The sequence below is a fragment of the Neodothiora populina genome (genome assembly GCF_041146345.1).
Source record: "Neodothiora populina strain CPC 39397 chromosome Unknown canker_contig_11, whole genome shotgun sequence".
In the NCBI taxonomy this organism is placed as follows: Eukaryota; Fungi; Ascomycota; class Dothideomycetes; order Dothideales; family Dothioraceae; genus Neodothiora; species Neodothiora populina.
In genome coordinates this window covers 1-128,360 of record NW_027191410.1, presented here as the reverse complement: position 1 = coordinate 128,360, position 128,360 = coordinate 1, and the positions used below count along the sequence as shown (strand labels likewise).

The window sequence follows — 128,360 nt, the reverse complement described above, 5'->3', positions numbered from 1 at the left end:
CCAGCGTCTGATGGGTAGAAAAGGGAGGAGTCGGCGAGACGACGAGTTCGCGCCATTGGCTTTCTTTTGATGCTGAGGATGCACGTGGATGGAGAGAGTGTTTGCCTGTGCGTGTTTGGATCTCCGTCGGCTGCTGTTGGGGTGCTGGAGGCACTGACTCAAAGACATGGATCGGGAGGGCATCGAAGAACTCATGCGCAAAGATAAACGGCGTGCTGTTGGCGTCTGGATGGCATATCAGCAGCGAAGATCAATGGTGATCTCGGAAAGTGCAGGCATACCTCGCGGAACAAAACGTATGTCCTCGCACCAGATGACTTTTAGATCCGGAGAGTGTTTGCTTGTACTACTGTAGCCAATCTCAATCTCCTCAAGAGGGTTATCTCCACAAAGAAGCTTATGCTGCCTCTGACGGAGTGAAGGACTCGCTTCCACAAGATAAATGCCTTGTATAGCCTGAGCGAGCGGCTTGAAATTGCGGATCGTCTGTCTCGTCTGTCAGCTTTCCACCGCAACATTGCCGCATAAAAAACAATAAACAGGAAATAGCACCCTAAGCATATCATCCATCAAAGTCCCTCTCCCAGGACCCATCTCCATAAGATACACACCCTCGCTCTTCCTGCCCTGCGCAATCCACTCCGCGACGACCCACAGTCCAATAAGTTCGCCAAAGACCTGCGAGATCTCAGGCGACGTGACGAAGTCGCCTTTCTGGCCGAATTGATCGCGTCCCTCGGGCGCAGAGGTGTAGTACCCGCCGTCCATTGACGTCAGGCATTGTCGCATATACGTCGCCACGGGGATTGGGCCGGTCGTCTGATGACAGTTGCGTTAGGTGAGTGTGTCTTGCTGAAGTAAGGGGTTGGATTCGGTAGCTTACTGTGATGGCTTCTCCTAGGTTCTTAGCTAGTGGCGTGGACCATTGTCTTGTTGTAGAGGCCGAGGTGGTCGAGGACGAAGACGAAGTCGTCGTCCATCTTTTCGCGCCGGGACACCTCAGTGCTCGTTGTGTTGGTTGGAGTCTGGTATTATTTGCCAATAGGCGGGTCGTGCTCCATATCCGTTCCCTCATCATGTTTGTGGCCAGAATGAACTGTGATTGTAGGATGTTATGTACCTTATGTGGTTTATATTGCCCGAAGGGAAAGTCATGATTCGAATAGATCTGGACCCTGATTCGTCCGGAGGTGAAGCTCCATCTCCGCCGCCAGATACGTCGCAACTTTAGCGCCAAAACAGAAGGTAGTACTTCTATACACTCTACGTCACTTTGCAATTATCACGGGCACGAGAATACTCTTCGTTATAAGGTAAGATTCGCTATGGTCGCATATGCGGGGCGACAGCCAAACCAGAGAACAAGCTTTTACATTCGGACATTGCGTCTCTTTCTTACAATTCCGGGGCTCTATGAAATCATGTCTATCTCCTTGAAGAGCGTCGACTCTTGATCTTGTATTCTGCTGTCTCACACTATTTACTGCGCTATCTGATTGCTGCATCGGTCGTTATATCTGTGTCGCTGCCGACGTCTATCCAAGGCGCGGGTGCCCTTCTATAGTTTAGCCTTCTCGACAATCGTAGGCTGCATGAGGTTGCGCATGTCCTCGGCAGCTTCGTTGAGGTAGTACGACATGCGGTCGCAGCCGAGGTGTTTGCTGACGATGTTGAACTGGATGCTGTTTTCATTGATCATGTATGCGATTCTGTTACATGTGTTGAGTCAGCTATACATACTCCTTACGTGCGCACGACCAAAGGCAAGAGTAGAAAATGGATGATAAACTTACCCCCAACCTGGATCAATGACCTGTGACCAGCCATAACCGTTGAAGTATTCGGAACTCAGTTGCGACGAGGAGATGAACCAGCTGCTCGAGTACGAGAAAGTGGGATCCTTGAAGAGCTCGGGAACCTCCTCGCCCTCTTTGATCAGCTTCTTCAATCCGAAAAGGTGGCGATCCACTCCCTTGCCGTCAGACGCTGCAGTGATGTACTCGACATGGGCTTGGACTGCCTTCAACAGACGGTCCCTGCAGTCTTCAGTGGACACGTTGGGATCAGCCATGCCATCACAGAATGCGACACTCTCAGTGCTAACACTGCGACAAGTTTCCGTTCTGCCTTGCTGGAATCTGCGTGTTGCAGCAGATTCATAAGTCGGTCGGTTCTTGCCATAGAACTTGTGATAGGCGAGCTGAATGATCATTTGCACGTATGCGTCCGGTGAGCACTTGAACTTCTTGATCAAACCCTTGCCATAGCCTTGATATGCTTGCACACGAAGATCATGCTCGCCAATGACCTTGGTGAAGTGGGCTTGGGCGCGATCGATGTCTTCAAGATTCTCTGGCGAGAGCTCAAAGCGGATTGGGGTGGGGTCAGCAAGGTTCGATCGGATTGACGGGTTGTCATAGTCTAGCTTGTTGTTGAAGATGAGATAGTTGACGTAGTCATTCAAGCGGTGTGTAGGAGTTCCGTCCATCATACTGTGCTCGCCCATGAAACCGGAAGTACCGTTATCGTTGACGATGAATTGCAAAGGCTTGTCGAAGAAACGGTTGCTACCATCACCATGCCAGTACTGATGGGCACGTTCTTCAAGAGTCACCGGCTTAGCATCGTCAAGGCAGACCACGAAGGAAGCTGATTCGATGGTCTCCAGAGCTGTTTGGTTGGCAGGGTTTGTCTTGATGAGTGACTCGCGCATCTCCGTCCAGGTATCTCTGTTCTCTGTGGTCAAGATACCGACGCTGGGTTGCTTCTCGGCGATCTCGTAGACACGTCTGAATTGCTTCTCTAGCTCGCTAGTGTTGAGTTGCTTGCCAGCAACCTCGTGCTCGATCTTGAAAAACTGGTTCTTACGCACAACCACAATATGTTTGTGGGTGTTGTGTTCGTACTTCTTAGGGTAGTCAGCTGGCTTCGCAGGGATTCTGCAGCAGTTGAACATGAACTCATATGAGCTCATAGCGATAGGCAGCTTCTTCATGTACTCGGGTTCCAAGGAACCTTGATCGACCTGAGCCTTGAAGTCCAGCACAGACGTAGTAATAGCAGCAGCTCGTTTGGCAGGGTCCCGTCGCTTGCGGTCATCTCTGTGAGAATAAAAGTATGAAACGTAAGGCACAACGGGATCGCGGTATGCTAGATATGCAGCCTCATTCCACCACTCATAGATCCAGTTCTTGACGTTCTTGTCTTCACGCTTCGCTTCCAGACGTTTTTGGAGTTCTTGACCCAGGCTACCTGAGGCGAGGAATGACTTTACAGCCTTCTGAGTCGTAGCATATTCCTCTTTCGACAGGAGTGGAAGGACTGAACGTAGATAACGTTTACTCGTCTCTTCTAGGGTGGGGACAGGCAAGCGAGGGAGTGAGTCCTCGAATCGAAGCATTGCACCTTTCGACGCATCCTCCTTATAGCCTTGACTCGACATTAGAACCCAGTCTTGGGATATGTCGTAGTGAAATGATATTTTGACGACTCACCTGCGGGAAGGGTTGACTGTTTTCGTGTTGGGGCCATCGCGAGTGTCTATTACTTAGGTCAGTTCGCCCATCGTCCATATTGAGCAGAGTAGACTGGCCTTTGAACTGTTGACAAGAAGGTGCGGGCGGAGTAGTGGGGTGCGAATAATGCGCCCTTTGGCAGCGAACATCACAATAATCCAAAAGACAGAAGCAGGTCAAGATGCAGGAAAACAGCGAACCTTTGTCAATATGACTAAAAAAAATACTCTTCTACGTATCCAGCTTGACGGAATTATGTGAGACGCTGTGAACTACAAGTACCCTCGGTCCTCCGGCTCAGGATTCATTCATGTGCTGCGAGCTTGTGTTTCCATTGTCGGGACCGCTCAGAAAGAGCCGAGGTACAGCGACAGCCTCGACCCCGAACCAAACCATGCGGGGCGGACCCCAGAGCGCGTGCATTCCTTGGCGCAACTCGGGCCGAGCTTCTGCGGAGTACTTATACTGTAAAGCAGCCGTGCCAAGGTACCTTTCACGCAAGGTACAAGTTCAAGGAACGAAATCAGTCGTATACTGTACGTACAAGTTGCGCCACAAACATTGAGCAAACAAAACATATTCGCAACAGTGAACATGATCCCTGTACTTCTCTTCGCATTGTATGCCTACAACAGCTTGCCTATGGAGGACTGAAACGCAAATGGATTGGCCGCCGGGTCACGTCCGTATAAGTACGACACGGTAGGTCTTGAAGCTGATAGCGCTGCTGATAAGAGCTCAAGAAGCCGCATAGGCCTGCCCATTGTGATTTAGTGTCATCTCGGCCAACACGATTTGGCCGTCTCCAGCGACCAAGGCGACCAGACCTTATCACGACCTTATCACAAATCACTGTGTTGCCTTTGACGCATTGGTCAGGAAACAATACGATAAGTGGCATTATATCTTCAGAGTAGGTACATCTCGAGTGTCCTGCTTGTTCCGTCTCTTACTCGCAGTCACTACTCAATATAAGCAGCATAGCCTAAGTTCACATCCCTTTCATCTTCGCATACTTCCTATTTCTGTCAACTATTTAGAAAAGCACTATGCCTTTGATCGCTACTCAAACCTCATGGGAGGATGTTGCAGCAGCAGCGCAGAAACACCGGGACTCTACGATCGCTGCAGTAAAGCCTCCAGTACCGGATGTCCCCTCCGATCTACCTCTCAATGTCACAAAGCTTCCTGCAACCCTTCTGTCATCAGAGGAGGTGTCCATCACTGAAAGCCCCCCTGAGGTGTTAGTAGCCTCGCTGTGCCGAGGAACTCTCTCCGCTGTCGCGGTCGCTAATGCCTTCTTGAGACGGGCTGGCCTTGCGCAGAAGCTTACGAACTGCATAACTGAACTTCTACCAGAACGCGCTCTCGAGAGGGCGGAGTTCCTCGATGACTACATGGCTAAGAACGGCAAACCTATTGGTCCTTTACATGGGCTGCCCATCAGCGTCAAGGAGCACATTGGAATGGCTGGCTTGAGTCTGAACGCTGGCTTTGTCTCCTGGGCTGATCGAGTGGCCTCGGCGGATGCTCATATTCTCAGTCTTCTGTGGAATGCTGGTGCTGTCTTCTACGCTCGTACTACTGAGCCACAGACCTTGATGCATCTCGAATGCTCGTCTGGACTTTTCGGCGTCACAGTAAACCCCTATAATCGCAACCTCACCAGCGGAGGCTCCTCAGGTGGTGAAGGTGCTATACTGGGCATGCGAGCGTCCTGCATGGGAATCGGTACAGACATCGGAGGAAGCATCCGTAGTCCGGCTGCCAATAACGGAGTCTTTGGTCTTCGCCCGACCACTTACAGACTTCCAATGGGTGGCTTCAGTTCGTCAATGCCAGGACAAGAGCACATCGTTGCTGTCGTTGGTCCTCTGACTACATCTCTCGAAGGCGTGAAGATGTTCATGAAAACGCTGATAGATCAGAAGCCCTGGCTCACCGAGCCCTCTCTTGTGCCTTTCCCGTGGCGGGATACCAGCAGTGAATCGCTTCTCCGTGTCAAAGATGGCAAGCGCAAACTCAAGATCGGAATCATGAAGGACGACGGCGTTGTGAGGCCTCATCCGCCAATCCTCCGAGCAATCAATAAGATTGTTTCCGACCTGTCATCTCATAGCGACATTGAGATCGTCCAATTCCCACCATACAAATGTGACGATGCTTGGCGCATAATCAGTAGCCTCTACTTCGCAGATGGAGGCAACGCAGAGGCTTCAGCGATCGAGGCGTCCGGAGAACCGTGGCGGCCCATGTCAGAGTTCATCATCAAGCAGAACAAGAACCTCAAGACCTTGACGATTCCAGAGCTCTGGAAGTTGACCTCAGAACGTAATGAATACCGAGCCGCGTTTACGAACCACTGGAACAGCGTCAGCGGCTCTCTTGAGGATGACGACCTCGTAGACGTTGTTTTATGCCCAACAGGCCCTGGTGTCGCGCCGGTGCTCGAGACTGCGCGTTATTGGAACTACACATCCCTCTGGAACTTGCTGGACTACCCTGCACTCGTCTTCCCGACCGGACTAGCCTGCACGCCGGAACTGGATACCAAAGAAGGAGGTTACACCCCTCGTAACCAGAGCGATGAGTACAACCAGACAATCTGTAAGTTCACGGTCTCTTAATTGTCACAGATTGTCGTACTGATTAGATGTAGACACTCCTGAGGCGTATCGAGACGCACCTATTTCCTTGCAGCTAGTAGGTAGACGATATGAGGATGAAAGGGTGATTGAGGCGATGGAGATGATTGCAAATGCCGCCAGTTTGCCATTGAAGGTATAAATCCTGCCGTACGTAGATTCTTGATACGGTCGAGTATTACATCAAACTTTTTTTTGCAGTAGTGTAACCATCTTGATGCTTTCAGCTACTCATACAGATACCTTACTTGCACTGTCTATGCGTGGATAGGACCGGAATGCTGAATTACGTTTTGGGTCCTCGCCAATCGCTTCACATCTGAGCTATAACGCTAGGTCTCTTTCCTCTTTGATGTCCAGCAACCAGAAAAGCGAGTTCTAGAGCTTGTTTCTCATTCAATCTGGGATCACAGAAAGTCTCGTAGCGCAAGCCAAGGTCTTCATCCAGGAGACCGACTGAGCCTCCGGTACATTCTGTTACTGCATCACCGGTCAATTCGAGATGAACACCTCCGAGGAAGGATCCTAGAGAAGAATGAATGGATAGAGACAATGACAGCTCTTTGAATATGGACGCGAAAGAACGTGTCTTGATCCCGGACGTTGTCGAGCGCGTGTTTCTGCAAGGTTGTCAGTTCTTATTCCGAGGTTCGACATATGATATGAGCTTACCCGTGCATAGGATCACATTGCCAGACAACTATATGCCCACTCTTCTTCACAGCTTCGATGTGGACGGGCAGGAGCTCCTCCACCCGACCTTCTCCGTATCGAGTGATGAGCGTGACCTTACCGATCTCTTTGTTGGGATTGACCACGTCCAACAATTGCACGAGATCTTCAGCTGGAGTCGTGGGACCAACTTTGATGCCGATGGGGTTCTCAATACCACGGAAATATTCAACATGGGCATGGTCGGGCTGTCGAGTTCGATCGCCAATCCAGAGAAAGTGTGCCGACGTGTTGTAACTGCCTGTAGGATCGCTATCGTCGATAGCATCTTCCTGCACGCTGCCAGAATGGGCGTCTGCGTCTGACGTGAATCTGTTAGGTGGGTGTCTGAGTTGTCTGGTCATAGCAGCCTCATATTCGAGGAGTAGACCTTCGTGGCTAGTGAAGAGATCAACGGTCTGCAATTGGCCCGCAGTATCTGCACCAACGGTACGCATGAATCTCAAACTCTCACTGATACTTTCGACTATCTTAGTGTAACGAGTCTGTAGATCCGGGTCTCTGACATGTCCAAGGTTCCAATCCAGCGGACGATGAAGGTCAGCGATACCTGAAGACAATTGGGCACGCACGTAGTTGAGAGTGGCAGCAGAGTGGAAGTATGCTTGAACCAAGCGATCCGGATCAATCTCGCGCTCATCGGCTGGGTAGCCGTTGAGGATATCGCCTCTGAAAGATGGCATGGTCTTGCCGTCGACGGTCTCCGTCGGGCTACTCCTTGGTTTTGCGTATTGGCCAGCCATGCGCGCAATGCGAACCACGGGTTTGTTCGCGCCCCAAATCAGTACCAAGGACATCTGCAAGAGCAGCTTGATCTTCGAATCAATCGCATCGGCTTGACAGTAATCGAAAAGCTCCGCACAATCTCCACCCTGGAGCAGAAAAGCCTTTCCTAGAGCTACATCACGTAACGAAGCGCGAAGTTTCCAGATCTCGTTTGCTGTAACAATTGGAGGAAGACGAGTCAATTTTGCGACAGCTTTCTGCACGTGTGCAGGGTTCTCATAGTCCACTGGTTGCTTGATTGGCTTCGAGCGCCAGGCTGGCAATAGTCAGTCTGATGACTGATTCCAGTACATTTGGGTATGTCATACACGAAGGCGTCCAAGCATCTGTTCCAACATGCTGCACACTAGCAGAGCCCGAGTCGGTTCCAGTCATGGCTTTGTCCAAGGCACAAGAACTTCAGATATTGTACCTGATATTTCCTCAATCAGCTACCTTTGACTTCTTATTACTGATTTGCAAACTTCAAGCAATTGTGCTCTGCAAAGACAAAAAGGTAGGAAAGATGGAATTTCCACAAAAATAATGCTAGTTCTGTGACAGGCAAGGAAATGGATTCTACTAACAATCTGATGACTACGGTATGACTGAACTCTAGAAAAAGTCGAGGTACGGCAAGGTATGTACCTTATTTGTGAGAGACCCTTGGCATCCGCTAGCAAGCTCACCTGATGGTACAGACCCTGGTCTTGGCACTACCAGACCGGATATAGGATACTCCGTCTCGGTTCTGTATACTACCTTACTTTAGTTGCACCTTGATGTTAGTGTTTGATATTGAAGAACCGCAAATTGTGTACCTCCAAGATCATGGCCGAGCCTCAGCCAACTGATATTCAGGAAGGTGATCATGTGCCATCGGCGGAAGATCGTAAGGCTGCAGCAGCACTTTCCAATCTCGATGCCAACACCGAAAGCAATAATGCATCCAGACAAGCAGATACAGAGGCCTTAGGACGAGCAATGCAAGATCTCAATGTCCGCAGTGATGCTACGGCTGGAGCTCAACAGGAAGGCGTCAACTCAGCAGTAACGAGGAAAGTTGCGAAAGTTGATGCCACGGATGTGACCTTACTCGTGAGTAGCATGGTTCTGAAGCATGGTAGGAAATGCTGACATTCAACAGGTGCAGCAATTAGACATTCCGAAGTCAAAAGCAACGGAGCTGCTCAAACGCAATAATGCAGACGTCACACAGTCCATCTCTGCTTGGTTGCAAGCACTGTAGTTTGAGATGGAGGCGACAAGGATGAATCGTCAATGAATCCTAGGAACATCAATACGAATTATGACATGGCCCCATGACCTAAGCAGGTGTTTAAACTACGCAATATCAAAGTTATACTTGCCACTAACAACAAATATCAAGTCTCGACTCACCGTGACGAGTGGTTCAAGCAGAGGTGAATTCTGCTTCTTGGATGGTCTTATCACTCTCGCAACTGAGGCGGCGTCAAAATAGTTCTCGTTCGTGACTAGACTTGGCCCATGGTCTTTCCACCTCATGTCTGAGCAATCCAAGGGTTAGCCTTTTTTACGGTATCGTATTACTGAGGCAGGAAGCTCAGCCGATGCGCAATAATAAAATAGCCATCAGCATGCGGAAATATCGGAGTTTAGCCATAGGTCTTAATGTTCGCCGAAATCCAACTTCCTTCAACACTGAACTGCAACAAGTACTTGTACCCTGCAATATTGACCTGCATTTTGTTGAATCGCCCTGCCAATTCTGTATTCCTCGATGATCTATGAGGTGTTAGCGATGCGTCCACTTCAGCAATTTCAGATTCCCGTGGCGCGGTCAGCGTGCGCAAATGTACCTGTGTGTCTTCGAACGCCAATTTTGTTCTCTCGCACCGCCTCTACCAGTCGTGCACCGCCTCGAGCCACTCCCGTTCCAGAGTACAAGGGACGTATTCCTAGAGCACCTCAAGCCGAGTCTCCGAGTACTGTGCAGGTGCTCCGAGCAATTCCTGAAATTCCAAAAGACGAGCGAACGAAGGATGAGCGATACAAGAGCACATTCAGAAGAGTTCTGTCTGCTATGTGTGCAGCACCAATTGCGATAGTCTTGACATATGTCATGTATCAGAGACGTAAGTTCAGCTCGCAACCTCCCGGTAGAGTAATTCTAATGAGCTTGTAGTTGTGCTGGGGGTCGAACAGAAGAAATATACGATTGTCCGTGAGGCGAGCGAATGAAAATGCGACTAAGCTAGTCAAACATGGGTTGTGAATTTACTAGGCGCGCTCTACAGTACAGGACGCACTATCAACGGAATGCAAGATGCTTCACAAAAAATGTATACCACCATTGAACCGATCAGAATAAATTGATGCCTGGCAGGTCAATTCAGACGTTGAATGTGCACTTGGCTCCGATGCCTACCATGCAGTATGACCTCCATCAATCTTCATATCTGCGCCAGTCATGAAACTGCTAGCGTCCGAGATGAGGAAGACTGCTGCGCCCCGATACTCTCTTGGCTCACTGAGCTTTCCCAGCATGTTTTGTGTTGGCCAATCCCGACGTCGCTCTGGGTATTGCTCAAACAGCGCCTCCACCATCGCCGTCACGATGTAGCCTGGAGAGATCGTGTTGACACGGATGCCGTGTTCACCCCATTCTGAAGCAAGGTTGCGAGCGAGTTGTAAAACACCTGCTTTGCTTGCATTGTATGCGGAACAAATCAAGCCCTGGTGCACTTTGTGTTAGTCTGATATTCAAAACGTCATCCGAATTCAACCTGGCTCAAACTTACTTTATTGGCAACACTCGCACTCATCGACGCAATGAATGCCATGGAACCCCCATTGCCATGTTTGATCATTTGTTTTGCTACAGCTTGCGCAGTCATGAAGACGCCTACGAATGTTAGCTCGCAGGAACAACAATCATCTGAAGTGGCAGGCTCACCTGTGATGTTGACCTCAAACATGGTGTTGGCGTCTTCAGCGGTGTATTCCAGCGCAGAGGTCTCTTGCTGAATCCCAGCTGCAGCGACCAGTCCGTCCATTCTTCCCTCTTGGTCTGAGATCTCTGTGATGATCTGGTTCAATTTAGGAACATCACGAACGTCGATCTGTCGGTAATGCAGAGTAGTGCCCAGTTCCTCAGCGGCACGCTGCTGAACCCGGTAGAAGTCGGGCGATGGCTCGCTTAGACGGTCCAAGCAATAGACTGGATGATTTGCGTTCACATCAGCTGACTTCGAGATACTGATTCCGCTGCGGAGCGAATGTCCATACCTGTAGCACCTGCCTCTAGCAGTCCTTCTGCTTGAACTAGTCCAAGGCCACGCGCACCGCCCGTCACAAGCACCACTTTGTCATTCAATGCAAACTCTGGGAGACGCTTGGTTGTTCCCAAAAAGGTCGCGGCTTCTTTGTTTTCCTTGAGGTTTACAGCTTCCTCCTTTGGTGGTTTGGGAGGACCGCGCCCAGGGACTGTTGGGTTGCCCAGAGGTGTGTTTGTGAGCAGGTTATTAGTCAACCGCGCGGATGAAGCACTCATCATGCGGAACTGAGGCACTCCGGCTATACTCTGCCCACTCGAGCGCAGCAGCCGCTGCGTGAACAATTGACGAAGATGTGACATCTTTGCTATAATTGCAAAATGACAAAGAGCTAAAGCTATCAAAGACTGAAGTGAGACTATTCCTTCAAACCACAATTCCAACGTCTTCTTGCGGAGACACTTTTGAGCAATGGGTGCAAGAATGAACAGAGGAACCTGAGTACGAAGAGGGAAAAAAAGGTAATTGGAGAACAGCCGGACTCTTTTTCTAGGATTCCCCAATCGCTAGTACCCTGCTTCCGACGACTTCATCGCGATGCCGGGGCCAACAGCGCCTTGGATCTGGAGCTCTCGGCAACGCACTTCTCGGTGAGTCCAGATTTGTCAATTGAACCGCCAGCAGCGCATATAGCCATAGTACGGTATGATCATTATGGACTGCAGCCTTCAGAGTCTACCCCAAAAGAATGATCGCGTTGTACGGCGGAGACATGTGGGGCATCAACAAAGCGGGGATGCAGGCGCGGAGAATTTCCTAAACGGGATGCCCAAAGAGGCAATCCGCCATGCTATCCGACCTTACGGCTATACTCATTGAGCTTGAATATTTCGAGTGTGTACAGCTTCGTGGCATCATGGTCACACCGGCAAATGTGAAGGATTACATCGGAGCTCAAACGCGAGATTATCACAAGAGCTCTTATTATGCAGGATTTGCCCATGTGAGAGCTATATATAACTATACAGTTACTTCTTCGACATATCCTCGATAACCCTCGTATCCGCCAACAAAATAGTCTCCAGGCTGCTGTCGAGGCACCGGGGCTTGAGGCCACTCATCCAAGAATTGCGGCTGGCCAGATAGGGTGAAGTTAATCACCGTCAACGGCTGAGTATCAATCATCAGGCCATAGTCTCCCGGATAAAGCATCTTGTTACCGGAATCGTCGACACGTCCCAAGCTTCCGAGGGTGAGATTGAGTGTCGCAGTTGATGTTTGACCAGCGCCGACATTATGCAGACGCTCGTAAGTCACGAGACTCTTCTTGGGATACGGTTGTGGTCCAAAGCTGCCAGCTAAAAAACCCAAGGCGACGTAGTCGGACTCCACAGAGCCGGTATTCTGAACATTGACCTGGAAGCTGCGGAAGGGACAGCGGTCTTTGTAAGTCTCGGAGCAGTTGGAAAGCAAGGCAGAAATGCTGTAGTTCGTCGTCGAGGAGCTTCCGATCGACGCAGTGAAGTTGGTGTAGTGCATGCCATATCCGAACTCGAAGATAGGCTCGCCCTCGTACCATTTGTAGGTTCTTCCCGGCGAAGTCGAAGAAGGACGCAGAGTCATATCAGTCATGGGGATATCCTTGATATAGTGCGCAGGATACTGAGTGACAGGGAGACGCCCGGCTGGCGCAGCCTTGCCGGTCAAGATATTGAACAGAGCCTCGCCACCATCTTGACCGGGGTAGCCACCCCATAGGAGGGCACTGATATTAGGATTGCTTACGAGGGGGCTGCTGTCCAGCTGGTTGCCGAATTGGGCGACTATAGTTGGCTTCCCGTATGCTGCTAGCTGGCCGATGATGTCGAGTTGAAGGGGCGACCAATTTATGTTGACGCGATCCATGCCTTCCGCTTCGACGGAAATATCAATGCCTCCACAGTAGATGATAATGTCGCTTTTGTTAGCAGCCGCCGAGACTGGCAACCATGATCCGGTCGTCGGATCACCTAATCGTCAACGTTTTAGCAGAATGCATCAAGACAGACATCAGGAAGTGCGACGTACCTTGACCTCCGGGTCCTTGCACATAGTTCACCTGAACTCCGAGCTGTTTTGCCGCATATAGCGGACTGTGCAGGTATGGTGGCACACCGAAATAGTTGCCCTGCATCTGTTGCGTTGCATTTGCCCAATCACCGATTAACGCAATCGAAGTGCTGTTGGACAAGCTCAAAGGCAGTGTTTCATCGTTCTTGAGCAGGACCATGCCCTCAGTAGCGGCTTTCAAAGCCAACCCCTGCGCGTATGGAGTGCTGACGTCGGCAAAAGTGAGGTTTCTATAAGGTGCGGTGGGTCCGTCAAAGTATCCTGTGCGAACCAGCGAAGAATACAAACGAATCAAGGCCCTGTCAAGAGTGGTTTGGTTGATGAGACCCTGAGCATAGGCGCCGGGAAGATGATCCTGATAATATGTTCCGCAATTGAGGTCGGTACCTGCGTTCAACGTCGCTGTGGAGGATATATCAGTGGCCTACTTTCCTCTTAGAACTCGTCATCATCACACTTACCGGCTACTGCCTCTTCGCGCGACGAAGTGTAGTTGTGAGGAAGAAACACGTTCTGGATTGCATCACAGTCCGAAGTGACATATTGTTCTTCCGCGGTCCAGTTCCAGTGCTCTCTGAGTACTGTTTGAAGAAGCCATGGATCGGCGCAAGTCGGAACTCCGTTCATAGCGTTATACGAGCACATGAACGAGCCAACATTGGAATCTCTTGCACAAGATTGGAATGGTGGCATGTAGTACTCTACAAGGTCTTGACTGTTGACCTGGGCATCAAATTGATACCTGAAGTTGCCGTTCCAGGACTGCAGATCGCTCGGTTAGCTGAAAGTCATGAGTAGGGACGAGGGAATACTAACCTCGAGGTCGTAAGCGACGAAATGCTTGCAGGTAGCAATGACCTTCTTGGTCTCGGGGTACAGACCGCCTTGCAAGCCATCGATAAGCGCATGAACATAGCTCGCCACATGGAACGGGTCTTCTCCAGGTGTTTCCTGCCCACGACCCCATCGAGGGTCCTTGTAAGGATTGATGTTCGGCGTCCAGAAGTCAAGGCCTGTTCGGGCTGCATTGGAGAAAGCTCTCGCCTCTGTGCTGACGACAGATGCAACATCCCTGATCAAGTCATCGTCGAATGCCGCACCCATGAGAATGGGCTGTGGGAAACTCGTTGAGTAGGAATAATTGCCCGACTTGGCGAAGTATACGCCAGGCGAACTCGCCACGCCATGAAGGGCTTCACTCCACCAATTATAAGGTGGTAGGCCTATACGGGGTGCGCCAGGGGACTGGTAGCCAGTGTTGTTGAGTTTTTCTTCTAGAGTAAAGAGATTCACGAGAGCAGTGGCCCTCGTCAGGGGATCTAGTTGGCTGTGTGAGTACTCGGTTCATGTGTTCCGAATGAGGTCTAGGCGTACCAGAAGATTGATCACACACGGTAGTATTGCTCAACGGTCCGTTTTGACAGTCGGGGAAGCCTCCCTGGATTTGGGCATATGCTTTACCTGCAACTGCAGCCAGCAAGCCAGCCAACCCAATTCTCGTAGCCATGGTTGGAATGGATGGGGCTATCCAAGAGTATCTCAGAGAGTTCAGATGCTCGTATTGTCTGACTATAAGCCCGACCTACCTTGTTCACTTATATATTCTTTTCTTACTATACGCATAAAACAGATATTACTCCTCACTTACGTATAGGCACGACCCAGGCGCAGATCTTCTGGCTAAATTGAACTCCCCTGCACCCACATCGCATACAGGATACCGGTTATAGTAAAACCCCAAGTGGAGCAACTCCATGCCTTACATGACAACTCTACAAGGCTCCACTACTGCACGCATTAGTGTATGCTGCATCCATCTAATCGCTATCCTTCATCTTAGGGAGCAATATCCATACGAATCTTCTGATACATGTTCGCATTCCTTTCAGATCCCAGAGCTTTTCGTGGTACTGAGTAGAGAAAGCGAGCCGTAAGACGTCTACACTACTTCCTTAAATGACACCAGCGATAAACACAAACACCGGAAGATCCTCAATCCAATGCGGAGTGCATGCATGCATGCGCATTGCGGCGCGATATAAGCCCCACCTCCCCGCCTCTCGCTTCTCGCTTCTCGCCTTTCCCGCCTCCACATGCTCTCTTTGTCTGCGTCTGTCTCTATTACTGTAGTTCCCCGCATCGTCATCGATCTGCTTTACATTCCACTACTGCTAATACACAAGGCACCTACCTTAAGCAATACTTCTTTTAACCTTTTTCACGTCAGTGTACCGTAGACGACCACCCGTTACTCAACGTCCGGCCTTTCCGGCAATAATATGACCGCGGCCGCCTGCCTACCTTATGGAAGATGATATGCCAGTAGGCAAAACCTGGTACCTGACATCCGACCCCGGGAAAGGTCGAAGAGTCTTGACACTTTGAAAGATTGCTTTACCTGCCCGCAGAAATGGAGAGAACGAATCTTTGCCTGCTGTACCTTACCTATGACAGAGAGCGGGATAGGTACAGAAAAGGTAAATACAGTGGTGCCTCGAGACCGAGTACTCGGGATCGACGCACCCCAGGGCTGAGTGCTTGTTCTTCTCTTGTATCGAGGGAGCCAAAATGCAGCTGCTTGGCTTTTCTTTTCTTTTTCTTTTTGTCTTTGTTCTGCATGACTGACCGACAGTGCTCAAGTGTACTTGCTATTGTAAGGTAGTAGAGTGTAAAATTTGTGGGTATAGTATTTGGTGCTGGTTATGGTGAGAGTATTAGCCCTACCGACTGGCCGGTCTACAGGTGCACCGATCCTGTACTTTTTATCTAGTTGTAAATGCATGTATAGAGAAACTCATTTCTCGTAGAATTGTTGGTTGTGACTATCTGGTCGCGCCCATGTTGTTGTTGTTGTTGTTGCTAGTAGGCTCTCTTGCGGCCAGCAGCCGCGCCATGCCTTCACTTTCATCGTTTCCATGCAGGATTGGCCTCTGCTGCCAAGTCCAGAAGCACTTCTGATTGCCGAACCTTCTTCGACTTGACGAGCTTGTCGGCCATGATGGAGAACATGGCAGGACCGGACGCGGAGCCGATCTTGGCCGGGGCGTCGGCGATGAGACGCAGGTAGCGTTTTATGGCGGACTTGAGGACCTTTTCGACGTCCTCATCGAGCTCGCCGTGGCCGACGTGGGCGAGGTAAGGTAGCAGGAAGAGAGTGGCTCTCTCTCCGAGAGAGGCATTAAGGATCGGGGATGAGCCCATTCCCTTCTTGATCGCGCTCAGGAACTTGGCGAGCTTCAGGGGGAATTGGCCTTCGTCGACGTCGTCCACGGCGCTTCTGACACTCGTGCCGATCATCTCTCTCTTGGCGTTGCAGATGCTGGTAGAGATGTTGGACATGCCGGCGCGGTCGGGGTTGGCGGCCAAGTGGTCGAGAACGTGCTGCAGCAGTCTGTCGGTGCAAGATAAAGTAGGGAATAAGGCGAAGACATCGAAGAATTGCTCGGCGAGCACGGGATCGTTGTTGAACTCTCGCATGGCGGTGTCGAAGATGACCTGGGGAATGGCACCGCTGAGAGCGGGAGACTCTGCGACTTTTTGTAGTTCTGCCTCGCGCTTCTCCGCGTCTGCGTCCTTTTCGCCCTGTAGCTCCTCGGCCGTGACGTCGGGGAGTGCGAGCATGTCTGCATCCGTGTCCATTGCGGTCTTGTCTTCTTCTTCTTGCTGCTCGACCGCCCTCTCTTTCTTCAGTCCCAGGATCTCTCTTCTGGCATCGAGTTTCGCGAGATAGATGAGTTCCAGCTTGGTGTACTCCAGCCACAGCTGCTTTTCCCTCTTGCAAAACCGTAATCCTCTCTGCATGTAGTTTCGGGCGTTCGCCATGTCCGACTGCTCTTCGTAGTACATCTTGGCCACCCAGATCCACAGCTCGTACTTTAGCGGGTGCAGTCGCAGACACTTGGTGAAAGCGTCTGACAACTTCTTGCGCGCGCCCTCTTTCTTGCAGTATTCCAGGTACTGCATCCACAGGCCCATGTCGCCCTGGAACCGCCTCGTCGCTCTCTCGAGGATAAACAAGACTTTCTTCTGGCCGGCGAACGACGTGGCCTTGACTCCGGTCCTCTTGCAGCGCTTCTTCCGTAGAGCGTCGAGGTTCATCTCGTACTGGGCGTAGCGCACGTAGTCGGACGCCTTGGGCTGCAGGTTCACAATGTGCTCGAACTCGGATCGCTTCTTCGCGATGCTCATGATCTCCGCTCGCGTGAATATCTGCTTGCGCTCGTATTCTTGCAGTTCGGGCACGCTCTGCTCCATGTAGAAACGAGCCTTGTCGCTCGCTGCGGCCGCCATGATGGAGGGCAAAGAGGCAAGTGCCTGGTCTCAAGTGTGCGTAGTATTATTCCGTTTCGAGACAGCGATGAGTACGATTGAGTCCGGATGGCTGGCTTTTTTGTAACCCGGCAGTATTTCTTCCTGGGGAGTGCTGGTGTAGAATTATATTCTTTTCCTATCAATAAAAAGTCGAAGACTGCTGTTCGTGGACCCTTGGGCTTTTCCTACAAAAGTAATGAATCTGGAGAAAGGCTGAGCCTTGGCGAGGTGCGGAGCGGAGGACGGAGAAAGGGAACAGATAAACCCCGGCAGCCTTCCTTGTGCTGAAATCACCTATATCATACAGGTAATTATATGACCTCGTGTACATTGACAGCCGCCATGTAGTGGGTCCGTAGCAACTTCAGAAACTCATGAGGCGCAGGAGGCAAAAGTACTGTATACTGCAGTTGGCACTTCTACCATGGATGGCGCTATGAACAGGAGCGGCAGACAGGGTCCCCCTCCTTGTGATGCCACATTAGTGCATCCGTCCATATCCTTACCTCCTAGATTTTGTGGTTGTCCCAGCGGTTATGTCTTCTGGGTAACATACATGCTTGTGCACAATTTTATGTTCTTGCTTTGCTGAAGATTATGTGCAGCTCACTCGGCATCCTGGACATAACCAACGGCCTCACCGACCTGTACCTTCTGCCCTTCCTTGATCGTCCATCTGAAGCCACCAATTCTGTCTCCGGCTTCGCCGCTGGCGCCCTGCCAACCCTCATCGAAGGTCGGTCTTCTGCCCTTTGGCGCTTCGAAGACAAGCACGATCGTGCTTCCGAGCTGGAAGCCACCCATCTCTTCACCTCTCTTCAACGCGTGGCCTCCGAGTAGTGCGCTCGCACCTCCATAGGTAGCCTCGGCGAAGCCCGAGTAGGGCTTGCCCTCCTTGGCCGCCTTTTCAGCGGCGCGATCGGCCTCGGTGTCGGTGGTCAGGGAGTTGGTTCGCAGTTCACGATCGAAGTTGATCTTGATACTGCCGACGTTGGTAGCACCGACAGGAGTGTATGAGAAGAAACCCCATTTCCAGCGGCCCAGGAGAACGACACGCTCGTTCAAGGTGAACAGACCGGGCAAGGTTCGCTGAAGATACGGGGAGACGGAGAACAACTCGCCGGCGAAGTGGCGGCGAGACTCGACGACCCAGGAACAAGGCGAGTGGAAGCGGTGATAGTCACCAGGGGCAAGGTAGACGACTAGGTAGTAGAGCGCTGTCGGGGTAGCAGGGGTGTCCGAGGGCGACCACCAGGGTCGCTTGTACAGAGCTCCCTGAGCGAGATCGGCGGTGACCTCGACTTCGGAGCTTCGTTTCGAGCCGGTGGATTGATCAGAAGGAGCAGTCCTAGAGTCTTGGCTGGAGCCTGTGGCACCGGAGAACAGGTTGGGTAAGGTGTATGATATGCCGTTCACGCGAGCAAACTCCTCATCGGCTCGGATGACTTCCTCGTTGGCGACACGAGATCGATCAGAGCTTGGCTGAGGCGAGTTCTTGGAGAATTGAATGTTGGAGGTAGGGGTGCTAGTGCCGCTGCTTGGTGGGGTAGGAGACTCGGAACCCAAGAGTGCGTCGAGAGAATAGGTGACGCCCTTGACCTGCTCCACCTCGCCGTGCTCGATGCTACCGAACTGGATGACCTTGCCGTCGGCGGGACTGAGCAGGGCGTTGACATTCGGATCGAGCGGACGTGCACCAGGTTTGAGGGTGCGGTAGAAGAAAGAGGCGAGGTTCGGGTAGACGTGTAGATCGGGCTCGGAGATTTCGTCAAACTTGACGCCGAAGATCCAACCGTAGAGCTTGAAGCCGGGCACGCGCAGGTAGTATGGAATCTCCAGCTCATTGAACTTGCCCCAAACACGTGACAGGGCCTTGAGTGGAAGAGTGGACATGATCTGGACGGACCATGGCCCGCTGGGTCGAATGCGCTCTCTCCTCCGCGGTCTTGATACATGCTGACCTTCCTCCGCAGCAGCTACGGCCTCTTCGTGTATCCGGGCCTTTTCCCGCTCTTGCACTCTGTAGAACTGGAAAGCACCGAGGAAGGCGATACCGAGGGCTATAGGTATAGGACGCCAGACTATCTTGGTGTCGCGCAGGGCATCCCCGGCGGACTTCTTGCCTTGTGACTTCTGTTCCTCTCGCAGCGGACGAGCAGTGGTGAAGGAGCCAGTGCGACGTGGAGCGCGTCTGAGGTTGAGGTTGTATCGTGATCTGAAGGAGGCGGCGTACACTCTGCGAGCGCCTGCCTCGGAGGCGAGGCTCATGGCGAAGGTTGTTCGAGTAAATATGCTTGTACCGGAGAGGATTGGAGTGTTGCCAGCAGCTCTTCTGTGGTATGCTCAATACATTTCAGTCGTGGCGCTTGTCAGGTAATTGGAGTTGGAGAGATTGTGAAGGCGGATGGTGAATTTGCGGCATCGACGTCACTGCACATGCGAAGAGGCTCCTTCTGTTTGAGAAGCCGTGCCTGCCGTGTGCATTCTCTTTCCATTGATACGGAAAGATGTGTTTTTGTTTCTGTATTCAATGAATTTGCTATATATTTGTAACCCACAGAAAAGAATCTACTATCGAACAGACAAGCACCATTACCGAGTATCCATGGACCAAAGTGTGGTGAACAGCAGACAAGGTTCTGTGACTAATTACCTTACCTATTCAAGGTGGGGAGTAGCTGCCTCGGCATGCGGTAAGCTCAGGCATTATACCTTACGTCGGTATGCTTCCTCTCCACCACACGTCGACAACATCCTCATCTGAGGGAACAACATCTCGACAACATGGCTGAGCTGGTCCGCGACCGACCTGACGGCGAGGCGACCACGGCGACTGCTTTCTCCTACCCTCACGCCTCGGCGCCAGACATCATCCGCTCGCACCAGAAAGACACGTACTTCCAGTCCCAACTATCCACCCACCTGACCGCAGTCTTCCGCACTCTGCGAGGAGCCCGCTTCGCTCACACCTACGCCACTGACTTGCGCACACTGGCCGATCTCCTGTACCTCTGTCTCACGACCCTGGTGGGGAACAGGACTCTCGGCGAGGAATACTGCGACATTGTCCAGCTGGAAGAATACGGCCTGAATGTACAAGCGACCCTGCCGCAGGTCTGGCGGAGAGGCGCCTATATTGTAGGCACCGTACTTGTGCCCTACTCGCTACAGAAGATCCTACCGGCCTTTCGAAGGAAGCTGAGAGCGAAACTCGACATTTCCCTGACCCGGCGGAAACGCAACAACGCCGGATCAAAGACCGCACGTCTCCAGGCATACCTCCTCGAGAACCTCGACACCCTGACCAGTCCGTCTCCCGTCTACGCTCTGAGTCTGGCCGCCTTTTACTTCACCGGCGCCTACTACCACATCTCCAAACGCCTGCTGAACCTCCGCTACATCTTCACCAGGCGACTCGAGCCATCCGAGCAGAGAGGCGGCTACGAGCTCCTGGGCGTCCTGCTCGTGCTTCAGCTGTCTGTGCAGGCATATCTGCACGCGCGGGAGACGCTGGAGGAAAAGCCACAATCAGCGTCATCTCTGGGCGAGAAAGAACAACAAGAAGAGACCGACAAGGAAACCTCGACGGCCCCGCAGAAACACATGACAATCCAGTTCCTGACCCAAACCCCCTATCCAACACCCTCGACAGGCGGCGCCATCATCTCGCTCGAGGACCCGCATCGCCTGCCCTGGATTGACAGCCCCCAGCAGCGCAAATGCACCCTGTGTCTCGAGGCCATGAAGGATCCCTCGGCTACCACCTGCGGCCACGTCTTCTGCTGGACCTGCCTCTCCGATTGGTTGACCGAGAAGCAGGAGTGTCCGCTCTGCAGACAGGCTGTCAGAGCCCAGAAGATTTTGCCACTCAGATGATGAAGTGCATTAAACTTATGCCAGTGTCATACATGTTCATCCGAGATGCACTTTAGACTTGCGCCAGTCGCACGCATATAATTACTCGATGCAGAGATGACATTTAACCTTGTGCCAGCCGCACGTATATATTTACTCGACGCAAAGTGGCACTTCAACTATCCCGGTACCTATAATATCCACTTTACCATGTCACAACATTTAGCAAATCAAAGAGCAGCTATGGAAATAAGGCGAAACCTCGACCCGGCCGCCAGACGAGGCAGGGACCGTCCGAGAAGGGACGGCACCCCAGCACAACCGCGAGCTGGCCTGGGCAGCGATCCTCACAGCGCGCAGCAGGGAATGGTTCCTTTCATATCTCAGTACATCCAGCAGTACAGCCAGCAGTACAGCCAGCGCATGTCACAAGCCACAGATGAAGAGGACATTGACGCAACGGCAAGGCCGAGAACGAGGACGGAACTCCTTCGACACCCTTGCACGATCATGACAGACGATGGTAGGCACTTCTACATTGATCTCCTCGAAGAAGTCGACGACGAAGAGCAAGATGAAGACGGTCCTATCCCATGGGTCCGGGAGCGAACCCGCGCTCTCTCGTCCTTCTCGCAATCGCAGCGGCAGATTCTTTGGGACCAGTTGTTCAGGGCGCGCGAGAGATCCGCAAATTTCCTCTTCTGGCACAAATCGGACTTGGCCATAGCTCACAGAGGCGTCGTGACTCGGCGCTGCAGACTTGTTAGAGCGATGATTGACGGCCAAGAGATCGACTTCCGAATCAACATGTACGTGCCAGGCAGTGCCGAGTCGGTGGATGATTTCACCGTCGTCAAGGCCATGGTGGAGCACATGTACCATCAGGACTACATGCAGAATTGGAACCGATCACTGTCGTTCCACGTGTCTGTCTTCCAGGCCTCCCTAGTCTACGATATGCCAAAGTTGAAGGCCGAAGCCTTGTATTGCATCGAGCGATGGCTAAAGTTCGCGTGGGAAGATGCTAATTATGCATCATGGGGTAGCGACACGCGTCTCGGGGTCATGGATGACTTTGTCACAGCGTATAGTGGACTGTGCTCGACCGAACGTCTTCACTTGGAGCTCAAAGGCAAGATGGCCACCGCAGGCTGGCCTCATGCGAACGCGCTCAAAGAGTCCCAACAAGGTGTACTGTGCTTGACCGAAGGTCAGCATGAGGAAGAGGACGTGGAAGAGGAAGGAAATAGGCGGACCGCCGAGGAAGAGAACGACGCTGACGATGAAGGGGATGAGCATGAGGATGACGATGATGAAGAACTGGAATGGAGAACTGAAGGGGTAGAGAACGAGGAAGAGAGTATGATTGAGGAAGTGGACGTGGCTGAGGATGGTGGTGACAGCTACGATGGAGAATGGGGGTTGCAAATTGGTAGAGCGATATGAAGAGTGTAGGAAGAAGGATGGCGACCAGTCGGAGGATAGCGAGGACGATGAAGAATCTGAGGACGGTGATGAGGAGGAAGATATCAGAGCAGTAAATGAAAACGAGGACCAGAAACAGAGTCAGGACGAGGCTGGAGAAGGGTCCCTTACTCTCGCCCCTTGAGCCATACCCTACCTGACTAACTCCCAACCAACGAAGTTCGTTCCTAGATAATCTCAGCGATACATCGAGGAATTGAGGATGGGTAGTGCCATTAAGCCAGCTTATTTCTGGACACCGAGGAGTGCTATATCTGTACTTTAAGGGAGTCATTGTATCATGATATTACCACGGCCGTACCTACGCAATATCTAGTATCACGCCGCGTTGCGTGCGGGGAAACCCTGTCCGTTTCATGACAGTGTCGAACCCTCGAATCCGCCAAGACCTCCGAGGGCAAACGCTCTGACCATACCTTAAGTACCTTACTTCTCTAGATGCAAGTGCATGAGGGTTTAGTAATTGGCATCACTTGCCGGGATGTGCAGTCCACAAGGTGAAAGCTATAAATGATACTTGGGAATTCTTTGATTGTTATACACTATCCTGTCTAGAAGTAGATCGATTTGTGCACTCTGACCATCCGATTCCGATGACCATGTCTTCACGACACTTACTGAACAGGCCCCTGCCACCGCCACTACTAAAGTTTTCTCTGTTGCCTTTTCTATACAACACTCGTACTCTTCGCCGCTTCTATAGCGAAATCGGATCAGGTAGCCAGCATGGGAATCTGGAACTACTCGAGCAGGCCAGCAGAGAAGATCAAGGCCAGAAGTCATCACGTGCCCACGCCGGCCATGAATCCGGTCGTACTACAAAGGGAAAGGGACGCAGCAGTGCCGGAAGCACGAAACGACACTCGGAGTCGAAAAGTCCATCTTATGACCGGACCCCGTTTGCCTCCTCTCGAGACCATGCTTCTTTCGGAGCACAGAGCGGGGTTCGAAGATGGACGCCACGAACGACAATGGAAGAAGATATCCCCTTTGATTCGCCGGATGTAGAGGCCACCGAACGGCCAGTGGCAAAGGTGGAAGCAACCACGCTATCGGATGCTGAACGGAAAGCGTTTGAGAAACTACGTAAGCTCGGCGCTTCCAAGCAGCAGCAGCCGCAGCAGCAAGGGCAAGGCCTCGACGCAGCAAAAGGGAGTGTGCTGGGTGAAGACCGATCCGAGACGCTGGAGGACATCCTGGAGGAAGCCATGTCCAAAATCGAGGAAGAGCGCGACGCCCCCGCGCGTGCCTATGCCATCCAACAAGTCCAAGAGAGCGAGTTTGCTCGCATCTCCGACCTCTTCAGAGACGCAGCTACAGATCTAGAGCTGTGGAATATTCTCCAAAAGCAAGTGTTTGATCCCATCGCTGCCTTGGACCTGGACAGTCCCAAGGACGAGCGAGGCGACAGACGGACCACCGCTTCTGAGTCTGCTCACTCGGCTGAGGCGATCCGACCTGACTCCCGGGAGGTCGTCATGCGCAATTTCCCACTGCATCTGTGGAACGCAGCGAGGATGCTACGCAGCGGCTTCCCCACATCCCCGATGCTCCTGGCCATCATCCCGGCGATTCGCCACCTGGGCCCGTCGGTGTACGCACTCGGCGCCAGCACGAAGCTGTACAACCAGATGATCAGCTACACCTTCCACAACCTGACGGACATGGAGGGCATCGGCGAGCTGCTGCAAGAAATGGAGGACGAAGCCATCGAGCCGGACAGGATCACGCTGGACACGCTCAATGACATCATGCTCATGTGGCAGAGGCTCAGGCGGGGGTTCTACGGCGAGGTGGCGCGCGTGGCGTGGGAGACGGAGCGCTCGAGGCGGGCTCTGACGAATATCTCAAGGTGGAGGACACGTGTGCAGGAGTTTGCTCAGGAGCAAGAGGTCGCCCGGCTCGCGAGGAAGCAGAGGAGATCTGGTAAAGCGGAGAGAATGATGGAGGAGCAGAGCTAGATGAGAAGCAGAGCTGCATCTGTTTGTGCTCACAGTCACGAGACCGCATGCTATGTTTTATCTAGACATCTCATACAACCGCCAGCGGAGAATCAGCAGAGGTAGCCGAAGCAGCAGCAGAAGAAGAAGCAGGCGCGGCACTCTTTCCGACCGCACCACCCCCCTCGACGACATCAATCCCCTCCAACTTCCTAGCTCGGCCACTCTCGTCGCAATCCAACCCACAAGCCCTCAGAACCGCCCACCTGACAGCATCGACGCCTAACCTGCCTGCGCGCGGCATGCCCTCGACGAAAAGATCTTTTTCGGCGCTGACGCAGAGCACATCTACGCCATCGCCTCTCATATCGAGTTCTTTGTAGATGTCAGCGATTTGTTTCTGGATTTTAGACAAGCCGTTGTGCAGTTTTTGCGGCGAGGGGGGTTTCGGGTCCGGGAAGAGGATCTTGTCGGCTTTGGAGAGGATGAGTTGGAATTGGATCCCGGAGGCGCGCAGGTGTGCGAGCAGGGACTTGTCGGTGGCTTTCAAGCCGTGTTGGATGTCCACTAGGAGGAAGGTTTTACGGAGTCTTTTAGTTTCTTGTCAGCTCTGTCTTTCGATCATCTCAAGTCAATCAAGTGGAAGCGAGGGCTTACTGTTTCCGCTTCTCAAGAACCTTCATAATCTCCGTCCCCCACTCCTCTCGACTTCCCTTGCCGTACCCAGGCATATCAATCACCACGACCCCTCCGCGGCCCAGCATCTTCCACTTCTCCGTGCCTTCAGCGACTTTGTTCGCAGACAAGGGCCCCACGCCGAACGCATTCATCGTCCTCGTGCGCCCGGGTTTCTTGCTCACGTGCGCGGTCTTGACTCGCGGCCGATTGAACAGCGCGTTCAACAGACTCGACTTGCCGACGTTCGAGCGGCCCAGGAAGGCGACTTCCGGGTGCGGACTCGAGGGGAATTGCCGGAAGTACGGCGTCGTCCAGAGGTGTGCTGGCGACTGCGAGCTGAAGAACAGGTTCGAGTAGTGCAGTTGCGGGATCGTTGGCGCTGGCGTTGTCGCGTACGAGTGCAGGGTTTGAGGCGTCAAGGTCAGCAGCGGCGGCGGCGGTGTTGTTGTTGTTGTTGTTGTTGTTGTTGGCTCTGCTCGTGCAGCGGGAGTCTTCGGTGCTGCTGGCGCGGTAGTCTTCGATTGCGCAATATTCTTTGCTGTCGTCGTCCTCGTCCTCGTTGTTGTTGTCGATGTATTGCGTATCCCGAGCACTCGAGTGCGGTATGCATGCCGAAGACAGCGTGTGGGAAGCACTTGCTTTATCATCGTCGCTTCCATCTTTTGCTTTCCTGTTACAACTCTACTGCGATACAGAAAATTGATGGTCTTTTCATCCGTGGTCGAAGATGAGAGAGGTTGCGAACTAATTGGCAGAAATACTATGCTCATGTCATGGGTGGTCTGAGCACCACCGAGAAATGCAGTTGCTCCGCAGGCTTTATTCGGCTTTACCCTTGTGCTGCTTACCTTGATACAACAATACAGTGTCTACCGTTTAGTGCCACAGTGCATGTACAAGTACTTGTACTTGGGAACGAGGAACCATGCCTCTCGTCGTGTCTTCTATGCAGACTGACACGAACATCAGCCAGTGATCTTTGCACTAAGCCAAGGTCTGCAGTGAGCTTCATCGTCGACAGGCGTGACTGTTGCAATCATGCTGCGGCTTCAGTCCTGTAGATGTCTCTGTGATTGTTATCAGACGAGAATTCTCTCCACTTCGCCCCAGAGGCCTTTTCGATATCTACATATAATACAGTCCACAGTACAGGCTTTTTGATAGTCAAAGTCGTCTTCGGACATTCTCATATCCTTACCCCCAGATTCCTCACGAGATTGACCCCCGCCATACTCTGAAAAGCAGCCCACTCCTTGACATTCCTCCACGCACCGCCCAAAACCCTCTGCTCCTCGAGCCTGCGATCCAAAAACTCGGCCGTGTCCTTGTGATCCGAGCTCTGATCAGCAGACTGATAAATCTCCGTGGCAGCATAAACCGAGGCCAGCGTCGCGCGCTTCGTATACCACGAGGCATCGACGGCGTTGTCGCCCGCCAGGAACCAGATCTCGTCGCCGAGGAGATACAGCTCGCGCAGGGACGGAGGGACGTGCGATGCGAGCGACATGAGCGCGAGCGCCTCCTTCAACCTCTCCGTGTTGCCGCCGAGCGCATCGACGTTCCCCCTTAGCCGCTCGAGCACCAGCGCGCGCACTTTGGCCCCGACTCCCAACTTGCCCAACTGGCCTTCTTCCGGCGGGCTTGGGAATTGCACTCGGCTGTGTAGACCTGTGCGCTGCGTGCGTAGATGCCACATGACGAGCTCGAATTCGCCCCGAGGAAAGTGGTTCGTGGATGCTTCGCGGTAGCCGGCGTCGAGCGCGCCCAGGCGCAGTGAGGTTTGCGTGAAGCCTGTCGAGGGAACGTGGGTGAATGCTGCGGACAGGATTGAGGTTTCGACGGGAGGGTAGGGGGGTGGTTGAGGGGTCTCGTAGGAGTGGTAGGTCCGAGATTGTTTTGGTCTTGGTAGAAGCTGTGATGTTGATGATGCGGCCGCGGTCGTCGTTGTTGTGGTAGACAATGTTCGCTTTCGCTGTTGGAGGAGGCGACGGAGAGTCGTCGTGGTTTTGGTCTGGAAAGCCATCTCTGGGCTCTTGCTGATCGACTGTTTCGTATGTACCGAGTGTGTGCTACGTGCAGTCTTTTCTTCCAATGATGGGTGCTATTCGAGGTTCACAGGGAATGATATCATGTAAGGTAAGTTTTCACATGAAATGATATACAGCATGAGTTGTACTTGTAGAGTAGCGTGCCAAGATCGCGTGAGCGGGGAGTACTGTAAGTCTGACTGGTTTGGTAACGGAAATCGTTACAATCTGCCGACAATCTAGTTTCCGTCGGCTATAGTAGGCATGCATTAGATGGTCCGATGGTCACAATTTGAACACTAGATAAAGTTTTGTATGCGTTGCGTATGAGAAGATCTATCACTGTTTGCTCAAATTTCCTTCGGCTATAGAAGTGTTGTGCAGCGTGCGACCCATTCGCCTCAGCCATATGTCGAGACCAAACTTGTCATCGCTAAGCTCCGACTCTCGACCGCTGAACTTGAACGTCCAACCTAACTCATTTCTCGGACTGAGAAAGTCAGAATAGAAGATCCGCGCTGCCTTGATGGTGTAGTTGTTCGTTTCATACTCGATCAATCGCTTAGCATGATCTACGTTAGAGAGCTCCCAGGCTCTGCCGCTCACAACTTGGTCCATGACTCCGTCGACTAGTGCAGGATATTGACCCCAGGCTTTGCAGGAATACCCAACGACCTTAGCAAGTCGCGTTTGAGGGGTTTCCTTGGTTCCGAGCACATCTCTGAGCATCTCTGCATCCATAAGTGTCCCATAGAAGAAGTAAGGCCCTGTTGGTGGGTCTGATGGGTTAGGCGGTGGATTCGTTGCCCAACCATCAAAATACCAGCCTGGAGGTGCGGCTCGTGCCTTTAGAGCAAACTTGGACACTTTGAGGTCTTGTTGGAGGTGCGACGGCAACGGTGGAGGAGTAGGCGGTGCTGGCGGTCGCTCGTCTTTCCTCTGAAGATCATCTTCCAAGGCCGAAAGGGAGGCGGTTTCGTCTGACATAATTTAATGATGCGGGGGTGTGGACTTCAGGTGATGTTTCGAATGACTTGTAGACTCACTCACAGAGAACGATAGCGCTTTTCTATCATGCAGAGAGCATTCGGTCTGGCTAGGGATTCGAGGATATTGCTATCGGGTGCAAGACAATGATAGAGCACTCTCTAAGCGCTGGATAGCATGCACGAACTTTGCGCGAATCGCCCTACTCTCACACGCTGCAATTAGGATTATCTCGCTTGTCCTTTGATACATTTGGCACTCTTTTCATTCCGATGCGACTGAAGAATCTATCTGCTCTCGAAAGCCTTTTCTATGACTGCCGAAGATCACAATGCCAATAGTCTAACGCCGTGCAAGGGAACTCGTTATTGGTTATTCCATTTATCGGCAAGTCATCGACTAGACACGAGCTGCTTTTTGTACTAAATTAGGCTATACTCCGTACAAGTACCGCGGTACGAGATCCTGCCGAAGCTGATCGAAGCGCTGCACGAAGCGGGGTGGGGCACCAAGGCCTAGTTTGTACGTCCCTGCAGAGACAGAGAAGCTTGTCTGTGTAGGTTGTTATCACATCATCGTCATCTTCATCACAGGTAAAGCAACCATTGATAATCACTCATCATCCTCGCCCTCTTTGCTTACGAGCTCTTGATTGTCCGACCGGATCACCCTGCGAATCTGTGCTTATATTAGAGATACAAGAACCACGCGCCTGATCTCTAGGTCATAGAATAGCCAACGAGTCTTGGTCAGCGCACACAGTGTCTCACAGAACTTGTCGGAGATCGAGGTTGATACTAAACTATCAGCACGATTGACCAGTAAGAAATATATAATCGTCATGGCTGCTTCTCCTGCGCCTCTGAGTCTGCGACACCAAGTCATTCGTGTTTACAAAGGTGAATAAACCGCTTCTTACACTTCTATCACATCGATACATGTACATCTCTTCGCTATCACTTCTGTCTTGTTCTGTTCGAAGCTGAGACAAGGAATCGATACCGAAAAACAGAACTCCTCTATCTTGGTCGTGAGTACCCACTGGGCTACGACTATTTCCGTCCGAGATTACGCATGGCGTTTCGGTCCAAGATGGATATAAAAGATAAAGACGAGATTGAAAAGGGTATAAAAACTGCCGAATATGTAAAAAAGGAGATTGAAGCGCTGTAAGTCTCTTGTGTGTTGTTTCTTTCTCTTCAATCCTTACGTTCCTTCGTTACTTCTGAGTGAATGGAAGTAAAATAGATCAAGATGATCGATGGGCTGACTTTTGGTTGCAAATCCAAAGGTACTACCTCAAACGCTATCGCGCACTCAAGCAGCGATACGAAAAGACCTGAGATCAAGGCCGAGTGTTCGCCATACCGTAGTCTTGTTGTCTTCCATACCGAATCGAGTCATTCATAGGCCTGGTCTAGGCACGCTTCTTGATTGCCCACCAGGCACCAACCTCCAGAACCTCACCGCTGCTGCCGTTGTGCTGGTCTAGCAGACTGGACATCATGCTTGCCCACCACCGAGACCATTCCTCGGAGTTTTTACCACTCACGTCCTTCAGTATAGGCTCCAGGCTCTCGATTTTCTGCAGCACAGACACAAGAGCAGTGTACCTCAAAGCCGCCTGGTCCGGAGTCAAGGTCGAAATGGATGTCAGTGCGTCATCTGACGCTCTGCCTTTGCCCTTGCGAGGCTTTTCGTCGTCGTCGTCGTCTGGACGAGCGTCTTTCCGCGTTTCTTCGGAGCGGTCTTTCTCCCACCGAAGTTCGCCGAGTGGTACTGCGACTCGTCGAACGCCAATGTCTGTCAACGTGTCCGCCTCTTGGTAGAGCATGTTGAGCAAACGAGCGCAGGGCGCAGACGTCAGCCTCCGATCGTCAAGCGCATCCGATATCCAAGAGTTTGAATTGATGACGTATTTGTTTTGGGCGGGTGCAAAGGGTGTACCAGGCGAGATGAGATATGTCTTCGTGGATATAGCAGCGGCTTCCTCGGGCTTCAGCATGCCAGGGGGTGGAGGTGGGTGAGGTCGCAGACATCGCAATGTGTGATCAGACTCCCAAAATTCCAAGATTCCTCCTTCGGCGATTATGCGTATGGTCTCATCCACGAATTGTTGTGTTGCGATACCGATCGGGACTGCCAGACTCATGTCTTTGACCATGACGAGATCGAACTCTTCGTCCTCGAAGGGCCAGGGTAGCCGTCGCAGATCGTGCTGGATATAGCGCCATTTCACGCCTTGCTTGTTGAGATCGGGAGCCAATGGCGCAATGTCGATGCCCGTAAATGAGACATTTGTGATTCCTACCGATGCGAGCCAGTCGTGACATGTAGCAGACCAGTAGGCAGCTCCGCACCCAATCTCCACCACCTTTAGCGTCCCGGTGGCTTTTGGTTTGATAGGCGCACAGCATGCCTTGCCGAACACGGTCATGCCTAGCATGGTGCGCATGTTCTGTCTCTGTGTCTCGGCCAGGTCGCACGGCAACGGATAGGGTAGATCGCGCAGGTATCGGCGTCCATGGCGGAGCTCGAAAGGGTTGGCGAGCAAGTCATCTTTCGCTGCGGCTCCCGGTGAAGCTCCCGTGTGGCCGCCGCTGCCGCTTCCAGATCCTAGGACTCCTGAGGATGATGCGATGCTCGGTGGGCCGCCGCTCGAGGTTGAAGGGGCGGTGTTGGCGTTGTTGGTGGTCCTGAGTGATGCGTCCATTCCATTTCTTTGCTTGCGGGTTCTGGTACGTGTGTGGTTTTGGGCTTCAGATGCGTTGCCTCTTCCGGGAAGCGGGGTATCCCTGTGCCTGTATTATTGTCGCTATTACTCCTCCTTCCTCTCAGTCAGCCATTGTGATCAGCCCACAGGTCACAGATGATATAGCGGATGCCGAGTACAGAGGAAGAGAGAAAAGGCAAAAGAACAGGCAGGGGGGGGGGGAGGAGAGAGTAGAGAAAGAATTGATGGAAAGGTGGTGTTTAGGGCAGACGATCCAAATCAAAGTCGAAAGACAAAGAGAGAGAGAGGGCGAGAGAGAGAGATAGATAAGGCAGTAATGCAGATTAATTTAGATTTCTCATTGTCGCAATTCCCCCAAATAAATGCGCAGTAATTAGGGTGGCTGCGGCGGCGCTGCGTGGGTCAAGGTACCGCAGAGCTGGGTCTGTGGATACCTACATGTATATAATAGGTAGGCTTACTGGTGGACAACGACGACGACGACTCGTGGGAGATTCTAGTCGCAACTGCTATTACTGCGGTACGACTGAGTCGAGAGCCGGCGCTTGCGCTACTGGTGCTTGTACGATGCAGCGCCACAGGCATGGTTTTGGACCTAGGGCATCGCACTAGAGAGTGCTCCTAATGCACTACTGTACTTCCCGTGCAAGTACTGTATATTGCCTTACCTTACCTTAGATGTCCCGTAAATCTTGCATACCTAGGGAACGACATTGATGAATGTAGAGCAGCGACGAAAGAAAAAAGAATGCACGTCTCTACAAAAGCCGCAGCAGCAGCATCAATATCGAAACATCTCCAGTCCCTCCAATCAGCGCCTCTGAAACGACTGGCTTTCCTGACGGGACAGGTATCGACGGGCACGAAAGCAGAGCTACGGGATACATTGACCAAAGCATTGCCTGAGTCACGATTACGTCGTGTTGCTCCATCTCTGCAACATGTGCAGAAGAAAGATGTGACTGCGGCGAGCGGAAACGACTCGGTAGTACCTAACGCGAGGATTCTAAGCGTAGATATGGGTGTTAAGAATCTCGCATTCTGTCTGCTCGAGGTCAGGACCGATGTCTGGTGGAAAAGTGAATCTCACTCTGTGGCGGAGCCGGCTATTAAGCTATTAGAATGGAAACGATTGGACTTGTCCACTAAAGAAGGTTCACTGTCGTCTGTTAAAGAAAGTACTTTGAGTGCACAAGACGTGAATGCAGACGACTCGGCTTTACCAAAATCAAAGACCAAGCAGCAGTACACTCCTTCTTACTTGAGCAAAATCGCTTACCAGCTCGTTTCTCAATTTTTAGCATACTCGCCCGACACCATCTTAATAGAAAGACAGCGCTTCCGGTCGGGAGGCGGGCCGGCGATCCAGGAATGGACAGTGAGAGTTAACATGCTAGAAGCGATGCTATGGGCGAGTCTCGAAACGATGAGCCACACACGCACATCCACAGCTACGAAATGTATCACAAAACACCACGAAGAACCATCGTCGTTCTCAGACGTAGTAGAAGTGCAGCCCCGTCGTGTAGGATCGTTCTGGCTGGAAGGTGCACTGGAGAAAGCTTCTATCTCTGCCATCTCGGCATCGTCTCTGTCTTCTTTGCTTGACGACAGCGCTACTGCTAAGACCAAGCTAGAAGAATCAGATAGTCCGTCTGCCAAACCGAAGACCTCGCTCGAGAAAAAGGACAAAATCGCTCTCGCGAGACATTGGCTACGCGACAACAGCTCAGACCTCGCCATAGACGATTGTCTAAAGCCGCTGTCGGCAGCGTTTTGTCGACGTGGTCGCGCGTCTGCTTCTCCCAACAGTTCTGCGTCTCCACTGAAAGATGAGAAAAACAAGGACGTTCATGCACTTTCAGCAGATCGACCGGGTAAACTTGATGACCTGGCTGATTGCTTGGTTCAAGGAGTCACGTATGCGATCTGGGAAGAGAACCGCAGACGTGTGTTTGAGTATTGTAGCTCGGTTTGAATCCTACTCGACACTTGACTCGAGTCCGTGGTCGAAAGCAGCTTTGGCGTTTAAACAAGGAAAGTACGATACCTCTAGTGGGGGCGCATAATACATTTGATATTCTTGTCAATTATGAGCGCTTCAAGAGATGTGAATCATACAAGAAGAGCCGAATGGAAGCATATGAACAAATCAAATCATATATACGACACCTTGACACCCATGCCCACGGTGCGTCTGACTTTGTCCCAAGCGCCACCGACTAGACGTCTGACGCGTTCACGAGCCTCTCTGGATCCAAAAGCTATGGCGAAGGCGAGAATAAACAAGAAGAAGCGCAGGAGAGCCATGGGGTTGTGGAAGACAGTGTGACGGGCATTGTGAGCGGCGGATTGCATCAGCGATAGGATTGATGCGGCACTGCGGTAGATGGAGGAGTGAGACGAGGAAGAGGGCTTGGAAGGTGGACGGGGCTTGGACGAGGGGTTCCGCTTGTTGCTGCTGTTGTTGTTGCCGTGGTTCTGAGGTTCTTGTCTGCGGCCATCGGGCGGGGCTTTCGAAGGGTGTGAGGAGGAAGGCGGATGGTTCGAAGGAGGGAGCGTGTCTCGGGAGGCTCTGCGTTTCTGGCCGTGCAACTTCTTGCTCTGCTGCTCTGCTGCTTCGGCCTCTGCCTTTTGCCTTCTGTCATCTTCTTGCCGCCTCTGCTGCATTTCTTCCTCCTGGCGCTTTCGCAATTCCTTCTCGCGGATGGCGTCGTGCTCCTTCTCTTCTTTGAGAGTGTTTAATGCATTCAGGAAAGCGTCGCGACGCTCCTCGTCGAGTGTCTCGGACATGTTGATGAAGTCGCGGGCATACTCCCAGTCACCGTTTTGCGGAAGTATGTGCAAAGTATACAGTTCAAGAAGCTTGAGACGGGTGTTGAGATCGCGCGGTGTGCTCGTTCCGGCGGCGTGTCTGGAGGGCGACTGACCGCGCACGCTGTCCTGGGACGCTTCGAGATGGGCAGCAAGGCGCGAGGCAGGATCCGAGGAAGCGGAAAGGAAAGTCTCGAGCTTGGTCTGATTCAGCCTTTGAGAAGGCATATGAGTAAGGAGCAAGGTGGCCCTGGTGGTTGTAAGGTTTCGAGTCAGTCATGATCCTCCAATGTCGCATGTGGGCTACTCACATGTTGACAACGACCTCTCCATCGACGGCTCCTTCATCCTCACGATAACCCAAACGCACTACTTCGTCCCACACAGTGCCGTCTCGCGCTTTGGCAGCCAATGCTCTCCATCTCGAACTCCCAAACGCCAGCTTCCCCTCTTCCGGTCCAAGTTCGATGATGGCATTGAGAAGAGTCAGATAGAAACTCCAGACCTTGACTCTGGTGTTGGTCGAGGCAGTAGCGATGGGGACCAGCGGTGCGCCGTCTGCGCCGAAAGCATCGGATCCGGTGTCCGGGTGAGATATGACAGGTTCGATGGTCGTCAGAGCCTCGTAAAGACGGCGGGTCAGAAACAAATGAGCAGCGCGGCGGTAGGTCTTGGCTGTCCAGGATGACTGGGCGCGAGCTGACGACAGAGAGGATATCGACGATGTCAGGTACTGCGACGACAGGGAATCCTCGTACGACAGTTGCGTTGGTGCAGTCGCCGACATGGCTATCCTGCTATGCGGATGAGTCCCGGGAAGACTTCCGCCGTGTATCGCTGGCGCAATACAGACTGCAGGGGAGCTCGCGACAAGAAAAATATTGCTATAGGCCGAGGAGTAATATCGGACCAGCGCAATATCGCATCTTCATGAGGTATGGGATAGCAGGAAGGCACAGGTACATGCGTGAGATACCTCGCCTTCAACCGAGGCTCGGACGGGCAACAGTGGCGCACGGACTCGACATTCAATCGCCGCGGTCGCGCTTGCCTATCTTGAATTACCTTACGCTATCTTGATGTTTGACCTCACTGTTTCCATACATTCTGTACCATCATGTCAGCCTCAGACCCGTCGCCTACAGAGTTCCAGGAAGACGGTATCCACGTCTCTCTGACCTCGGAGCTTCTCTCCGCCAGCACGACAATCGACCGAGTGCGCTCTCCCAAAGCCGGCGCCATCGTCTTGTTCGCGGGCACGACCCGCGACAACCTCGACGACAAACCCGTCGTGCACCTGGCCTACCAGTCCTATGCGCCCTTGGCCCTGCGCACCATGATTTCCATCGCCCGGGACATCAAGACGAAACACAGCTTGCAGGGCATCGCCATGGTGCACAGGCTGGGCGTCGTGCCCATCGGTGAAGAGAGCATTCTGATCGCCGTCAGTTCCGCCCACCGACAGGCGGCGTGGAGGGCGGGTGAGGAGGCTCTGGAGTCGTGCAAGGAGAAAGTCGAGGTGTGGAAGCTGGAGGAGTTCGGAGGCGAGGAGGGCGGCGTGTGGAGGGCGAATCGGGATGGTCATGTGGGCATCCGGGTCGACGATAATGAGGTGCCAGGAAAGGATTGACGAGGAGTGACTGCGGCGCACAGTGGGTCTGTTTCCAAGAGCTGGGCGGGGGTTTCTTTTCGGTTCATATGTACATATTTGACAGAGGGGAGGGAAGAGCAAGGTGTGTCGTGGCTCCGCTTAGGGTTCTCAAGCTCACATGAAAGGCCTTATCCCTCTCTCGCCTTGTCATCACTGTCAGCAACCACACTGTCCCCTGCAACCCCCAGCTTCTCCTCCTCCTTCCCAGCAATGACGCCGACGAGCGCCGTCAAGCCCTCGGCAACGCCCTTGTAATCGCCGTTGTCCTTCTTGTCCAAAACACTCTTGACCCACTGCTCGATCTCCTCATCGCCGCCCTGCTCATCGATGCCGGCATCCACGAACCCCATCTTGGCTCTGTACCGCCGTCTCAGATCCTCGGCGGAAACGACGTCGAGCGCGAACATGGCTCCTCCCGTCAACAGCAGGCCTACGGAAGCGACATTTATCGTTGCCAGCGCGAAGGCCTCGGCCGCCTCGGCGGCGCCATTGGCGTCCGTAGGCTTGTGGTTCGACGGCGTGAAGTGTCGCGGCGTGGTCACTTTTAGTTTGCGGAACACAGCGCGTCGCGTTATGAGCGCCGAAGTCGTCACGGCGGCCGCGCCGAGGGCGAACAGAGAGACTTGTTTGATCAGGCGCGCGCGCGGGTTCGTGTAGAGATCTGTCGTCGTCGTTGCTGTTGTGTCTGTCGGTGTTGACGCGGTGGCTGGTATTGTCGGTATCGATGTCGGTAGCGATGTCGGTGATGTCGACGAAGGCGATGAAGGTATTGATGATGATGTTGGAGTCGGTAATGATGAAGGTAGAGGACCGAGACCGTCCTGAGTCTGACCCTGGCCTTCCTGGCCCTGTTTCTCGTCGCCGTCGTAGTACGACTTGAGAAGACTCGAAAGATACCCCATGACTGATTCCGAGTGACGAAGACAGCTGCTATACGGAGTCTGACACGAAATCACTGGTGAGATCTGTGGTAAGACTCGGTGAGCGCGTGTTTCTTCTTCGCAAGGCTGCCGCTTCGTCTGAACAATTTCCCGGCACAAGATTTCCGAGCTGTTTCGGAGTCGGAGGAGGCAGGCGCAAGATGATTGACAAAACGCGGGGGCGGAGCGGGAGCGGGGGATCTGTGCTTTTCGAGCACAAGTACCTTTGTACAAGTCACAACGACGTTTATCTACGGCTTAGTGAGTCATGTGATTTTGATACAACAACATTAGATTCCCTCATCCACTTTTCTACGCCAATTGCTTGAACGATTGCTGTGCATCCCGAGCTGAAGATCTTATATTTGCACAATGGCTCAAGAAAAGAAAGGAAATGGTCTTACCCTGACCGTGCTGGGTTGCGGTATGTCTCTCTTGCTATTGCGTCTTGCTATTGCGTCTCAAGGCTCAATAACTCAATCGCCCTTAATCATGATATCCCGAGGGACTCGGTAAGAAAGGACAACACGAAGCTGACTTGGACGTAACAGGCACAATGGGAATCGCAATCCTCTCCGGCATCATGGACTCTCTCCAGAACCCAACCTCAACCGAAGACCAATCCACCCTCCCCGCTCGTCTCCCCACCACCTTCAACGCCTGTGTGCGCTCAGACCGAACAAGTCAACGCATCAAGTCCGAGCTGTCAGCCTACACCTCCAGCGACAAGCTGACGCTCAACGTGCGTCAAAACGACAACGTGTCCGCCTGCGAAGAAGCAGATGTCATCCTCCTGGCCTGCAAGCCCTTCTATGTCAAGGACGTCCTATCAGCCCCCGGCATCCGCGAAGCCATCGCCGGTAAACTCGTCGTCTCCATCCTCGCAGGCGTGACGGAGGAAGCCATCGAGAAGATCCTGTACCCGGCCCTCAGCCACGACGACGCCAGAAAGCAAATCACCGTCGTGCGCACCATGCCCAACACCTGCAGCAAGGTGCGCGAGAGCATGACCGTCATCGCGACCCCGGTGCCCGCAGTGTCAGAGGAAGACTCGAAGCTCGTAAAATGGATGATGACATGCATCGGCGCCGTGGCCGAGCTGCCCGCCGCCAACATCGACGCCGCCACCTCTCTCTGCGGCTCCGGTCCCGCCTTCGTCGCACTCATGATCGAGGCTCTAGCCGACGGCGGCGTCGCAATGGGCATCCCGAGATACGAGGCCAATTTGATGGCCACGCAGATGGTCAGGGGCACGACGGGCTTGATCCAAGGCGGAGAGCACCCTGCCATCTTGAGGGAGAAGGTCAGCACGCCCGGCGGATGTACCATTGGCGGCTTGCTCGTTCTCGAAGAGGGCGGCGTTAGAGGTGTTGTCAGCAGAGCGGTGCGAGAGGCCACTGTCGTCGCGTCGTTGTTGGGTAGTGGACAAAAGGGCGTCAACGGCACCAGACGCTGAAGTGTTGTTTCCTTGCTTCTTTTGCTATGATTTTGTACGTCTATGACCAATTAACATGAGGGATAAGATTGGTTATAGACTTGTTGATCGGCCATTCACGTCAGTGGAAAGGACAGAGAGCGCCGATAATTCATACAACACCCGTTCAAACAGAGCAATCCGTATGAATGCCGCCATGAACACGTGTGATGGTTTCGGGTGGTTTCGTAATTGCATTGGGAATAGGCATAGGAGCCTGTCTGGAGCCCTCCCTGTTCTCGAAGCTCACTACTTGCTTGGGATCGCACACTAGAAGTGGAGGTGTAGGCAGTCATTCTCGACCCACGTGAATTGATATAGAGTTCAATTGACAGATTCCTCATGTCCCTTCTGACCCTTTTCATGTACGCATAACCTCTCCATGGGGTATTATGATCCTATCTAGGAAGAAAGATAGAACGAGCCCGAAAGGAAAACAAAGACAAAACGCCCCATCGCCTTGCCAAAAGCTCGAATACTCCGCTACCAAAGATGAAAGGAAATAACTCAGTCCTCAAGTTCGCTCTCACGATCGACCACTTCCTCGAAGTCCTCATCGTCATAGAACCCCTCTGGCCGCCGTCCAGACGTCAGAGTGCACCCTTCGCGGTCCACGCCAGGTCCCACCGCCCTCTTCTTCTCCTCCATCTGCTGCAACAGCTTCTCGTTCTCCAGTGTGGCACCTCGAAGATCTGTGATGCGCGTTGTCGCGAGCCTCTGCTCCATCTGCCGTGTCCATCCGGGTGTACCCATCTGACTCGCCATGGGACTGGGTCGAACTCTGGGCGTTAAACTTCTACCGGTCGCATCGCTCAAGTATGCCTCGCTGATATCAGAGTCGCGCGGTTCTACAAGTCCTCCACCGAATAAGTATCAGTAACCCCGTCGGACTGGTGCGAGAGCATGACCAAGCAACAAAAGACAGAAGGGGTGCAAGTGAGGGAGAAAACATTAGGGTGCTCCAGAACCTGAGAGACCGTGGCGAGGACCGTCGCCTAGCTGTCGTGCTAATTTCTGGAGATGTTGCATCTCCACGTGCTCCAGCCATCCCGCCAACGTCTCGAACGTTTGCATCTCACCACCAGAGCAATTCTGCCAGCGGCATTCGAATGCATCGCTGCTTGTCTTGGTGGCGTGCAGCTTGATCACGTGTCTGCGTAGCGTATCCACGTTGTGAAGCTCGGCCTGACAGCCTCGCCATCCGCATCGATAGACATTGAACTGCGCTTCTGGTTCCAGATTCACAGCGGGCCGAGTCTGCTGCTTAGGCGGTCGACCTCTTCGTGCCGCTGGACGATCAGGAACGACAGATACGTCATGTCTCTTAGGCTCGGCAGCAGCGATGGGCGCAGGCTGAGCATCACTCACGGGACCTGTGGCAGCCTTTGAGTGAAGCGACTTGCGCCATCCAACTGGTCGACCCCTGCGCTTTATCGGATTGCCATTCTCATCGAATTGCTGCCTCTGTTGCTGGAATGCTGCGTACCCGATCGGCGTCGACGACGGCGTTATACTCATTGCTTTATCCTTGTTCGCTGGAGTGAAAGCCGAGATGGGCGGGTAAGGAATATCTTTGGCATCGGGGGAACGCGCCCTCACTGCAACAGCTGATAATGATGATGTTGTGGTCGCGTGGTTGGCGGAGGTGGAAGCTTGCCCAGCGTCGACATGGTCCAAGCGTTCCCCACCTGCACGTTCCTCGCTCGTGTGAGTGATACTGGAACGTCGTGGGGGATCGATTCTTCTCTTTGCGAACGGCTTGCGATGATGCGTGGTGTCAATGACAGGCTCAAGTCTGCTGCGGGTATCCTCTCTTCTCATCTCTTCTTCATCATCAGCGTCTGTGGCAGCTTCTGACGCCGCTTTCTCTTCCATGGCCTCGATGATTGGCTCGCCAGGATCTATCAGGTCCCAGCGTATAGTGGCCAGGTCATATTTGTCACCTTCCACATTGCTAGAATGTTTCTTGAGGAAGTCATGCATATCAAACAGGTGCTGATTGAGCGCTCGCATCTCCGGATGGCGACCTGTCGCTAGCAGGATGTCCCTGCATATGGTGCGTGGATCGTAGTGCGATTTACGAGCAACCTTGTCTCTCTGAATCCCTTGCACGAGGATCTTGTCCTTGAGCCCGGCCTCGAGACTTGAGACGGCAGCTTGTGCGGACGCCTGTCGCCCTGGACCAGACGTTGTTGGAAGTGGTGCAGAGCCTGACTTAGTTGTTTGACCATCAGCGTTACCGCCATACATGTACTGACTCATAAAGCCATGCGATTGAGAAGCAGCTTGGTAGGCAAGCCTCGGGTCAAAGACAGGTGACATGCTCGCGCCGCCAGCGAGCGTTTCAAGCCGCGGATTTTGCGCTTGTGGCATGTCGTCGTCGGAGCCCTCATCTTCAGCAGTCAAGTCGTATAGTTCGGCAATGGTCCGCTTTCGAGCAGCTTCTTCCTTGTTGGCAGGAGGGCGCGAAAGACCCCGGAGAGGGGTTATTCTGAAGGCCTGGCTTCCTCGTTTGTTGATAGTAGAGCCGTTCGAAGCCCGAGAAAAGTATGGTGACGATTGCGAAGTTGTGTTTGTAGTGGTCATGATGGCTTGAGGAGCAGGACCACTAGACGGCGGTTGTACTTCCGATTCACGATGCTTATCAGACTTCTCAGAAGCAGAACTCTTCGTCTTGTCTGAGTCTTTAGTTTTAGATGGCCGCGCAGGTGCACTCGATCGACCGTCGTTTACAGGTGCGACGTTGACGCCTCCCGCTGCAGCAATGGCATCTTGCCTGAGGTTGGGTATGTTCTTGCTCGTGTCCGAGGCCGCGTGCAATGGCTTGTTGACGTCCGGCACTGCTGAGAGTAAGGCACGCGCAAATGCTGCACGATCGTAGGTCATACCAATTCCCTCGAGCTGATTGCAAAGCACAACGTAGGATGGATTGGTGTCGGGCAATCGTATAACTGTAGAGCTTTCGACTGGTACGGCTGCGTTTCCCGGTTGGGAGTTCAGCCACTTGGCTGCTGCCTCGGCAAGATGAGCCTTCTTTCCAGGTGGCCACATGGCGTGGCCACCAGGAGGATTCGTGGTAAGCATAGTCGTATTCGAGGCTTGTGAAAAATTCGCCGGAACTGCAGTAGTATTCGATCTTGCCGGGGCAGCCTGTGCGGGCACTGACGCTGCGGTAGAAGGAGTTCTCTTGGGTGCGGTAGCTGATTGAGAGACAGGTGGCCTTGGTGGCGGTGCAACTGTTGCCATCGGAGCTGCTGTCGGGGCATGAGAGACTGACGGAGGTTGAGGGGCGTGTGCTGTAACAGTAGCAGGTTTAGCAGCCGAGGTAGTAGGCGAACTGCTCTTAGCAACATGAGCGCGCCGCTCCTGATCCCACAGTCGCGCGAGCATGGTAGGATTCTTTTCGTTGAACTCGCGCATCTTCCTGAACATGGCCATCATCTCAGCTTCGAGGTCACTGCCCGGCGGCGCACCCGAGGAGTTTGCGAAAGCCATGGCATCGGCTGACTGCTGCTTTTCGGATTCCTTCTGTGCGGTTTCCGCTGCAGCGCGACGTTGGGCCTCCACTCTCCGGGCTTCTTCAGCCTTGTTTGCCTCCTCTATCCTCTTCGCTTCGGCGGCTTTCGGTTCCTCTTCCTTCCGCGCTCTATCACGGGCTTCCTCCTCAGCTTTCCGTCTTGCCTCGACCCTTTCTGATGCGTCGTTGCTGTTCCGGCCATGGATTGTAGACCTGACTGGGATCGACGGTTGTGGCGTTGGGTGCCTCAGGGATACTGCTCTGGTGTTGGTGATTGTTGTACGCAGTAGGCGCATTCAAGCCTTGCTGCTGGTGCTGGTGCTGAAAGGTGGCTGAAGTCAGGCTAGGAGCGCGTGGACGACCGAGGTTAGCGGAACGTTGATCACGAGTGACATTGCTCTGGGAACCAGCAGGGGCAGCATTTGCGGGAGCACCACTCGAATCTTCTTTCCTGTTGCGGGACCTCGAGAGGGGTTTCGACTGTTGCTGAGTCACGTAAGGGCTGATCGGGCGCTGTGTTTGGGCTTGCGACGGCGCGTGAGTCTGCTGTGCATGCTGTAATTGAGGTCTGGTTGCAGTAGAAGGCTGCGTCTGAGCAGCAAAGGTCGCATAGCTCGAGTGGTTGTAGGTCGGGTCCGCGGTACTTGTGGCATATGATTGCGCAGGGCTGTAAGTCGACACGGCTGGTCTGCTCGATTGCGCATCACGGTAGACTGGCGAAGAAGATGTCGCGGTCTGTTGACGATTTGACGCCTGAACAGTCGACGCGCTCATTGAGGGTCCATACGCGGTGTCATAGCCGGCATACTGTGTCGGCGCGGCGCGAGAAGTCGTCGAAGCAGAAGATTGATCATGAGCGCTCAGGTTGCTCAATGCCTCGGCAGCTTGATCTTCCGTGTTGCTCTGCGCGTCCGGAGTAGCAGCGGCATGACTCCAGCTGTAATATTGACCTGTAGTCGAGTAGGTCGAAGGATAAGTTGTAGAGTAGTTGGTGTTCACCGCTGGGTTGTCCGAAGAGTACCGGGAAGTCTGAGCGACGCGCTGTGACGGATAGGTATACGCTTGTTGGTGCTGCTGCGAATATTGACTACTGACGGGATCGTGTCGAGTGCCGTAGCCGTTGTTGTATGGCGGCATCACATACACCACTGGCGAGCTGCCGAGAAGGTGAGGAAGAAGAGGGGGAACTCTTTTGATGGTTGTCGATTGGTTATATCATGAGGTACCTTGAGGTTATCATGACTCGGACGCGGGGACCAAAATGCGGAGATGAGGGCACGACAATCAAAGAAAAAAAGTACATTCATCATGGACTCATTGATCTTTCGTTGATGAGTGCTCATCGACTAATATTCATTGTCTTAATGAACGATCAATGGCCCAGCGTGACGTGAAGATGATATGCAACCGTCGAATGAATGACTACTTACTCTACCATAGTCACGTGATAGATCCTTGTAGAGGGAAGGTGCTAATTACCGCTACATGGAGTCTAGTAACTTATTATAATAATATCAAACCTTCTCCGTTCTCTTCGTCATTGTCAAAAGTCAACTTTCATCCATCATATTCAATACTTGTTGATTAGTGCCAATACCAGGATTTATTTGCAGTCATCCCCGAGATAGAAGCGGGTCATATCTCTTCCTGCAAAAGCCATAGCATATACAGGCCAAACTTTCTCTCCCGAGGACATCGAAAAATATCGATAACCAAGAAGAGACGCGAAGTATCACATCAAATTATGCATCGATGGACGTGTCCCTCCTGCATAAGACCCACGTCAACATCGACGACCACGCAGGCTCTTGAGGTGATCGTTCGAGAATTCGCAAGTCTGGATGTTCGTCTCGCCGGACAGCAGGTTTCGAGACGACTGCAGCAGCGACAACAACAACAGCCCACGACATGTCAGCAGCGGCGATTCCATGCTCTATCTACTGCTGCCGCTGCACGACCTTGCCCATATCAGCAGAGATATGCTAGAGCATTTGGCACGGCCACGGGTCCGATGAGGCAGGATACAAATGGTCAAGTGACGGTGGACAAGAACGAGGGCGAGTCAAGTACTATCGTCAAGAGCACATCCAAGTGGAGAAGGAAAAAGGAACGAAAATTGGCCGAAAGTGGAGCTTCGCAAGTAGCAGAAGCAGAAGCAGCAGCAAAAGTAGCCGTAGTGGACAGATTACCGCGCAGTCACCAGGGCAAGGACAAAAAACTTACGAAGGGCGGAAAGGTCTGGTTCGAAGCAAAAGAAGCGCCGATCTTAAGTGAAGAAGCCATGGAAGCAAAAGAGGAGGAGAAGCGTGAGAAGAAGCGGTTGAGGAGAGAAAGGCAAAAGGCGCATTGGGTAGCGTTGGAGGCAGAAACCGAATGGACCGAGGCAGACATGGAACAAGTCAGAGATGGGTCGATGGAGAAGCGAAAGTCAACCGTGACGCCGGAGACGGCAGAGAAGGAGGCAGCGAGAAAGAGGAGAATGAGAGAAAGGGCAGCATCAACAGAGAAAAAGCCGAAAGGACCCGAGTCGACACGGCCACCAAAAGAAGGCTGGCAGATACAAAAGGCGGCATTGGAAGAAAAGTTTGGAGAAGAGAAGTGGTTGCCCCGCAAGCGCATCTCTCCTGACGCCCTGGATCTCATCCGCAGCATGCATCGCCAGCAACCTGAAACATACACAACGGAGGTTCTGGCAGGTCACTTCAAGGTGTCGCCAGAGAACATCAGGCGCATCCTCAAAAGCAAGTGGGCCCCCGACGAGGAGACGGCCGAAGATCGAAGAAAGCGATGGGAGAAGCGGGGAGAGAAGAAGTGGCGCGAGATGGTGGAGCAGGGAATCAGGCCGCCGAAGAAGTGGAGAGAGATGGGGGTTGGAAGTGTTGGCAAAGGCGAGACACCGCTGTGGAAGAGACACAACGGTGGAGGAGCTGGAGAGAGATGGATCGAGCATCCCGAGTTGGACAATTTCGGAGCGCCGGCTGTCGAGGAAGGCGAAGCCAGCATTGGTGACAGGATAGTGTGATTGGTCTTTTGATCTGGCCTGGGCTATTCTAAATATTCCACTCCTTGATTTCTTCTCACAAAAAGAAAAGGGATTGACGTGAGGCCTCCAATGGTTGCAGTTCTCGCATCCAACGACATGCTGCTACGTGCAGCGTCACTGCTCACTTGATACGTAGCCGGGTGATACATACGATGTCGCAGATTTCATCACAGTGTTGTAGATAATCTGCACCGGGTCAAGATAGGTGAGGTCGGTATCGCACTTGACTCGTAGCTGTTCGCCAGAATCTAAGAGACCGCGAGCGTAGTCATAGGACACGGTAAGTATCGTGGCCCCTGAGGTAAGTTTCTTTCATAGGCTCTTAGTAAAGCTTCGCTTTGCCGCAATAAATCTACGCCATTTGAGCGAGATTAAGCTGCAGCTGGCTGAGCAGCTTGTAATTCTGACTGAATCTGGAAGACCTGATAGAGGGTCAGCTAGGGGGTCTTGCTGATGAAATCGGACAGCGACGCGAACATACCTGCATCTTCTTGTCTTCACTCTTCTGTTGGATATCGGCGATCTGTTTCTCGATGCGCTTGCTTTGAAAAGATCAGCCGCTATAATAATCGAGTCGAGTACAGTCAGGAAGAGTGAGGCGCACATTTCCTGACCGATAAACTCCAATCTGCCGTCCACTGTGCTTTTGGCTTCGGCCGTGTCTTGTTTTAATAGTACAGGTCCCACAAGCTTGTAGATGTTGGCATCTTCGGCCAATGTTTCGAATTCCTGGAGCTTTGTAAGGACAACGGACATAAAAATTTACACTGAGATGGTATGCTACAGAGATGTTGCACCGAGGAAGGGTTGACAAACCTGCTTGACACCTCTGTTCTCTTGTTGCTGAGACTCGAGCTTCTGACGTGCTGCAACCACGGTCTGTAATTCTACGAGGTGGATGTCAGTGGCGTCCAGCACTATCAGGATCGGTATGTATATATGTCTGATTTACCGGCTTGCAGGGACGAGTATTCGTCAGACAGAGCTTGCAGTTGACTTTGTTGCGCAGGAGAAGCCATGATGAGTAGAAGGAATACTTTGATGGCGAATCAACGATTGTCTGATATAGAGACTTCTGGAGTTGTAAAGGGTATTTACTTTATTGTTTTATCACAGGAGGACTGAGAGATGATATAACTAAGTATATAACGATAGATAGAGTCAGGCAGGTAGAAAGTGGTGTGTGTACCTGACGATACAGAAGCGGCAGCGGCAGCCAAGTCCAACCAAAACTGCAGATTGTGGGGTTCCACCGCGGGGATTGAATGGAAGTCAAAGCTTCGGCTATAGAATTAAGGTTGTCCAGACGGAAGGTTTCTATTAATCATTAATCATTAAGGTAATCATTGGTTAATACCGTCACTTTCTTTCCGCCAACCACCAAAGCCATCAGCACAGTCTATCTCTCAAATTCCAGAATGGGTGCATCCGGATCAAAGACAGCCAAAGCCGCAGGTAGCGCAGCAAGAAAATACCCATCAAGACCAGCAGGAGCGGCGTTTCCAGCACAGACAACCACCAATGCGCCACCGCGACAGCCGCCCCCAGCACAAGGACGGCAACCCGGTCCCACCGTGAGGCCGCAAGCTCGCGCATCTGGTGAAAGAGACCAAGGTAAGATCTTTGCCTTACATGCACAGAAACAAGACTGACCTTTTCTTCCTCGTAGCAATTAACCTTGACGCCTCAGACCCAGACTTTGCCCGCTCGTTACGCTCTCTTGGTCCCGTGCAGCCTAATCCCATTCTCTCCAACTCATCTGCTTTCCCCCAGCGGAGCAACATGTCCGGCAATCCGTGGCCGGTAGGCCCAGACCCGAAGAAGAATCCAGCCCTGATGGTGTTGGAATCAAGAAATAGAATCCAAGAAGATGCGGATCGAGAATTCCTCGAGGCAGGAAGGACAGGATTCGAAGGTCGGAAGTTCTTGGATGTCGGCGCCTTGAGACAGATCCTGATGATGAAAGAAAGAGGCATGTCGGGAGAAAAGATCGAGAAGACCTTGGAGCTGAGGCCTGGTCTTGTCGCCAGACTGGGACCTGCTGGTCTGGTTGGAACGACGACTATGGGCGTCGATGACGTGAGGCAGGGAGCTATCGAGATGACTTGATTTGTCCAGGCTCTTCTCGTGATGAAAAAACGAAGAGACGACACATGAACTCACAGAATTGTGGACTTCGTGAATGAGGAAAACACAGTCATTTGCAAACGAGTATACAAAAAGGTCTTCGTGTCAGCCGCCAAGGGAGGCTTGCCATGGATCATCAGGCTCGATACACACGCAATCACTGCTCATCACGACTACAGTCTATACATGACTTGTATAAATCACCTCCAGATAGTGCTCGTGCGCCCTCCTGGATGGTCGGGCTGACAGCCTCTGCATTCGACTATTGGTATTCCGCTGCATAACCCGCCGCTACTTAACCCGTTGTTACTTAACCCGTCGCTACTTTAAGCCAAGGAAACAACCAAAAGATGGCTTAACTCAAGCATGATCAGTATCTAGCTTAGAACAGAGAAGCGAGCCACATCGAAACAATACCTATGAAAACAGACCTCGATGCTCTGCATCCCTCCCATGTATTTTCCCCAACGCCCATGGTGCTATTACGTCTCATGCTCTCCATCTCAGAGATGAATAAATAATTCAGACAGGACTGTTGCCACAGAACAGTTATCAACAGAACACCAATTGAGCTCTGTTAAAAACATCATTATCTGTAGGCACCGATGTGATTCGCAATAATCGGCGAACTGGTGCTGGGATCCATGACGCTTCAGCATGACGTCCGTCATCGTAGCTTCCCCAGCTTTTCCAAAAGTCAATGACGGCATGTCAATTACCTTATTTACAGAAACACAAGACAATGACCTGTATATATGTGATACTATAATCCTCCATGGTGTATTCTACAAGTGTCCATTTATAGATTGAAAAAGAAACACCGCAACCATAGCTTCACGTCGCATCTCCCTGATCAATCGCACATTCCAGCGCACCATGGCTTCGACCTCATCGGCCTCAACCCCCAAGCCAGCGCCATGGAGGGCGACCTTCCTCGATCACCTCTCGAAGATGGACTCCCCCGAGTTCGTCTTCAGTTCCCTGCACAAAGCTCCCGAGAGCTCACCTACCCCGTACCTTCCCCGGGCACGTTACTGCATCTTCCGTGGATTGTGGGCTGAGCTGCCTGAGAACAAGCACAATGAAGCGCCCAAGAACCCCAGGGTTTACGAGGCCGATCTCCCCACTTTCACCTCTGATATCCGCATGATGAAGATCCCCGAGGTTTTCGAGACGGGCGCGGGTCACGCTTCCAAGGCGGAGCAGATGCAGGGTTCTGGTGGCGGTGGTCCCGTCGAGGCTGTGTGGTGGATCAAAGACACCATGACGCAGTGGAGGATCAAGGGCGAGGCGTTCGTCATCGGCGAGGACATCGAGGGACAGGGCGAGCAGTCCAACGAGAGCAGCGGTGTTCGCACTGTCAAGAGCGAGCTGGGCAGCAGGATGAGGGTGGTCGATGAGTCCAAGCAGGGCGACTGGAGCTGGGCCAAGGAGGTCACTGGGCACTTTGGAAACTTGTCGCCGGGTATGCGAGGATCATTCAGGGCACCTCCGCCTGGCACACCCAAGGACCAACCTATCGACAACGAGAACAACAAGCCAGGCATGAAGGTCGAGGATCTCCATGATGTTCACGCTCGCAAGAACTTCAGAGTCATGGTCATCAAGCCTGAGGAAGTGGAGCAGCTTGACTTGAGCGATCCTGCCAAGGCATTCCGACACAAGTTCACTTACGACGAGTCTAGTGGAGAGTGGAAGATGCAGGAGTTGTGGCCATAGATGGTCTTTTCGAATTATGAACATGCGCATGCAGGATATTCATGAGTGTACGTTCAATTATTTATACTATCTTCTCAATGTAGATGCGATAATGCCACCAGAGATTATGATAGCACATCAGGGTCTCTGGGAAGCTCTCTGCATACCACTTAACCGCTCCCTCTTGATGCGGCGTAGATCAGCCTCGTCGTAGACGTTGTCGATATCATCACCCTCGTCCTCGCTGCCTCCGCTCTCGATCTCCTGCGGTCGTGATCGACCGCCGTCCACCTGATCGTCTATGTCGTCGTCGCCATCCTCCTCTTCGGCGTTGGCCTTCTGAATCCTGCGAATCTTTCTCAATAGTACAGGGTCGGAATGAAGGTCGTTCTTGGTCAGGACGTGCGAACAACCAGGTACGGGACATTGCACAGCTTTTTGTCCGTCTCTTGCTCCGCGGGTGTTGCTCCCGCCTACTCTCATGGTGTTGGAAGGGTTGTCTATCATACCGAGAATGGCATCTTTCTCGAAGGAATGGGGGCACTTGGTGCTGGTCAGAGGTTCTCTGAACTCTTGTAGAGTCAGAGGACACTTGGTGGAGATTGTTTCTTTTGCTATTTGCAGGTCATCATCTGAATCCTCTGCTCTTGCGGTAACGCCTGGGGCCGGGGCGGCAGAAGAGTCCGAGAACCAGGTGCTCTCGTGCGGCAGTGGCACAGTGTCCCCATAACGAGCATCGTGGACGATACGTCGAAAGTTGCGATAGTCATTGTCCGAAGCATAGCGTTGACGCTTGGAGAGGTTCTGGTAGCGGTCCTTTTTGCGAGACAGCTTCTCACGAAAAAGACTGCTTGGGGCTGGTGGAGCTGGTGTGTTTTGCGTATGGGCATTCGCTGGGTCTGTCGGAGTAAAGTCCTGGTACTCCTCGTCATCGCCATCCTCCTCCTCCTCCTCTTCTTCTTCCTCGTCGCTTCCAGCCCGCTGGCGATGTGTCTGTGAGCGATTGCGGGTAGACCGAGCCTGAGGCTGAGACTGGGTTGGATTCTGGCGGGAGAAAGCAGATGTGTCGTTGCTGGTTTCTTGTAAAGCTGGACGGATGGCGCCGAAGTATTCGCGTGTGTCAAGCATCTTCAGCAGATCCTGCTCCATCTTCTTAGTCATGTTGCCAACCTTTTCCCTCATCTTCTCCAGACCATCCTCGAGTCGCCTGATTCTTGCCGCCTCTTCATCATCATCGTCGTCGTCTGTGACATCTCTCTCGTGTCGGGCCTTGTCTTTGCGGACGGCGGTTTCCTTATCGCGCAAGGCATCGTTGATAGCTGCAGCGTTCTCGCTCAGGGCAGCGATGGCCTCCTGCATCAAACCATCGAACTGGTCGATCTTGCGGCTTTGCATGAGAGTCTGGAGGTTAGCCTGTCCAGCCAGGTTCAATGCGTGTGTCGGTGGCTCATAGTCAGGAGGTGCAACACCTCGTGCTTGCTGTTGGCTGCGCCGTGCAGTGGGAGTGGGAGCTGCAGCGGCATTCGTCGACAACCGACTGGCTCGGGGTGTCGCTGTCGTTGATTGTCGCAGTCGGGACGTCATCTCTGCTCGATGAGATTTCTCAAGCGCGTTGATGGGAGGGAAACGACTTGAGTGGAGATTCAGTCGCGGGCTTTGTTCGAAATAAAAGTGACCATAATCTATACGGAGTCTCGATTTCACATGTCTCAATAGGCAGGAGCGGAAGACGCGTTTGTGCAAATAGAATCGCGTCCTTGGCGCGACTCGTGGGGAAGGCGTCACTCTTGACTTTTGACATGGAGCTCAAGACCCTCTCGTCGAAGCTTCCGCTGGTACTTCGGAAGATGACCCGGACACTATCGAGTAAGGTGATATGGAAAGTCCTCCGCGAGCACAAGGATTATCAATGGCGGGGCAGCATCGTTGCGATACATGGTATCGGTGCTCAAACCAATGAACTCGTGTAGAGATGTTGGCGCGTGAAGCCACGCTCCTGCCTCGGCACGTGCAATGATAACGACACGGATCTAACCGAATGGAGTAGATCCTCGGCGATGATGGCATTGGGGGGGGAAGGAACCTGGACCAAAGAGCAGTTGTTAATATACCATTTAGGGTAATCTACAATACCTTAGCTGTCAACTACGTGTCGTGCACGAATTGCCTCGCCTTGCCTTGCCTTATCTTGCCTTGATACCGCTATATTACACTCTCCTGTCCTTCGCCTCCTATTGCTATGTTCGCCGCGACGCGCCGCTGGTTCAGGCGCAATCGAACCCCTCTTGCCGTTGGTGCAGGTACACTCGGCGCTGTCTATCTTGCTGGACAATATGCCTGGGGCAAATGGCTGGAGGCAAGGCAGCGCATGAGTGAGGAGAGGATTGCAAAGGACAATCTTCGCCGGCGATTTGAGCAGAACCAGGAAGACTGCACGTATACCGTGCTCGCACTTCTGCCGACATTCAGAGAAGAAATCATTGCTGCGTTACCGGCCGAAGACATCACTGCTGAGCTGCAGAGACAGAAGCAGGATAGACTGACGAGGAGTGCTGGCGCCTCCGAAGCTGCCTCCTCTGAGTTTCCTTCGGCTCCAGCCAGCACGATAGAGGATGACAGGGGGAGTCTCGCCAGCTTCCAGAGCAGCGTTTATGTACATGCAAGCCAGATGGCCGAGAGCAGCGGGTCCGCCAGCCAGACTCGAAGCAAAAGAAGCAAGATGCAACTCTGGAACGATCTGAAGATACAATCGATTACAAGAGCTTTGTCGCTGTTGTATATCTTGTCCCTTCTTACTCTTCTTACTCGCATTCAGCTCAATCTTCTAGGAAGGAGGACTTATCTCTCCTCCGTTGTCTCCTTGGCATCGCCCCGTGCTGCTACGCAGTCTTCACAGATTTCTCTTCAAGACAATGACGACAATTACGATGATGTGTATGGAAATGACTTTGAGACGAACAGAAAGTACCTGACCTTTAGCTGGTGGTTGCTGCATCGCGGCAGCAAAGACGTTATGCAGAGGGTGCAGACCGCGGTCGAGGAAGTCTTTGGAGCCGTGAATCCACGCGAGGATATAACACTGGAGAGGCTGTCACACCTCATCCTGGACGTTCGCAAGAGAGTCGAAGGATCTACGGAGACGGAGCGACGACAGCACAAGTGGCTCGCCTACCTCTTGCCGCCCCGGGATCAAGAGGACTATGTCCTGCAAGAATCTGGCATGAATACCGATACTTTACCATCGGCACCACAACTTCAATCCACCGATTCAAGTCCATCTCTTCGAAGACTGATTGATGAGACATCTGACCTCATCGACTCCCCGACTTTCACCCACGTGCTGACCCTCCTCCTGAACACCACCTTCTCTCATCTCATCGACCAGCGCGTCGCCGCAGAAGCCTTTAAGATCAAGCCTACTTCCGCTACAAACCGGATAGCAGAGCTCGACGCAAAGTGCAAGATCGCCCAAACCCTTGCTGTGTTCTGTCGTCAGGCCCACGTCATCGCCGCAGGTAGTAGTGAGCCCGACGACCTCGCTGCTGTCGCCGCAGAGGCTGGATCCGCCAATGAATACCTCGCCAACATCGACGCCGTCAAGGACTTGGAGGGATTTGCCGCTGTCATCTACTCTAGCAATTTCGAATTCGAAGCTGTAGACGAGACCGGCGATGCGGCGGAGGGGGTTCGTGCTGCGACTACTGCGGCATCAACCACGCTCTCGTCAGATCCTGTAGATTCTGCGTCCTTCGCACCCCTCCAAGAGCAGCAGGAGCCCAAGCCCGACATCACTAGCTTCGACAGTGTCTGGGAGAAGGCGCTCGCGAAGGAAGACGGCGAAAAGTGAGCAAAAAGATCAATCTCAATCGAATTCCAACATCTATACGGTATTGTACGACTAGGGGGCAGACTCGCAAGAAGCGCCGATGAATGTCCTTACGTTCTCATGATATCCATGTTTCGTGTCGTGCAAAAGTTCTTTGATCAGAACCTAAGGATGGAACGATCCGGCCGTGCTCCCGTCAATCGATCCGGCTACACGAACGATGCGGTTTGGATACGAATTCCCGTAGTTTGGACCGGATGCAAATAAGCAAAATGATCTCGAGTTGCACAGCGGTTCCCGATCGCCTCGCGACAGGCGCGAGAAACAATCCATCCTGCTCGGATGTTCTGATACTCCATATAGTTCGGCCATTGGTGATTATAGCCCATTGTTTTGGCGGACTCGTTACTCCGGAAGTCGGCCTTGAAATCGTGTTTGTGTATACAGATATGGAAAGACATTCACAAGTAATGCCGCCACCCTGCTCTATAACCACATTCCATGGAGAGGCAGACGTGGCTGTGCAACACAGGCAAGACACACGCCAAACAACTAAACAAGGTCCAGCCGTTGTCCCTCTGCATTTCGCTCTCCAAACCACGTTATAGCTGGTCATGCCTTCCTATCCAATGTGGAGCAGAGTAGAGGTTCGAGATTTAGTCGATCTGTGGATATATACTCCTATCTTCTCTAGATAAAAGGCAGGAATGAAGTCATTCTTTCACTTCGCTGTACCAGAACAAATACAAAGCGGTCACCCTGTCCATTTTCTAACTCTCCCACCTTACTACTGCCTCGTGAATGAACCACCCCTGCCTTGACACTCCAAACAATGACATCCACTGAGCGAACCGGCACAGAGTAGTATTTCTGTATTCACGTATCACTCAGTGCTCGGAGAAACATCTGGATGCAGTGATAACATCAAATGACCCACGGATTAGTCACATGCTGAGCAGATCAAAAGTGCACGGAGTGATAAGAAAATCACAGGCAACGAAGACGCGATATAACTCCGCTAGAGCATTCTTGCTGAGGTAGACAAGTCAGAGTAACAATGACAAGGACCATGACACCCACATCAACTCTGCTATAGTTATGATTGGTCCATGTACAACGCAAGGCATTTCGACACCCGATATTCATTGACTCATCTCCATAATGACCTTCTCCAAATTACGTACATCGTGCGCGAATCTGCCTAGAAACAAGCCGTCCACGCCATCTTTCAGTCCCAGAAACGTGCCGGGCCCAGCACTGCCGCCGTACAGAATCCTCACTTGACCGTCTCTGTTTGACTTGGCGATAAGTCTCCTCAGCTCCTGCGTGACGGCCACGACATGGTCTGCACTCGCAGGTTCAGCAGCGCCAATCGCCCACACGGGCTCGTACGCGAAGACAATCTCCGCAGAGGGTGGCACGGCAGACAGCACGGCAGCCACCTGCGTCGAGCATTCCGAGACGGCCATACCGACCGCTTGCGAGACGCCGGGCCCCGGTTTGCTCTTCTCGCCGATACACACCAGAGGAGTGATTCCGTTCGTGATGGCGGCGGCCGCTTTCTTGCCTACTTCTTCGTCCGTCTCGTGGAACAGTCTCCGTCGCTCCGCGTGCCCGATTTCGACCAGTCCCACGCCCGCCTGGGCCAGGGTTAGTGGCGAGACTTCACCTGTGTAGGCGCCTTTGCTCTCCCAGAAAGTGTCCTGGGCTCCGAGGATGATACTCGTGTCTCTGAGTGTCTGCTTTGATGATGTCAAAGATACAAAATCGGGGATCACAAAGAGGTCAATGTTGTTTTGGGATGCCAGGTCGGACAGTCGTGCTACAGCTTTGATGTATGTTGATGTTGAGGGAATGTCGAAGTACATCTTCAGTGAAGTGCCGACAATGCGGCGACGGGTCGATTGGGTTGTGGTCATGTTTGGATTCGAGGTTGAGCAAGTTGATGAATATAGTGTGCTGGACACTCTTGATCCTGGAAAGCCAGGCCCAGTCCGACGATGTTTCTTACAATCGCGATAGATACACGCAGTGGTGTTTCGCGAGGCAATACTGTGTATGCGAGTCAAACAGATGTTGTATAGGTAGTCAGGTTGGTTGTACAGGACTAGGAACCGGGATGCCTAATACGGACAACGCCCGAGTGCAGGGGCGGGGCGACGTCGCGAGCTTGCCTCCGCCAAGCCCAAGGCAGAGAGAAGGAGAAACAGGTCCCGCACAAGGGAGAGGGTAGTACGACTACCGACCGTATTTCCCGTTGTTTGGATTGCGGAGTCTTTTGTACACTAAACACTACCTTCGTAGCTCCTTGGTAATAGAAAAGAAAGATGAATCAACCCATCAACTGCAGCTGATCGTAAGGCGGCCATCGCGTCTGGGCAAAACTCAGACAGCGCTTGATGCTCTGCAGGAACTTGCGGGTGGTCTCGTCGCTCATGATGTGAGCCGAGTTCTTGTCGCTTTCGTGCAGCTTTTCGCGAGCGGATCGCTCGTGGATGCCGACCATTGTCACGCCGATGGGCCATGCACTGTGTTTCGTTTTGTCAGTATCAGCAAATATATGATGCGGTATAGAGGAGAGGAAAAAGGAGAAAGCTCACGCTTTGCCGATACTGAGGCGCAGATAGGCGTCGTTGGCGTCGACATATCTTCGTTCCTGGCAATACCTCACAATCTCGACCACAGGTTCTAAAATGCCCTTTTCCAAGTCCCCTTTTTCTAGCTTTCGGAACAGAGGTACCATGTTGCTGCGAGCCTGCACCATAGCGTTGTAAGCCTGTTTCCCCGCCGAAGTGGATTTGACGCTGTCGTCTCTACGTGAGAGGGCGGCTTGCCATTCGGTCAGAACCATAGTAAAGTAGGATGCCAGTTGGCGGTAGAGGAAGTTCATGCCTGCGGCGTCTTTGGGGAGTGATTCTGGGACTTTCATCTCCGCGCCGGGGACAGGGACGAGGGTCGTCGGGATGGGCCCGTTGGTCATGACGATTGCTGCTTCTGCGGCTGCTTTCTTATTACGCGCTAAGATGCGCCGGTAGCGTCTCAAGCGGGTCGTGTGAGTCTCTCCGAATAGTCTGGCGGGCTCGTCGAGGTCGCGCAGGTTTTGGAGCAGTGTGTCCTCGTCGATATCCTGTTGCGCTTCGTGCCCTTCGGCGTCCGGTGTGTCATCTCCCTCGCCGTTGGTCTTTTTAGGCGGTAATTCGGGTAGACCAAGTCTCTTCCGCCTCGCCCTCTCTTCCGCCTCTTCATCTTCTTGACGCAGTTTCTTGCTCTCCTCCGCTAGTCTGCGGCGTTTCTCCTCTCGCACGCGATTGCGCTCGGCCTCTTCGTCTTCGTGTTTGCGCTTCTTGGCTACTTTGGCCAGGCGGGCTTCTTCCAGTGCTGCTTGCTCTGCTTCGTAGGCTTCTTGTCGCTGGCGCTCGACGTCGGCTCGCTTGAGGTATTTGGAGGTGGTCGTCGTCGTCGTCGAGTCTTTGTTCGGAGGGACTGGGGTCGTGGATGTGGATGCTGCTGTTGCTGGTTTCTTCGCTTTTGCGATTTGCGCCGACATAAGAGCTGCGAAATCCATGATCGGGAGAGGGTTGCTTGGTGATTGCACAGTGTCGTGTATGGTGTACAAGTAGTCTGTGGTGACTGCCTTAGATGGGAGATGGTCAAGTCACAAACAAACCGATGACGTCTCCAGAACAGAGTGAGAGGGTCAGAAATACCCAGGGTCAGGTAGGCGTGATCTCTACTCGGGTTGAAAGTTACGGCATCGACTGCATGGCTCGCTCGAAGCATTCTGTGCCGGAGAGAAATGAAAAGGTATTTCCCAGTCCATGGCCGGTATAAAAGCAGAGATGGAGATAACGGACTAAAGTCGACCAGCCGAAGAGTCGCCGATGCCTCGTCGGGGCTTTACTTTGTACAAACTCCGGTTTATTTGGTTGCCGCATTTTGTTTTTATCTTATCTTTATTCTCGTCACGACACAAGTCATGCCTGACATTTCCGGCCTGTCCAGCAATTGGAAGAAATTGCAGAGTAGCCTGAAAGCCGCTCCGAAGAAAGAGAATGGAGACAAGGGAGTGAAGCGAAAGAGACCCGGCGAATCCTCTGCAGACCCAAATAATCCAAATTTCACTGCCGTCAAGAAGAGGGTCAAGGTCGAAGTCAAGAAGCCAGAGAAGCCACAAGTCACGGTCAAGAAGAACATGGGCGGCGCTTTCTCAAAGTCAGCTTCGAGTGTTGCAGGGTCAAGGCCGTCCTCACAGCCAGTCACCCATGTAGCCGAGACAGATGCAACTTCGACAGGCCCTGTCGCCAGACGTCCCAGCAGTCGGCCTGTATCAATCGCTGGCTCCACCGAGACTCTGGTAAACCAAGGACTGCATCCTACCCATAAGCCCGGGAAATTCCTTGCTCTGGATTGTGAGATGGTAGGTACCGGTCCTCCACCGTCGGCGGAGAATGTTCTGGCGCGTGTTTCAGTTGTCAACTACCACGGCGAGCAAGTGTACGACAGCTACGTGCAGCCGTTGCCCGGGGTTGAGGTGACCGACTACCGCACCTTTGTCAGCGGCATCAAACCCCACCATCTCCGGTCTGATGTCGCGAGACCGTTCGCCGAGGTACAAAAGACGGTCGCCGAGCTGCTGGACGGCAAGGTCCTCGTCGGACATGCGCTGAAGAATGACATGGCTGTTCTCCTGCTGTCACATCCTCAGCGGGACATACGCGACACGGCCAAGCACGCGAACTTCCGCAAAATATCCATGGGCAGAGCGCCCGCGCTACGGAAGCTTGCCAAGGAGAGACTCGGGCTGGAGATCCAGGGAGGCGAGCACTCGTCCGTCGAGGATGCCAGAGCCACCATGTCTCTGTTCCGGCTGGAGAAGGACGTCTTTGAGCAGGAAGTCCAGCAGCGATACGGTCCGGCACTTAGAAGGGAACGCAAGGCCAGGGAGGCCGAGGCTAAGCAAGTCATGAGGGCACTTCCCCAACGGGTCATGGACGACGAAGAAGACGACGAGGAAGAAGAGGAAGAGGAGGAGCTGGATGACAATGGCGATGTCATACCGAAGAGCAATCCTGGTGGAAAGAAGAAAAAGAAGAACAAGAAGAAGAAGCGGACCAAGAGAGCTTGATTGTGCTGTCATTTATTTTTTGGTGGGGGGGAGGGGGGCGGGTTTCGTGAGATTTACGAGGAGACAGGCGAGGAATTATTAGATACCCAGCGAACACATTAGACCATATTATCTTGACCAGCCGGATATGCCATTGTTGCCGTTGTCATCAGAAGCATCAAGCTATTTTTATGTCCACTTGATTGTGTTTGCGACAGTCGAGTGCGAGAGAGATGGAGAGGTAGACACCGATAAAGCAGAGTGGTAAAAAGAAGGAGGTCGCCGGATTTCTCGCATCTATGAGGAGGTGTTTCACAGATGCCATGAGTGAGTAGAGGGGGGTATCTAGATGTGCAAACTACGGTGACATGTACAGTCGGCACGCACGCAAGATGTGCCGTGTGTCTTGAAGTCTTCCTTCATATCATCGCCTTACTCGAACTGTTCCCTCGATAAGACCATTCCAAGTCTCCAATTGAGTTGAACAAGACTTCCTCGATATGGTTTCACTCTTTGTCAGCGGTAGGTTTCGCATCATCGATTTGAGGCGCAGGGTCTCGTCGGACAGGTGTGTTGTCAAAGAGTCCTTCTCCGAGTGATTTATAGACGCCTCGAATCTACATGTTGTTCAGCAGACAGCAGAGATGATGGTTGCGATTACATATTGATCGCGGACGAGCACCTACCCCGTCGAAGATAGACGTCGTTCCTGGCGTTTCCATGAACAAGACTCCGTAGACACCGACGACTGATTTTCGAACGATTGTTAGCGAGATGTAATGTTGCTAATTCCTTTATGACACATACCAGCTATACTGGCCCAAGTGACCAATTTGACAAACTTGGTCCATTGCGGACGAGCCCACTTGAGCTTGGCCCGTCTCCGGTATCTTCTTTCCAGGCGGAATTGGTGCTTCTGAGATAATTGTGAGAAATCCGGCGGCCAGAGTCGTTTGGCCTTGTATGGATTTAGATAGGCCTTGTATGGGCCCTGCTGTTGTTCCTGTGCTGCTCTCCGGATGAGAGTCCTGAAGAACATTGTGATGTTGTTGTGACCAGGATCGGTCCAGATTCTCGCTGCTCAATAATAGTATACTTGTAGAGCCCACTCGTCTCGCTCTTAATGACTGAGTACCTCCGAAAGTGTTCGGCGAGGAATCGAGATGCAAACAGAGCAAATATCCACATCTTTACTCTACCAGACCCTTCCCCGGATCGACGTCACTCGCTCATAGTGTCTTTATCTTCCAGGCTCCTTGATGGAGACAATACTTTCCATCCATCGAAATGCTGCAAGGCAGCCGACATAACTATGCCAGGCGACGACTATTCGGATGATTTTGTAGCCGAGCTACTCAAGAGAAATGCAAAAGCCAACTCATCTGCGGCAACCAATCTCGGTCTCGGGAGTCTGTCGAGTAAGAGGTAAGTACAACTTCTTCTTATCCTTATTCTTGGACTCGTTGTAACAATCCTGGAGACCGAACGGCTCGGCTGCTCTCAAGCCAAACACGCGTTTTCTTAAGAACCTGATCCGTGATACCGACACGCACAACGCTGCTCTGCTGGCCAGAGAGGCCGAAGAGTCGCGCGCAAGATTGAACAAGCTACGGGAGCAAGAAAGGGTGCAGAGACGGGCGGCGGCGAACAATAAAGCAAGACCTGAACAACGGCTGTATTCTGCTAGGGCGAGATACGATGGCACTGGCCCTGCTATGCCGCCTCCCACCAAAAGGCGCCGAGTCTCAGAGGACGAAGTAGAAGAATCCAAGACGAAAAGAAAGCACCCGAGCAGCAGACATGACGACGAGACAGACACAAAAAGGTCCCATCGGCGCCGTAGCCGTAGCAGGAGTCCCGAGTCCGTTTCACGACGCTCGGGTCACCAAACAAAGAGAAGGACAAGAGAAAGATCGCGTTCCCGCACATCATCGCCAGTAGATCGGGATAGACACCGTGGACATCGTCACCACCACCATCACCACCATCATCATCGCAACAGTCACAGCGACCGCTCTGAATCCCAGGAGCGCTCAAAGACCACCCGCAGGACCACACGCTCTTCCGCCTCGCCAGAAGCATCAAAATCCCACCGCCGCCGCCATTCACCAGCATCAGACTCCGATCCTCTCGAGGCCATCCTCGGGCCTGCCCCACCGCCGCCTATCCGCTCCAAAGGTCGTGGCACTTTAAACTCGTCCACAATCGACACGCATTTCTCCTCAAACTATGATCCGACCCAGGACCAAGACCCCGACGACGTGGACCTCGACGGCATTGCAGGCGACGACTGGGACAATGCCCTGGAAGCCCTGCGTGACAGGAACAAATGGCGTCAACAAGGCGCTGATCGCCTGCGGGCGGCCGGCTTCACGGACGAAGAAGTGCGCAAGTGGTCGAGTCAGAAAGTCGACCCAACAACGGGGGAGAGGGTCATGGATGACGCTGACGTGCGCTGGAATAAAGCCGGTGAGGGCAGGGAGTGGGATCGAGGCAAGGTTATGGATCAAGACGAGGGGACGGTCAGCGTGGCGCCCGAGTGGGGCAGGTTGAGAGGCACGTAGTGGCTTCAGATAGATTTTCCTTTCCTGAGATTTCAAACATCAGCCATATCCTGGTCTTGATCCGCCGAACCCCCAAACACATCCTCGAAAGAATCCATTCCCTCATCTTCCCTCTCGTCACCATCGTCCTTTTTCGAAGAGGCAGTGCCATTCGTGCCATTAGCGCCATGAAGCCCGTTCTCAGCGCCCGAACCGAGACCGTTCCGACCGTCCTCGTCTTCTCCGTCCTGCTCTTCATCGCTGTCCCACATATCCTTCAGGCTCCACCCCGTGCCCGTGAGACAGTACTTCTCCGGCGGGAGCTGCACGCCCCAGCTCTTGCCGATCTTGGGCAGGGCGATCCTGTTCTTTTCGCTCGCCTGTTCGAGCATGAAATCCTTGGGCAGGGCGCCGTGGAAATGGTAGTCCTGACGACTCGCGATGGCCTGACGCAGAGAGTTCACGGTGATGTCCGATCCCGCAGCCGCGGCAGCAGCGTCTGCGCCGCCACCACCGCCTCCTCCACCTCGTTTCGTCGTTGTTGTAGTCGTCGTTGAGGATGTGTAGCCTTCGGCTGACAGGCGCAGCGCGTCCGATAGTACCGAGGATGTATAGCGGTAGGCGAAGTCGAGCAGTTGGAGTGGTACGCGCTCTTGGTAGCTGTGAATGCCTTGCGCCGACAGGATCAGGTGGATCAGGCGCGCGTCTCGTGGCCGGCGCGACAGGCCGTCGTCGGAATTTGAGGTCGCGGGGACATCTGTTGTTGCTGTTGCTGTTGTGTTCGTTTCGGCTGTGGTGTTTGCCGTCGTCGTCGGCGCCGTTGGGCCTGTGGTCGGTGCTGTTGAGGATGTTGGTGTTGTTCGCTGGAGAGTGGCCGCTGCCGCTTGTGGTGATGCCATGGTCGTTGTGGTTTTGTGTTCAGCTCCTTTCCTTTCACTTTGGCATAAGGTATGTTATGACCTTGATGAGTGCTCGAGGATCCTACGATTGCTGGAGTCAAGAAACGGTGATGTAGCCCGAAACAGAGGTTGAATGTGTAGGTGGTCGAGTGAGAGTGAATTATGCAGGTACAGAGAACACAACGTAGAGTAGATCTGGGGAAGGAACGCTGCCGTCGATGCCAAGCCTCTCCCCCGCGCCCTCCGACTCGAATCCGCAGCTGCCTTTTCCTGTCACCAGTTTCCCGGTGCACCAAGAATCTGATGGTCCGAGCTCCGAGAGGGCTGCTGCCGAATGTAAAGATGCAGTCGATGATGTATTCTTATTCTCCTTCGTTACCTTGATCGACCCTCAAGACCTTCAGTTGCAACGACAACAGCAAGATCACAGACACAACATGGCCTCGAGATCATCCTCGGCCTGCTGGCGCTGCCTCATCCGCCAAACAAACTCATCTGCAAAGACTCCCTCGTCGGTTCGATCCTTCTCCCGCTCCTCGATCAAACACCCTTCGGCACCCAGTCAACTCGCTCCTCCGAGACGCCGCATCTCCACCACGCCGAAACACAAACAGCAGGTCGACCTGGCAAGAGAGAGTCAGTCGTACTCGGCTCAGTCTTCTGCCGCTGCCGCTGCTGCAAACTCAAACGTCGACGACCGCTCACGTCTGCTGCTCCGGCCGAACAACCTCTTCCACTCCTTCTCCGACTCGCCCTCGCCCATGATCCGCCGCAGAGCTGCTTTCATCAAGCAGAATGCCTACTGTTCTCATCCAGACCACCAACAGACCCGTCAGCCAGATTCTCCCCATGACCTCGAGAGCAGAAAGGCCGGCGCTCAGCCCCCAGCGCACGTGAGGTACGAGTGCCCGGACTGCGGCATCCCCGTGTCCTGCAGCGAAGAGCATTTCGTCGACGACTACGAGACCCATCTGGAGATCTGCGACACGCTGCGTCAGATCAACGAGGACGACCACGACTTGGTCTCCGGCCGCTTCTTCCCCGAATTCGAGTATCCCGGCCCGCAGATCGACGAGGCTCAGGTCAACATGATGAACTGGGACACTTTTCTCTACTCGCGCGAGTTCAATGCCATCAACGAGGAACGCAATCTGAGACAGGCCACGAGACTCTTGACCTATCCCATCACCGCCGGCAGTGTCTTGCACGAGCTTTCCCCTTACAGCATGAGAGGCGACGCGCGCCTGACCGCCGAGGGCATCAAGTCCTTTTCTGCTCTGCGATACACGCTGCACCCTCCCAAGTCCGGCGCGGGCGACGGCATCAAGGGTCTCCGTCCCAACCCTCCGCCCGTGCGTCTCTTTATCCTCGGCGCGCGAGCCGAGTCATCCCTCCCCCGCGAGGTCTGGATTCAGCTGACCTACCTCTTCCCTCGCGCCTCGTTCCATCTGATCTTTATCGGACCGGAGAGCATGGCAAATCGCGACGCCGAGTTTCCCTTGCCCGAGCGCACTCCCTCGAACCCCTACGGCGCCATCGTCGAAGACCGTCTGGGCGGCCAGATGAAGATATCCACCTACGTCGAGTACTTCCACAACCTGCACCAGACGCAGCATTTCGCCCCTTACGACCCTTACTTTGACTGCTTCATGCTCTACCATCCGGGTCTGGGCCACCCGGCCTCGTCCCACGAATGGGAACAGTCCATCCAACCCCTGCTCGAGACGAAAGTGCCCATCATCTGCACGGGATACACCGAGTACGACATGCAGCGCGACATGGACTGGGTTCACGACACGGTCGGCGGCGAAGTCGATATTCTGCTCAAACCAGGCGAGAACAGGTTCAGATCTCTGAGATGGGACCTCAACGATCTGGATCCTCAGGATGTCTCGGCTGGCAACTGGGGTGTCTGGGCGTTTAGAGGAAAGAGATACGAGACGACAATGAAGGGGGAGGGAGCAGAGGCATAGAGTACAAGAACCGGCTAGATTCCAATAAACTCTTTCTCTGCATATCTGCGCCTTTCTCGATTGCTCTTGAGTACTTTCAGTGGCATTCGATTGATAGAGAGCAGGGCTCTGTCTAGATGAAGTATTATATCTCCTGATCTTTGTTCGTATCTGCTGCATGTCCTTCAGATCTCAGAGACTCGGCTATAATCTGGTCACTCTTATAACATCTTGATCCTCGATCCTCTGAACACATAACCACCCAGCATCTTTCCGATAGCGTATCCGATATACGCTCCAGTGATGATGGTGATGGGCCACTTTTGCCATTCGCGGTCCCTTGGCAAGTCAGCGTGCGAACGAATACTACAGTGTCGCTAAAGCATCAACTTACCAGTCTAATGGGATGGGAATCGCACCGATCCAAGCTCCGACCAACGTGCCTGACGAGGCTCCAAAGACCTCGTCTACGGGTGCGTTGAGAGCAGCAATTTGCATCCACTTGGGCTGATCGACACCGTGAACATAGAACAGCGGCAGCACGGCGAGCAGAGAGATGTGTAGACCGCAGAGAACAGTGTACAGTTGATGCGTCGTGATGGGTGCACCGAACAGGATCAATGCGGCGGCAATGACGGGTGCGCCGAGGGAGACCGAGAGGACGAGGGACAGGAAGGCAGGCTACGGGAGTCAGCATTTCAGTCTCCCTCTCCAGAGCTGTGTTATGGGGCATAGGTATCTACATACGACTAGTCTGAATCCGATGCCGGGCTCTGCGTGGCTGCTGTGACTGGCGGCAGCCTTCTTCTTTGGCCCTGCCTTTCCCTTGTTGGGGTGCAGCGAAGCATAGTTGCTGCCAGGGATGCACAGGCAAACATACAGCACCTGGAGGAGTGCCACAGCGATCGCTGTCCTCGGTAGACTCTCGAGGGGCTTTTTCACAAGCGAGTCGAACTGAAAGTAAAAGACACCCAGGATGACCAGCGGGTGGATGTGAGTGTAGATCTGGGCCAGAGGCTCGTCGAGTCCCTCGATGGGATGGCTGATGGCCAGCGATTTGCTGCTTTTACTTGCTGAAGCTGCCATCTTGCCGCAAGCGCTGCCTGACGTCTCAAAGTTGTCGAATGCGGAAATCACTGATGATAGTTCCAAGAGCTCCGGTCATCTCCAATAAATGTTCGGGGATGTCTCTGGCTTCCGCAGCGAGGCGTTGTACGGCTGATTGCCGGCTACAAATCATCAGAAATAACTCGGTTTAATCGAATTAGCTGCGTCATTATTGTTATTCACTTTTGCTGTCCACGCAACAGTGCTTGATTGACTGATCAACTCAACAGCCAGATGTGATGGCATACTCATCCTACCTGCCCACGCTGCGGGTAGGTCTCTCCATCAGCAGACGATGCGTTAATCCCTTCGTCTTACGGCCCTCTCATCTGCGTCTCTTGCACTCGTCCTCCGCCCGCTGCTCCTCCTCCTCCTCCTCCTCCTCCTCCTCCTCCGGCTACATCGATTACTCCGACGAGGAGCACACCCCGTTCATTACCTCCGAAGGCGAAGGAAAGGGAGAAATCCCCATCACCCGTCCGGATACCTGGGTTCCTGCTGTATACGTTTCTAAGCGTTCCAAGCAACATTTCGAAGAGGTCTATGTTGACGTCGAGGATCATTTCAACCATCCACTTTTTAGTGTGAACCAGCAATTGGAAGCACTCCACCTCTACCGCCACCTCCTGCGCGAAGCCTCGTATCTGCCAGACCCTCACGCTCGCAAGTACATTGCTGCCCACATCGGCGATCGCTTCCGCGACCATCAACTCCGCCAGCATTCAATCACTTTGACCTATGGTCGCAGGCCTCGCGCCGTGCAAAAGGCCAGAAAGGCCCTCTCCGAGATATACAGAGCCAACCGTGGACAACTAAAGCTTGTCGCCAAAGTCTTGCACATGACTTATGGCCGCACCGGCAAGAGACGCCACGAGCTGATGGCTCCGCTGCTCAAGGACGACTCCATCCTCGACGGTGAACCCGCGTCTGTCTCTGTCCCGGAAGCAGCATCAAAGCAGCAAAAGAAAAAGAAGAATTCAGAGGAGGAGGACGCTACTTTTGCTGGACTCTGGCCTGCGAGATTCGACGCCGAAGCTAAGCACCTCGAACTGCCTAAACTCACCAACAAACTCAAAGCCCTGTTGTCCTCGCAGATGCGCAGTTCCGTCCCTGAAATCACGCGCCCTAATCCACGCTCCCTTAAGCCAGACATTCCCTCGAAAAATGTCTGGAACCGGCCCCTGCCAATGAAGAGAGTCAAGAACTTGACAAAGGAATGGTATGCCACCATGCTCGACCGCACTCTGCCACCCCTCGAAACCAACGCATGGGAGGAGCTCCGCCGGCGCGCCACAGGCCTACTACCTTATGAACCTGTCGTGCGGAGAGTAAAGGCCACCCCGGTACTCGAACCCAGCAGAGGATACGCCAACTCTAGAGATGCTATCCTCACACAACAACTGGGCCTGTCCGATGCTAAGACCCCGGACGAAATCTACTTCATGGCCGATCAAACCGCCAGGCCCCGAGAGCTGAACGAGCGATTCATGCAGCGGAGATGGGCCGCTGTCTTTGCCCAATGTCCAAAGATGGAATGGGACTCCGCCTCGGAGACATGGGACATCGTCTGGGGAAGCGACGTCTTGGACTCGGAACTCAAGCAGAAAACCATCGCTGAAATCCAGAAAGACGATGGACATGCGAAAAGGGACTTTCGCTATCGTCAGAAGGAGAGGATGAAGGCCCTCGCAATGGTAGAGCATCAACGACTGTTTCCCGCAATCCCGATTTATTACGAGCCTGACAAATGGTCTCGCGGCTCTACTCGCGCTCGCGAAGAGTATAATGAGCTTGTGTCTTATCCGCCCTCGTCTACTCGTCAGGAAAAGGAGGGGGCATGGGCAACATCTGAGTCTACTCGCGAGGATGGGAGTGTGCACTACTCGCCCTCGTCGGCTTTTCAGACTTCGCACAGGTCTACTTAAAGGTCCATTGACCATGCGCCTTACCAGCCCTCGTATATTCTTCAACTCATGTTGTTCACAAGGCGAAAGATGGAATGGCAGTTGAACGTAATCACAATATTCAATACAATACCTTATTGCCTCACACAAGTGGCGCCAACACTTGCGATGGGATACAAATCATGAGACAGAACGAAAGGAAGTCCACTAGATAGCGGTCACTTATAGAGATGGTTGTTTCATGTACTGTAAATCGCGAGCGCTCTTGCGCCAAGAATTCGGTCTCGGCGAAGCCCCGCGCTTCGAGCGATCCAACCACAAGTCCACCTCATGCAGTACCGGAACCGACAATTGTGAAGAATGGAACTTGAACAGGATGGAGCTGTCGCATTTGACTAATCCGATTGCTACACCCAAGCAGCTACAAACGTCTGCATCGCAGATTGATGGAGTTCCTCCTGAGCTTGAGGAGTCCGTCCGCTATGAATCAAGTAAGCTGATTCAGACAGCCGGCGTACTTCTGCGTCTACCTCAGGAAGTAATCGCGGAAGCTATCATAATCTTCACCAGATTTTGGGTGGGTCCTGAAGGTGGAAGTCTTACGCAGCACAGTGCCATGGTAAGTCATAAGCATTATAACGCATCGGCGAATGCTGATCACCTTCAGGACATCGCTTCTGCGACCATTTACTTGGTGACAAAGCCATCTGCTCATGCAGTCAGCCCTCGTCAATTGCTGTCTGTTCTTTGGTATCTGTACAAGCTTCCACAAAATCTGTCCTTGGAGTCTTTGAGCAAAGTGACTCTTGCAGATTCCTTTCTACCTGAAGGGACATACCAGGATGCTCTCACATCCCTAGTCCAGAACGAAGCTCACATTTTACGAGTCCTCGGATACCAGACCCACGTTGCTCTTCCGTATACACTATGCATCAATTATCTGCAAACTCTAGAAGTATTCTCTGCACCTGAAGAGGGGATTGCGCTGGCCAAGAGAGCTTTTGCATATTTGAACATAGCTCTGCTCAGTCCCCAATGCGTTTATCTTACCCATCAGCCTCATGCGATTGCCACCTCTGCCATCTATCTAGCATCCAAGGAGACTGGCGTAAAGCTGCCTGGGGATGAGTGGTGGGAGGTCTTTGATGTCGATCGAGAAGAATTGGGGTTTCTAGTCGTGGCCTTGATAAGCATGACTGGCTTTGCTGAACAAGAGGCCCAGAGATGGACCGGAAGAAAGACACCGTTGACGGTCGAAGAGCTGCAGGCCGAGATCGAGACGCAGCGGCTGATGGAGAACGGCGAGTGAAATCGACGGCTCAGATTGACCTCGCGACACATGCACAAAGGGTTTTGTTATCGCCTTTGTTCATTGCGAAGTATCAGTGTCGAGAGTCATCATCCTTTGTTTGCATAAGACTGAAAGCCGAGCGTGTTTCATCCCCACAAAGGGACAATCTTACGAACAGCACAACAAAAAACCCAACTTTGAGCGCAAGCTCCACGAAGCACAGATGAATGGCGATGCGATAGATTCCAAGAAAAGATACACTTATTGAAAGATAAGAAAATGGGTGAGACCTGTCTCAAACGTCCGAATGAAGATAAGTTCTCAAAGGGCACACTCGACAAAGAACAACAGAGAGTGACGATACCTGATGGATGTCGACAAAGCCTTGGTTTCCTTGTCGGATTCCCCATTGTCCGGCGCTTTGTCTCTTCCAGTCAACCAGCCCCAGCCGTCGACAATCAAGGCGATTCGGTCCAACAAGTGGTCTACCTTGTAGAGGCTACTCCAGGTCATCAACAATGGAATTATCGTCTTCGTTTCTAGACAAGCCTAGGCTCCGTTGTGGTTACAGGGTGTAGAGGCCACTTCCGTTGGCCACTGTCATTCCGCTGTTATCCTCATCTTCCAAGTGAGCAAGGATAACTGTTGGGCTTCATCATGAAGGTAGAAGTCGACTTGGTCAATATCATTTCATTCGTGTTTGTATGACTGGACTTTGTTCTCGAATTCTTCTCCTTGAATGTCTCATACCTTGATCGAACAATGTAGACGAGGGCGGCCAAACACCCTCCACGGGTTGCAAGAGGACTAGTGTACTCGGAGAGACGAAATGTAGCCAAAGGGTGAAAGGCCGTCGCGGTGTTATTTCAAAAGGCTGGTCTACTATCCGAGGTGAGCGCAACACTCTCGACGTTCACCACCAGATTCCAATATGTCCAATCCTGATTTATATCACCTTGTTCTATGCAATTGGGTTGTTCTTTGCTCCCCAGAAAACCAGGCGCAACAACAACATACTCGACACCTCGGCGAGAGATCGTTGTTAAGATTCCAGCACTTTCTTCTATAGCTCACGACAACTTCGACTCACAGCTTGACGCTGCATCTTATCCTGACCAAGGCGACTTCGAGTAAACCGTCCAAGAGGAACATGAAAATGACCACGACAAGCCGGACCCGCCGCCACTCCGCCACAAGCGATTCCAGGGCTCGCACACGTAGTTCTCGCACTCGCGGCTCGTCTTACAACAATCGCAAAACGCTGTCTTGTCCATTCCCACATTGTGGCTCCACACACTCATGCGACTTCAACCTGAGGCAGCACATGCGGACGCACACGGGAGAAAAGCCTTATCGCTGCCAGCACCCATTCTGTGATGCCGGATTCGCTCGTCAGTGGCTGCTTAATCGTCATACAAAGACCAAACACCCGGGAGACTCTTGGACTTCGAGCCTCAATACAACAAGTGTCAGCGGGGACAGAGACATCGATGGTTATGGTGATGATGTCGATGACGAGTCTGTCTATGCTCCCTTCTCAATCCCCGATATCTATCCGGACAGAGAAGATTCGGTCGTTGGCAATAGTCCCGGTGGTGATCTGACCGGCGGTATAGAAGTGGCGGTTGCGGACCAAGTCCATGCACCACAAATCATCCCCGGTCTCGACGCGTCCAATCCCAGGTCCTGGACAAAGCTCATTGCTCTGCCTCCTTTTCCTTCGGCGACTATTTTCACCTGCAGTCAATGCACCGTCGACCATGTCCATTTCACTGCCATGGACCTTCAGATTCATCGCCACATTCAGCACAATGCCTTGTATACCAGAAGCTGCAATTGCTCCTTGTGTATAGCCTATTTCTTCATCCAAGAGGAGCCCCAGGGAGCAGAACAGGAGGTCGTCGGGCCTGAGCTTTGAGTGGTGTTTGTGTCTCCATTCACCGGCTTCACTTAGGGGTTCGGCACCGTGATTAAGTCCGATCCGTCTCAAAAATAAAAGATAAATATGCCATCAATGTATAGAAACAATTAGTTACTCTCTTGTTGGGAGACTTTCAGCCAATGTATTTGGTTCCTGATTGAGAGAAAGAGAAGAATAGAGAATCTCGACTCTCTGGATATCCCTTTCCTTCCCATCGTCTATCCTCCTTGCCAAAAGGGCTGCTCAAGCACCGAGATACCAAACCTCTACCCCTAACACGCCAAACTTCTCCCCCTCATCACTCAATTTCTCATTCATGAAAGTCGGACACGGACTACTGATCCCCCGAGCCAGCGTGTCATCGAGCCATAACCCATACCTTCCATCTCCACCACCTACAGATAAAAACCCTTGCTGGCAAAGCAGCACAAAGTCATTCTCGCCGGTGTAAGGGAAGGCTTTGAACCGTATCCTCTCGGGCGTGTTAGTGCCTTCTGTGTTCCCTGTGCTGTTGCTTCCTGCTCCTCCGCCTCCTGTTGACGATGACGATGATTTCGTATTATCAGGGTGTTTGCTCAGGGATGCGAACGACGCAGAGGATGAGTTTCGGGACAGGTGCGCGCCGATGGTCGTGCTGCGTGTCATGTTCGTCGTGTCGGCTGATGGGGGCGGGGGTAGCGATGAGAGGTCTGGAAGGTTAGGGAGTCGAGACGCGCGCCAGAGGAAGGACTCGCCGGTGCCGTAGTAGTGCGCTTGTGGGTAGGGTGCGTCTGAGAGGTAGACGCCGAAGATCTAGGCAAGATTTTGTTAGATTTTTGGTTTTCTTCTTCTGGTGGATGAAAAGCAGAACTCACTCCGCCACCTCCATCTCTTACGACAACAACAAAGCCTCCCCTCTTTCCCCTTAATTCCCCAGTCGCAGAATACAGACTCTTGAGACTGCTCCCATTCTGCTCAAGACTATATCTCAACTCCCACTCATCCACTAGCTGCAACCTCGAAGGAACCAACAACCGAATCTCCTCCGCTAGAGCTCGACTTAGCAGCCTGCCTCTCGCGCCCGTGCTTTCCTTGTACCCAGACAACGTGAGCGGCGTCAGAGGCGGAGGTTGAAAGGGGGAATGTGTGCGATGGGGAGGATTGAAGAGAGATGACGTTGTGGCTGTTGTGGACGATGAGGAACGCATCTCGAACATGGATCCGTTATAGTTTGCGCTCAGGGCGCGGGCGAGAGGAGTGGGCGCCGAGTCTTCTGATAGTCGGCGCAGGAGAGCAGATGTCGTGTATGAGATTGGGTAGGTTAGGTGGCTGAAGAGTGAACCTGATGCTTTGTGGTTGTTGTTGTTGTCGTCGTTTTCGTGTTTATGACCACTTTGGTCCTCGTGGGGACTTTTCTGTTGTTCTCCGTCGTCGTCGTCCTCTAGTGCGTAATTGTTGTTAACACTGCTACTGTCGTTGTGCTTGTGCGGTTTGTGTCTGTTGTTTCTAGCGTTGCCTAATGCGGAAGAAGAAGGAGGTGTTGTAGCGGAAGGAAGTGCGGAAGAAGGCGATTGAAACAACGGAAAGGACGACGACGACGACGGCTCTGGTTTCTCCGAAGATGATGACATGCGTGTGAACTAATTATATCCGACCTCTTTGGGAGAAATGTCCAATTATGATGAGTTAAATCAAAAGGTGGACAATCGTGATTTAGGTAATTACCACCTTACTAAATCACCAAAAACAACTTTGGGCAGGAAGTGGGGTTTGAGCTGGCACGTTGTCTCTTTGGCGCTTTGGTGGAATGGCACATGCAGACGCATGATACATGACGTTGTATGAGATGACAGACGTATGATGTGCATGTCATGAATTAAGTCGGCACGATAAGTAAATGAAGAGACGACGATACATCCTTTGTCACATACATGTATACTCCGTACTGAACACTTTACTAATGTGAGCCGCAATAAACAATAGAGGTTGATCAAAAGACAACTTGCCAAGACGTCCCCATTAAGTGATCATCCGTCTCAGGCACGTCTCCACTGCGACGATTTGGACTGTACACAAGATCCCGCCTGTGACTACCAGTGATCGTATCATCTAGAATACAATCAAGCGGCGTCTCGTATGCAGACTGTGGTCATATTCGTGATTTTTGTTCTGCCAATGGTGTTTGCCTTGCGCTTGCTATACGACACTTTGAATGCGCGCAATATACAAGAGATCTGCGGTGCTGTGCTCCTAATTGGTTGTCAATCGTGCATGATCTTCGCACAGATACAGCCTCGGTGAATTATCAGAGCCTACTTCTATACAGAGTGCCGCGTATCTGAGACGCAAGAGTCAAATTGCGACGAGGGTCAGTCTTCATTTTGGCGGGAGAAGCAGTCATGCAAGGTAATCATGTCGAGGCAAAGTGCAAGAAGTCATTGCTACGCCGTAGCAAAAACCAGCGTGTGACATTAGTAAAGTGGGTATCAGACGATCCAAAAGTAGATCTGTCTTGTCAACATCAAAATCAACGCGCTTCGTCCTTAGAAGGGGCGCACCGTCTCCCATCCTCCCGCTCTAGATCTTGCCTATCTTAAACGCATATCAAAGGAAACAAACTCAAGTCTCGACAGCCTTGGCCTTGACACCGACAACAGCGCCCTGGGAATTGACGCCGACGACGAAATATTCGCACCTCGTGCTTTCATGGGCGACTCTGAAGACCTTTATGCCCACCTCTCCTCCTCCCACTGCTTTCTTAACGGCATCGACGACATCGTTGTATGCGCCTTTTACGTTCCACGAGGAGAGAGACGACTCTTCGATGTCGCTGCTTTTTGTCCCGATGAGTTTCGCGAATGCATCTGTTGTACGAAAGTCAATCAGCCTTGTTCATTCAAGAATATATCACAGTAATAGGTAGAGTAAAGTGGAAGAGGGAAACGGACCAACACTCAATTCGGCCCCCTTCTCAAACCCGAGTGCAACAGCCTCGAACGGCTCATCCGTCTCAGACATGTAGAACAGCTCTGAAGACTCGCCAGTAACACTCTTCAGCTGCGCGGGCACATCCGTGTCGACTGATTTCGTCTGCGCGAAGCCCGTGTCTTTCTTCGCTTGTTGCGTGGTCGACGAAGAAGTGTCTTGGTTGGCCTTCTCGAGGAACGAGGCGTAGGCGTCGTCGGAGGACATCTTTGCTAGGGTTTTGCTGTTGCTGCTGAAGGGGCGGAATAGATGATGGCCCTGAAATCTTAGAGGTTGTCGACTGTTGGCGCTGTGATTGGATATCCTTGGTATTGCTTTACTGTAAACAGCTATGGGCGAGAGATGCGACTTGGTGGTAGTGATGCTCCTTCTTAGCATGCAGATGACAGCCTTCCTTATCGGTAGTATGTGAGCTGCGTATATGTCATGTAAAGATGGCTAGATGGAAACAAACAGAGACACAGGGTATTGTTGGAGAAAAGGACGGTTTCACTCGCTTCTTTGTTGCTGTGATGCCTGCTTCGAAGAGTCATACGTCATGTGGGGGTGTGTTTGCGGCTGCAGTGAGGGGTCATCCTTCGGCGGGACCCTGTCCTGCTGGAAATTGACCTCAATGTTGTGTACACCATTGCGTTTGCTTTTGGGCGGGAGTTTAAGTACAGATTTGTAGGAGGGAGACGGGACACTTGGTAATAGTAGTATTGACGAGGGGATTGAAAATCTCTTGCCGGTCTCTGGCTAGTAGTGATAGTTTCTTATCTACACAAATACTTTGAGATCATACTCTCACTCTCTCAATTTTCTCCACTTTTTCATATCCAAAACCGGTCCTGGAAAATGTCGAGAAGGCTGGATGAACTTGAAGCCTTGCGACAGATCTTGTAACCATCTATAATTCATCACCCCTTCCGTATTCTCTATGTTTGGAGGAAATTGCTGGTGCTTGCTCTTTGTGAACTACTCCGATCTCGAACGGTGGCAAACTATGCCAAGCCCCCACGTCTATATCAAGTTCACCGCCCCTCAACTTCGATGATCTTCCAAGGGCCGGACAGCAACATTGTCCGAGGTTATATACATATATATAACACCTGCTGCCGACTTACTCTTCACTCTACTGCAATGTCTGGGCAAGCTTCACAGATCCCTAATTTAAACAGCTTGCGAGGCCAGCGTGGTGGCTTGAGAGGTCTTGCAAGGCGAAGAGGTCCTCCTGCCGATCCTGACCATGTGGTCACACAACAAGACAGTGAGGCGAAACGGGATGCAGTGATTCAGCAGACAGACAACGACGCAAGTCAGTCCCGGATGAGTGCAGTGGCCTTGAACTATCTAGATGATCAATTTGCTCGGAGCTTCGTCACACAACCCATCCCCCGAAAGTATCCCATAATAAATCGAGGCACTTATGTCAGAACAACAGGCATCGACCGCCTTGTCGATGCTTTCCTTGCAACGGATCTGAGTGAACGAAAGCAAATAGTGTCTCTTGGAGCAGGCTCGGATACACGTTTCCTTCGCAGAGCCCGCCCCAACTTGGTTTACCATGAGCTTGATTTCGCTTCTAATACTGCTACCAAGATCGCCATTATACAACAATCCTCTTTGTTGAAAGATACGATAACACAATCTCTGACCGAGCCTTCCTCGCTTGAAATCAATGCCGAGAAGACGGCACTGTACAGCCCGACTCTGAACATCCACCCTATCGACCTGCGTGAACTCGTAGCTCCGTCAACATTGCCGACTCTTCCCAATCTTGACCCAAAACTTCCGACCCTTGTACTGAGCGAGTGCTGCCTTTGCTACATTGCACCTGAATCAACTGCCAAAATATTGTCTACCCTTCAAACGTTGTTACAGGGGCCGTCCAGCATCATCCTATATGAGCCTGTTCGTCCTTACGACTCTTTTGGCAAGACCATGGTGCAAAATCTTGGTTCACGGGGCATCGAATTGCGAACTGTAAAGAAGTACTACAGTCTAGCTGCGCAGAGACTTAGGCTGAAGCAAGCTGGATTTGATGCAGGCCAGGGTGCCAGGTCTATCGAGGACATCTATTACGGTCATGCTGAGGAAGCATGGCTTGCTGACCTGGAGAGGCAGCGCGTCGAGCGCCTAGAATGGTTAGATGAGATCGAGGAATGGAAGCTACTTGGAAGGCATTATTGCATCACATGGGCATGGAAAGATTCACCAGAGCAGGATATATTCTCGCGGGCTTGGAAAGACATTAGAGGTGGCTATACCAACGCCGAAGTGGGTGACGAGGAGCTGTTATCATGAGAGAAGTGACTCAGAGATCGGTACGACGACACATCTGTGATTATGAGCTGGCAAGAACACCGGACAACACCCATGAGCGACTGAACTCGGCACCTCGTCACTACGCCCAAGCATCATGATCTCGATGGTTTCATTGACGATACCAGACTCTCCAGAGTCTCATTTTTTGGACACATCCTGTGCTCACGTTCGAGCCATACCCGCTTTCCAGTCCTTACGAAAGTGGGTGGAAAACACAAAGGAGAGTTGCCGAAACTGCTTTGTTTTTCTTCCAAGTCAACAAAGAAATAAGTCTTTGTCAAATTGACAATGACATGCAAGATGCTCACAATCACACTCAGCACAAATATAAATACCGAGAAGTGAGATGCTATACTTTCCATCTGTGTTGCTTTACTTTGTTGCACGGCCAGCAGATAAGTATTGGATTTCTCGATTCACTTAATTTACTTTGTCCCACTAGATTCGAGAGATCTAGCACGACAGGTAGTCGAGAGATTCATCACGGCTGAGAGTCCGGCCTCATCATGTGTTACATTCAAGAAGCTTTCTATCACTCCTGCAAGCACTACGGTACTGACCCGATCTTCATTGAGCGATGCGTACGTGCAGACACGATGCCTGGAAGCAGCAAAGGATGCGAAGATAGTCAGCATCTTGGAGTAGTCGCAAAGTATGAGTATTGCCCTCGCTGCATCCGCATGGGTCACTCTTCGCAAGCATTGTCATCTTCTGCTGGCAGAAGTGATCAGGAATCCGTTATTTCTAACGATACATCGTCTGAAGACAAATCTGTCACCTCAAAGCAGACCGAAGACCAAGTACAGAAACTCGACAGCGGACACTTCAATGGGCGTGTCAGGAGACATGCAGCCGTTTTCGACCAACCGCCCTTCTCTCAGTAGGTCGATGGGACGATGCTTCGTAGCGGTTATTGACAACAAGCAGATATATATGTCGAAAACTCAAACTACGACACCGCCAGTACTTCAACCTCCTTTGGACCTCAACGTCTTGAAGGAAGGATCAAGGCGCGACAGCATCTTCTCGAACATAAGCCGCGATGTAGTTGTGGGACCCCCGAACCTCGTTCATTTCAACATCTGGGAGACGACGGGTGAACATGACAGGTCTTTAGCATTCGGACGGTGTTCTGCCAGCGCCGAGCATTGTCGCGAAGGTAAGACATGGTGCTTCTCCTTTTCTAAGCAGCTGCCCCTTTTACGCGCCACAATTTGAGAGCACGAGTGAGTCCTGTTTGGTATACTGTTAACGAATTGTCGTTACATCAGCGGGTCCTTGAGGGCAACAGGCGTTGTTCATCAATTGTCTTTTCCGGTAGGTTTATAGCTTTTTCTGCAAAATGTAACATCTGAGCCATCGCAATCGTGTAAGTCATCTCTTGATTCACTCTTCTCATATCTTTCTTTGTTCTCTTTGTCTCCCGATCGTTCACTTATAGACTGAGTCCTTCGCACCAAGATTTCCGTGCCATTTGTGACGTAGTAGAGATGGGCTTGTACTTGCAAATTACACGATACATGATAAATACTTATTATTGAGAAACTAAATGAGTACTTCAAATCGAACGAGACCACGACGATGAGTTTTCCTGGTTTTTACACCAGCAACAAATAATAGCAGAAGAGCTAGGTTTCATAGACATTCTCTCCGTCGCTAGCACATCAGTGTTTTTTTCAGGGTTGTCTTGTTGCAGTTGGCGTGGAATGCTCGTAATCATGTTGATCAAGTTGACTGAGGTACTGAAGGTCGTATGACCGAATGAATTGTTGTGATGATGTTGGTGTATCTACTAGAGATAGAGGTTTGCTGCCTCTAACTGTGAAAGAGCTATGCATGACGTCAATTCGTCACGACAAGGTTTCACCAAGACACCGAGGTCGAGTCTGTAGCAAAAAGGCGGTACCGTTTGTCGCGAAAGCAATAAGGACAGACAAGCCCTCCCTGTTTCTTGTTCTCAATACCTCGGTCCATATTCAGTCCATTGACGCCTCAGGCAAGACACGAACATGTAAGTAACAGACCACCTACAAGGTCAACACCATCTTTCTGACCCTGTTCAGGCCCGATTTCTTGACAAACCTCGGTCTCCGTACCGCCTCTGCATTCCAGCATGCCCAGATCCCCAATTATGCAGGTCATTTCCTGATCGCCAACTTCCTCTTCGCTCACATCTTCTCCTCGTCTCGCATGCAGCGAAAGCTCCTCGGCATTGACAACAACATCACCCCTCGCCGTGACCTGGGCGAGAGAGCGGAGCGTGCCGTGCGCGACGGCAAGATCACACAGGTCCAGCTCGACCGCCTCAGGAGGATCGAGGCCGCGCACCAGAACAACATCGAGAACTACCCCAACATCGTGGCCGCCCTTTGTCTCGCCGTCGCCGCTGGCCTCGACAACCAGACTGTCAACAAGTACGGTCTGATCTACACCCTCGGCAGAATCGCCTATACCTTTGTCTATGCCACCAACACCACCGCTGGTGCATCCGCCGTGCGCTCGGTTCTGTTCTGGGTCGGCAACGTCACTTGCATTCGTCTGCTCTGGTTCGCTGGTAAGGCCATCAACTCTCGCCTGAACCTGTAATTGGAAGACATGGCGAGATGGAAAGGGGAATTAGACAGGATATAATCATGTAAAACAGAATCTAGCTAGAAGAGTGTGGACTGGTATATCTCAGGGTTGATCGACCGCTGTCTGAAAAAGGATCGCTGTATGAAGGAGCTCGTTTTCAGTCATTGACTTTTCGCTCAGCAGTCATCAACAGCTTACTAGACAGTCATTGACCATTCACTAGGTGGTCATCTACAATCCGTTAAGGGTTCATTGACATTTCATGCGTTAGTCGTTCACTACTTATTGAGGAATCATTGATCAGTCATTAGTGAGTCTTCGAAGAATAGAAGACCATTCGACCATTCATGGGAGGAGCTATTGCATATTCATTGTGGGATCATTAACCAAATATGAGCTCCTTTGTATGGGGTATCTTTGTTTATGTAATCGTGGGAAGTGAATGTCGGTTTCTGTAAAATGGGTTCTAGCTAAAAGAGTGTGGACTGCTATACCTCAGGGTTGATCGGAAGCTGTTTGAAAAAGGATCGCTGTAAGGGGTATCTTTGTTCATGTAATCGTGAAAAGTGAATAGCGGCTTCTGTTGAATGATCCTCGTCTTATTCAGCGTTTTGCTTCTCGGCCTCTGCTGCAGCGTCTTCTGCAGCGTCCTCCGCTTTGATCTGCTCTATCAGTGCTCGTCGTTCTGCCTCTTTGGACTTGGCGGCGTACATCTCCTCATGCGTAGAGGCCTGTGGTTTCTTGTAGGTAGAGAACGAGGGGACGTGTCGTGATGTCTTCCCATCACCAGTCTTCTGCGAAGGTGTGGCTGGAGCTCCATCCGGTTCAGGGGTTTCCTTTGACAGTGCCTTCAACCGCCGTTTCTCGGCCATCTTCAACCCGATCCTGGTCAACTCGTACAGCGAAGGACTGTTTGCGGTTGAGGGGGCGGCACTGGACCCAGGTGCGTCGGTGAATGGTGGTCTTTGAAGGAAGTCCGGCTCTTTGTTGCCAGCCCAGTATATCGAGTCGAAGAAGGCGAACTCGGGCGCGGTTTGTTTCTTGTACTCTTCCACCGCAGCATAAGCGCCTACGACGTCGGAAAAGACAATGGCTCCAGCAGCGACCATCACCTTGCGATCGCCCCGTTTCTTTTTCTTGTCTTTCAGTAGCAGAACATGCTCTACGGGGCCGAAAGCGGTAAAGAGCTCGAGCAGGCGATCCTTGTCGATATCGGCTCCCAGGCCTTCTCGTACCCACTTGACCTTGACACAGCGCTCAACGTCGTCGACTTGGGTGCCGCCTTGCGATTCAGGTTCTGCAGGCGTGGACTGTCCATTCCGCTCACGGTCCAACCGGTCCAATTCTTCCAATTCCTCTCTAATCTCTCTGTTCCGCCTCTCCCGCAGCTCGCGGACCCTCCTGGCACCATCTGCTGCGATGCGGGCGAGTTCGGGATCGTCCTCGTCCTCCCCTCGCTTGCGCTTGAGACCTTCGCTCTCGCGTCGCTCCAAATCAGCTATCATCTGCTTCCTCTTGTCCGAAAAACCCCGCTCACGCTCCTCCTTGGCGCGCTTTGCTTTTATGGTATTGTCGTACAAGGCTTTGGCCGCCGGGTCGGAGAGGACATCGTTGGCGATCTGTAGGAGATGAAACTTCTCGACGACTTCTGGCTTCCCGGCGTTCTTGTCGGGATGGTACTTGAGAGCAGCCTTGCGGTATGCGCGACGAATGTCTGCTTCGGATGTCTCGAAGGTGACACCCAGGAGTTCGTAAAAGTCATGCGAAGAAGTCGCATGCTCCATTAGGTCGTCGCCAGGCATAATAAGAAGGTGGAATGGATCAAACACTCCCACTTGATGATATCGGGACTTGCTGCTTAACAGATCAATAAAGGTCGTGATGACTGTATGATGAGGTGTACGATATAGTTATGTAAAGTGCTAAAAAAAAGGAAGAATAGTGTTGAAACAATATGTAAATAGTTATCGATTAGGCTACTACGCTAGCCTGCATTTAACTGTCCCCTCGCAACGCGACCACCAACCACCGTATGGAGATACAAGTAATGCAACCATTCAATTACCTCAATTACAGAAGGGACGGGGAGGTAGTTGAGGAATTGTCTCGCGGTTGACAGGAATTAGTTCGGAGGTATCCGTGCCCTCGAATTGCAGCTTCCAATGCAACGACCTCAATACTTCAACCATCAATAATTCAAACAAACCTTGTCTCTAGATCTGTCCCCAATTGAGGACGTATGGCAAAAGGTGAAACCGTACGTTCGACATCACCCTCATTTCAACGATGAGACACCTGAGCTCGTTCAAAAAGGATGGTATGTCGCGGATCAGGTGTGGATTAATTCCCTTGTAGAGAGCATGCCTTCGAGGCTCCATGGTTGTAGCAAAAGCGACGGTCAACTGAGCGGTTGGTGACATGGTTGAATCTATAGACTACAAGCCATTCAATGACTCACAAACCTTTGAAACTGCCAAACGAGGCGAACAACCCACCACAAGTATGACTCCGCAGAATTGTGATACACAAATATTGTTTGCGTAACAGAGAGGTTGACCTATCCTAGTAGATTGCTCGGTGCACACTTCTATCTATATCTGCACACCGAATGCGAGCAGATTGTGGCAACAGATAACGCATGAGAACACTGTATATCGGTGACACGCGGTGGCCCAGACGTAATTCCGTTGGCCGCAGCAAAGGTATATAAAGATACGGTATCAACCCAGGTACAGCAAGATACTCGAAGAAGGTCTTGCCAATAGTAGGATGGTATTTTGCCGATAGCTGTGTGTAATCGAACTTGCGTTTGGCAGTTCTTGTATCTACAAACAGATCAAGATGCTTCGCGTTATTCCCACTCGGTGCCTTTGAGTCTCTGCATCAGATACTCGACCTCGACCTGCTTCGTGAGAGGAATGATGTAGTCCTTGTACATGGCGACGACGGCCTCGACATCAATCTTTCCATGTGCAGCAGCGGTCGAGGCACCGATGCTGGGGTCGGTGCCGTAGGTCTTGGCCTTGAGTCGTAGTCGCTCGAGGACCTTCTCTTCGACGGCCTGGTTTGTGATTGCGCGATCGATGCCTTCCCTGTCGCTTTCCTTGATCATCTTGACGAACTTTTCTGTCTCCGTGCGAAACTTGCTCTCGGCGACGAACTTGCCAAAGTGGACGCGCCGCGACAATGCCTGCAGACAGAGCACATCGCAAGTGGCGGCCGATCCAAAGTTTTCTCGCGCTTCGCCTCGCTCTTCTCGATCGAACTTGGCGCACGCCGGCGGCAGGATGTGGTGGATATATGACTCCTTGAGTCGGTCGTTCACGCAGACATCGTTCTCGTGCAGCACACGGGGATACTTGATGGGAGCCAGTATCGGCTCTTGGAGAACCTCGGGGAAGAAAGGGTACTCGTCGGGTGCCTGGTAGCGACGCACGAGAGACTGCAGGCGCTCCTGCTCTCGGAGCATCCAGTCGAGGAGGGAGATGTCTGGCTCATTGGGAATGTGTATGCCATTGGGTCGATAGATGGTCGAGTTGAGGGGGAACTGAACGCGCTCGATGAGATGGAAAGTTATAGTGTCCTCTAGCCGACTGTCGCAAGTGTGGAAGAGTCCACGTCAGGATGTGCACATGACAATTTATCTGCCGAAGTGGTGGCGTCGATATATATCTTACATCAATTGGAAGCGGATGTTCGCAAGGTCCAGAGCCTTGGAGATGTCTGCAAGATCGACGGCCGTGTCCATGGTTGCTTTCTGTCACTGCTAGTTTCGTCCGGCTGCTTGCGGCGGATCGATTGTATTTGACTTGAACACAATGTGTTGCGGGGATGATGATTGTGTACACGGACGAAACAGTCACAATTACAGTTGCCATACAGGGCACAGAGGGGAATTGGCCAACGATGACATGTGAAGCACTTGGAAAGCTTAGCATCAGCCCTTCGGTCATTCAACGTTCAAAAGCCAGGGCAATGTCCTGGAGTGCAGCAACTACTAAAGGCAACATCACTGCCTCATCACATAAGCTACGGTACACAACCCCCTACTCGACTAATGCCACGTTGTACAGTGCTGCGGTCTGTACGGTGGTGATACCCTACCTTGCCTTGAAGTATCTTCAGTGACGTACCTACTGTGAGATATAATGTACAAGGAACTGATTGAAGACAGTCAAGGTCGAGTCTCGCGAGGACATGCTTGAGGTATACTAGTGTTGGACGCCGGATGCTTGCGTTTCCTCGTCCTGAGACAAACGGACATGTCTCTCAATTTGCGAGTAGAGTTGAAATCTGGACGGAGTCCCAGATGCCTGTCTCATCGTACGAGTGGGTGAGGGCGAGTGAGGTATGGGATCCCGCGATTGTACGGAGGTAGACGATAGATGAATCCCGGTCGCGGCTTCGGCCCGCCGACTTGCAGCTCAAACCGTCGTTTCATGACGGCCGAATGTGCAGCTCCCGGCCAGAGGGAAAAAGTCGGGACAGGGCCGACGTCATGATTTTCGATCACAGGTCTGGATTACATGGCAATAACGACAATATATAATTCTTGTAGAGATCGTGAACATTGCGCGACCTGCTGGAACAAATGACCTTGCTGTGTTGAGAAACAGAGAACAAGGCCACAGAACAAATTCCAAAAGCAAGCCGAAAAGTCCCCAAGAACTCAAGAAGAAAAAAGAGGGCGTCCAAAGTGCCTCCCAAGGCAGAAAGTCGAAGACTCGAGGAAGGAAAAAAATGTCGCGGCGCAAAACAGCGATCCCACCTCTTCTGGAACCATACCTCGGCCACTTCCCACCCGAAGCATCTCTGTCCCTGCTGACAGGCGTGCTGAATGCGTCGCCTCACTGGCTCACGGTTCGCGTCTTGCGTGGCGCATACGACGGCGCGACTTCCTCGGAGAAAGCACAGCATGCGCGAGCCACGACGGTAGCTGGACAGGAGCAGGGAGGAGAGGATCAGAGACAAGATGGGGACGGAGAAGATGTGGCTGTCGTGTTGGTTTCGTGGATGAGAGATTGGGAGTTTTGGAAGGCTGAGGCTAGGAGGGGAGCTGTATGTCTTCATGTCTTCCTCTATTTCTTCTCATTCCTGCTCTCTTCTCTTCTGTCTTATCCAGCATCTTTCGTTCTCTTTAACACAAGAAGGAGTATCAAGGAGACCAGAGGAGAGAGAGAAAGAGACCCCAAATTTTATCTGATCAACGCTGACTCGTCGCTGCCACACAGGGACTCGACCTAGCACGACTGGCACAGCACGATGAGTTCGCTTTCATTGACGGTCTGACCGGCATCTTCTCCACATCATCCACAGTGACAACGCCATCGACCAGTGCACAACAACAGCAACCACCTCGTAGATCTCCGGTATCACCCATCTCTCCAGCAGCAGGAAGAGACCTGCCACAGCGCACCTTACCACTACGTAACGCAGGGCCCATTCCCTCCCGTCAACCTCCTCCAGCAGCTACTTCTCCTCAAGCATCCCCAATCCCTGCTTCAGCCCCATCAGCATCGACAACAACAACAACAAAATCGCAGCTCAAAAACCTCCACACGCTGACAAGTCCATCCCTAACGCACGCGCAAGAGACGATAACAAGCGCCATAGCCGCTCTTTCCTCTTCTTCCTCAGTACCAAAGCCCAAAAAGATCTTACTAATCCTCGACTCTCCGACAACAACTCTCATATACCACGACTCTTCGTCATTACCGCAAAGCCAACCACAGCAACCGCCGTCTGCAGCCCTCTCAACCCTCATCCTCTCTCTTCGCTCCCTACCATCTGTCCACTCGGCAGTCATATCCCTCGAAATCGACTCGACCTTCCTGGCAGCAGCCACGTTAGCTCTCTCGAATTCTAACGCTGCTTCTTCGGGCCAGCATGACTCAGATAGCACAGCGACGGGTGTGATTCTCAAGACGCCACTAGAGACAGAAATGAGTCGATTCGTCGTTGGGCTTGCGCATGCTGCTAGATGGATTGTTGGGGTGAGGGGACTGGATACGGGGGTGGCGAAAGATGTCACTGGTGTTCTAAGGGTTACGAGGGGAGGCGCGTGGGATTATGCTTATGGTTACGATTATGATAATGATCACGATGACAATCACGAGCGGCTTGGGCAGGTCTCTCCGAGCGACTCTGCCGTGGAGAAGGAGCTTGAAGTTTTGTATTTCGTTCAGCCTGATGGCGGTGTCGCCGTCTTTGAGAGAGGTGCAGGGAACATTGGTTGAGAGAACGAAAAGACAAAGAATAGCACAAAAGTCATTGTCACTTCTGCGTGGCGCAACGGCACTGGAGACAGGCTAATTGTCCAGATGAACCGATACCTGTAGTGATGTATCACGAGCGTGTATTCTAGCACCTTGACTGCCAGCCACCGTTCAGGACTAGTATCCAAATCCGCGAGACCTGCAATTTTATGGAGTCATGATACAGTAAACCCTGTTTATAAGCATGCACCCTCGGAGCTCTAGAACATGCTTGTAGACCAGGTAATGCTTATATTGAGTGAGTATTGCACCACTATCTGAACAGGTCTGCAAGTCGATATTCTTGCCAAGACGAAGTTATTCTTATACGGGATATGCCTATATCCAGGGTGGACTTGTATACCAATTTTCGGAGGCCCTTCTTCGTACACAAGCGGAGCGATTTTAGATGCGTATATCGGCGTATCAAGGTATGGAGGTGCCGCAATTCATTAATGGCTGGGTCGCTGGATCTGAACGAAGCTGCAATGTCAAGCGGCGTATTGGACATGGCGAAAGCAGTAGTAATAACGACGAACAAGTCGCTCAACAACTAGTATGTATGTAACGTTATATGGGTGAACGTGAAGCTCACCTACATGAAAGGTTGCTGTCCAATCCTTTCTACGGTCTTGGAACCCTTCGAACATCTATAATTGCGACGAATCAGGCATTTTTTTTTTTGGGAGAGTACGCCGGATCGAGGTTTATCGACACAACAGATTAGCGGCACAACTACTCAAAAGAAGCGCCTTACTGTCCATTTCTGCTGTAATGCAGACGGTAGCGACAAGCTCCCTCTCTGGCTCGTAGGTCATGCGAAAAGGCCTCTCGCTGTACGAGCCGCAAATGTCGACTTTTCTGCATGGAACTGCCACTGGCTGTATAATGGTCACGCGTGCATGACAAAACCAATCATGATTGAATGGCTGCAATGGTTTGATCAACGTATGGCTGGTCGTAAGGTCATATTACTAATGGACGACTTTTCGGCACATCGAGCGGCGGTTACTACCTTGTCGTTGACTGAGCCGCTTCGTAATACATTTATATGCTGGTTGCCCACTACTTCGACGTGTAACACACAACCTCTGGATCAAGGAATCATCGCTAGCTTTAAACGGCATTATAGAAAGACGTGGTTACAATACATGCTCGACGAATTCGAAGCTGGACGATCGCCATTACGAACCATCAATATTCTAAAGGCTGTACGGTGGTCAATAACTGCGTGGTCGGCCGTTATGCCATCCACAATCCTTCATTGCTGGCGCAGTGCTCGGCTGATCGAAGGAGAACTACCTATAGATGCGGCTGCCGCTGCCACTATTCAACAAGACCAGGAGGTTGCTCAGCTTGTCCAACAACTACTAAAACGACGGCGCATTACGACTCTAATGTCTATTGAATCCTTCCTCGATCCGGTCGAAGAGCAAGTGTACGACGACGCTAACGAAGACATTGAGGCGGCGATTGTTGCGCAGTTTACGGATCGACCGGACGGCGACGACGACGCTGAAGAAGTAATTGGTCCTATACCACAGATATCTCATCAGGAAGCATTGCAACACCTTGAAAAGCTGCTGATCTACGAGGCACAACAAGATGATGCGGACAGTATCTTCATCCAGCGCCTTGGCGAGCAACAACTCCATGTCAGAGAAAGGCATGTTGAGAGTCTTATACGAAGGTAATTCACGGCCAAGTACACCTCTGAATAGCTATACCATAGAAATATCATAGACAAGGACATAGACATAGAGAATATCGATACAGAACTTCTGTCCAAGGCCTTGCCAATATGTAAGCATTCCCTGATCTACAGGCATATTCCAGAGCTCTGAGGTCATATTCTTATAACCACCTCAGGTAGGAGTGGTATTCTTGTTCTTCTTGCCATGACCTCGCCTACTATCGACCGTGTCCCCACAACGTGGAACGGGCGTGGAGAACAAAGGATGCGGAGCAAGAGTGGCGATAGGCTTGGCACCGGCATTGAGACGCAGGTGCAGCCGACTCCGCGAAGTGTGGAACGCAGGACGGTGAAAGACAGAAGAAGCAATCTAGATCAGGTCTCGTCACCTCAGGATCGGCATATCGGCACTTCGGCGTGGCCTTCCGGGTCAGCCTCTGTGTGCTTCTGCTCTCTCATCATTGGGCGAGGCATTTCCAGAGTACAGAGGCTCACACGACCGTCAGCAGAGCACTGCATTTTGCCTTGATGTAGCTACTGTATATCTTTTCACACCCAGATTATTGCATGATACAACCCCTCTTTTTGGCACCCACCACTACCTACCTTTCTTGTATAACACCCCCCTTCAGCCCCTAGCTTAGCTTTCTGTTATCATCTTCTCTTCTCTTCTCTTTGCCTGTCGTCATCGCCCTGCCTTACCACGACACTCGGCCCACGAGCATGCACTAAAGCCCCTCCAACCCACCCTGGATCAAAGCATTCTACAGTTCTCCGCGTCAGGCCACTTATAACACAACTCACAGCCTATATCTTCTTACGTCATAGTTGTCGACACAATGGTCAGATTTTATTCGTCGACGGACAGCTACCCATACTCATTCCCGGCCGTCACATTGGCCTACTTCCTGCGCTATCCTAACCCGTATTCGACCCATGTCGAGTCTAGCGATGTTCTGTCGCGCAACTTCGATCCCGTGACGCAAAAGCTCACGACTGTGCGCCTGCACTTGAAGAAGTCCAAGCTGCCCTCTGCGGTGCTCAAGCTGCTGCCCGGGTCCATCCTAGGTGCCGGCAAGGACGGGTCCACTCAGAGCTACATTCTCGAGAAGTCTACCGTCGATGTCAAGAATGGAAGCATGGAGACGGAATCGCAGAACCTGGAGTGGACGGGCGTGCTGAGCGTCGTCGAGCGCCAGGTCTTCCGTCGTCCTGCTTTCCCAGGAGTCTCCGTCCAGCAGCAGGGTGACCTGTTCAACACCGATGCACAACAGCAGACCACCGATGTCGAAACCTCGGTGACGCTGCACTCCCACATCGGAGAGAACATCAGGAAGCGACGAGCGGCCAGAGCGGAACAGCAGGATGAGGACAAGCCTCGCCTGGGTGGCTTCTTGAGACAATGGGCGAACGGATCGATTCAGAAAAGCATCGAGGTCATTGGGCTCCGACGAGCAGAGAAGAGTCAGCCCAAGGCCAAAGAGGGCATGAAGGTCGTACTCGAGAGAATGAGAAAAGGTGGGCTCAAGGGTGTCCTCGACGGTATGAGGAGAGACCGGGACACCATCAGCGCCGGAGGCTTCGCGACTGGCAAAGAAGACCCCGAGACTGGTGTTGTCGAGGTCCGTTTCGACGATAAATGAAGCACGGACTTGTATCAGTGAAAGATCTACCTTGAGAGGTATCGTTTTGTGAAATTTGCAACAAGCGTTGGTGTCGTTGGAGTTTTTATTGGAGGGAACTGATCGTTCTTTCCATTTGGATTGGACATGGTACCGGGCACACACGCGAGGGAGTCCCGATGTTGGCATCGACGAGGTCGAGTGACCTCCGGGACAGGAAACGACTGGCATGGAAACTCGGCTCTATTCATCTTTATCCTTGTATTCATATACGAATTTCATTTCTGATCATGCGATGACTACATTCACTCAAATACGCTTCGTTGGTCACTATGATGAGCAATTGTAGGGAGTTCCTGTACGTGTGTCTCTGTAAGTCAACATTAGAAGACACAAGGAGAGCACGAGCTGTGCACGCATCCGAAAGGAAAAGGTTGAGAGTGCATGACGCTGAATGCAATTTGGTAATTGGTATAGGAAAGAGAAAAGGTTTTTTGCACGTTCAACAGTCGACTCGAGTCCATCTAAGGGGCTTGAGTGGCAGGGACGTGAGAGTCGGCTTGCACGTCGTGGTAGTTCCATTGGCCTTCTACGGGTGTCTCGGCGAGATCGTCCCAGCTGTCGATGTCAGTATGATTGTGACGGAGCCGGGAGCGAAGAGAAGGGAAAAGAGAGACGTACACTTCGCTCTTGTACATGACATCGACGAGGCTGTGCTCGGCGTCTGCGACGTTGATGATCTCCTCGATCAGACCGGCGCCGACCTGCTGCTCGATAGACTCGACCCTGGGAGACGATGTCAGTGGGAGAGGAAAGCATGCTGCGTGCTAAACAGGCACTCACTGGTCAGCGGTGAGTCTCGGCTCAGGCTCGATCCTCGGAATCTGCTCATTCTCGACCTTGAGATCCCTGGCGAAAGCCTCGCCCTGGTGTGACCTGTCCTTCTGGGATCTGGGGCCCTCGGGCTCGGCCTTTTGCAGGGGCTCGTCGTCAAACTCCTCGGTGCGCATGCCCTCGATAATGGACTCCTTGAAGACAAAGTTCAGCTGCTTGGGGTCGGTGATGCTGCCAATCTGCTTGAAGGCTTGAGGGTTGGATTCAACGACGTGTCGCACGCGCTCCTGCCATGACTCGAGACCCTCGGGCTTGACGGACTCGACGATGGAGAGGCGGTGCTTGGTCAGGGCTTCGACCGACTGGCGGTAGACGGAGTGTTCGGGGAACTGCTTGAGCTTGTCCAAAGTGCTGTTGTAGAGGTAGAGCAGGGTGGTTCGAGGCGCGGCGTGGGTGAAGACACCGGTGAGACCAGTGGGTGCGCCAGGGGTGAGGTACTTGGCCGAAGCCAGAAGACGTAGGGAGGCCCTCATTCTGTCGGTGGAAAGATGGATAGAGGAAGTGGAGGTTGACGGGTGGGTGGCGCCGGTTGGAGGTCACTCGGTCCTGATCGATGAGGCAAGCACTCGATTGGATGTTGCGGATGTATAGACTGGAAGACGACAAAGCACAGCCGCTGTACGAAATTCCTACTCTTACTGCGACGACGGTAGTATCGCTGACTAGAGTAAAGCTACGGTATTGTCTACATTTACTTCCCACACGTCAAGAGTCGCTGCCGCTGATGCGCTTTCCTAGAGCAAACACAGATGCAAACAGCTGGTCGGCGGCGCCAAGATGTCAATCGGGACTGTGTGCATTCTGATTGGCGGCAACATATCTCCGACTCCCTCGGCCCTCCTACAGCTGGAACCCACCGTGCCTGTATCGACACTTACTGCGCTCATTCATAACATCTGTTCGAGCAGGGATAAAACGCAAGGAAAGGACACATGGACAAGGGTGAGAGTTGGGACTTCTTTGGTCTGGTCGCCGACTGTATCTGATTACATCTGTTTGGGTTATTCGTTTGCTGGGCCGAAACGGGGACTTATGCTTCGTTCTACGTTGGCACGTCTCTTCTCAGCATCTCTAGTATCTTGGAGGGATCTAGGTCGTTTGTGGCTCCGCTGCTGCTGCCTTCTGCGGTAGTGACTGTTTTTCCGCCGTATGTCCCTATTCTGCCTGCTGCTGTCGCGTCGGGAACGGCCTTCAGCAGCTCCTCGACTTCCTTGTCGTCTTCTTGTAGTTTTTGTGTATATGCAGCTTCGGTCATGTATCGCTCAGACAGCTCTTCCTGGCCCTGGTCGAGAACGTACACGGTGGGATACTCGAGCACCGTCCGTAGCTCGAGAGAAGCTGTGAGTGTTTGATCGGGCAAGAGCGGGATCAAGACACGAGAAGTCGCCGATGTGTGAGGGCGTAGGAGATAGAAGAATGGAGGTCCGGTGGGGGATTTGGCTGCACGTAGAGTTGCCTGGCGTGAGGCCTCGGACTCGATCCGGGAGAGGATCAGCGAGCGTTTGTCTTCTTCTGCTTCCTGAGGTTCTTCGGATTCGACAAGAGTTCTTACTCCTGCTGCCTCGTCTATGACTGTGTCGTCGCCAGTGAGCGTGTCCGGGGCTGATGTTGACGTCCGTGGGTTATCCTCCTTTGCCATCTCTTCAGCAGCCGCCACCGGGCCCTGTCTGGGTGTTTTGGAAGGTGAAGCTTCGACGGATCCGGCGCGCTTCCTCTTCTTGCTTCCGCGTTCCTTGTCGGCAAGCATCGCAGTGTATGCTTCGCCTATCGTGGCCGCTTCATGCACCTCGCTCAGCCTCTTGGCCCCGTCCGCATCGATCCATTCGACGGTCCAGACGATGCGCTTTGACTTTTGGATGTATCTCGTCTGGTTGGCTTTCTGTCGGCTCAAGCCCAGCGGAGCATGGTCGATCTGGATCTGGTTGTGTCGGAGGTATTTCTGCAGAGGTCCGTCAAAATGCCATCGTCGCCTGTGATTCTGATCTGATTGGTCGATCCCCCTCTCCTCACGGTCTCGATCAGCCTTGTCGAAGACGCTCTCGACGCCGCTCAAAAAGTTGTAGTCATGATCAATACCGGAGGCCGTCGTCAGTTTCTCTTTCCTGACGTAGGCGGTTGGATCACGCTTTCCGTTGCAGGAAGCACGCTGCTGATGGCGCTTGTAGCAGGGCAGAGAGCATGTTTTGACGTGATCGCGGGGACAGACATATTTTGGAGGATTGGTGTAGCTGAGCGTGTCAGCGTGGAAGGAGGGTAAAGAGAAGAGTGATATCCACGGCAGAGAGATGAAAAGCAACCGACCTACCAGATGCTACACAGGCTCGTGAGAGGAGCGTCTCGATCGGCCATGGAGGCCGTGCAGATGGATGAAAACGATGATATCTAGTAATCGATGACAATGACGACGCAACTTACCATAAGGTAGGTAAGGTAGGTAAGGTAGGTGCCTTGGTTTTCCTTCCGATATGCAAATTTGTGGAGAAATGGTCATGGTAGATGACCGAGTCGAGCAAGATCTACCCGCAACTCAATCTCATGACATAGAGATGCTTAGCGTCAACGTTCTGTCAAAGTAAAGCTCGGCGGTGATCGACTTGATCTTCTTGCCGCTTGTAATACCGTGAGTGCTCGAAACACGCCTCCGTCCACGCACACAAATGGCTACCATTTCCCTACGCGCTTCGAAGCGATTGAGGCTGTCGCCTCCTGTATGCCGGTTTGTGCAGCCCAGGTGTGCATTCACGACCTCTCGGGGTCTAGCGGAGCAGCAGCGGGCAGAAGACAAGACGCAACAACAGAGGCAACATGAGAAGACGACGCATTTCGGTTTCGAGACAATCGACGAGTCCCAGAAAGAGTCTAAAGGTAACACAGAATATGGCGAAAAGTGGAAGGGGCCGCATCTGACTGTACTTCTCCAGTCGCCGGCGTCTTCTCTTCAGTCGCAAGCTCCTACGACACAATGAACGACCTTATGTCCTTAGGCATCCACCGTCTCTGGAAAGACCACTTCGTACGCGGCCTGAACCCCGGCGGCCACACTCCCGGCGCACCGCAACAAGGCTGGCACATCCTCGACATCGCAGGCGGCAGCGGTGACATCGCCTTCCGCATGCTCGACCACGCCACGAACATCAACCACGACCGCAACACGCACGTCACCATCTCCGACATCAACCCGGACATGCTGGCCGAGGGCCGTAAGCGCGCCGCTCAATCCCCTTATGCTCGTACCGGCCGGTTGGACTTTATCGAAGCCAACGCCGAGAACCTGCACATGATCCCCGATGACAGCATTGATCTTTACACGGTGTCGTTCGGCATCCGAAACTTCACGCACAAGGACATGGCGCTGCGTGAGGCCTACCGTGTGCTTAAGCCCGGCGGTGTGTTTGCGTGTCTCGAGTTCAGCAAGGTGCGGAACCCGCTGTTCGATTTCGTGTACAAGAGGTGGAGCTTCGCCGCCATTCCCCTGATCGGACAGGTCGTTGCTGGAGACAGGGACAGCTACCAGTATCTCGTCGAGAGCATCGATCGCTTCCCTAGCCAGACCGAGTGGAGAGACATGATCAAGGATGCCGGGTTCTTGATTCCTGGTGCGCAGGATGGCAAGGGCTGGGAGGATCTGACCGATGGCATCGCTGCCGTTCATAAGGGTGTCAAGCCTGCGTGAGACTGATCGGCTTTGACAACCTCAACTTGAAAAACAAAAAGTCTTTTGTGGAAGCTAGAGGATGGGAAAACACATGTATAATATCCGGAATAGATAGCACCTGCACGAGGCCTGCTTGCACCTTAGGAGGACCGACCCCCGGACGTCGTCTTTACAGATGAAGGAATCAGAACAACATAAATGCAAGCTAGGTATGTGTATGACTTTTCATTATTGGCGTATCTAAGCATTCGCGATCGACTGCTGGGCGGGAGTCGAGACAGAACGGTAGCACTTAAGCACCTCTCCTGCCAAAGACCCTGATTCTCTTGACGCCTCCGTCAGGAATGATGACCAGCTTCACGAATCCATAAGTCTTGTCCTTGACCTCGCTGAGTTCCGAAACATATTCATGTTCCGCATCAGGACCGGTCTTCTGCGGGCTCAGCACTTCTGTCCAAGCAGCCGTGTCCTCATGCTCTGGGGTCTTGCCATCTCTCGTAGGACCGGCGGCAAAGATCTGTACCTTTTGCGGGAAGTTTCCACGGAAGTGGGCCGTGTCGACGACCAACTTCTCAATCACACCCGGCACACCTAGCTTGATGATCGTCCAGTCAATGTGCTCACCTCTCGAGCGCGCAGTCTCCCAGCCGTCGCCCATGTCGACACCTCTGCCCGGAAGGATCAGGTTGTCCTTGGTACCGAAGTGCTGATCCGAGCACTTTACGGCGACACCTCCATTCACGGTAGCCGCGAGGTCGAAGACGGCGTTGATGTCCTGTGGAAGCACGGCCTCGACTGATCCATATAGTCTGAAACGTGCGATGCCTCCATCGGGGAACATTTGCAGGCGAATGTGAGTATAGGCCTTTGGCGTCTTGGCAGGGAGCAACCATGCATGGCGCTGGCTAGGTCCACACTCTTGCTTCGGTAAGATCGTCTCCCACTCGGCAAAGTCCTTGCTCTTGATCTCTTTTTCTCTGTCGTCGGATGCGAAGCAGCCTTGCACTGCGACTTCCGGTGCTTGGTTGCCGTTGAAAAAGGCAGTGTCGATCTCTACGCCCTTGACCCTGCCAGAGGCGACACCGAGGCGGAAGACGACATAGTCGAATGGTTCGGGGTTGTGTCTGCGTGTCTCCCAGCCGTCGTACCAGGCGCCCGCGTAAGTGAAGACACCAGGCTTGCGGATAGGGGGGTAGCGGTCGTGAGGTTCTCGGCGGCAGCGAACCACTCATCAGAGAAGGATAGAATGCGGGAACCGAGGTTCTTGCCGATCAGGTCTGTTTCTCGTCAGTTGATCTTCAATTGAAGATGAAGTATCACGACACTTACCGATGCTCTCTCCGCTGAACGTTGCTTGAATGTCCTCTGGCTTGACAAAGGTGACGCCATCGCGCGCAATCGCAAGGGTATCAGCAGCACCTGTGTGAATCTCCATGTTGTAATTGTTAGGTGAGTCGAAAGGGTCTGAAATGAAAGGACAGAGTGAGAGTGTGAGAGAGAAACAGAGCAGAGAAAAGTGTTGAGAAAAGGAAACCACAAAGAAAGCGGAGGAACGAAAACTATATCAACAGATGTTTCGTGGCCATAATGCCTTGACATTTACGCTATCAGGTGTTGCTATCGAGTAACCATTTATCATGGAGGGGCATATCGGTCTCGGCGAGCAATCGGCCGGCCCCGATAGAGCTACAATTGTAGCCGTCGTCGATCAATCTCTCGGCTAAGTCTGTATGCCCCAAGATCTTTTAGGCTTCTGAGGGGTGGGTGACGCTGAGCATCGTGTATGAGCTGGAGTGGCTCCATAACAAAGTGCCATGTTCATTTCTTCGGATTGTAAGTTACACGATGACACGTCAATATATCGCAATGAGGATCTCACTCCCGTTAAGGTAGGCCTGGGTCAGAGTCGTAGAAGATCCAGAAGATCCAGACCCTGGGCTTAGCACCCTCGTCGATGGCACTGTTGATGAATCTGGAAGTGTGCCAGACACTATTGAGTCAGAAGGGTTTTCCAAATGCCAGACTAATGCGCTATGGGTACAAGTCACAATGGTGTGGAAAGGGTGCAATAAGACAAAATGCATCACGAGTTGTACGTTGATTTTTGCTCGCTTTGTAACGAGAAAGAAAGGCAAGCTGCCCTGATATGACATTCAAAGTCGTCCTTGATCTTAACGCCCAATGTACACCCTTTTAAGCCCGCCCATTTTCCCCTTTGGGTCTCTTTCACATGTCTGTCCGTCCAATATTACAAGTCTAGAATACAAGAACCAAAGACAACACAAAAGCGCAACATGAGAAGACTGTCTGTCCGTCTTCAATTAGCGCTGGAAGCAATCTCCTTGCCGACCCACTTCTCCAGTCCACCGACAGCGATAACCTCTTGCACGTTCGGCGGTAGCTCCCCGACCTTCTGGCTCCACTCCTTGCCGCCCTCGCCTTCTTTGATGATGACGGTGCTGCGTCGCACGTCCCAAGTAAATGTCCATCCCGTGCGTCTTGTGAGCATCTTCTCTGCGGGCTTAGCGGTGGGTGCGGGAGGTGGTGAGTCGAGGGATTGCTTGTTCTGTGCGGGCTCGGTGATGGGTGCCGAGGACGAGGGTTCCGGGACAGTATCAAAGGTCTCTCTCAGGCGCTCGATGAGCTTAGGGACTTCGACGCCCATAAGCGCGTTGTTGATCGAGTTGCGGCCGAAGATGTTGCCGAAGCTGCCGGCTACAACCAATGGAATCTTCTTAGCTAGGATGGCGGTCGCTGCTTGCTCGCGGGATGATCCACAGCCAAAGTTGAAGCCTGCAACAAGAATATCGCCTTCCTTAGCGATGGAGGCGAACTTGGTATCATAGTTCTCCATGACAACCGTCGCCATACGCTCGGGGGAAGAGGAAAATGCGTCGTCGTACGTGTATTTGCCGGGGTATATGCCGTCGGTGTTGATGTTGTCGCCGTTGCACCATACGATCTCACCAGTGACCTTCTCGGGGAAACCAGGCAGGATTTCGGTGAGCTTCTCCTCGCCAGTGGCAGCAGCGCTTGACTCTTCAGACTTGGCACCTAGAGCTTCCTCGCCTTGAGCGACGACCTCTTCGGCTTGTCTAACGAGCATGTCCAATGCATCTTCGATGGAGATCATGCGCTCCTCGGGCTTAACACCATCGCCCTCGCCGCGCACGACTCCAGACCAACCCTCTGGCTTCTCATACCAGCCAGTGCCCGAAATCTTGCCATTCAGAGCAGATGCGGCGACAACTTCGGGAGATGCGAGGTATGCTTTGGCGTCGGTCGAACCCATGCGGCCCTTGAAGTTACGGTTGGATGCAGAGATACCAACCTCACCAGGCTCGAGGAGACCCGTGCCTAGACCGATGCAGGGACCGCAACCAGAAGGAAGAGGCTGAGCGCCAGCAGCGAGGAGAGTGGCCCAGTCACCTTGCTCTTCGGCGGCGCGTTGCTCAGGAAGAGAGGCTGCAGCGATGTAGAAGTTGACGTGCTCGGGGATGCGAGGCACAACACCTCCGTTAGCCTCGGCTGCATCCTTAAAGACCTTAGCGGCGGCAGCAATGTCGGATCTGCGAGAGTTGGTGCAGGAAACGAGATAAGCCTTGTTGACCTTGATGTCTTGCTCCTGAAGCTCGGCGAGGGGAGTAGCGACCTTGACGGAGTTAGGACCGGAAACATATGGGCAGAGGGTGTCCAGATCGAGGTAGAGCTCCTTTGCGTATTTGGCTCCGACATCGGCGCTGAGAGGGTTCTCGAAAAGCTCGTCGAGACGCTCGTGATTGAAGCGAGTCTTAGTCTCGGTGGATGTCAGGGAAGAAGCCTCGAAGATGGCAGCTTCGGTAGCCTTTGCGCGCAACCAGCCTTGCAGGACAGAATCGATAGGGAAGAGACCGGAAAGGGCGCCCCATTCGGTGGTCATGTTAGCAATAGCAAGACGATCGTCGACTGGCAGAGAGTACATGGTGTCTTCGGAACCAGTGAATTCGATAGCGTGGTTCAAGACCTCGTCGTTGTTGAAAAGACCAGACAGAGCGACAATGACATCCTTTCCAGTGACGCCTTTAGGAAGCATACCGGTGAAAGTAATCTTGGCGATAGGTGGAATCTGCCACCAAGTGCGTCCGGTGGCCCAGATGGAAGCGGCGTCTGTTCGCACAACAGGAGTTCCTAAACATCCGATACCACCGTACATGTTCGTGTGGCTGTCGGAGGCGACTGCGAGAGTGCCAGGCCAGGCGTAGCCCTCCTCGACCATGATCTGATGACCGATACCTCTGCCTGCAGGGTAAAAGTCGACGCCCTGTGACTTCGCGAACGCTTCAATCTTCCTGTACTTCTCCAAGTTCTTCTCTGTCTTGTTCTGGACGTCGTGGTCGAGGGTCATGACGATCTGCTTGTTGTCGTGGATCTTGGTTGCGCCGATGGACATGAATTTGGTGGCGACGGGCCATGAGTTGTCGTGGGTCATGCAGCGGTGAGGAGAGAGAGTAACATAGTCGCCGGACTTGACGAACTTTCCTTCGGCGAGACCAGTGCTGTATCGCTGGACAATCTTCTCGGTGAGAGTCTGTGGGACCGGCGAGGGTTTGGCCGGGCGGGAGAGGAAGTCGATGGTCTTGGGGTCTTCGAGTAATGAATGGAATGCATCCTGGTGGCTGGATGCCTGACGAAGGGAAGGAGTCGACGAGTAGAATCTCGGTCTGTGGGAATATGATGCAGAAGAGGCAGGAACGATTGATGCTGGGAGGATGGAGCGACGTGATGCAAGCCTGGTCGAAGCCTGAGAGGAAGTCTTGTTCAGCACTCATGACCCCTGCTTTTGTTGATTATAACATATTGTTTTCCATACCAATCGTAGCCTTGCACCCGAGGCAGCTGTGAGTCTGAGAATCGCCATTGGCGCGACGCTTGCCAGACTTTACGTGTCCAAGAAAGCGAACTGTAATATGAAGAGATGACAGAAATTCAAGAACACCAATTTGGAGGCTCCGGATCTTCAGTCTATCTACAGTGGATGTACCTCGCCCGTTGTGTGTCTTCGAGAATGGCCTTTGGCGGATCTCTGGGTATGTGATACAAAATAAAAAAAGTAGAGCGTGAGTCGCGGGCAAAAGCAACCAATAGCGGAGGAGGCAGATAATCCTTCCCCCACACTTTGTATCATCGTTTTATGTATCATTGTGCTACATATCCTCCGAGGTCGGAGATGCTGCTATGAGATCTATCGGACGAGCTGGTGTACGAGCTGTACTCCAGAGATTACTGCAATAATGTGACCCCAGATCTTTTCCTTACCAGGCACCTGCTACTGAAAAATTGGACGTTCTTTCCGTCCACATAGGAATTCATTATTAGTGATTACCCTCAAACACGGCTAGGCTTCGGCTCCGGGTCAATCACTAAGAACGAACTCCTGTGTAGATTGGACATGGTTCTGATAGAGTATGACACTCGGCATGTTTCGCTGGTAATCCGATCCTTCGGATAATGTTCGAGAGATCCATGGCTAGAGGTGGTCACTTTGAACAAGTGACGGCAAGTCATCTCACCAGAACGCTGAGGCCCCGAGGCAGATGTAAGGAACGTCAAAATCAGTCGAGCTCATCTTCTGTAATCTCAACAACACTATCCACACCCTGCAGCGCCTTAGCGAATTCTTCGACAAACACATTCCCTACCTGCTCCACCGCATCGTCGCCCAATTTGACACCTTCATTCTCCAGACTCGTCGTTCGCTTGCCTTCAAGCCCACAAGCGACAATACGACTAAACCAAGTCAAGTCCGTGGCCACGTTGAGTCCAATGCCATGGCTGGTGATGTTCCGTCGCAAATGCACGCCTAAAGCGCAGATCTTATCGTCGTCCGTCGTCCAGACACCCGGGTGCTCGGTAGTGAATGCCTTGACGCCGTATCGGGCCAGAGTGGCGATGACAGTCTTTTCCAACAGACATACATAGTTCCGCGGGTTCAGGCCGTGAGACTTCAGATCAAGGATGGGGTAAGCTGTCAATTGGCCGGGTCCATGGAAAGTAGTTTGACCGCCTCGAAGGGCCTCGTGGAATTCAGCACGGCCATTGTCACGCAGGAAGGCTTGACTCGACGACGATACTGTGCCGATCTCGCGACGGCCGCATGTGTAGACGGGGTTGAACTCTGCTGTAATGATCGTGGGTAGCGGGGGCGATAGTTTTGTTGTTAGTGATGTGGCAGATGCGGAGGCTTTTGCGACAAGGAAGGCCTGGACGAGTTTGTCCTGTGTAGCTGAGGCTTTGGTATAGGGAGTCAACCCCGGAAGTCTGAGATGTCGGAGATGCATGTGGTAAGAACGATCCGTTAAAGCCGGGCGAGGTTTATAGGTGGCAAATAATGCAGCTTTGTAGACTATGTCGTGGAGTTTTATGTGATGTTCCTATTTATCGGCGATGAGGCTCTAGCATATCATCCTAACCGCAGTGATGATCGTTGTTTTTTGTCGTAGTGCTAGTAGGCTGTATAGATTATTGGAGTAAGAGTGGTATAAGAGGTCGAGACTCGGGGATTCTCGACGATTTTCTTCCCCGCTGGCGGCGGTTGTGGCTTGCGCTTGATCTTTATTGTTTCATCCGAGCTTTTGCTATACAACAATTATTTACGTCTTCCCCAAATCGACATGGATATTGTCAAATCACTTGCAGGATTCTAAGACTATTCCAACCGACCAACTAAGCACATACGGCTGAACTACTACACGACCATTTAATACCCCTGGACCACTTACGCGACTCTTTAACAATGGCCTCGACCACCGCGCCGCAGCCACTCCAACAGCCACATACAAAACTCCCCAATCTACCAAAAAGTAACCTGTTACTACCACCTATTCCCTACCTCTCACGACTAAGATACGAACAAAAGACTAACAAGCCCCGTAACACCTAGACGCGAAAGTAACTAAACGCCCCCTCCTACACCCCGCCATCCCCTCTAAATACGCCGGCCCGGACTCCGCACAGAAAGTAGTCTACATCTCAAGTCGCACACCCTTCATGTCAGCGATCAAGCGCGTCGAGCGTCTGTTAGATCAGGTCGAAAAGCGCGAAACGCAGTCTGCCGCCGCGCTTGTGCGCAACGATAACAGGCTCAAGCGCAAAAGAGGACAGTTTCCCTCAGCGGGGACAGATGGCGAGGAGGCGGGGGAGATTGGAGAGGTCGCTAAGCGATTAGCGGAGATGAAGAAGGTAAAGATAGATACTAGTGGGGGGGTTGCTAGGGCGGAAGAGGAGCAGTGGCGCAAGGAGGAGGTCGTCGTCAAAGCTACTGGAAAGGCGATCCAGAAGGCGCTAAGTGTCGGGCTGTGGTTTCAGAGGAGAGACGGGTTTGGGATATTGATTAGGACGGGGTCTGTGGCTGCTATTGATGATGTTGAAGTAGCAGAAGAGGAGCAGGCTCGAGAAAACGATGGAGCGGAGACCGATCAACTTATGAAGGACGCTAGAGAAGAGGAACCGCAACAGGAGCCCATCCCGGAGACGAGAATCAGATACGCCAGCACAATCGAGATCGCAGTTCATAAGACATAACTTCGAAAAGAAGAAGTGGAGGGTTATTCACACATGAGCCTCATTTCTGATCATGCAATGACTACATTGACTAAAAGAAGCTTCGTCCGTCATGTCTTGACTCGACTACACGTAGCACTCTGTAGCGTGGGAAATCATACTCTACCAGCAACTGAGCATCGATATTCATAGGTAGTTTAATCGCAGCTCGAGCAGATCAGATATCATAGCTGCCACGTCGTTGATTGAACATGGCATAGCAAACGAACCTACCTATTATACATCCCAAATCACCAAGCAGCACAGCAAGGAAATACTCGACACTGGCGCGGAGGTGTTACCTTACATCCGGCCCGAGCAAGGAACGCATCCAAGCAGTGGACCATCGACCATGATGCTCACATGGTCTTGCCTTCTTTACCATGCTTCCACATCTTCTCGAACCCACTCCAGCCCGCAGGAGGCGCGTCCCACATGGCCAATTCTCTTACCACAGTCTCATAGCACCCGTCAGTTGGCATATGACCCTGGCAAACATTGCCGCCAACAGCGATATTGATCAGAATCCTAAATTCGCTCATGCGTCTTGTGTCCTTTGGTTTCTCGGCTCTCATAATCGGTCGTCCGTCAATCAACCACAACAGCTTCCCCTTTCCACTGCTCTCATCCTCGTCCCAGACGAAGTCATATCTCACACCACCCCGGTGCGCGACGATGTTCGGAACAGGTGTCTCGAGCACACGGTGTTTGTTCCAATCCTGCCCGTTAAAATGTCCCCAATGCAGACAAGTGTGATTGACCGCATCCCCGTCCCATTCCTCCATGATATCGATTTCGCCGTCCTCCGGCCACTTGAAGGGGTCCTTAGGCAGTAACCAAAACGCAGGCCAGATGCCGGTCGCTACCGGCGCGGTGATGACTGCGCTGAGACACCCACGGCTGCGCGACAGGGTCTGATGGCTGGACAGACGCGCCGAAGTAAATTTCTGGGCTGGATCGGGGTGCGCGTGGTTGATCAGGGCGCGCACCACGAGAGCGTCGCCTTGAGGTGTGTGGAAGGAGTTGGCCGGCGAGTCGACGTAGTTCTGCGATTCGTTGTTGCCCCATCCGTGCTGGCCGGTCTCATGGTAGAAGTTGGAGGACACGGGCGCCTGAGGGTGCAGATTCGGCTGCCAGTAGATTTGTGGTTGCTCGTGGTTGTGATGATGCTGTTGGGATGGATATTGATAAGCGGGTGGAGGAGGAAGAGTAGAGGAGAAAGAGGGCTTGCTCGAGGTGGGGACTGGTGGAGGAGGAGGAGGTTTGTTGTAGCTGGGTATCGGAGGTGGTTGGGCATATTGATTTTGATATTGATATGGCTGTTGATATTGTTGTTGATGCTGGCCTTGCCATTGCTGCTGCTGCTGTTGCTGCTGCTGATGGTTGTTCGCCCCACTGCCGCCGGTCCTTTCATCCCATACCTTCTCTGCCTTGCCGAACAGACTCGACACTGTCTGTCTAAACGACATTACTTCCGCCCTTTCTATGCTCTCTCCGGATACACCGGGTGCGACAGATGTATGGATTGCTTATGATCGCACAACACTATTGCTGTCACTATCGCTACTGTTGTATTGGTCGGATCTGTGATGAGAACAACACTGTACTTTCTGCCTTTGTTTGCCTTTGTCCAATGTTCCGATGTGCCAATTTACCTACACACTACCTTGATGCTGCTGATCACGTGATGGAGAATAATCATCGCAATGACTTCCTACAGGGCAAACATCGGAGTTCGGAAGCCAAAGTTTCTGGGAAGAGCATCGACTTCTAGGGCCAGCAACAATTGTTGTATACCTAGCCTACACCCATCAATTGCATACTGTTCTTCCTCGCAGCCTCGCTCTCGCCGCATCTCATAACCCCCTTTATAGAGCCGCTGTTACTCGCTCTGCCCACGATCCATATCCACCGCAGCGCCCTTCTAGGCCGAATCACTCCGCCGCAAAGATGTCTCTCGTCAACCTTTCACACGTCTGCTCGCATCTGCAAAATGCATCACTAGCACGACTAGGACTCACCTCGATTCCCCTCTCGAAACTACATCTCGGCCTGGCGATACATCTACAAAAACAAGGATTCCTAGCGACTGTCAACCTCGGCGGGCCTTCACCACCCGCAAAACTACTACCGCCCTCCGAGTCTGCTTTCACGACTGCAGCATTGAAGAGCCCGAGCGTGCTCGAGGAAGTCGAGAAAGTCACACAAGAGAACAGAGCGACCCGGAGATTATGGCTGGGCATGAAGTACTGGGACGGCGAGCCCGTGCTGAGGAAAATGAAGATGGAGTCGAAACCCACTAAGCGCATCTGGCTGAACTCGCTAGAGCTGGGCAACATCGTTAGGGGGCGGGACGCACAATTCGTTCGGGGCATGCGAGGTGTCGGCGAGTGTCTGTTTGTCAGCACCGACCAGGGAATCATGGAGGCAAGAGAGTGTGTAGAGAGAAAGATCGGTGGAATGGTTCTGTGTCGAGTGTGGTGATCTTGAGGCCTTCTTCGCTGCTCACTGTTATACACGGACCTTCAGCGGCATTGCGGTCCTTGAGGTCATCTTCTCGGTGAGCGGCCTTACCATACAACAGCAATACGACTAAGGCCCTCTGGCACTCGACTCGCGCCACGCGAAAAGTGGCCATTTTTGTAGTATCATTTGTGTCAATCACACTTTTCTGCAGTCGCAGGACTAAATGCACCGAACACTCCACCGCGGCGATTGGAGGGGAAGGCGTTTCATCATCGTTACTAGTAATCTTGGTTGCAGGAACTATCTCATTTGCGGACAGCACCTCGTGACCAGGCAGAACCAGAATCATACCGGTAAAAGACAATCATCGCTACGTAAACAGAAGGATAAGGTATCTTCCAAACCGCTGGCTAACCGCAAGTTTCGATTTTCTGTCATTCATGCCGTTGAAGTTTGAGGACAATCTGGGCAAATAGCAAATCTATCATCTATGCACTATCCACCTCAAATCTCCTTGTGGATCAAGTTGTCAGTAGGATAGACCCTCTGAGCCCACTCCGTCCAGCTACCGTCGTATACTCTCCTGTTAGTGTCGGGAAAACCAGCCTCGGTCAACGCGGCATCGATAATCGTTGCAGTGACACCTGTACCACAAGAGCTGATGATGGGCTTGGCCGGATCAATACCCTTTTCCTTGAAGATGTCCTGCAGCTTCTCCTTGGGAAGAAGGACCTTGGTCTCGGGGTCCAGTAGCTCAGGTACAGGAACACTGAAGCTGCCCGGAATGTGACCGGAAGAAAGACCAGGCCGAGGCTCCGGGTCTGTGCCTTTCCATCGTCCCAGACTTCTTGCGTCCAAGATCTGAACGCCCTCTGCTCCTTCTTTGTTGTGGTCCTTTGCAATCTCTTTGACTTCCTCAAATGAAGCGACCTTGGTAGCGTCGATCTCGGGTTCGGGATACTTGCTCTCCTCGTACTGTGCCTGCTCTCCCTGCTCGACCGGGTGGCCTTCTTGTACGTAGAGCTTGTAGTTGTTGAGGAGATGGACTGCCGGGTGGCCGAAGACTTGCAGAGTCCAGGCGACTCGTGGAGCACTGAAGATGCCCAACTCGTGCGTGTCGTAGACGACGATGCTATCATCACGACGGATACCTAGCTTTCGCATACCTTCTGCGAAGACGGAAGCATTTGGCAGCATGTGAGGGTACGGAGACGAGGTGTCGGCAATGGCGTCAATGTCGAAAAAGCTGCGTTGCCTCTGTTAGTGACTGCGCCGGCTTATGCGAGTCGAGCAATAGACAGAGGCGACGTTACCGAGCAGTGGGAGGATGACCGGCCTTGAAGACCTCGTAGCCATTTCGCTTCTCAGGGTCATTCGGCAGGAACCAGGATGCGCACAGGGGAATCACACGAGGAGATGTCGATAGCTTGGAGGTAGGGTTCTTCTTGAGAGCATTCGTCAGTTGGATCGGCTGGACAAGGAACGTGTCTAGCGAGAACTGTCGCGTTGTCGTCGTCGAGGACGCCATTGTACTGAACACCGATGCTTTGGGATGAGCGAATCGAGATGCGAACGTGGTGCTGCTGTTGCGGAACAGAAGAGCAGCAGAAGCCATGTCTCTACGCTTTCTCTTTGGTAGAAGTGCAGCTTAGAGCTACAACTGTGGTCCCGGATGCTGCTGGTTGGTTTACGACTGGTCGCTGGCGTGATAGCTCGTCTACTTTGCGTGATTCCGGACCCTCTTTTTTGCACTTATGTTTATCATCGGACAACAAAGTCTTCGATGCCACCCACTAGCTGCACTGCTATAGAGGTCTGAGCACAGTCGCAGAACGAACACGAAAGCAAAGAGGCAGAAGGAATCAGGATCTACAGCGAACCCCACGTCAGGCTGCCGCCAGATAAGCAACAAAAACATTACGTATGATGACCTTGGATTTACCTTGATTCTTCCGCCAGATATCGTTCTGATAGATCGCGTTTCACTGGGGTACCCGATTACACTGAGCTTCTGTTTGGTCAGAGTGGATGCATGATATGTGATCTGATCAAGTCCCCTAGACTCGCAAGGTAAGAATATCGTAAATTTGAAGTAAAAATCGGGGGGGTATCTATTCTTCTCGCTCGTAATCTCCCATTCCATCTACTAGCACCTTTTCCAACCCCGACGCCGCTCTGCCCACCTCACCGCCTTCTTTCTTAGCATTCGAAATTCCGCGAGCCACTGCTTTCAACGCTGCTTCATCGAAAGCTCTTTTCCGCGCTTCGGCATCGTCGTACATGCTGCTCTCGGCGTCTCTCGCCGCGCCAAAGAGATTGAGGTTACGGAAGGGCGTCGATCTCGCGTATAAAACGCTTGCGTCACAGCCGCAGAGTGGGAACAGCCTCGCAGCCTCGAGAGACGCACTCGTCGTGTCCTGAGCGTCCTTGAAGCCAGCACTCAGGAACCTGGCGAGAACGGCTAACTGCTTGACGAGAAGCTTGCTGTCGGCGCCAGGCTTAGCGGGCGCCTTTGTGGACGACCACTTGCCTGACTTTTCCGCCGTCTGCCAGCCTAGCAGACTCATGAAGCTGTTGAGCGTCTTCAACCAGCCGCCGGAGCAGCTCACCACCTCCTCGGGTCCGATCTGGAGCAACCAGTCTAGTGCGTCTAAAGCGGTCATGCGAATTTCGCTTGCTAGATGTGTCATGCCTGCGCGCACATATAGTAGCATGTGGTCGACATGCGACCTGACCTGGAGGACAGGCAAGACTCGTAGTAGTTTCAGGAACTGCTCGCGTGCTTTCTTGGAGGCATCGAGGACGAGAGGCTGGATCTTAGGGAGGATAGTGGCAACAGGCAGCGGCAAAGGCTGTCCAGGGGCCAGATTGGAGATCGTGTTTGTCAAAGCGGCGAGAGCATCTTGTCGTTGAGAGTCTGTCTTCGAAGACACGAGTGAAAGTTGGTGGGAGAATTGGGCAACGGCGGTAGGGGCAGCAGTCGAGAGTGACTGCTGGTTGAGGACAATTGATTTTGCCTTGAAACTCGTGTCTGTGAAGTTGTCTGCCTTTGCTTTCGTCTTTCCCACTTTTAATTTGGCCTTTTGAAAGTCCTGCTTCTTTTCTCTCTTGCGTCGCGCGCTGGAACCCATTTTTTCTTTTCTTTTGTGTTCTTTCCTTTTCTCTTCTGTTCATCCGTTGTCTAGAAGGTTGGCCGCCGATCTCCTTGGCAGCATGAATGTACTAGACAGTATCAGGGGAGATCGAAGAATGAGTTGGTTGTTTGTTAATTAGATCAAATAGAGTACAGTGTGGTAAGGAATTCATGATAATAGATTATTATCGTCCACGACGGACATCCGGGGTTAAGATGGCTTGGCAGCTGTGTGCCGAGACCATCTCGGCGGTTGCAGGTCGGCCAGTGACGACGTCGTGCCTGCCCGGTGCACCTGTGACTCGGCTTTAAGGTATCAATAGACCGCGGATCAGGACAGTGGATTGGATTCTGCATCGCCTGCATATAAACATCGCCGCTTTGTCCAATATGGAAGCGGCACCGCTTGCTCTCGTTCGTGTCGTGCTGTCCAAGTGATGATGATGTGTGATGACTAAACCGACTACAGGCTCATGCTCACGCGAGAAAAGCATCTCAAGAGAGCAACAAAGCTAGCCTCACGGTAGCTGCCAGTGAGCACGAGGCCGCCGCTGGACAATTTGCTAAAGCAGCCGAAGATACACACGATTCTGAAGTAAGAAACCAGGAGCATTCTTATGTAACATGAGGGAGTTCCTGTTGATTCACAATCAATCGTTCTGTTAGGCTCTTCGTATTCTCCGGCTGCTTGAGGAGCATCATCACAGACTAGCCGATATCATCAAGACCAAGGATACTATTTCAGCTCATCTCCCCGATCCTACTGAACCACACGTCCCAACACAGGAATCGAAGCAGAGCCTCGCGTCTGCTCTTAGTCCAGCCGCTAACGCTCTCGATGGCTCGCCTCAAACTCAGCGAGGTTCAGGCTCCACTCTCGCTAAGATACATCAACAAAGGCGAGATTCGTCACCAGCGTTGGCTAAAGATATAGCTTCACGTCGGGGCATCCCTCAACCACAGCAGCGAAGGCTTCACGTACCCGCGGAAGGGAAAACGAACTTCGCCCACTCTACTGACCCGTCAAATCCTCGAACAAAGCACATCTCGCGCGCGCGACAGCATGATCCTGTCCAAGAATCGACTCTTAATGCTGCTACTCCACCCATGGAGTCGACACAAAGAAAGCAGTCTGGGGCCGGTGACGACGGTTTCTCTCGTTTCTACTCCACCCTGACTTCTGGCCCCTTTTCCAGACTCTCTTCAATACTGTCGTTTGCCGCTCTTCCCCTCACGGACACCCTCTCTCAACCTTCATCGCCAACTTCATCTCGCACGGAGAGGACGTCCGTCAGGGCTCATAATGAACCCGATCTTCGAACTCTGGTCTCTCCGGCCGCCCTGAACGCGCTCGAGGAGCAACAACGTCGCCATGGGATTGGCGGTCAAGCTTTTGGCCCTGGCGAAAGCTTTTACGTCGTACCTCCGAGTGGCGGTACGGCGAGCTATGCTAACATCATGAGGACGGAGCAGAGATATGCTAGACGGCAGCAAGGCCACCTTTCCCACATAAGTGAGGAAGACAACGAATTCGTGGATGCTAGGGAGACGCAAGCGCCCAAGACCGGTGGGGTCGGCATGGGTGCAAACATTGACTCCCACGAGAAGGTTGGTGGAGGTGGAGCCACTCAAGGTCATCGGGTAGAGGAGTTAGAACTCGAGAACGACACGCTCAAGCATGCCCTCGATCAAATGTCCCATCGATTACAAGCTTTCGAGCGCAGTGCACAAGATGCATCAATGGCCGCCTTGACGCAGAGCATGGTCAGTGTAAGGACGCAGGGGGGCGGTGTTGGGGCAGCGAGGCACGAAGAAGCGCTTGGTCACGAACGAGATAGGACCATGGAAGAGGAGATGCAACGCGCTGCACAAGAGATAGCGGAGCTGAAGAGGCAGAATCGTAAGTACCAGGCCTACTACGATAAGCTTGAGGCCTCTGCTAGGAAGAAAGAAAGAGAGAAGAAGGAGAAAAGTACGCGCGCCTGAGCGAGAGTGTTCGCCTGGTGTGTTTCCTTCATCTGCCATCTTACATCGCGTAGCTTATTTCCCTTGACAACACGACAGCACTGCTTCTTGCTAGAACGTCGGGATGTTTGCTTCGAAGTAGACACGATACGGTCAGCATTACTAGGGCCACTTTTGCCACGCACATCGAAGGCTAGGCCGTGGCTCAGGTCGACAGAATCAGCCGTCCGTTTCGGACGGCGCATACTCTCTTCGATTTCAGTATATGACGGTGTCCTCGTCGCCCTCGACGACCACATCACCCGTGTCGTCAATGCTACTCTTTCGTTCTGCATCGTGTTGATGATCTCGATGGTTTTCTTCCGACCCGGGCCCCTCGGCTGCTCTTTCTGGCGACGGCGCTCGTTCTATTGTTCCTCTTTGCTCGATCTCTTCGGTGTTGTTTGTCCCTTGTGGTCGTTCTTGTTGGGGGTCTTCTATGTCCTCTGGTGCTACTCTGCCTCTCTGGTCATTCCCGTCGCCACTAATATCGTCGTGTGGCATGCATGAAACCGATTCGATGGGGTCTCGGGTCCGGTCTGGTTCGCCGTCTTGTTCGCGCCATTTCTTCTTCAAGTCTGCCAGGTCGTCTAATTCGCGATCAATGAGGATTTCAACGTCCTCCTTCTGGTGCTTGATCCTGTCTTCCTCTTCGGGTCGCAGTTTCCAGGGCTCGTAATACTGGCGCGATGTCAACACGGCTGTTCAGAAGTTTAGCCAAGTGCAAGGAGGACTCACTATCCTGGGCTCAGCGTCTGTCTGTAAGAATCCTGCCAGCGCCCTCAAATGTTCATGCCTGATCCTCAGGTTCATTTCACCTACAGACCTCTGTCTGAGAGCCCGCTCTTTCTGTAGTTTCTGCAGCCTTTCCTGCTGCCTTTGCCCTAGCTCCGCTTCCCGCCGTCTGGCTTCTTCTCGCCTACGTTCTTCCTGTTCCGCTCTACGCTTCGCAATGGCCGAGTCTCGTGGAGCGCGAGGCGCTGCAGTACCACCCTGTCCTCCTAGCAAAGCACCAAACAGGCGTTGGTTGCGCCGCCTGTCGCGAGTCTCATCTACCCTCCTGCCTTCCGAGGGTATTGAGCCTTTCCGAGCTGATAATGTATGCGACGGCGCATGCGCATTGTCCTCCCTCCTTCTCCTCGAGCCGTTCTCTCTAACCTGCTCACTCCGACCTTCTAGAGAGGTGCGCTGTCGCTTCGGAGACGTGGCAGTATCACTGTCTGCTTCATCTCGGTCGTCGGCTTCGGCAGGTTGACTACGTTTCGAGCCCGCTTGCGGGGGTGGAGATGGCGAGGCCGGCTCTTCGAGAACAACTGCTGACGCGAGTGATCTGCCGTTGAGTTATCAGTGATTGCAATCGGGCGGTTTTATTTACTCTGCTCGTTGACTCACGGTTGCGCCATGGTGTTGTGACATCCGTACAACAACATGTGTCCAGCACGGAAAGCACGACTTCGTCATTCACCAACCGCGACTTGTTTGTACCGAGCGGAGTCGGTGGAGCAGTGGCGGGGTAGCGGTGCGGCGCGGTAACGCCAAGTACGATCTCCGCCGTCCGACCCCCAGCTTACTAGTAGAGTGATGCTCCACCACTCTCCACTATGCACTCACTACATGCTGTGTACTTGCGACATACCACACTTACCTTCCCATAGCTTTACTTCAGCGCTCGCTGTACTGCAAGAACCGCCGGATGAACAATGTCTGTAGACCTCCTCCAACCCCCGGGGTTCGTCTCGCCCGGCGATGCTCTGGCTATGTCACAAGCAGCTCCGACCTTCTTCAGATCCACCCGACCTAGCAGCCTCCCCTATCCACTCTCGATCCTCACAAGCAGCGAGTCCCCCGAGCAATGGCACACCTACGAGAACCTACTGGTCGCCTGTCTGCGCACGGGCGACGACGGATCCGCCTTCATCTGTCTCAAAGAACTCACCGATCGCTTCGGGGAGTCTAACGAGCGCGTGCAGTATCTCACCGGCCTCTACCGTGAGGCTACGGCCGAAGACGACAAGGCGCTGCAGGAAGTGTCGAAATGGTACGATACCGTGATTGCGGAAACGCCCATCAACTTCCCCATCCGAAAGAGAAGGATCGCCCTGCTCAGATCGCTAGGCAAGAAGAACGAGGCTATCAAGGCATTGACCGAGTTTCTGGACGCTTCGCCCGTCGATGCAGAGGCGTGGGCGGAGCTCTCTGATTTATACTTCACTCAAGGCCTGTATGCGCAAGCAATCTTTTGTCTCGAGGAAGTGCTGCTCATCACACCCAATGCCTGGAATGTACGTATCACAATTCCAGCATGCATAAAAGACTGCATCGCTAATTTGCTATCACAGATCCACGCACGACTAGGCGAAGTCACATACGCACACGCGCAGCAATCACTGCCGGAAGACGCAGCAACATCAACGACAAGCGGTGCCGACGCGCTGAAACTGCTCTCGAACTCGATGCGTCATTTCTGCCGCAGTCTGGAGCTGTGCGAGGACTATCTCCGCGCATACTACGGTCTCAAAATCGTACGTCTTCTCTGCTTTCCCGCAGTTCTTGGGAAGAACTAACACGAAGTCCTAGACAACAACCCGTCTCATGTCCCTAACCCCGCCCTCATCCTCAAAATCAACGACAGTAACGGAATCCTCAACGACCACAGCAACAGATGGTGACCTCGCACCCCCATCTCTAGCCACTCTCCAGAAACTAAACGAGAAAGCGACGGCCAAACTCGCAGAGATTGTCAGACGAGGCGGCGCGCGCGAGAAGGGCTGGGACGGGTACGACGACGCCGAGTTGAGCGCTGCGAGAGAACTGTTGAAGAAGGACGGGGCCGAGGTCGTGCGGTGATCTTCTTCTCTTCTTTTCTTCTTTGCTCCTTTGTATCATGTGAAAAGCAGAGCAGAGGACAACGGAGGGACATGGAGCTAGAGGAAATCGAAAAGCGGGAGGGAATAGAGCGATTATATCTGCTGGATACAGTGTGTGTTAGTAGATCGAGATACCCCCTGACTCACTCTGACCTCTCAACTCGCTGGAAATCAACCTCCTGCTTTTTGTACCACTAGGAATGAGCAATACTCGGGAGAACTCTGGAATTTTCATATAGGGTGTATATTTGCTTTGCATCAACGCCTGATGCGCACATGTTTTCTGCGCAACGAATACCCTTAATTTCCAACATACGTAGAGGAAAATCCCTCGACTACTAACACGAAAATCATCAAGTCATGACTCGCTACTCCTTGTCCGTACTCGGTGCGCCGGATGATCAAAGTCCCTGAGACCCGTCCACGGAAATACTGTAGCCTTGCCGAATAAAAAAGAGACATCTAACTGATAGCGTGCGCAAAAACCTTTTGCGCCAGATCGCTCAGAAGCCTCATCTTGGCCGGCTGGTCCAGTTCCTGGAAGACGGCGTAGACGCTCTTTCCTCTCGTGTCTCTAACCGCGCCCAGTCGATTGCCCGCTACAGCACCTGCGATGGCGCCAGGGGCATTGGCGACGATGAAGCCCATTGCGCCTCCGCTGATGGCGCCTACCACGCCCCAGAACTTGCCCGTCGGGTGCGCGTCTTGCCCTTCTGCCATGCCTTGTTCTCTGTTTTTGTCCTGATGTCAGCTTTCGTGTTTCATATTCACTCGTCGCAGAGCGATTTGCTTGCTTGCTTGCTTACCTCAACATCTCTTCAAATACACCGCCGAACTGATCATTGCTGAACTTGTTCGCGTCCTCCTCGTTCTTGGCCTGTCCGCCGAACCCAAATGCTGACCACGGGAAAGATCCAAAGTTGAATCCTCCTGTTCCCGCGCTCGCACCCTGCGCACCGTTGCCAGATGGCGCCTCCTCGTCGAAATCATCGTCGTCGAATCCTCCCGGCGTCGGCTTCTGCTTAGATGACGACGACGCGCCACCAAAGCCTCCAAAATGGAAAGATCGAGTGGCATCGTAGTCTCTTCTGCGACTGGGGTCGGACAGGGTGTAGTACGCGTCGTTGATCTGCTGGAACTTCTTGGTTCTTGCGCTTCGTTCAGGGCTGTCGGCGGGGACACGGTCAGGATGATGTTTCAAGGCTTGCTTCTTATATGCTGTGCGGATTTGCTCCTGGCTCGCCTTCGAGTCTATGTCTAGCGTGGCATCTGGTTTCCCCTTGGGTGTAAGCAGTTACACAACAAAGGCGCTGGGGCTCGAGTCTCGTTCTTCTTACAATAGTCTACTGGAGGCGCTAAAGAAATGGTTAGCCAGCGGTACAGGACAGAGCTCTTGCGAGGGTGGACAACAAACCTGACATCTTGTCTGATCGGGAACGTACAAAGCTGTAGCGGGCGAATATGGCTCGAAAGGTACTATAGGTTGACGAACCCTGTGTATGTGTGAATACCTTATGGTGGGATACCTATCTTGCATCTTCCAACTTCATGTGATTGTGACGATGAGGCCAGGTATGTGGTTGACGTCATCGCAGCGACTTCCACTTCCAATTTGGCTCGAGGTACAGGTACCGCACATAAGAACGTTATCTCCCGAGGTGTCCAGACTGACATGCTGGCAGCCTGAGGTATCTAGATCAGTGCTGTCTCCTCTTCCATGTGCTTGACATGCGCCCGCAACCTCGTTCATCTGTAATCTGTGAAGAAGGATCCTGGAAAGCGAGATGGGCGGACTGAGCACGCCCCAGAGTCTGTTATCGCCCCTGCCCTCCCCCGCGCCTCCTTCGATAAGCACCGAAATCAACATTGCGACGAGGTAAGGCAGGGTGACCATGGAGTGCAGAAGGCGTGTTTGACACAAGAAGCTAATGTCGTCGGCAGAGGCATACATGCCCGGCTGAACAAACTCATCGTCTCTCGTCTCCCTCTATCCGTGCCCCCACATTCCAAGGATCCCCGACTGTATGCCTACGGGATAAGCGCCTTTGCCCAGATATACTACGCTTTCGAGGCTCGATGGCGACATCTTTGTAGTTCGCAAGAGCAAGAGAACGAAGAAGAGAAGAGCACAAACTCGAGATCTGCCGCTTCGACGCATGATGCAGGACTTCGACCCTGGCTTGTCGAATTGCTGCCATCTGGTCTCTGGCGCTCTCAAGCTATCAGCACCGATCTAGATCATCTGAAAAGCATTTTGAGCCTCGATTTAGACCCCGCGCGGAATTGCGACACCTTAGATAAAGAGATGATATATCACGTCTCGGAGGTTACGGCCGCCAAGCCGCACGTGCTCGTTGCATATGCATGGATCATGTACATGGCCATCTTCTCCGGCGGTAGATGGATGCGACAGCAGTTCGTGCGGGCGGGACCATCGTTCTGGGATGCAGGAGAAAATCACGGCGCAAGCTTCGGAAGCCCGCAGACGCCCGTCCCTGGCTTTTCGCTCTTCTATTTCGAGGGAGAAGAGGACGGTCAAGACATCAAAGCCGACTTCAAAGCTAGACTGGAGCTTGCCGAGAGACTCTTGAGTGCGCAAGAGCGCAGCGACATCGTCTCGGAAGCCAAGAAGATCTTTGAAATGTGCGTCGAGCTGGTTGGGCGACTGGACGAGAAGCTTTCCACGCCAGCTTAGCATCTCATGACGCCTGGACCACCTGAGCTGATCTGGACTCGCATTCCTTCCAGTAAGGTGCCTATCTATGACTGGATGAAATGTGGCGATGACGGATGAACAAGAAAGTCCACAGAAAGTAGCACACAGACTAGACAACATAATGCGCAGCAACGCATTGCTTTCCTTCGAATACAGCAAAAACAGTGAAGCGCGCTATGTGCGTGTCGATGCTGCTGGAGATGGCGATTGAGTGGGGGTTAATATGGCCTTTCGAGGGTATTCTGGCAGGGCCCTGGTGGGCCCGTTGGTTGTGCTTTTGGCCGGCTCTTGTTCGGCTGTCAGGTCCAAGATCTGTATGTGTATGATAATGGGCCGCGCCGCTGCAGAGACCAACGGACAGGACGGGTGTATCGAGAGGTTTATACCGGAGAGAAGAAAGATGTGGATGATTCAATTGGTGTATATAGATGAACAACTAAACTCGTCTCTTGGGCAGCCGTCTCATCTTTCTAGTTCTAGCCGGTCCGAAATATGCAGGAAGTTTATCTTCCTTCTGTTCAAGTACTCGCTTGCTTAGCTAGGGCCTCTGCCTCCATGGGAGTTTGTTGGAAGGGGTCCTTGGTCTCGTCATTCAGCAGATTCACAACGGTGCCGTCCTCGGTTTGTAGACTCCACTCTGTGGTCTCGAACTAAATTAAAGTGTCAGCCAGACCGATGCTGTGAAGGCAAAGAAAAGAGACGTACATATCCCATCCTCTGCTTCCTCGAGCTCTTGAACCTCATAAGCGCCTGCTGCCTCGTGCCCTTGACCCAAAAGTAAATATCAATCTTGCCCCTCAACTGATTCATCTGGCCATGAATCCAGGGAATCTGCGACGCGAAATAGACCTCATCTCCCAGCAACTCTCGCGCTCTCGCGTTGGTCCTTAGCGAGTACAGCGTCGACGTGACAATCGACGACGACTGCTTCTGGTAGTTGAAGATGGCGGCCATGGACACGCCCATGACTAGTACGAAGACAGGGATCGAGCGGATCCAGCGGCGGGAGGAGGAGAGGTTCGGCAGGGCGCGGTCGCTTCGTCGTTCCATCAGAGGGCCTGAGTTGGGTTTCGGCGCTGCGATCAAGGTGCGGCGGGAGGAGCGTAGTGAGGCGAAGGGAGAGGTGGTGGTCGAGGAAGAGGCATTCTGGGGAACGCGTTTGGCGAAGAAGGCGAGGGAGCCCGGGAAGCGTAGTCGTGCAGGCATTGCGATGACTCGAGTTGTGTTCTTTCTGTTTGCCTGGTTTCTGCAGAGGGTGGGCTTTTTGGTGGATTGATTAACAGGTGGTCAATTGAATAATGTACGAGGAAGTACCTATACAGAAACAGTAGCAGGTGACGGGAACTTTTATGACGAAAGCACAGACGCCATCTGGAGCTTCGGTCTGTCTCTGTCGGCGAAACTGTTTAACCGAACGGCGACTTCTGATGCCTCGTCATTCTTGAGTCGACCAAACGAATGATTGAACGTCAAGTCACGTCACGTCGACCTGCCCCACGTGGAACTACCTTATATGACAGGTATTTTTGCTGTCGTTAAGAGCCGGATGGATTTGCTCGGGAATTGTAAGAGAGAAAACATCGTTGCGGGTTCCTTGATCTCCCGGGGTATGCAGGAAAGAAGCATGGTCTGACAGGGGGCTTTTCGAGGTTGCTCGTAGCTTTTGTATAAGCGTTTCGAGTGTATCTCAACTTCCTCTAGATATCCCCATATGCATACAGTATGAAACACAGATACAGTCTTTCTCAGGTTTCTTCCTATTGCGTCTCTTGTTTTTCTATTGCTCATCTTCTTGATCACTGCGCAGCTCCTGTCTTCCTCTTCCTCTCCTCAACAACCTTCCTCACCCTCTCCTCGAATGCCGCAATCATCTTGTCAGCGACCTTGGGCGCTGCCGCAGCGCTCAGCGCCGCGTATATCGGATTGGCAAACGCATACTCGATATTCAAACTGACCTGCGTCTGCTCGCGCGCGGGCTGTTTCGACGTCTCGTGTCTTGGGTCCGCCCCAGACTCCGGACCAGGCTTATACGGAAAGGGCAGCAGCGTCCACTTGGTCAGCAGATGCGTCAGGACAGATGCGTTCCTGCTGGGGTCATCGCCGTGCCGCGGGCGCGGGTTATGGTGCGCGATCTGATCCGCTGCCAGAGAAGTCTCCGTCGCGCCGCTGAGGGCTTCGACGACCGTGCCCGGCACGCAGTGGATGCGACTATAGAAGGCCTCCGAGATGTCGTTGTTGAAGCCGATGACCAATTTGCCTTCTTCCGGCCATTTGCGCCCGTCCGTATCTGGCTGCGAGAACTTCGTTATCGTGCTTTCTTGGCAGAAGGGTAAAAAGGTGTTGTAGCTTTCTACGTCGGAGATGATCTCATAGAGGAGGGGAGAGGGGTACGGCAGGGTTCGTGAGGCGCTGAGGGACTGCGTCGTTGGTCCGAAAGGGTTGGGGAGGAAGGTGCGGATTTGTTGTTGTTGGTAATGTTGGCTGTGCTGACGGATTGAGCATGTCGGGGCTCTTGTTCGTGTCAAGGGCTTAGTCAATTGAGATGCCATTGCCGAGGTGCTTCGTAGCGACTTCATGCTTATTGTCTGTTATGGAAGAAACCGAGGAGGTGGTGGTGGTGGTGATGGTGATGGAGAGTAAACAGTGACTGTAAACAATCCGATATTATCTCAAGAGAGTGTGACTGATGGATCAAGATGAGCGAGTCGTTTCTTCAGCAGATTTCGATTCAAACCATCTTTCCCGGGATTCACAACGAGTGCCATCAACGACGAGTACCTGATGTAGACAATGAGGTATAAATAAAGTCAATGACGCTGATGAATTGCGGAGGAGATCGGGGATTCTTTTTAGAGTCGAACAAAGGCCGACGCGACACAAAAACCCGGGCAGCGGGCCGAACCGTCGATTTTGATAAAAGCAGATCTTCAAGGGTCTGTCTGGAGGGATAAACAGGAAATCAGTTCTCCTTCGAAGAAGTGTAGTCGACGAAAGATATTTATAAATAGAGGAAAGAGACATGGAGGGGTCAGACAAAAACACCACGAAAACGCCCAAGGCGCAGCTCTCCAAAGGCATGGAACACATGCGCCAGTATGTCACCGTCGAGCCGACTCCCGCGTCACCTCCTCCCACCGACTCGGCCGAAGACACGCATGGAACACCAGCCTACGGCGTTCCCGCAGCCATCATGCCCAAGCGCAATCCCGCCACCGAAGCCTCCAAGATGAATGACCAGAAGCGGACCGACCCTTTCCAATTCGGCTCTCGTCTGCTGGAAGAAGGCGACGACATCTTCGCATATAACGCCTGGGACCACGTCGAGGTCGACGACGCATACAAGGAATTCATCAAAGAGCAGGCAGAGGTGCAACGGAACGCCCCCGTCTCGGACTTCGACAAGAAGCGCTTCAACGAGCACCCCGAGAAGTTTTGGGATAAATTCTACAGCAACAACCGCGCCAACTTCTTCAAGGATCGCAAGTGGCTGGTGCAGGAGTTTCCCGTTCTCGGTCAGGTCACGCAGCCAGAGTACGGTCCTGCTGTTCTGCTCGAGGTCGGTGCTGGCGCGGGGAATACCGCTTTCCCCGTCCTTGCCAACAATCAGAACAAAGACTTGAGGATCCACGCTTGCGACTATTCGAAAAAGGCAATCGAGGTTATCAGATCCAACGAGGCATACGACGGGGACGTTCTGCGCGCCGACGTGTGGGATGTGGCGGGTAAGGGGGAGAACGCGCTGCCACCTGGAGTGAAACCCGAGAGCGTCGACGTTGTCATCATGATCTTCATCTTCTCCGCCCTGCAACCTACACAATGGATGCAGGCTGTCCGCAACGTCTACAATGTCCTGAAGCCTGGCGGCGTCGTCTTATTCAGGGACTACGGCCGTGGTGACCTGGCACAGGTGCGCTTCAAGAAAGGTCGATATCTCGAGGAGAACTTTTACATTCGTGGAGACGGCACTAGAGTCTACTTTTTCGAGCAAGAGGAACTCCAAGATATCTGGTCTGGTCGCATGCCACCGAACTCACTGCCCCAGGACGGTACAGGCGATGCAGCTGATGGAATAACCGAGAAGCTTGAGACCACCCAGCTTGCAGACACATCGTCCCCTGAAGAAAGAGCCCCTGCTTTCGACATCACAGCTCTTGGTGTGGACCGCCGTATGCTCGTGAACCGACAGAGAAAACTGAAAATGTACCGATGCTGGATGCAGGGCCGATTTCAGAAACCCAAAGAGTCGGCTGAGCGAGCATCAGCTTGATTGGTGTCGATCAAACAAATAACTCCAAAAATCAGGAATTGAGTTTGCGGCTGCGATACAGCAGCTGTCTTGCTCTACTAATTCGCCACTTATTAAGCACCGGAGGACGGTGCCAGTGCAGGTTCAATTTGGACAGACTAGAGCATGTCTGCGTGAGCGGTTCTAAAATGGCAACTGACCAAAGCCGGCTCTGTTGCACTTTATAGAATGCTACAACAAAAGCGCAGCCACTAGCATCGCACTTTGCTAGTAAACGTCGCACCAAGAACTTCTCATCTGAGCCTCTGCGACGATCCTGCCAATGACAGTGAGCTGGAACAATCTGCACTCCAAGGCTGTCGGTGAAAGCCTCGAAAGGACCTATTATAAAACTTCCTTCATTATTCGAGGCGGAACTCTGCACGTCAATAGATAGCATTATATCTCGAAGCAGATTCATCAAAGATAGAGATATGTATTGCTATAACATAACCGACTAATCAATAAACGATAGTTGTAAGATGACACAGCACATGAGCATCGAAGTACTGTATGCAGGATGCTGGTTCATGCTACATGGTCTGACCGACGGGATGAACAAGGTCGTCTTAATCAAACCCTGGGTCATGCATGGCCTGGCTGTACAGCTGAGGATCATGGTGCTGATGCTGCTGCTGCTGCTGCATCTGCTGTTGATGTTGATGCTGAGTATGAGACGAAAGCATATCTTGATGATGATCGTGATGCTGCTGCTGCTGCTGCTGCTGCTGCTGTTGCTGCTGTTGCTGTTGCTGTTGCGAATGCGACGTCTGCATCATGGCATCTCTGGCGAGCACGGCGTCGTCTGAGCCATCACCACCACCTCCACCAGCGTCGTCTTCAGTGTGTTCGTCTAACGCAGACATGTCGATGGGCATGCCAGGCATGGACTGAACTTCGTCTTGGGGTTGGTGTTGGTGTTGGTGTTGTTGGCTCGACGAACCATCGTGAGCAGCAGCAAAAGGATCGGCTCTCGTCCAGCCTCCGTAGCCTTCGCCGCGACTGGCAATCTCTCCGCTCTTGACCATCTTGCTGCGCAATTGGCTCATCTTGCGACGGGTGCGTTCGCGCAACAGGTCATCATGAACGGGCGGGTACCAATCATTCGGATCGACGAGCTGATAGAGAGCCTGGAAGATGGCCTCAAAGGTATCGAGAGAGTTCTGGTTGTATGCGTAGGTCGAGTGGTGGTGCATCAGCTCGACGAGGAGCTTTTCAGGGCCTTTAGCCCAGACGTCTCTGCTCTGGACCCACTCAGCGGTGAGGTGCTCGCGACGCCGGCTCCTTCTCTCGAGATCCTTTAGCATGCGCTCTTGTCTTTCCTCTGTCCTCCTTTTTGCTTCTTCGACCTTGCTCTTGCTTCGCGAGTCCCTGTGCTTGACGGCCGAGCCGAGGGCATCGTTTGGCGTGGTTGGGTTGGAATTATTGGCGGGCTGCGGATCGATGACTGATTGATGCAAGCCGGGCGCGCTTGGGGTCACGGCCATGTCAGAGATGAAGGAGTGATCTGCTGGCGCCATGGACGCATTCGGGGTGTACGGAGAGCGACGCGCGCGTTGCAGCCTTCTCATCTTCAGCTTGAGCTCCAGCTCACGCTTTTGCAGCGCTATCTGCTGCAGCTGGAGTTGGAGCGTCTCTTCGTCTTCCGAGAGATCCATCTCCTCAGCTGCCATCAGGTCCGGATGGATGTTGGCGTTGGGACTGGAGCTGGCAGCCGCGTTGGACGAGTGGGCGAGACGTCCAAGTGCGCGAGCCAACTCGGGGCTTATGTCGGACGAGTTCGCGACCATGGCGTGGCTGGAATTGTTGTTGATATTGTTGCTCATCGTGGGGACCATGGGCGCATACGGGCTCTGGTAAGTAGCTGTAGCATTCGGATTCGTCTGCGTCTCTTGCCCCAGCTCCCGGGGCATCGAGTGAGCGTGTGACTGAGCCGCAGACACGACTGGACCATTCGACTGAACCATGCCGTGCCGCTCGGGCGCAGCCATGGGCGGTGCAGACATGGGTGCGTCTCTGTGGTGTTGCGCCGCATCTGCAATCGCAACAGATTCAGAGTCTGGGGCCAGAGCCAGAGCAAGGGCAAGGGAGCCCGAGTCTCTGTCTGGTCTCGAGTGTCTGTTGTCCATGTCGATTCCGATGCCCATGTCTAAGTCCATGTCCATGTTCGCATGATCATCGTGATTTGCATCGTCGTCATCATTGCCACCATGAGGGCCGTCCCTCCCACCGTTGCCGTCGCCGCTCTCTGCTCTGCAGATGTCATCGTGGCCGTATCCACCCTCCTCCTGCCTGCCGCTGTCGTCGCGGCTGACGCTGGCGTGTCCCTGCGCATGAGCTTGGCTGCGGAACTTCTTGTGCGATGTGTTGCGACGCTCGAATGCGCGCCTGATGGTTCTCGTGCCGACGACAAGTTTGTAGTTGTCGTAAAGCCACCACAGCATGTCATCGACGGATAGATCGGGTTTCTGGGCGACATGGTCGAACAGGGCCTGCTCGACCTCCTTGTTCATCACTCTGTGCCTACCCGTGCGGCTCTCCGGTGGTTTTCCGATGCGGCCATAGCGTTCCAGTTCGAGCTGTACAGAAAAGAAAAAAGTCGTGAGCTTATCGTTGTTCCCCGTCCGGCTGACGGTACAGTATGCCTATGTGGGTCGGACGAATGCAGCGCACCTTCCACCGCCTGATGGTGCGGTCAGACACTCCCGTCTGCTTCTCGATTTCGTCTTCGCCCACATCTTGCTGCAGGAGTTGCTTGACCTGGTTGCGCGACTCTTCCGAATAGGCCTTGCCTGGCGTGAGAGCTCATGTCAGCCTCCCGTTTCCTTCGACCATCTTTTTTCTTGCTCAGTCGTGAAGACCTCATTGTTCCTCCTCGCCTGCCATCAACTACCATGAAGAGCACTTGGAGCTGAGTATGCACAAGGGACAACAATCAGGACAGAAAGCCTCGGTCAACTTACCCATCTCTTGAACCCAAACAAATGCGGCAGCTTGTGCACTACCGGTACTTTTGCTTGACTGAGTGACAGAATGGATGGCCTCGAAGCGTAGCAACCAGAGTTGTTGTCACTTTAGCTGGTGGATCTTGCCAACCACGTGATCGTCACTGCAGCTACCCAACCTGGACCCTGAGTCGCCAGTAACATAGCAATAGGACAACGAATAATAGCTTTGGCTACGAGCAGACCTATTGCTCGCGAGCGATTCATACGTTGTTCAGTACCTACTATCACACTGGTTTCGAACTGATTTCCATTCGTGGTGGTTTCAAACGAAATCATCACTACACGCGTAAGAAAGTAGAGACGCCGGGAAGGATCGAGATATGGAACGCCTCTTGCCGTCTTCCTTCTCTGCTCTTTCTCTTGGAAATATATAGATACATAGGGATGGTTCGGTGGTAGATTGATTGAGTTACTCTCCTTAAGGGAGGGTGGATGACCTTGGCTATATGTACGTTGAGCGTCTTGACTACCAGCCCCCTTGAAGGTCTGTCACAAGGCTTCGAGTCCATGCAGCCTTCTCAACACTCTCTAGGAGTGAATTTCGAGACAAGGCTGACTCGGTCTCATCTGAGGCCCAGAACAAACCTCACGAGTTGAAAATTCGCGAGTAGAGGAGTTCATGCCTTCCGATCCAGAGATCCATGGGTGGGACGGTCAATCCAGCATAGTCTACTGACTTGCCGTCTTCTCTCCGCATGCAGGTCTTGATCTTTGCTTGCAGGGACTCGCTTGCAAGCATGGCATGTGATTGGTAAGGACCCATCACGCTCGCCCTGACCGCCGCGGAGAGGATAGCCTTTGCGTGATTGAGTAAAAAGAGGTAAGAGGTTTCCTGGGCCGACAGTGCAAGTGCAGCGCAGACGACACCGAACAAGGGCGCGAAATGTGCATTCTGCGCAAATAAGCCATCGGCATCCCTGCGTCCATATTTCAAGCCTGTGATGAAGGTGCTCAACGCCGGCAAGCCAGGGGAGGAAGTCATGGCAGACTGCGCGAGTGCGCGCTCCCACAGCTGCACAAGCGCTTTGCCCTGAGCAATACTGGCCCTGCGAGCGACGGTGCATGGCGTACTCGCGTCCATGTCATTGTCTAAGTGTGGCAAGTGGTCCGGGTGATGAAAAGCGTCCAACACATAGGGTAGGGAAGTAGAAGCCAGATTCCGTAGTGAGAGATCTATGAAAGTATCCAAGGACTGTGCGGGTGGAGCAGTGAGCGCCGAGGCCGCCCGAGTGGCAGTCTGATTGAGACCGTGATGAGCGAGATATGACTCTAGCCCACTACTGAATGCGAAAGATCCCAAAGGAAGCGCCGAGTCGGACAACAGAAGCAGTGCATGGAAAGCGGGATTGTCCATGATGCATCGAGCGACTTCCACGCTTCACTTTCTGCTTCGAGGTCTAGTATGGACGACCAGCACGCTGTGGACACTCGACGTCTATGCTATCAGGGCAGTGAATTCGGAGAACTGTGACAAGAACTGGAACAAGCCAAGGATAGTGTCCTGTCACAACAACATGTTCCGAGTGACCTAGTATTTTCCAGTCTTCATATGCAAAGCGCCAGCTGTGACAGCAGGCGTCTTATGTACACACACACACACACACACGCAGAGGACCACCCGTATAGTGCTATTGCGGACAGGTCGGGTGTTTACAGAGACAGCTACCAGTATCTTCCCCATCGCCTTGCTGGGTTTGCGAAGCTTAGATTAGATCTGTGATGAGAAGATAAGATAACACTCCCTTTTTGTTTCTAGCGCCATGCGGGGCTTTGTCACATGTTCTTGTTATTGTTCTTGTTCTTGTATCAATAGCATACGTCTGGCATGCCATTCTGTTGTGCCATCTGTTGTAGTCTAGTGCCATGTAGCCAATATAAGCAAGACAGATTTCGCATGGCGAGCTTGATCATCACGTACTTTATAAACTGCACTAATGATCTGGCGTTTCAGAAGGTGCACGAAATAGCCAGACACAGCATGTTGTGGGCTTAGCAAAGGGCGGTATGGATCATCATCATCATCATCCCCCTCGTCCATATCTTGAAAGACATCACATCAGCGTCTACTCTTGCACATGCCTCGCGCGTCTTGGACTTGCTTACCCTTCTTGCTCCAACTTGAGAGGGGTGTCCCCCGTCAGCATCTCTTCGCCAAACTGCTGCCCCTTTTCGCTACTGCCTTGCTCTTTCGATGCTGCACCAGCGTCGCTCTTTAATTTTGCTCCCTCCGTAGTCTCGTCCTCGGCGCATCCGCAGTCGTAAAAGTCTCCGATTTGTGAGCAGTCGAACAGATCCTTCTTCAGCGACTTGTTGACTTCATTGTGTATGTGGCAGCCCCATGCCGCAGCCGCCGATCGCGACGACACCTGAGGAGGGAACTTGTCGAGAAAGTGTCGGAAATGTGCGGCACATTCACCACTAAGGCACGCCGTCAGTCGCCTAACACCTAAGAAGGCGGGAGAATGAGATAGCCACCGACCATGGATACAAGCGCTGGAACAGATGAATGTAAGACTTTAGCGCTGCGCTTTCGTCCTTGGTGGGTTTGTCTGGGAATCGAGCGAAGGTCGTGTGAAGGACTTTCCAAGCGGCGCGGCCAAGCTCAGCTCTGCGTGAGAAGAGTCAGTGAACAAGCCGTTTCGCTCACATTACTCGTCACTTACTTGATAGTCGCGTTGCCCAACTTCGGGGCAATCACGTGGCCATCCAGCGTTGCTTGGGAGATCTCGCCGACCTCACCGTTCACGGCCTGGGCGGTGTCGGGGAACACTCTTCCAGAGCTACCTGAGCCATTTGCAAGGGGGTGCCTCACACCCTGAGCCTGGTTGCGAAAGGAGGCGACGAAGAAGAAACAGAGGAAGGCAGAGACGCCGATCAAGAGGAGGACGAATCTCCTACTCGGACCTGGAGCGACGGGCATGTCTCGAAGTACACGTGGTGCGACTGTGCATATCACAGTAGCATCAATGTACTAGTGGAGGATATGTGAAGGATGATAAAGAAATCACTTACAGCAGATGGACTTGTAAGAGTGACGATCACCCCATTCCATCGTTGATCGGGCCGGTATATCTCGAGTTTGGGCCAGATTAGAACAAAGCCTGCCGAGTGCCCGACTCCCGAATCCCGGGCCCCGGATGGAGAAGCTGGGTCTGCCCTACCGTCCTTGAGGTACATCAATGATCAGGAGGAGCATCACACCAAAATATTTTCACCATATCACCACAACTCAACCTCAATTTCATGTCATGAAACTTATACCATTCTCTTCGACCTGTCACCCCGACCATAGCAAAGACATTTTCAATGCCTCCCTTGGGGAGTTGGGGGGGGCAATTCTGAGTATACGGCCCCAGTATTCGGCCGTGCGATGTGGTCCGTGGTTGCGGCAACCCTAAGGTACCTTGATAGGCTTAGGAGATATGGCAATAATATTTGGGTGGTATGCTCCTGATCATTGATGCTTAAGGTACTGTAGGTATGCGCTAGTCTCCACAAACGGAAAGCTTGGCAACCTGAGGTTGACGCAACCTACCTTTGACGCGCGTTATACCATACTGCAACCTTTGGATGAAATATTGGAATATTCAATGGATAGAATTTAATCTAATTGCCATTCATGGAGGCATGCCTCTATGAATATATATATTTGTAAGGGCTTCTGCAGCTTTTTGAGCATCTAGATTAGGTTGCTTCGCTACCTTCAAGGCCTCAGAGGCCTCATATCTAATTTGTGCCTTCTTGATTTGTTCTATATTCGCAAATCGAGTATTCGGATCAACAACTACTCGTTTCCTTGTTCGACGAAGCAGCTGCTTCTTGCTCTTGAAATGCCTTTTTTCTAATTCATATTGAAGAATTGCTTGTGACGCACAAATTGACCGAGCGCTTTACCTGCTTTTTCGAACATATACATAATATCCTTGTCAATTTCATGACTCTTTTTAAGTAACTGAACGTTACGGTGTAGCTGTTGCGAGTTTTTTTTGGGGTTATGATGCCATTCAATTGAAATAGCTCTTTCTGGAGGCGTAATTGGACGAGGCGGTTGCTTGACTTGCGACGAGGTCAATACCTTTGTTAGATTCCTAGGGAACAAACCAGCAGCTTTCCAACCGCTGCGAATTACGCGATCCGTACAGATTTGTTGTCGAGCAAGGTTATAACATTGGATAAAGCGTCGCTTTTTGAATGGCGCTGAATCGTCAAGTTGCGAAAGCGACGATACCTCAACTCGGTAGTGATTTTCCAAGGGTGAGAATACTCCGAGGTCTAAAGGTTGAAGGATATGAGAAGCGTGAGGGGGTGAAAATACGCAATGAATCCTATGTTCTCGACATGTCCATGAGAAATCGACGCTGAGATGGCTCGCATGACCGTCCATGAGTAAGATCCTTGATTTTGAAGGTTGCGAGGCTGAGGTTGAGGTTGAAGTTGAAACTGGGGTCGTTTGAGGTATAAATATCGAATCCAACCAGTTGATTGCAATATGATTCGACGTCCAGCCATTTTCCGAGGTTGTATACGTCCAATCGGGGGCATCTACGTCAAACTATGAGGGTTGAGGCGCGGCGTCTTTGAATATAATCAAGGGCTTGATCGTTCGTCCAGTAGTATTAATTGCCTCGAGAATCGACACCCATTCTCGAGGCTAAGGGCTCTTTGCGTAAGTCCTTTTTCTCGGAGAAGAAGCAGGAACACGCGTATTCGTACACACGCCTAATGCGATGCCGTGTTCGTCCATATTCCAGATATCTTCACGTCGAACGTTGAATTCTTGCTCGACTCGCTTGAATACGTCGAAAAATTGCTGTATAGCTTCTTACGAGGTTCCATGAATTCGCGCGGCCTCGATTTTACGCCCAATTACAGAGGCAATCCTTGGATTACGCTTTACGAACTTAGGGAGCCAATCAGCCCCCAAAGGTTTGTTGTCGTTATGTAGACGAAGGATATGTGTAGCCATTTCGCGAACGCGCTTCGGAGAGGGGGCACAACCTTGCAAATCTTGCTGTAATATCCAATTAACGAGGGATTGTTCTTGAATAGGAACAAGCCTTTGTGTAGGCTCTTGAGCAGCACGTTGATTAATGCCTCCGTCGCGACGACGACGAAGGGTTGCTTCGGATATGCCATATTCTCGTGCAATGCCTCTGATTGATTTTTCAGGGTGAATTCGAAGCTCTTGAAGGGCTCCTTGTAACATGACTTCGCGTTGATCCACAGTATCAATGATATAAGGTCAATTCAATTGCATACAATAAGAAGCGCGACGTAGAATGGTTGATTGCTGTAGAAGGTTGCAGTATGGTATAACGCGCGTCAAAGGTAGGTTGCGTCAACCTCAGGTTGCCAAGCTTATAAAGTCAAAGGTCCAACCAAGTCCCCCAAAGCGCCCCTTTAAGAGCCCCTCAGTACCAGTGCTTCCCAAGCCCACAACAAAATGAGTACGACACATGCTTCACAAACATCACGCAAAGTCTGCTTCGTGACAGTCGGCGCGACAGCATCCTTCGCGCCTCTCATCCGCGCCGTCGTGTCATGCAGCTTCTTCGCAGCGCTCATCAAGCTCCACTACACCCATCTCATCGTACAATATGGCGCTGATGGAGAGGCCATGTTCCAGGACTGTCTGAAAGCCGCGCGCGCATCTGGGGATTCGGCTGCGCTTCAAGTTTCCGGGATCGCGCTTGACAAGAGGGGGTTGGGTGAGTACATGGGTCTTGCGAAGACGGGTGGGGAGGGCGGTGCTGAGGGCGTTGTTGTCAGTCATGCTGGTAAGGATGTGACGCCGAGTATTCGCTTCCCATGTACAGCGTGAGGCTGAGAGTAGATACACAGGCTCTGGAACCATTCTCGATGCGCTTCGACGTGCCGTCCTTATCGTTGTTGTCCCGAACCAGGAACTTTTGGACAACCATCAGGTCGAGCTTGCCGAGGCTTTGGCGGAACAGGAATACGTCGTGCATGGCAGGATAGAGTATGTTTGGAACTGGAGGTAGGACTTGTCGTTCATGCGCTGACGTTTTCTGTACAGTAATCTCCATCAAGCATTGTTTGATGCAGAAGCCCTACGGACGAGAAATGAACAGTGGCCTCCTGTCAATAGCGGCGTGCACAGGAACTCCCGAGGCCTTGCGGGCGTCTTGGACGAAGAGATGGGATTCTTGGATTGAGGCCATGGCCATATGTCTATCTCGAACACAGGACGCTACGAAGTCATCATCATGTGCAAACAGCATATGGTTTTATTCCCGGACAACGATTACTCCTATGCGATGCCTACGGCTTATATGACCGCTGAGCGACGCGAAGTGCACGACTCAGTCCGCGTAAGCCGGGTCATACTAGCTACAACCGCGGAAGTTCTAGCAGACTACTTGGCCTTCACATACAATCCATGAAGACGCAGCTATCAAAGTCCTGCATCCTCCAAACTTCATCTGACAACCCATCAAGCCGCCGTCATCCCTGGCATCCGTCAACACCAAAAAAACCTCGTCCAAAGAGGGAACATCATTCCAATTTGGTCCCCTTGGGCAATAACGAACGACACTTCTCACACAGCCCAGCAACGTTTCAAATCAGCACGACCAAACATCCGCCATAGTCCCGTAACAAAAGAGAACAAGCCCCTCATCAAGGACACCTGCCATTAAAGATGAACTTGTCACAAGTGGTGTGAGGGAACATCCGAGGCTTCTCGGCACACACCATGACGCAGAGATAGTACTGCTTGCACGTGGACGTGATCTCCAACTGCATGCCGCAGCGGGGGTCTGGGCCGAAGTTTCTGGAGCGAGCTTCTAACACGGAAGTAGTATTAGTAGTAGTAGTAGTAGTAGTAGTAGTAGTAGTAGTAGTAGTAGTAGTCGCGTTAGTGGCAGTAGTGTTTTCGGCAGCGGGAACGACAAGAGGAAGAGCAGGAGCGACTTTAGAGTGCTCGACGATGCCCGAGGCGGCTTCGATCGCGGCATCGAAATCGGCCTTGGGATCTTGGGCCAAGATGCGAAGCTCGGCCAGAGACTCGTCGTAAGTCAGATTGTCGGACACGGATATATTGGAGGTGGAGTTGAACCCGCTCAGCAGTGAGAAGACGAGGTGCGAGAATTTCGTGTTGCTGCTGCCAATGTTGTTCACGATGTTGAGCATGTCCTCTTGGTCGACTCTGCTGCGGGCGTGGATGTTGGCCGTGAGGTTGGTCGCGCTTCCTTGGCCGACGGTGCTGCGGGCGGAGACGCTGGGACCGTGGTGGCCTCTGCCTTCCGTGGTCCAGTTCCAGGACTTCGCAGGCATGGCGGTGCAGGTGCAGGCTGCCGCGAGGAGTGCTGCGAGAGTGGTGAAGCACTTCATGATTGATTGATTGATTGATTGAAGTTCTACTGTGGTAGAGGTTCTTCTGGGTTTGTCTGGTCGCTGTATGTTGAGTTCCTGGGTCTTGTAGTTGAATAAAGGAAGGGATATGGCGCTCTCTATATACTTATCTGAAGAAAGCAGCAGAAAGCTAAGTGCAGTATACGCACCCACTGTTGGTGTCACTTGACTTTTATTGTTGCTCGGCTGCGACAAGTCAATCGCATAGACTAGTTCACTTGCCGGGTTGGTCGAAAGTCAAGTGCTTGACCAACTCTGACGAATAGCTACGAGTGTAGTGCGGTGTTGATCTGCCCTGTCATGAATGACCTTATGTTCAATATCAAGTCAACCTAGCAAGCGTCCAATGTAATGGGCATTACTGTTGAAAGGCATTCTACAACATTGCAAGCTCATCAAGCTGTGTTTTATAGAGATTAGTACCACGTTGATGTATTCAGCCCACGCTTTCCTAATCTCTAGATACTCAAAGACGGCATGCGCTGCTTTGCAGATATGAACATTCCGATAATGATAGCACACCAAAATATTGGACCCAACGGGGGTGCAGTCAGTAGTCGCACACTACGTAGCCATGCCTGCGGCTTGGGGTTCGGTATCATGAGAATCAGCTCACGCTTGAACCTTTACAGTAGAGCCTCTGTGGCTGCCATGGTTGCCTGTTACATTCCGGTCGAGCAAGACCAAGATGAAGTTGTCGTCGGCGTCGTCGTCGGCGTCGTCGCCATACGATTGCCCGATGTGATAGTCCTGCCAAGACAGATTATGTGGAGGCGGAAGACGCAAGGCAAGGCGGAAGTGCAGCGAGCTCGAATCATTTTATTCCATCGTATCTCCAATCCCCTCCATCAATCACATCAACCTCCTACCACTAAGATTGTCTCCCGTGCAGCCATAGAGCACCTACAATGGAGCGAATACTGCGTCCAACATGGTCAGCCTCTTCATTGGGTGCGCGCCGCATATGCGCACAACCCCCGAGGTCCACACTCTGCGCCTACCGTCAGCTACACAACTCCCCCTCGAGGACAGCGACTCCCGTGCCTCACCCGACAGTGCCTGGACCACCGCCGCAGCCGCCGAAGAACTCTGCCGAGGAGAAGCTCGCGCGCAAGCGCAAGCAGATGGAAATGCTACAGAAGGGAAAAGAGCTGCGAGTTGATCCCAAGAAGCCCTCCTCGGCCTTAAGAAAGAGATTCTGGAAGCAGGTTGATGTGCAAGAAACACCAGGTCGGTTTAGCCTTTGTTCTGTTGCTTGACAGACTAGCGGGCTAATCAAGAACTATGCAGAGGGTCTCCGGGTCATGCTTGATAGTAGGCCCGTCCGACTAGCATCGAAGCAGGTTCTGACTCTACCACCGAGCAAGCGCGCACTCGCAGCCGCAATCGCCCTGGAATGGGACCTTCTAGTCAGCGCACACCAGGCGCTGAAGAACCACTATATTCCTCTGACCTCGCTCACATCACGAGCCATCGATATCGCGGTAGAGGACGGCGAGGGCAAGACTGGGATCAGAGATGCTCTGTCTGCTATGCTTTTGCGCTACTTAAGGACGGATACTTTATTATGCTGGGCACCGGAAAGCAGCATTCATGACTCCAAGCAGGACAAGGACGCCCCAAGCCTGCGCCAGAAACAAAAGGACGTCGCAGAGCCGATTATCGCGTACCTCACTACACACATCTTTCCCGGCTGCGAGATCCACCCGGTCTTGGGCGAGGACAGTATTTTGCCGACACCGCAGCCACAGATGACGCAGAATGTCATCCGCGGGTGGATCTCGGGACTGCCCGCCTTTGAGCTAGCCGCGCTCGAGAGAGGTGTGCTGGCCAGCAAGAGTCTCCTGGTCGCCATCCGCCTGTTGGTCGAGTGGAGTGAGGAATTCAAGCATCTCCAGAGCACGCAGCAGGGTGCAGAGAGATTCGGCATCGCCCAGGCAGCCGAGGCCAGCACTGTTGAGGTGACTTGGCAGACCAACATGTGGGGAGAGGTCGAAGACACGCACGATGTGGAGAAGCAAGACCTGGCCAGACAGCTCGGCAGTGTCATATTACTTGTAAACTAGGTCCGAGGGATGTTCGGTCAAAAGAATATCCACGGTAGGGGAGATGTATATCATAAATGACAGTCTATA

General features: G+C 52.6%; 64 protein-coding genes across 73 annotated transcripts in view; 26 read left to right on the top strand and 38 right to left on the bottom strand.

Annotated features, from left to right (window-relative positions):
- AAFC00_000321 (uncharacterized protein) overlaps nt 1–1,078 on the bottom strand; it is a gene marked incomplete at both ends in the record, with an annotated part of 1,908 nt that extends 830 nt beyond the window's left edge. The window contains 4 exons of the mRNA XM_069342808.1: nt 1–225; nt 282–486; nt 553–819; nt 884–1,078. The exon at nt 1–225 is cut by the window's left edge and continues 830 nt beyond it. Coding sequence (XP_069200141.1) covers nt 1–225; nt 282–486; nt 553–819; nt 884–1,078 — 892 coding nt within the window. The remainder of the gene's footprint in view (nt 226–281; nt 487–552; nt 820–883) is intronic.
- Nucleotides 1,079–1,558: 480 nt separating this feature from the next.
- Nucleotides 1,559–3,664, bottom strand: AAFC00_000320 (uncharacterized protein; the record flags this gene model as incomplete). Of its 2 annotated transcripts, XM_069342796.1 has the most annotated exons (4): nt 1,559–1,709; nt 1,794–3,429; nt 3,495–3,540; nt 3,593–3,664. In XM_069342796.1, the coding sequence occupies 4 exons, from the start codon at nt 3,662–3,664 to the stop codon at nt 1,559–1,561; spliced, it is 1,905 nt and encodes a 634-aa protein (XP_069200139.1). The 2 variants fall into 2 exon arrangements, with proteins under 2 accessions (XP_069200139.1, XP_069200140.1); XM_069342795.1 differs by lacking the exon at nt 3,593–3,664 and having other exon boundaries at nt 3,495–3,531.
- A 900-nt stretch (nt 3,665–4,564) lies between these two features.
- AAFC00_000319 (uncharacterized protein) lies at nt 4,565–6,302 on the top strand (the record flags this gene model as incomplete). The annotated part of the gene is made up of 2 exons (XM_069342784.1): nt 4,565–6,122; nt 6,175–6,302. 2 exons carry the CDS (start codon nt 4,565–4,567, stop codon nt 6,300–6,302), a joined length of 1,686 nt encoding a protein of 561 aa, XP_069200138.1.
- A 171-nt stretch (nt 6,303–6,473) lies between these two features.
- On the bottom strand, nt 6,474–8,053 carry AAFC00_000318 (uncharacterized protein; the record flags this gene model as incomplete). The annotated part of the gene is made up of 3 exons (XM_069342772.1): nt 6,474–6,780; nt 6,833–7,934; nt 7,987–8,053. The coding sequence occupies 3 exons, from the start codon at nt 8,051–8,053 to the stop codon at nt 6,474–6,476; spliced, it is 1,476 nt and encodes a 491-aa protein (XP_069200137.1).
- A 435-nt stretch (nt 8,054–8,488) lies between these two features.
- On the top strand, nt 8,489–8,906 carry AAFC00_000317 (uncharacterized protein; the record flags this gene model as incomplete). Its single annotated transcript, XM_069342762.1, has 2 exons — nt 8,489–8,755; nt 8,805–8,906. The coding sequence occupies 2 exons, from the start codon at nt 8,489–8,491 to the stop codon at nt 8,904–8,906; spliced, it is 369 nt and encodes a 122-aa protein (XP_069200136.1).
- A 513-nt stretch (nt 8,907–9,419) lies between these two features.
- On the top strand, nt 9,420–9,880 carry AAFC00_000316 (uncharacterized protein; the record flags this gene model as incomplete). The annotated part of the gene is made up of 2 exons (XM_069342751.1): nt 9,420–9,774; nt 9,825–9,880. The coding sequence occupies 2 exons, from the start codon at nt 9,420–9,422 to the stop codon at nt 9,878–9,880; spliced, it is 411 nt and encodes a 136-aa protein (XP_069200135.1).
- Nucleotides 9,881–10,063: 183 nt separating this feature from the next.
- AAFC00_000315 (uncharacterized protein) lies at nt 10,064–11,276 on the bottom strand (the record flags this gene model as incomplete). Its single annotated transcript, XM_069342740.1, has 4 exons — nt 10,064–10,375; nt 10,441–10,544; nt 10,596–10,859; nt 10,928–11,276. 4 exons carry the CDS (start codon nt 11,274–11,276, stop codon nt 10,064–10,066), a joined length of 1,029 nt encoding a protein of 342 aa, XP_069200134.1.
- Nucleotides 11,277–11,934: 658 nt separating this feature from the next.
- Nucleotides 11,935–14,530, bottom strand: AAFC00_000314 (uncharacterized protein; the record flags this gene model as incomplete). Its single annotated transcript, XM_069342730.1, has 5 exons — nt 11,935–12,923; nt 12,982–13,425; nt 13,485–13,785; nt 13,840–14,342; nt 14,398–14,530. The coding sequence occupies 5 exons, from the start codon at nt 14,528–14,530 to the stop codon at nt 11,935–11,937; spliced, it is 2,370 nt and encodes a 789-aa protein (XP_069200133.1).
- Nucleotides 14,531–15,927: 1,397 nt separating this feature from the next.
- Nucleotides 15,928–17,313, bottom strand: AAFC00_000313 (uncharacterized protein; the record flags this gene model as incomplete). Its single annotated transcript, XM_069342718.1, has 1 exon — nt 15,928–17,313. One exon carries the CDS (start codon nt 17,311–17,313, stop codon nt 15,928–15,930), a length of 1,386 nt encoding a protein of 461 aa, XP_069200132.1.
- Nucleotides 17,314–17,940: 627 nt separating this feature from the next.
- Nucleotides 17,941–19,602, bottom strand: AAFC00_000312 (uncharacterized protein; the record flags this gene model as incomplete). The annotated part of the gene is made up of 1 exon (XM_069342709.1): nt 17,941–19,602. The coding sequence occupies one exon, from the start codon at nt 19,600–19,602 to the stop codon at nt 17,941–17,943; it is 1,662 nt and encodes a 553-aa protein (XP_069200131.1).
- A 516-nt stretch (nt 19,603–20,118) lies between these two features.
- Nucleotides 20,119–21,210, top strand: AAFC00_000311 (uncharacterized protein; the record flags this gene model as incomplete). The annotated part of the gene is made up of 1 exon (XM_069342700.1): nt 20,119–21,210. The coding sequence occupies one exon, from the start codon at nt 20,119–20,121 to the stop codon at nt 21,208–21,210; it is 1,092 nt and encodes a 363-aa protein (XP_069200130.1).
- A 3,495-nt stretch (nt 21,211–24,705) lies between these two features.
- AAFC00_000310 (uncharacterized protein) lies at nt 24,706–25,951 on the bottom strand (the record flags this gene model as incomplete). The annotated part of the gene is made up of 2 exons (XM_069342666.1): nt 24,706–25,204; nt 25,272–25,951. The coding sequence occupies 2 exons, from the start codon at nt 25,949–25,951 to the stop codon at nt 24,706–24,708; spliced, it is 1,179 nt and encodes a 392-aa protein (XP_069200129.1).
- A 527-nt stretch (nt 25,952–26,478) lies between these two features.
- On the bottom strand, nt 26,479–27,315 carry AAFC00_000309 (uncharacterized protein; the record flags this gene model as incomplete). The annotated part of the gene is made up of 1 exon (XM_069342655.1): nt 26,479–27,315. The coding sequence occupies one exon, from the start codon at nt 27,313–27,315 to the stop codon at nt 26,479–26,481; it is 837 nt and encodes a 278-aa protein (XP_069200128.1).
- Nucleotides 27,316–29,723: 2,408 nt separating this feature from the next.
- Nucleotides 29,724–31,019, bottom strand: AAFC00_000308 (uncharacterized protein; the record flags this gene model as incomplete). Its single annotated transcript, XM_069342636.1, has 1 exon — nt 29,724–31,019. The coding sequence occupies one exon, from the start codon at nt 31,017–31,019 to the stop codon at nt 29,724–29,726; it is 1,296 nt and encodes a 431-aa protein (XP_069200127.1).
- Nucleotides 31,020–31,788: 769 nt separating this feature from the next.
- AAFC00_000307 (uncharacterized protein) lies at nt 31,789–33,018 on the top strand (the record flags this gene model as incomplete). The annotated part of the gene is made up of 1 exon (XM_069342625.1): nt 31,789–33,018. One exon carries the CDS (start codon nt 31,789–31,791, stop codon nt 33,016–33,018), a length of 1,230 nt encoding a protein of 409 aa, XP_069200126.1.
- A 179-nt stretch (nt 33,019–33,197) lies between these two features.
- Nucleotides 33,198–34,641, bottom strand: AAFC00_000306 (uncharacterized protein; the record flags this gene model as incomplete). The annotated part of the gene is made up of 2 exons (XM_069342614.1): nt 33,198–34,104; nt 34,166–34,641. The coding sequence occupies 2 exons, from the start codon at nt 34,639–34,641 to the stop codon at nt 33,198–33,200; spliced, it is 1,383 nt and encodes a 460-aa protein (XP_069200125.1).
- Nucleotides 34,642–36,797: 2,156 nt separating this feature from the next.
- Nucleotides 36,798–37,881, top strand: AAFC00_000305 (uncharacterized protein; the record flags this gene model as incomplete). Its single annotated transcript, XM_069342579.1, has 2 exons — nt 36,798–36,849; nt 36,977–37,881. The coding sequence occupies 2 exons, from the start codon at nt 36,798–36,800 to the stop codon at nt 37,879–37,881; spliced, it is 957 nt and encodes a 318-aa protein (XP_069200124.1).
- A 525-nt stretch (nt 37,882–38,406) lies between these two features.
- AAFC00_000304 (uncharacterized protein) lies at nt 38,407–41,394 on the bottom strand (the record flags this gene model as incomplete). Its single annotated transcript, XM_069348055.1, has 2 exons — nt 38,407–38,747; nt 38,868–41,394. The coding sequence occupies 2 exons, from the start codon at nt 41,392–41,394 to the stop codon at nt 38,407–38,409; spliced, it is 2,868 nt and encodes a 955-aa protein (XP_069200123.1).
- Nucleotides 41,395–44,830: 3,436 nt separating this feature from the next.
- On the bottom strand, nt 44,831–45,478 carry AAFC00_000303 (uncharacterized protein; the record flags this gene model as incomplete). Of its 2 annotated transcripts, none has more annotated exons than XM_069342554.1 (5): nt 44,831–44,881; nt 44,941–45,001; nt 45,064–45,194; nt 45,276–45,346; nt 45,412–45,478. In XM_069342554.1, the coding sequence occupies 5 exons, from the start codon at nt 45,476–45,478 to the stop codon at nt 44,831–44,833; spliced, it is 381 nt and encodes a 126-aa protein (XP_069200121.1). The 2 variants fall into 2 exon arrangements, with proteins under 2 accessions (XP_069200121.1, XP_069200122.1); XM_069342555.1 differs by having other exon boundaries at nt 45,064–45,188.
- A 399-nt stretch (nt 45,479–45,877) lies between these two features.
- On the top strand, nt 45,878–46,568 carry AAFC00_000302 (uncharacterized protein; the record flags this gene model as incomplete). The annotated part of the gene is made up of 2 exons (XM_069342543.1): nt 45,878–46,073; nt 46,129–46,568. 2 exons carry the CDS (start codon nt 45,878–45,880, stop codon nt 46,566–46,568), a joined length of 636 nt encoding a protein of 211 aa, XP_069200120.1.
- Nucleotides 46,569–47,462: 894 nt separating this feature from the next.
- AAFC00_000301 (uncharacterized protein) lies at nt 47,463–48,305 on the top strand (the record flags this gene model as incomplete). Its single annotated transcript, XM_069342532.1, has 1 exon — nt 47,463–48,305. The coding sequence occupies one exon, from the start codon at nt 47,463–47,465 to the stop codon at nt 48,303–48,305; it is 843 nt and encodes a 280-aa protein (XP_069200119.1).
- Nucleotides 48,306–48,422: 117 nt separating this feature from the next.
- AAFC00_000300 (uncharacterized protein) lies at nt 48,423–49,868 on the bottom strand (the record flags this gene model as incomplete). Its single annotated transcript, XM_069342517.1, has 1 exon — nt 48,423–49,868. One exon carries the CDS (start codon nt 49,866–49,868, stop codon nt 48,423–48,425), a length of 1,446 nt encoding a protein of 481 aa, XP_069200118.1.
- A 655-nt stretch (nt 49,869–50,523) lies between these two features.
- Nucleotides 50,524–52,131, top strand: AAFC00_000299 (uncharacterized protein; the record flags this gene model as incomplete). The annotated part of the gene is made up of 1 exon (XM_069342506.1): nt 50,524–52,131. The coding sequence occupies one exon, from the start codon at nt 50,524–50,526 to the stop codon at nt 52,129–52,131; it is 1,608 nt and encodes a 535-aa protein (XP_069200117.1).
- Nucleotides 52,132–53,252: 1,121 nt separating this feature from the next.
- AAFC00_000298 (uncharacterized protein) lies at nt 53,253–54,029 on the bottom strand (the record flags this gene model as incomplete). Its single annotated transcript, XM_069342494.1, has 1 exon — nt 53,253–54,029. The coding sequence occupies one exon, from the start codon at nt 54,027–54,029 to the stop codon at nt 53,253–53,255; it is 777 nt and encodes a 258-aa protein (XP_069200116.1).
- Nucleotides 54,030–54,442: 413 nt separating this feature from the next.
- AAFC00_000297 (uncharacterized protein) lies at nt 54,443–55,675 on the bottom strand (the record flags this gene model as incomplete). Its single annotated transcript, XM_069342480.1, has 2 exons — nt 54,443–54,638; nt 54,711–55,675. The coding sequence occupies 2 exons, from the start codon at nt 55,673–55,675 to the stop codon at nt 54,443–54,445; spliced, it is 1,161 nt and encodes a 386-aa protein (XP_069200115.1).
- Nucleotides 55,676–56,086: 411 nt separating this feature from the next.
- Nucleotides 56,087–57,235, top strand: AAFC00_000296 (uncharacterized protein; the record flags this gene model as incomplete). Its single annotated transcript, XM_069342467.1, has 1 exon — nt 56,087–57,235. The coding sequence occupies one exon, from the start codon at nt 56,087–56,089 to the stop codon at nt 57,233–57,235; it is 1,149 nt and encodes a 382-aa protein (XP_069200114.1).
- A 485-nt stretch (nt 57,236–57,720) lies between these two features.
- Nucleotides 57,721–58,253, bottom strand: AAFC00_000295 (uncharacterized protein; the record flags this gene model as incomplete). The annotated part of the gene is made up of 3 exons (XM_069342456.1): nt 57,721–57,831; nt 57,901–57,962; nt 58,022–58,253. 3 exons carry the CDS (start codon nt 58,251–58,253, stop codon nt 57,721–57,723), a joined length of 405 nt encoding a protein of 134 aa, XP_069200113.1.
- Nucleotides 58,254–58,526: 273 nt separating this feature from the next.
- On the top strand, nt 58,527–59,778 carry AAFC00_000294 (uncharacterized protein; the record flags this gene model as incomplete). The annotated part of the gene is made up of 2 exons (XM_069342446.1): nt 58,527–58,639; nt 58,695–59,778. The coding sequence occupies 2 exons, from the start codon at nt 58,527–58,529 to the stop codon at nt 59,776–59,778; spliced, it is 1,197 nt and encodes a 398-aa protein (XP_069200112.1).
- Nucleotides 59,779–59,810: 32 nt separating this feature from the next.
- AAFC00_000293 (uncharacterized protein) lies at nt 59,811–60,656 on the bottom strand (the record flags this gene model as incomplete). The annotated part of the gene is made up of 1 exon (XM_069342433.1): nt 59,811–60,656. The coding sequence occupies one exon, from the start codon at nt 60,654–60,656 to the stop codon at nt 59,811–59,813; it is 846 nt and encodes a 281-aa protein (XP_069200111.1).
- Nucleotides 60,657–61,093: 437 nt separating this feature from the next.
- Nucleotides 61,094–62,629, top strand: AAFC00_000292 (uncharacterized protein; the record flags this gene model as incomplete). The annotated part of the gene is made up of 1 exon (XM_069342423.1): nt 61,094–62,629. The coding sequence occupies one exon, from the start codon at nt 61,094–61,096 to the stop codon at nt 62,627–62,629; it is 1,536 nt and encodes a 511-aa protein (XP_069200110.1).
- Nucleotides 62,630–62,829: 200 nt separating this feature from the next.
- On the bottom strand, nt 62,830–63,694 carry AAFC00_000291 (uncharacterized protein; the record flags this gene model as incomplete). The annotated part of the gene is made up of 3 exons (XM_069342408.1): nt 62,830–62,947; nt 63,003–63,289; nt 63,356–63,694. 3 exons carry the CDS (start codon nt 63,692–63,694, stop codon nt 62,830–62,832), a joined length of 744 nt encoding a protein of 247 aa, XP_069200109.1.
- Nucleotides 63,695–65,860: 2,166 nt separating this feature from the next.
- Nucleotides 65,861–66,928, top strand: AAFC00_000290 (uncharacterized protein; the record flags this gene model as incomplete). 2 transcript variants are annotated; one of them, XM_069342385.1, is made up of 2 exons in its annotated part: nt 65,861–66,238; nt 66,287–66,928. In XM_069342385.1, the coding sequence occupies 2 exons, from the start codon at nt 65,861–65,863 to the stop codon at nt 66,926–66,928; spliced, it is 1,020 nt and encodes a 339-aa protein (XP_069200107.1). The 2 variants fall into 2 exon arrangements, with proteins under 2 accessions (XP_069200107.1, XP_069200108.1); XM_069342386.1 differs by having other exon boundaries at nt 65,996–66,238.
- Nucleotides 66,929–69,074: 2,146 nt separating this feature from the next.
- On the bottom strand, nt 69,075–70,441 carry AAFC00_000289 (uncharacterized protein; the record flags this gene model as incomplete). Its single annotated transcript, XM_069342373.1, has 2 exons — nt 69,075–69,623; nt 69,686–70,441. 2 exons carry the CDS (start codon nt 70,439–70,441, stop codon nt 69,075–69,077), a joined length of 1,305 nt encoding a protein of 434 aa, XP_069200106.1.
- A 988-nt stretch (nt 70,442–71,429) lies between these two features.
- Nucleotides 71,430–72,002, bottom strand: AAFC00_000288 (uncharacterized protein; the record flags this gene model as incomplete). Its single annotated transcript, XM_069342361.1, has 2 exons — nt 71,430–71,674; nt 71,759–72,002. 2 exons carry the CDS (start codon nt 72,000–72,002, stop codon nt 71,430–71,432), a joined length of 489 nt encoding a protein of 162 aa, XP_069200105.1.
- A 915-nt stretch (nt 72,003–72,917) lies between these two features.
- On the top strand, nt 72,918–74,081 carry AAFC00_000287 (uncharacterized protein; the record flags this gene model as incomplete). Of its 2 annotated transcripts, none has more annotated exons than XM_069342347.1 (1): nt 72,918–74,081. In XM_069342347.1, one exon carries the CDS (start codon nt 72,918–72,920, stop codon nt 74,079–74,081), a length of 1,164 nt encoding a protein of 387 aa, XP_069200104.1. The 2 variants fall into 2 exon arrangements, with proteins under 2 accessions (XP_069200104.1, XP_069200103.1); XM_069342346.1 differs by having other exon boundaries at nt 73,104–74,081.
- Nucleotides 74,082–76,111: 2,030 nt separating this feature from the next.
- On the top strand, nt 76,112–76,688 carry AAFC00_000286 (uncharacterized protein; the record flags this gene model as incomplete). Its single annotated transcript, XM_069342335.1, has 2 exons — nt 76,112–76,113; nt 76,166–76,688. Coding segments are annotated over 2 exons (525 nt in total).
- Nucleotides 76,689–77,275: 587 nt separating this feature from the next.
- AAFC00_000285 (uncharacterized protein) lies at nt 77,276–78,478 on the bottom strand (the record flags this gene model as incomplete). Its single annotated transcript, XM_069342325.1, has 1 exon — nt 77,276–78,478. One exon carries the CDS (start codon nt 78,476–78,478, stop codon nt 77,276–77,278), a length of 1,203 nt encoding a protein of 400 aa, XP_069200101.1.
- Nucleotides 78,479–79,527: 1,049 nt separating this feature from the next.
- AAFC00_000284 (uncharacterized protein) lies at nt 79,528–80,424 on the bottom strand (the record flags this gene model as incomplete). The annotated part of the gene is made up of 2 exons (XM_069342314.1): nt 79,528–80,269; nt 80,354–80,424. The coding sequence occupies 2 exons, from the start codon at nt 80,422–80,424 to the stop codon at nt 79,528–79,530; spliced, it is 813 nt and encodes a 270-aa protein (XP_069200100.1).
- A 992-nt stretch (nt 80,425–81,416) lies between these two features.
- On the top strand, nt 81,417–82,912 carry AAFC00_000283 (uncharacterized protein; the record flags this gene model as incomplete). 2 transcript variants are annotated; one of them, XM_069347738.1, is made up of 3 exons in its annotated part: nt 81,417–81,734; nt 81,908–82,045; nt 82,220–82,912. In XM_069347738.1, 3 exons carry the CDS (start codon nt 81,417–81,419, stop codon nt 82,910–82,912), a joined length of 1,149 nt encoding a protein of 382 aa, XP_069200098.1. The 2 variants fall into 2 exon arrangements, with proteins under 2 accessions (XP_069200098.1, XP_069200099.1); XM_069342304.1 differs by having other exon boundaries at nt 81,908–82,912.
- A 2,550-nt stretch (nt 82,913–85,462) lies between these two features.
- Nucleotides 85,463–86,266, top strand: AAFC00_000282 (uncharacterized protein; the record flags this gene model as incomplete). Its single annotated transcript, XM_069342283.1, has 1 exon — nt 85,463–86,266. One exon carries the CDS (start codon nt 85,463–85,465, stop codon nt 86,264–86,266), a length of 804 nt encoding a protein of 267 aa, XP_069200097.1.
- Nucleotides 86,267–86,769: 503 nt separating this feature from the next.
- AAFC00_000281 (uncharacterized protein) lies at nt 86,770–87,612 on the bottom strand (the record flags this gene model as incomplete). The annotated part of the gene is made up of 3 exons (XM_069342271.1): nt 86,770–86,863; nt 86,927–87,031; nt 87,089–87,612. The coding sequence occupies 3 exons, from the start codon at nt 87,610–87,612 to the stop codon at nt 86,770–86,772; spliced, it is 723 nt and encodes a 240-aa protein (XP_069200096.1).
- A 569-nt stretch (nt 87,613–88,181) lies between these two features.
- Nucleotides 88,182–89,488, bottom strand: AAFC00_000280 (uncharacterized protein; the record flags this gene model as incomplete). The annotated part of the gene is made up of 2 exons (XM_069342262.1): nt 88,182–89,367; nt 89,445–89,488. The coding sequence occupies 2 exons, from the start codon at nt 89,486–89,488 to the stop codon at nt 88,182–88,184; spliced, it is 1,230 nt and encodes a 409-aa protein (XP_069200095.1).
- A 308-nt stretch (nt 89,489–89,796) lies between these two features.
- On the top strand, nt 89,797–90,812 carry AAFC00_000279 (uncharacterized protein; the record flags this gene model as incomplete). The annotated part of the gene is made up of 2 exons (XM_069342253.1): nt 89,797–90,004; nt 90,061–90,812. 2 exons carry the CDS (start codon nt 89,797–89,799, stop codon nt 90,810–90,812), a joined length of 960 nt encoding a protein of 319 aa, XP_069200094.1.
- A 1,035-nt stretch (nt 90,813–91,847) lies between these two features.
- Nucleotides 91,848–92,229, bottom strand: AAFC00_000278 (uncharacterized protein; the record flags this gene model as incomplete). The annotated part of the gene is made up of 2 exons (XM_069348555.1): nt 91,848–92,071; nt 92,124–92,229. 2 exons carry the CDS (start codon nt 92,227–92,229, stop codon nt 91,848–91,850), a joined length of 330 nt encoding a protein of 109 aa, XP_069200093.1.
- An 882-nt stretch (nt 92,230–93,111) lies between these two features.
- AAFC00_000277 (uncharacterized protein) lies at nt 93,112–95,691 on the bottom strand (the record flags this gene model as incomplete). The annotated part of the gene is made up of 2 exons (XM_069342241.1): nt 93,112–95,574; nt 95,644–95,691. 2 exons carry the CDS (start codon nt 95,689–95,691, stop codon nt 93,112–93,114), a joined length of 2,511 nt encoding a protein of 836 aa, XP_069200092.1.
- A 694-nt stretch (nt 95,692–96,385) lies between these two features.
- On the bottom strand, nt 96,386–97,111 carry AAFC00_000276 (uncharacterized protein; the record flags this gene model as incomplete). The annotated part of the gene is made up of 1 exon (XM_069342230.1): nt 96,386–97,111. One exon carries the CDS (start codon nt 97,109–97,111, stop codon nt 96,386–96,388), a length of 726 nt encoding a protein of 241 aa, XP_069200091.1.
- A 455-nt stretch (nt 97,112–97,566) lies between these two features.
- AAFC00_000275 (uncharacterized protein) lies at nt 97,567–98,354 on the top strand (the record flags this gene model as incomplete). 2 transcript variants are annotated; one of them, XM_069342219.1, is made up of 3 exons in its annotated part: nt 97,567–97,633; nt 97,714–98,012; nt 98,061–98,354. In XM_069342219.1, the coding sequence occupies 3 exons, from the start codon at nt 97,567–97,569 to the stop codon at nt 98,352–98,354; spliced, it is 660 nt and encodes a 219-aa protein (XP_069200089.1). The 2 variants fall into 2 exon arrangements, with proteins under 2 accessions (XP_069200089.1, XP_069200090.1); XM_069342220.1 differs by having other exon boundaries at nt 97,714–98,354.
- A 377-nt stretch (nt 98,355–98,731) lies between these two features.
- AAFC00_000274 (uncharacterized protein) lies at nt 98,732–99,841 on the bottom strand (the record flags this gene model as incomplete). Its single annotated transcript, XM_069342209.1, has 1 exon — nt 98,732–99,841. The coding sequence occupies one exon, from the start codon at nt 99,839–99,841 to the stop codon at nt 98,732–98,734; it is 1,110 nt and encodes a 369-aa protein (XP_069200088.1).
- A 481-nt stretch (nt 99,842–100,322) lies between these two features.
- Nucleotides 100,323–100,856, top strand: AAFC00_000273 (mitochondrial 37S ribosomal protein uS8m; the record flags this gene model as incomplete). The annotated part of the gene is made up of 1 exon (XM_069342200.1): nt 100,323–100,856. The coding sequence occupies one exon, from the start codon at nt 100,323–100,325 to the stop codon at nt 100,854–100,856; it is 534 nt and encodes a 177-aa protein (XP_069200087.1).
- Nucleotides 100,857–101,342: 486 nt separating this feature from the next.
- On the bottom strand, nt 101,343–102,453 carry AAFC00_000272 (uncharacterized protein; the record flags this gene model as incomplete). Of its 2 annotated transcripts, none has more annotated exons than XM_069342188.1 (2): nt 101,343–102,084; nt 102,152–102,453. In XM_069342188.1, the coding sequence occupies 2 exons, from the start codon at nt 102,451–102,453 to the stop codon at nt 101,343–101,345; spliced, it is 1,044 nt and encodes a 347-aa protein (XP_069200085.1). The 2 variants fall into 2 exon arrangements, with proteins under 2 accessions (XP_069200085.1, XP_069200086.1); XM_069342187.1 differs by having other exon boundaries at nt 102,152–102,366.
- Nucleotides 102,454–102,949: 496 nt separating this feature from the next.
- AAFC00_000271 (uncharacterized protein) lies at nt 102,950–103,969 on the bottom strand (the record flags this gene model as incomplete). The annotated part of the gene is made up of 1 exon (XM_069342173.1): nt 102,950–103,969. The coding sequence occupies one exon, from the start codon at nt 103,967–103,969 to the stop codon at nt 102,950–102,952; it is 1,020 nt and encodes a 339-aa protein (XP_069200084.1).
- Nucleotides 103,970–104,361: 392 nt separating this feature from the next.
- On the top strand, nt 104,362–105,957 carry AAFC00_000270 (uncharacterized protein; the record flags this gene model as incomplete). Its single annotated transcript, XM_069342161.1, has 3 exons — nt 104,362–104,385; nt 104,441–104,566; nt 104,638–105,957. 3 exons carry the CDS (start codon nt 104,362–104,364, stop codon nt 105,955–105,957), a joined length of 1,470 nt encoding a protein of 489 aa, XP_069200083.1.
- A 237-nt stretch (nt 105,958–106,194) lies between these two features.
- AAFC00_000269 (uncharacterized protein) lies at nt 106,195–107,405 on the bottom strand (the record flags this gene model as incomplete). Of its 2 annotated transcripts, none has more annotated exons than XM_069342148.1 (3): nt 106,195–106,656; nt 106,714–107,305; nt 107,368–107,405. In XM_069342148.1, the coding sequence occupies 3 exons, from the start codon at nt 107,403–107,405 to the stop codon at nt 106,195–106,197; spliced, it is 1,092 nt and encodes a 363-aa protein (XP_069200081.1). The 2 variants fall into 2 exon arrangements, with proteins under 2 accessions (XP_069200081.1, XP_069200082.1); XM_069342149.1 differs by having other exon boundaries at nt 107,368–107,378.
- Nucleotides 107,406–107,675: 270 nt separating this feature from the next.
- Nucleotides 107,676–108,822, top strand: AAFC00_000268 (uncharacterized protein; the record flags this gene model as incomplete). The annotated part of the gene is made up of 3 exons (XM_069342138.1): nt 107,676–108,257; nt 108,315–108,497; nt 108,553–108,822. 3 exons carry the CDS (start codon nt 107,676–107,678, stop codon nt 108,820–108,822), a joined length of 1,035 nt encoding a protein of 344 aa, XP_069200080.1.
- Nucleotides 108,823–109,304: 482 nt separating this feature from the next.
- AAFC00_000267 (uncharacterized protein) lies at nt 109,305–110,263 on the bottom strand (the record flags this gene model as incomplete). Its single annotated transcript, XM_069342128.1, has 4 exons — nt 109,305–109,572; nt 109,649–110,111; nt 110,180–110,197; nt 110,257–110,263. The coding sequence occupies 4 exons, from the start codon at nt 110,261–110,263 to the stop codon at nt 109,305–109,307; spliced, it is 756 nt and encodes a 251-aa protein (XP_069200079.1).
- A 363-nt stretch (nt 110,264–110,626) lies between these two features.
- Nucleotides 110,627–111,537, top strand: AAFC00_000266 (uncharacterized protein; the record flags this gene model as incomplete). Its single annotated transcript, XM_069342119.1, has 2 exons — nt 110,627–110,718; nt 110,784–111,537. The coding sequence occupies 2 exons, from the start codon at nt 110,627–110,629 to the stop codon at nt 111,535–111,537; spliced, it is 846 nt and encodes a 281-aa protein (XP_069200078.1).
- A 539-nt stretch (nt 111,538–112,076) lies between these two features.
- AAFC00_000265 (uncharacterized protein) lies at nt 112,077–112,764 on the bottom strand (the record flags this gene model as incomplete). The annotated part of the gene is made up of 2 exons (XM_069342108.1): nt 112,077–112,208; nt 112,264–112,764. 2 exons carry the CDS (start codon nt 112,762–112,764, stop codon nt 112,077–112,079), a joined length of 633 nt encoding a protein of 210 aa, XP_069200077.1.
- A 590-nt stretch (nt 112,765–113,354) lies between these two features.
- On the bottom strand, nt 113,355–114,134 carry AAFC00_000264 (uncharacterized protein; the record flags this gene model as incomplete). Its single annotated transcript, XM_069342096.1, has 1 exon — nt 113,355–114,134. The coding sequence occupies one exon, from the start codon at nt 114,132–114,134 to the stop codon at nt 113,355–113,357; it is 780 nt and encodes a 259-aa protein (XP_069200076.1).
- Nucleotides 114,135–114,577: 443 nt separating this feature from the next.
- On the top strand, nt 114,578–115,825 carry AAFC00_000263 (uncharacterized protein; the record flags this gene model as incomplete). Of its 2 annotated transcripts, none has more annotated exons than XM_069342086.1 (1): nt 114,578–115,825. In XM_069342086.1, the coding sequence occupies one exon, from the start codon at nt 114,578–114,580 to the stop codon at nt 115,823–115,825; it is 1,248 nt and encodes a 415-aa protein (XP_069200075.1). The 2 variants fall into 2 exon arrangements, with proteins under 2 accessions (XP_069200075.1, XP_069200074.1); XM_069342085.1 differs by having other exon boundaries at nt 114,635–115,825.
- A 587-nt stretch (nt 115,826–116,412) lies between these two features.
- On the bottom strand, nt 116,413–118,810 carry AAFC00_000262 (uncharacterized protein; the record flags this gene model as incomplete). The annotated part of the gene is made up of 3 exons (XM_069342074.1): nt 116,413–118,422; nt 118,517–118,635; nt 118,807–118,810. The coding sequence occupies 3 exons, from the start codon at nt 118,808–118,810 to the stop codon at nt 116,413–116,415; spliced, it is 2,133 nt and encodes a 710-aa protein (XP_069200073.1).
- A 627-nt stretch (nt 118,811–119,437) lies between these two features.
- Nucleotides 119,438–120,205, bottom strand: AAFC00_000261 (uncharacterized protein; the record flags this gene model as incomplete). The annotated part of the gene is made up of 1 exon (XM_069342063.1): nt 119,438–120,205. One exon carries the CDS (start codon nt 120,203–120,205, stop codon nt 119,438–119,440), a length of 768 nt encoding a protein of 255 aa, XP_069200072.1.
- A 667-nt stretch (nt 120,206–120,872) lies between these two features.
- Nucleotides 120,873–121,771, bottom strand: AAFC00_000260 (uncharacterized protein; the record flags this gene model as incomplete). Its single annotated transcript, XM_069342053.1, has 4 exons — nt 120,873–120,891; nt 120,955–121,269; nt 121,331–121,459; nt 121,515–121,771. The coding sequence occupies 4 exons, from the start codon at nt 121,769–121,771 to the stop codon at nt 120,873–120,875; spliced, it is 720 nt and encodes a 239-aa protein (XP_069200071.1).
- A 2,523-nt stretch (nt 121,772–124,294) lies between these two features.
- AAFC00_000259 (uncharacterized protein) lies at nt 124,295–125,027 on the top strand (the record flags this gene model as incomplete). The annotated part of the gene is made up of 3 exons (XM_069342041.1): nt 124,295–124,628; nt 124,693–124,831; nt 124,889–125,027. 3 exons carry the CDS (start codon nt 124,295–124,297, stop codon nt 125,025–125,027), a joined length of 612 nt encoding a protein of 203 aa, XP_069200070.1.
- Nucleotides 125,028–127,133: 2,106 nt separating this feature from the next.
- AAFC00_000258 (uncharacterized protein) lies at nt 127,134–128,291 on the top strand (the record flags this gene model as incomplete). Its single annotated transcript, XM_069342019.1, has 2 exons — nt 127,134–127,455; nt 127,516–128,291. 2 exons carry the CDS (start codon nt 127,134–127,136, stop codon nt 128,289–128,291), a joined length of 1,098 nt encoding a protein of 365 aa, XP_069200069.1.
- Between the last annotated feature and the right edge of the window lie 69 nt (nt 128,292–128,360).